We start from the raw sequence: 144179 nt of genomic DNA on the forward strand, positions 1-144179 counted from the left end.
AAATAGAAAAATTAAGAAGGTAAATATCTCAACAAAAGTTTATCCTAAACTTTTCAGAACAGGAAAACTGAATGAAATAAAGGCAGAATATATATCATATAGTAATGAAATCCTGACATATTTATACACAGATGTGGTAGTTTACCAGTGATTATAGGCCAGTTATATACTTCATTCAGTCTCAGTAGGAACTGTCAACATTGAAATCTCTCTTCATTTCACATAGTCTTGTACATATTGTCTTTCTTTTGTCTTCTGTTGTTGTTGAGATTGTAAAAGCATCCTTTGCTAACTGAAAGACAGAGAAAGAGACCGTGTAGTGGTATAGAAACAGAGACGTTCTTAGACAGAACTAGACTATGCAGCAGGAAATTTCTACTGGAACTCTTTTGTTCAAGCAGGAATTTCTAAAATTGACAAGTTAGCCTTTTAGGCTGATATTACCTTCACTCACTGCAATCTTCATTTTTCTTTCCCACCTACTGTGAGGTTGGTCTGGTGCTGCAATATATTCAAATGCTGAATTCTGTACCCCAAGGTCTGGTTGCTCCACAGCAGATTCCCACATGTAACAGCTTTTGTTGTGTAAACTTTCTCCCCAGTTTAACATTTTACTGTTCAATTAATTTATTAATTAAACAATATTAAACAATCTAAACAAGGTAGCTATAGCCAATTTCTGGAGGCAATAGAAGTAGGCAGGGTATTTTCCTACAATGGCTGTCAGTAACTAATTTTATATTTAAAAGACATCAGCTTGAATCTCAGTTCCAGAACTTATCCCCAATGTAGACTTCAGCAAAATGTCCATCTCCTAATTTTTGTTTGTTAAGTTGTGAACTGAAGATAAATTCAACTTTCAGGTTGTTTCAAAGACCAATATTAGCATGTTGGTATAAATTAATTACATTATTTCTATCCCCATCAAGCTTCCAAATAAATGAAACTCAGACTATGATTTATTCATTTAACCTTTGCATAATCACTGGAGGGATTACCAAAATCTAATTTTCTAATGGATAGACTGGCTACTTCCCCAGATGTGATTCCCAAATACTTGCTTTTTATATCTTCTCAGGTTAATTCTGTTCCACCCGTCTCTCCTCAGGGTCTACTTTGCTGGGGCACATGCTCCTGGTTCATTATATGTAATGGAGACCTCCTGTTCCCTCTTTCTTCCTCCTTCACTTCTTCCTCCTTTCTACTCCAGTGTAAGGAACTCAAATTTACTTCTTTTTTTGTACAACTAACACATGAAATAAATGTGTTTTTTCTTTGAAATATGATAGTGTCCTTGAAAACAGAAACTGAAAAGGAAAGACAAATATTTCAATATATGCAATCTTTCCAATTCTTCACGGTCAAGTCATTAACTGCCAATATGCTGAATTATCTAAATAAGATCACTATCAAGTAGTTTCTATTCTTATTAAACAATAAACAATAAATAAAATAATATAACAGATGCTTTCTTACTCAAAAATAAAATCCACATCCACCACTATAGAAAAATTAGTAAATATGTCTCGATTTCATCTTTATTCTTTTGACTCTCTTAAAAGTATTTATTTACTTTCAACTGTACACATTTTCTACTCTATTTCATTTATAACTGTTTTCGTGGAATTCCTTATTACTATCTTTCAACATTCTTTTTGTAACTAGATGAGTCAGGTTACATAGGTGAAGAAAACAGCTCACAGGTAGTAGAGACTTACATGCTTTCCACCTGTTATTTCATTCAATTCTCAAAACATTCCAGTGATTCAAAGTAAGAATGAGGTTGCAACAGTTGTCATAGACACATCAATGTTAAGTGAAATAAAATAATTTTCCACTCTTCTCAGTCTAGAGAATGGAAAAATAGGAATCTGCTCCTGTTCACTTGACCGCCAAATCCATTTTCCTCATTGAGGTACTGTATTGCAAAACCTACAAAATTGTTCAAAATTAAATAATCCTTTAAAAACACAATCATTTTATTTGTTTAGAATATGATTTTATTTTGTGTTGCTAATTACATAATCCTTTCTTATCCTTAATCTAAAAATGCTACTCTCATATTCCACTGTAACTCATTCCATTGAATATAATGTATTTAATGCAAACCACAACTTTGGTAGAAATATACATGCTTCATAAACGATTCTAATTTATCTCTTCCAAAATTCAAATAACTTTTTCTATATTTAATCTTGATACATATCTTTCATAATTAAAAATAGCAAAAATATAGAAAGATTGAAAGAGAAGAAAAGGTGAAAGAGATGATTAAAACTCAGAGAACAGTGTGTTAAAAAGCAACTATCATTTTAAAAATTACCATGGAAATTTTTGCTTTCTTTGCAGACTCACTTGTGTCATGCATAATTTTTCTGGAACCTGTCTAATAAGAGGATGATTGCTTAAGCAGGCACATGAGAAAATGTTTTGCTGAGGACACATGGTGTTTTTCTGGAAGCTGTCATATAAAAGAACATGTGTTTTTTTTTGTTTTGTTTTTTTTTTTTTTTTGCATTGGCTGCTTGAGAGGGCACGGGTTGTTTAGAAATAATATGAATATAACCATACAAAGAGTTCCACAATATGCTTGCATTGGTTTGCCTTGCTATGCTTTGCTGATTTCTGCTGATCTTTGCTTGTCGTGATTTTGTAGAGAAAAGCGCGGACAACAACTCCTTGTGCTTTTCTGGTTTTCTTGCCACTTCTGGGGTCTCATGGTTGCTACAAATTTGCATTTCATGTCTACAATTGGACTGAACTGATGCAACTGATTCCTGTTTGAAATCACTTCGTAGAATTACTTCTAAACAGATCCACATCCCCCATTTCCTTTTTTCTTCCCAACCTTTGTTCAATAAGCTAGAAGAGAGGTCTAACCCTTATTAAGGTGGATTCTCAAAGATTTTACCTACAAATAGAGCTACAATATGGGGTTTTGGATATTTTCAACATGAAAAATGATGAAAATGATTTGGGCCAATAACCTTGCTATGATTGTAACATTTCTATAATGTATGAAAAGTTCATACTGTACTCCATAAATTCATATAATTATTATATGTCAAAGAACATCTTAGAAACAGCAAATATTAAAATTCAGATGAGATAAAAAGCATTGCTGAGATATTTAATTGATTTTAAAGAAACTGGACCTTGGTTTATGGTGTATCAATATTTACCCATTTCAACATTTTTATTTCACTATATAGAAAGCTATTAACATTAAATATGCTTTCAACTCCTAAAACAGCAGTTTAATTTAGCAATGATTATAGATATTTTAATGTCACTGTTGGAACATTTTTTCTGCCAAATTTTCCCACAAAGAAAGCTTGCAATCACAGTAACTGAAAATATTATTTTACTTTATTTATTGTGTGTGTGAGCACAAGAACACACATGACATGTCATGTATGTGTGTGTGTGATTTAATGGAAGTTGATTCTTTCTACTATGTTGTCCCCAGAGATAGAAATTGTGTCATCAGACTTGGCTGCAATCATCCTTAGCTTGTAAAAGTAAGGAGTCTGGTCTAAAAATGTCTTTGTATATCTCTTTTCTTTATGAGATTTTTTCCTTTTGTGTAAGAATTTACCAAAACATTAACATTTTTATTTTTCCACTACAAATAATTTATACAGTTCTTGAATTTTAATAATTGTAAATTAAAAATAAACCTTACTTTACATGTATTGAATTGAATAACTTCATCTCAAATATTCTCTTCATTTTACCTAACATTTAATTCATTCTGGCAAAGAATCTCTGTTAGCCAATCATTGTATAAGTAGGAACCAATATGCACCATGTAAACAAGATAGGATGGGTTAGACGAATGCAGCACTTTTGTTTAAATATCATTTATGTGGAAACAGGAAGCAAAACTCCCAAATATATAGAAAAGATTTGTGAAGTGGTGTAACATAATTGATTTTGAGTGAAGACCTATGACTATGAGGGTTTCCAGAGGTGCTAGGAATTTCACTACTCCTGGTTATAATTTCATCATTCATCAGAATGTCTCTACACTCCCCAAACTTTTCTTCACTTCCTGTCTGAATAGTAAGAGCCTTTATTTTTGTGTAACCAAATAGAAAAAAGTGATACAAATATCCCTATGTCTATTATGAATACACAACCTATATTTATTAATGAGCTATTTGTGTATCTAAAAATATGCAAAATGAAAAATACATACTTATATCTATATTCTAGCACCTGCCTTTATTTTCTATGCTAACTATCTGGATTGTCGTACAAACAGCCCTGTTGGTCAAGCGAACCTTGCCTAGTCTTGTCTCTGCAAATATCACCTACATTTATTTCGACAGAATGTGAATCAAAATCCGTTCCCTTTCTTTCCTGTCTTCTTTCTTGTATGATTTTTAAAGCCCTGTATGAAGTACCAATCCTCAAGAGCTTTGACTAAAAAATCAGCTATTCACTGAAAATTGCTCAATGTATGCATAGTAGAAGCAAATATTTTGTCTAGATTTAGTTGATCTATAAAAAGTGATTTCCATAATTAATGTATGCCTAGAAAATTTGATAAAAGTTTATGTCTATATCTGAAACCTAACTGAATTTGAAAGTACAACTAAATGAACAATATCTTCTAGTTGAGGCTGTCATTGATGGACTTCAAAAAGTCACCAGATCTGGGGTAAATAGAGTGCCTGGGATTCCCTTGTCAGTAGAAAAGCCAAAATCAGGAACCATGGTCTGGGAGACATGATATTGATAGGGGTTTTGGGGGGGAGGTGGCTTAAATTCCAACTAAATAATGACTAGAAGACTTGTAAATAATAAATCTTGTTAGCTTACCTCACTCTGAAGATGGCTTTAGAGTATGTACCAAAAAGAACATCTCTGCAATCCTTTACTAGTGGAGTTTAGCTTGCTAAACTCACAATGGTAGAATAATATTAAAGGCAAAATATGACAACATATAACCTTTTAAATAGTAAGTTAATGCAACATAAGTTCCAATCTGAAAGTACTAGTCCACAGAGAATTATCTTTGTTTGTTATCTTTGATGTTTCAATAACAAGACATGATATTATTTCAGTTAGGAAAACTCTGGAGTAAGTGAATATAGCAATCAGTTCTACTTTCAGGCAGATATAACCACAGTGCAGACATAAGATTTCCTCATACTTTTGTAGAACAGGTTATGGCTTTGAGTACTAAGAGTTTTCTATTGTATCATCCTATTTTATTTGCACATAAATCTTTCTTGTTTTTTGAAGTAAAATCTCACTCCATAAATGGTCAATTCACAGTGTCTTGTAAGTTTTAAGCAAAATGATGAGTGTTTGTTCAAAGTTTGCAATTTTAGTAGATAGTATCTGAAGGCCTATGTTCAAAGCAATACCATGCAGAAATGACCTGTCTGGTAAAAGGAAATGTTAGAGTTACTTGAATGAGTTATAATATGTTAAGTTGGTTCACACAATCATATAAACATGGTCTTGGTTTATTTTAGAGAAGTCACAAGACATTGATACATTTTGTTCTTTAGATGCATGACAAATAAAAAAAAGTGTCTCCAGTTCATCTAACATTATGATTAAATGATGCACCAAAGGGTCAACATCAACAATATTGAGCAGCTGACATCAGAGAATAAGTATAACAAAATATCTTACATTCCTAAAGAATTGAAATAAATTACATTATTCAGCGCTCATGCTAATAATTTATTAATAATAATATTTCAAGAATTTTTTAAGAACATTCATTTTTGAAGACTAAAAATTCTTTCTTTTTAAGTAGAATCTGTTGTACTGCGAGTGAAAGCATCACCTGCAAATAATACACTGTTGGTTTATTAGTTTAGGCAGAAAAGATAGAGGTGGAAGTTTTCATGCACAGAGAGAATCTCTGGGATAAATCAAGATGGAAGGATTCACTCCAAAATTTGAGTAAGATGGTCACATGAATCTGAGGAGAGATTACTAAAAATGTTGTTAGATTTTGAATAGAATAAATGGGATAATTTAGTTACAAGACAGTGGAAACAACTAACCATCAGACTGAACGCGAGGACCAAAGAGAAGGGCCTGAAGGAGCTGAAAGAATATGTAACCCCATGGGAAGAACAAAATTATCATTTAACCAAACACACCACAGTTCCCAGAGACTAAAACAACCAGAAACCAATTAAGGAGCTTGAGTGCAGGTAGAAATAATATACACCATCAGGCATTGAATCTAAGCTTAGAAAAGTCCCAAGAAAAACACAAATAAACACATAGTCAAACAGTTTCTTGGCAAGGTGGAAAGCAAAATCTCTTTAAGAGAGAGTAAGAAGAGAGCTTTGAGCTAGCCCAGTTTACAAGGGATAAAGCTACCCTGGGATCTCACTACAACTGAAGCCCGAGGATTCAATACCCAAGGCTTCTTCCAAGTACAGCAGTGTCCCAGAGAAAGGTCAAAAGCATGGTAGGAAGAGCTAGACAGCCCTATTCGGGTCAACTCAGAAAAAGCCTACAATAGCCCAGAGAAAGGGACTAAAGGAGATACACTTTTAGTGAACTGACAAGAGCAGCCTGCTAGACCAAGTTAGTAGGGTGAACCACCATAAGTACATGCTAGACTTAGGAACCTAAAGATATTTCTAGAGATGCAGTGTGGCTAAAAAGCCCCAAAATTCTGAACTCGTAAGGTATTATGCTTGAAAACAATAAGAAAGAAAGAAAGAAAGAAAGAAAGAAAGAAAGAAAGAAAGAAAGAAAGAAAGAAAGAAAGAAAGAAGGAAGGAAGGAAGGAAGGAAGGAAGGAAGGAAGGAAGGAAGAAAGAAAGAAAGAAGGAAGGAAGGAAGGAAGGAAGGAAGGAAGGAAGGAAGGAAGGAAAGAAAAAAAGGAAAGAAAAGAAAGTAAAAGAACCTAAGTGTAAAAGCAATCACAGAGGAACACACAGATATACAGGCCTGATAAGAAGGGGTTCCGACTAGCCAGGGGGCAGAGAGATCTCTGCCAAGCGCACACAGAAAGCGATACACTGCCCTGCCTGATCCCGGGACCAGGAACCCTGCATTGGGACCTCTGTTCCCACCCAGCGGCTTTGAGGCTTGGAATTGGGTTCAGACCATCCTGCACCAGGACCAGCAGAGACCCAGATATATAAGCCTGGTCCAAGAGAAAGGCGAGAAGCAATCACTGACAACAAGATAGCAAGAGGAAAGTGAAAGAGCATACTCCAGGGAAACCAAGACAACCTAGCAACACCAGAACCCAGCTCTACCATCACAGCAAACAGCAGAATGACAAACACTCCAGAAACAGAAGACACAGACCTAAAATCATACCTCAAGATGAAGACAGAGATCCTTAAACAATAACTGGAGGAAAAGCAAAAAGAATTAGAAGCTTTTAAAGAGGAAACAAGAAAAACACTCAAAGAACTCAAAGAATTAGAGGAAAACAAAACCAAAGAGATGAAGGAATGGAAGAAAAAATTTAAAACGGAAGTTGACACAATAAAAAAAAAAAAAACACTGAAAGAGATAACCCTAGAGGTAGACCACCTAAAAAAGAAATCAGGAGTCACAGAAGCAAGCATTTCCAATACACTACAAGAGATGGAAGAGAGAATGTCAGGGGCAGAAGACAACATTGTAAACATAGACAAAAAAGCCAGAGAACATGCAAAAGCCAAAAAGCTCCTAACCCAAAATGTCCAGGAGATCCAGGACACAATGAGAATACCAAACCTAAGGATAATAGGAATAGAAGAGGGAGAAAAGTATCAACTAAGAGGCACAGTAAATGTCTTCAACAAAATTGTAGAAGAAAACTTCCCTACCCTTAAGAATGAGATGACCATGAGCATAAAAGAAGCCTTCAGAACTCCAAATAGGTTGGACCAGAAAAGAAATTCCTTCCGACACATAATAGTCAAAACACCAAGTGCCCAAAGCAAAGAAAGAATACTAAAAGCAGTAAGGGATAAAGGTCAGGTAACATATAAAGGCAGACCAATCAGAATCACACCCGATTTCTAAACAGAGACTATGAAAACTAGAAGAGCCTGGACAGACATCATGCAGACCCTAAGAGAGCACAAGTGCCAGCCCAAGCTGCTATACCCAGCAAAACTATCAATCACCATAGATGGAGAGATGAAGATATTTCAAGACAAATCTAAATTTACACAATATCTGACCACGAACCCAGCATTACAACAAATTATAGGTGGAAAACCGATTACAACAAGGGGAACTACAACCTAATAAAAACAAGAAAACTCCTAAGCAATAAAACCAAAAGGAGAAAGAGACACAGGCACAATTCAACCTACAACAGCAATAATAACAGGAAACAGCAACCACTATTCCTTGATATCTATTAACATAAATTGACTCAATTACCCAATAAAAATATATAGGCTACCAGACTGGATACATAAACAAAACCCAGCATTTTGCTGCATACAGGAGTCTCATCTCAGAGACAAAGACAGACATTATCTCAGAGTAAAAGGTTGGGAAAAAACCTTCCAAGAAAACGCCCCCAAGAAGCAAGCTGGATTGGCTATTCTAACATTGAATAAAGTAAATTTTCAACCAAAAGTTATCAAATAAGACAAGGAAGGACACTTTTTACTCATTACAGGGGAAATCTGTCAGAAGGAACTCTCAATCCTTAACATATATGCTCCAAATACAAAATCACCCATATTCATAAAAAACCCCTACTAATGCTCAAAAAATACATTTCAACCCACACAATAATAGTGAAAGACTTTAATACCCCACATAATACCAATACTCCAAACTATTCCACAAGATAGTATCAGACAGAACACTACCTAACTCATTTTTTGAGGCTAAAATAACCCTCCTTCCATAACCACACAAAGACCCTACAAGGAAAGAGAACTTCAGACCAATCTCACTTATGAACATTGATGCAAAAATACTCAACAAAATCCTTGCAAACCGAATCCAAGAACACACCAAAACGATCATTCACCATGATCAAGTAGGCTTCATCCCTGGGATGCAAGGATGTTTTAATATAAGGAAATCCATCATTGTAATCCACCATATAAACAAACTTAAAGAATAAAACCACATCAAACTTAACAGTGGAAAATTCGAGGAAATTCCACTAAAATCAGGAACTCGACAAGGCTGCCCACTCTCCCCCTACCTATTCAACACAGTACTGGAAGTCCTGGCTGCAGCAGTTAGACAGCAAAAGGAAATCAAAGGGATACAAATTACAAAGGAAGAAGTAAAAACATCACTCTTTGCAGATGACATGATAGTGTAAGTAAGTGACCCCACAAATTCCACCAGAGAACTTCTACAGCTGATAAACAAGTTCAGCAAAGTGGCTGGATATAAAATTAACTCAAACAAATCAGTAGTCTTCTTATTTCAAAGGATAAACATGTGGAAAAGAAATTATGGAAAAAAATACCCTTCACAATAGTCACAAAAACTATGAAATACCTTGGTGTGACTCTAACTAAGCAAGTGAAGGAACTGTATGTCAAGAACTTCAAACTTCTAAAAAAGAAAATCGAGGAAGATATCAGAAAATGGAAAGATCTCCCATGGTGATAAATTGGAAGGATCAGCATGGTAAAAATGGCCATCTTACCAAAAGGAATCTACAGATTCAATGTAATCCCCATCAAAATTCCAACCCAGTTCTTCATAGAGTTGGAAAGGGCAATGTGCAATTTCATCTGGAATAACAAAAGACCTAGAATAGCGAAATCCATCCTCAACAACAAGAAAACTTCTGGGGAAATCACCATCTCTGACCTCAAGCTATATTACAAGGCAATTGTGCTAAAAAAGCACATAGTTCTGATACAGAAATAGGCACGTGGATCCATGGAATAGAATAGAAGATCCAGAAATGAGCCCCCACATATATGGTCACCTGATTTGTTACAAAGGAGCTGTAAACATTCAATGGTTAAAGGACAGCCTATTCAACAAATGGTGTTCGTATAATTGGCACTCAGCATGCAGAAGAATGAAAGTAGACCCTTTCTTATCTACTTGTACAAAGCTCAAGTGCAAGTGGATCAAAGATCTCCACATTAAACCAGGTACACTGAAACTATTAGATGAGAAAGTAGGGAAAACCTTAGAACACATAGGCACAGGAGAAAATTTCCTTAATTAAACACCAATGGCTTGTGCTCCAAAGTCAAAGATTGACAAATGGTACTTAATGAGATTGCTAAGTTTCTCTAAGGGTAAAGACACTGTCAAGAAAACAAAATGGCAGCCAACAGAGTAGGAAAAGATCTTTACCAACCTCACATCAGATAGAGGCCTAATATCCAAGGTATATCAAAAAGCTAGACACCAGAGAATCAAACAACCCTATTAAAAAATGGGGTAGAAAGCTAAACAAAAAATTCTCAATTGAGGAATATCGAATGGCCTAGAAACATCTTAGGAAGTGCTCCACATCCTTTGCCATCAGGAAAATGCAAATCAGAACAATCCTGAGATTCCACCTCACACCAGTCAGTTTGGCCAAAATCCAAAAGTCAGATGACAACAGATGCTGGCGAGGTTGTGGAGAAAAAGGAACACTTCTCTACTGTTGGTGGGTTTGTAAATTGATACAACCACTCTGGAAATCAGTCTGGCGATTCCTCAGAAAATTGGACATAGTACTACCTAAAGATCCAGCTATTCCACTTCTGGGAATATACCCCAGAGACACTCCAATATACACCAAAGACGCTTGCACCACAATGTTCATAGCAGCTCTATTTATTATAGCCAGAAGCTGGAAATTACCCAGGTGTCTTTCAGTAGATAAATAAATATAAAAATTTTGGTACATTTACACAATGGAGTACTACTCTGCTATCAGAAACAATTACCAAATGAAATTCTTAAGGAAATGGCTCCATCTAGTACATATCATCCTGAGTTAGTTAACCCAGTCACAAAAAAACACACATAATATGCAGTCACTGATAATGGGATACTAAACCCAGAAAGCTTTGAACACCCCAGAAACAACTCACAGACTGCATGAAGTTTAAGAAAAAAAAAAAAAGAAAAAATATTAAGCTCAATCCTTACACACTAAGAAAACTTTGAATAATTCCGGGTTACATTCTGTTTTTCATGTAGTTTTGGCTCTTTGTAACTGTAAGACCTTAATGCATACTACCAAACCTTTGAAAAAAAAAAAAAAAGCCAAGCAGTGACAGAAATGTATTTGTATACTTTTATGCAAAAATGCTTAAATTTTGTTCTTTTATCTTTGTCTTTTAAAATAAAGTGTTAAAAAAGCAGTCATTGAAAGAAATATTTAGTTTAAAAATTAAAAGTGTTTTATATTGAAAAATAGAGAAAAATAAAATGATTGAGGGCATCTGGATATCATTTAGTATTGTTTCTCCTATCAGTATACACATTATATTACTTTCAAAAAATTCCAATTTTGTGTATCTTTTTAAAAGAAAGATCAAAATAAGGCAGACTTAGAGAAAAATAAAAATGGAGACAACTCTTTGAAAAATTAGAACTAACGCTGAATCCAAAAAGCTTAGTAGAATTTAATAGAGCAGATCTGTACTTTGTGAATGGATTTAAAAAACTGCAGATTCAGAGTTTAATGTTCACAATTTAGTTATGGTCAGACAAAAAATTACAGAAAGGTGTAAAACACAAAAAGCCCATTGCTGTGGCTGCAAAAGAGCAGGTCATTCCCTAAATGACTGACGACCAACAGTTCTTCAGGATAGATTCATCTACCATAAGAATAATTTAGGGAGAGAATTTCCCATTAAATTTAGAAGGTAGAGAAAGAATGGAGATAAGGTATATGGATGTTGGTCATCCAGGAATTGTAGACAAAGCATTCCTAGAAAAAATGTTTTTATTCTAGAGACAATCCCAAAAGAAGCCTGAAGCCTTCTGTAATAATCCAAAGCTGTGGCAAATGCCAAATAATGAAAAAATGAATATGAATCATCAAGAAACAAATAAGTAAGCTTCTTATCAAGAAATGCTGTACTAGATTCCATTATCAAATCCATGTTGGTCATTTTAGGCTAGAAAAACAATTCCTAAAGATAAGTTCTTTTATAATAACAATCATTCATGGAGAAGGTTTCCTTTGGAATATAGAAGATATGGACTGAATAGACATAAAATTCATGAACATAGGTTATCCAAAGATATTACAGACAATTTATCAATGTCAGAAAAGTGGCTAAGAGCCTTCTCTCAAGGCCCTTCCAAAAAACAGCATCATCCACTTATTTCCTGTCCATCAAGGAAAACTGCTCAAACCTGAAATAAGTCATTAACAGAGATAGAACTATTTCTATGGATAAAAGAAGAGATTCTAAAGATACCAGAACAAACTAACAAACAACCACATCCCCCCAAAACAACTCCAGATATTTGTAAAAATTACTATAAATGTTTAAGAAAAACAAAATTAAAATTACAGTAAAATGGGTTTGTGGTTAAAGTATTAGGGAATATTGGTACATCTGTAAATTTAATACCACAAGATTCCTGAAATTCAACTTAGCCAAGTCAATGGGTTTTTACACAACACCTAGGAATCGGGACATTGTCTCAGGTGAAAAAAACAAGTATAAAATGGATTGAATGCATAGGATCAGAAGGTCAAATAAAAAAACTAAGGTCACATTTAGTCAATATAGCCAAAAGCCATGGAGTAGAGATCTATTGTACCGTGAAAAGCATAGATTAGCAAACTTTATAAACACGCTGTTAAATAAAAGATGTTTTTAGTAAAAACATTAAAATGTATTTTTGCAGACAATTACAAACTATGCTAGCTGTCTATAAGCTGGATACAACAGGGCATACCTCTTCAACTTTATGTGGAGGAGCCATTGCTGATAGATCACCAGCTGTTCTACCCACTAAAGTGGAAAACTGAGAAGTCTGTTTGTGCAGAAGCATGGCCTATGACTAAAGGAAAGCTACAGATACCAGAAGAGCAGCTGGAGGTTCAACATGTGGAAGAGTCTACCAGCGCCTAGAATTCTCCTGAATTTGTCATTAAAATGAAAATATAAAAATGGAGAATGTTGACAGATCTGAGAGAAATTAATAATATTATTCCACAAATAGGAACTTAACAACCTGGAGTCACATTGTTTTTTTTTTTATTATCTAAGGCATGTCCTATTATAATTTTTGATATAAAGATTGCCTTCCTCATAATCCCTTTATGCGAGCATGATGTAGAAAGGTGTGCTTTTTCAGTACTTTGTTTTTAATAGAACTTGTTCAGTAAAGAGATATCTCGCATCTTTCTACAAGAAATATTGAATAATCCTACCTTATACCAATATTTTGTATAATAGCCATTAGAAATCATCTATAAACAGTTTTCTCAACCCAAAATTTACCATTACATAGATGATATTTTACTGGCTGAATCAGATACAAATAAATACCTTAAAGAGGAAATGTTTGATGAAAAAAGGAGAATTTAGTCTTGCTAAGGATTACAAATTGCTCCTAAAAAGGTGCAGAGAAGAAATTAAAATAGTTATTTAGGATATATGATAGGTATACAAAAGATTTAACCACAGAAATTATATATCAGGAGAGACCAATTGAGAATTACTAATGATCTTCAAAATTGTTCGAAGACATTAGTTGGCTAAGGACCATAATTGGATTAACTACTCAAGAGTTAATTTATTTCAAATCTTACAAGGTGAGAAAGATTTAAATAGCCTCCAAAATTATAGGTTGAGACTGAAAAAAAATTAGCTTAGTTAGGATATAAGAGGCCCATATAGATTGTTTAGATAAATATAGGGCTTATATTTTATTTACATTACTATCTACTTATTCTTTCATAGGAATTTTTATGTGGAGAGAAGGTAATATCTGAGAATGAATAGTTTTAGCACAAAGAGTAAAACATTAACAATATATAAAGAAAAGTTTTCTAAATTGATTCTGAAAGGTAAAATGAGATTTTGCCAATTAACAAATCAAAAAAAAATCAAAGATGTATGCCATTCTTATGGTAAAATTACACTTTTCAGAATCTCTTAATATATTTAATGACTCTCAATATGTAGAAAGAGATATTTTGTCATATAGAATCTGCTGAACTTATTCAGGATGATTCAGAACTACGTTCTTTGTTTATATCTAACTACAAGATGCTATCAGAAACAGAAATAAACCTTTGGTTATCATACTGTACTATGGTACCCTATACGGTTCTACAAGTCACTTTAGCACAAGATAATAATGAAATTGATCAACTAATAGTTAGAAATGTGCTAGAAGAACAAGAATTCAATTACCAAAACACCTTATCAGCACAGGGTTAAAGAAATATTTTTCTATTGCTTGGCCACATGACAAAAAATTTCAAAGAAAAATTTCTACTTTTTTTTTCTATAACCAGACTTCATTACCTATAGGGAGTAACCAAAAACTACCCAAAGAAATGAAATTAAGCTAATGTTTGTGTTTTGTTTTTCAGAGTTTGGAAAATTAAAATATGCATATTATACAATAGAAATATTCCGTATTTCAATGGGTGACTGATTTTAGTTCTGAGCAGGGTGAGTCTATCTATAGTAATATATTAATTAGAGGTTATGGCAATTATGGGAATTTCTGCTCAGATTAAGAGAGACAATGCTACAGCACATGTCTCTAGTAAAAATGAAGCATTTTATATTATAATATAAATTATATTACATCATGCTACACAATACTACAAACCCAGAAACTATTAGAGAGATCTAATAACACTTTAAAGAAGATACTTAAATACAAAGGGGTAAAAAGGACCCTCAGAGATAGATTACATAGTGCTTTATTAACTTTATATTTTTGAATGCTAATGAACAAAAGAAAAATCAACAGCTGCTGAGAGACAATGTATTATGGAAAAACTGCTAAACAGCCATTATATATCGAGGTTGCCCTAACTTTACAATGGAGGGAAAGAAAAAAATTACACTGAGGGAGAGGCTTTATATTTGTTTTCATGGGGGAAAAAGTTGTGAATTACTTCCAATTTGATAAAAATCATATTTGACAAGGGGAGACCTGCTGAAAATCTTTGGTGCCGACAGGAAGCAATAAATAAAGAAGAAATGCAAGACAAGTAAAATTATATGCTGTTCCTTCTGCATGAGATCAGCTCTGAGAGGCTGAAACATAAAAAAAAAATTTGCAGACAGAACTTAGGCTGTGTATATTCAATAAATGTGGACGGTTACAAAATCCTCCTGAGGTGTCATGCCATCCTCTTAATGGCACTGACCAATTTTAATTTACAGTTTGGTTATACTATCAAAACTAACTTATAAACCAGTTTGAGATACCTGTCTAACAGAGAGCAGAGAATCATCTTTAACTAAATTTTGCATACTGTATATTCTCTACTCATGTTAATGCACAAAGGCATAATACCTTTAAAAGTTTATACGTTTGTGGAACAAGAAGAGTAGCCACCAAAGAAGATAAGGCAAGTAGCCCAGGTGATCCTACCTCAGCCTGGCTCAACCCTATTTTCTCAAAATCTACAACTGGGACAATTTCAAAATGTCTAGCTAGATATTCAGTATCACAGACTATTCCAGTCAGGACTTTGGTTAAGCACTGTAGTTTCTAAGTATGCAGACACTAGACAGCAAATGCCATTGTTAGTTTTCTTTAAATTGACCAATATACCATTAAAAAAATGCTACAAAAGGAAAATGATGGCCCAAACCAGCATGGAGCAAGAGATCAATATCTTCATTCCCAGGAGGAAGGTGGATAGATTTGGTCACTCAATAGATGGTGGATGTTGTCATTGTGTAAAAGGAGTCATTCACAAATTGTTAATTATCTTGACTACAAAGGAAACAAAGTATAAGAGGTTAGACTCAGGGAGTTCTCTCTGATTTTCTCTATCCTCTTTCTCTCCTGTACTAGGAGGAAAAGAAAAAGAAGGTTTGAAAAGACAAAAAGAGGAGATATAGAAATAATAGAATAAGTGGGTAGATTATTGAATTACTTTTAGACTAAGAAACATCAATAAGACAAATATTTTTACATTGGTATGGATATTGGATATCCATACACGTTTAGGATTGTATTTTGCTGAAATATGCTATGTATATGTTTTTCAACTCATGTTTAAGGTATTTATTATCAAATGTTTAGAATAATTAAAAGTGTAGTTTAGCTTTCAAAATAATCAAATTCATTGTCATGTTAGATACTAGTTTAATTAATTACAGTAAGATACTTTGAATGTTGAACAGATAGTAAAGATCTAGAACAAACAATATTTGTCTGTTCAGATATTCTATAGATTGACAGATGGTCTTCAAAATCCTCAGAGATCCATGAAATATAACATTTGAAATTGTTTTACCATTAAAAGCCTTTTGTTTTTTGGCAGTAAGACAGGTCTGCTCTGGCAGTGCCTTTTCTCTATTTCAAAGAAGATGATGAACATCAATGAACATCCTTATCAAGTTTGTTTCATACACAGCAAGCTAACCAGTGGGCAAGATATCACTATTGCTTCAACTGCTGAAAGAATACTGTCCAAATGAACAAATGGGATGCAGCTCAATGGCCGAGCTTTGCCAAGATGGGATAAGTGGTTCTTCATATTTCCTGCTTCATAAAAAGTCTGTCAGATATTCTGGGCCAGAAGACTAAAGATGAATGTGCCAACATTACAGAGAAAGTTTGAAGAGGTCCACACAGCCAGTTTTTTTCTGTGCATTCCACAGTTTTGGAAGCTGCTTGCCTATACTGCATACTTACTTAGGCAGTGTTTATTTTTTATCAGAGCTCTGATGGAGATGGGAACTAAATAGTTATAGTCTCATATATAAGTTTAAGTTGTTTGGGATTAAAGTAAATGTTCTTTAAGAATATGTTTTTAGGCTAAGATTGCAAGTTGTGATAGAAATTGACTTAGGTTCAGAACTTTGAACTCACCAAGACTGGATAGATAGATAGATAGATAGATAGATAGATAGATAGATAGATAGATAGATAGATAGATGGATGGATAGTAGAATACTTTCTGACGAATGCCATATATATATATATAGACTGGACATTGTGAATGTAAATCTTACCTGTTAGCTTTCATAATTGTTGTTATTGTATATAGTTTACTAATATAAGAGAAAAATCTTTAACTGGACTTAAGTAAAGAAATGTGGAGAGAATCTTGTGTAAAACGTATGGAAGCATCACCTGTCAATAAACTAATGTTAACCTATTAGCAGGAAATATAGGGAAGTGCAAGTTCTAGTATAAAGGATTTTGAGAAAAGTCAGCCACAGAAATTTGCCCTGATGTCTGAGGAAGATGGGAACATGAGAAAAGGTAAGTAACTACACGATGTGACTTAAAATTAAAAAATCGAGGTGACTGAGTTACGAGGTAGCAGAAACAAGACAAAACAAACAAAACAAAAACAAAGAAGAGGTTTTGGCCTAGCTGTTTATGTAGAAATAATTCAGTCTTAGTGTCAGGAAGTAGGCCATGGGTGTAAAAGCCTGCTATTACAAAATTTCCTTTCTTTCTGTGGGAAAAATATTTTTATTATGTATAGTTTTTATAAAAGAATTTATTTATTTTATGTATATGAGTACATTGTAGATGTCTTCAGATACATCAAAAGAGGGCATGAGATCTCATTACATATAATTGTGAGCTACCATGTGGTTGCTGGGAATTGAACTCAGGACCTTTGAAAGAGCAATCAGTGCTCTTAACTGTTGAACACCTCTCGAGCCCCTCATGTATTGTTTTTAATACTTATTGAGACTTAGTCATGTTCAAAGGAAATTAAATAGAGAAGAAAGTATAAGCTTATTCCATAGTGTGCTGCTTAAAACTGAAATGAGAATGAATCTGTCCCAGAAAAGTACCCCCATTGCAATAAACCCTAGGATTTTCAGGCGAGAAACAAACAGCTTGATATAAATACTTCTCGAAAGTCACTCTGTTGATAAAAGAATTTTTTGTTTTGTGGAAATGAATGGTTGTAGTGCCACATACTCCTGACTAGTTAAGAGAATGGTCAGCAGAACCTTTTATGAGTCTGTAATTAAATTTATCTAGTCAATAATACTTCTCTGGATGCCTAAAGGTGAAAATGTAGAGAAGCCATGCACCTGGGCGTCTGATTGACACTGTCTTTATTTAATATAATAATGCCAATGGAGTTCCATTGAGAAGATCATAATGGTCTTTATTTACATTTAATTAGCACCTCTCTGAATTAATTCCTCATTTTATAAACCTAATGCAACCTTAATACTGGAAGATGTGAATCGAATATGATAACAACGTGTACCTGGTTGTTTTAATTAATCTGTCCAAAGTGAACATGTCACTTCAAATTTATTCCGTTAAAGCTTATGCTACCCTTAGACTTATCATCGTGTTAATTGGCTGCTGTGCTAGAAGATGGCCTTTATATTACATCACTCGGTGGCAGATTTCAGTAGATATTAGTATGAAGATGAAATATATAAATTTTAATTCAGATATTAGGATAGCAGGAAATTAATACTAAAACTGGTTAAAAATTAATGAGAAAACACTGACAATCAGAAACATATTTTCATATATTTTAGAAGTTTCTACAGTGAACCATAGATTACTTATTGATGAGACATCTATAAATCATATATATAATATTTGTTAATATATGTATATAAACAAGCCATCATTGCACTTCTCAAGTGTGTTACACAGTATAAATTTGTGCCTTAGAACTTTAGGGAAAACTTTCATCATACCAGTGTTGTGACTATGTTCCACTGGCCTGAACATACATAAAAATGAGTGAGAAAATAGTCAGGAAGTTGTGAGACCACACTGGTATTAATGGTTTAGAAAAGAGACAGTGGGTATGGTGGGTATTAGAACAAATAAATCCTTCCCCTATTTGGGAAGATAAAGGGAAACCTCAAGTATAGAGTAGTTATAACATTTCAAATACATGTCTCCTTTACATTAAAAAAAAATTACCTGCCTGTAAGAGATTGGATCCAAGGCCATTTGTTCAACGTCAGAGACCAAGATCGGCATCTGTTCCCACTGATTAAATGATTGCTCTTTGTACAAGAGCCATACACCACTAAATGTTGATTATGAACCAGCCATACTGAGATTAGGAGAAAGAAGGCTAATCTACTTAGGAAGGATAAGCACTGAAAATATATACCAGGACACATCTGAAAATGCCAAATAGCAAGCAAATGAATGCTGTCCTCTGCATTAAAAACAAAATTCCTAGAAAGAAAATACAACATGCCATGTCAAATCCTGGTCAGTTCTTTCAACTGGGACCAATGCAAGGTCAGCCAAAATTAATGTCACAAAAGCCTAATGTATAAAAGTCACTTGTGGTAATTTCCCTCTCTGATCCACAAATGGAGACTAACGTTGTCATGTTATGAGTGTTGCCTTGGCATATTTAATGACAAGATTTATAAAATTTCAATATAACTCAAGAAAAAGCAGATGGCAGTTTCAATGTTTTTTTTTCACTAAATTTGTTCTTTGACAACATGACACATACAAAGAATGCATTGTTCCTTCTCACTACAAATAACACACTGTCTTCTTCCTACTACAGTTGTTTTCTCCTTCCTCTATTCAAGTTCTTTTCTCACACTCATGTGTTCTCTCTCTGTTTCGTTTTCTGACCATCTACTTTAACCGACCATCTAAGTGACCATGGGTTTGAAGATATCCATTAGAGCCTGATTGGCTCATCCTTGGATATGCAACTGGAGACAAAGGCTACCCAACTCCCCAGAATCAATCCATAGCTGGCATATCATCTAGAGAGTGTAGGGTCTCTGGAGCTCTTTCTAATACCTGACTAGTTGCTGACAGTCCTGGTCTTGTGCAGACTTAGTTTCTGTTGTGAGATCCCTTTCTCAGTGTCTGTGTCATGTGATGACCCTTCACAGTCTGTTTCAACTTTTTATTTCTTGATTTTTTTAACTTGTTCTTTGAGGTGTGCCCTGAGTCTTGGGGGAATAGAAAAGAATGTCTTCAGGACTAAACATTCGACTACCACATATTGTCAGATGCTTAATGAGCTACCTACATTCACTGTTGACCCCCTGAACAGAGAAGCTGCTCAGCAGATGAGAGCAGCATTTGTTGTCTGTTTAGCCAAGCAACACTGACTTTCCCATGACCTTATAGCCATAACATTTTGGTAGTGTTCACAGTACTAGGAAGGGATTTCTTCCTATGAGGTATGTATCAAATACAATGAGACATATTGATCACCCCAGCCACGCCAGCACTGCAATAAGCACAAAGTGACTGGTAGGGAGGCTTTGTAGTTTATAGCCCTCGCTCCTGGGTAACATTACCAATACCTTTTCTTCCCAGCAAATTTTTTTACTACCTCTGTGGACTCTATATACTAGCCAAGAGCTTTCAGTTCAGTTTCAGATTGATTTCTGTATCTAGCTACCAGTGAACCCAAGTCTTTACCAACAGGGCCTTATCATCATGTGATTAGATTACTTTGCTCACCATAGTCCTTTTTTATTAAACCAGTTTTATCCATTTTCCTGAAAATCCTAAAATTTCATTTTTATAGCTGAATAAAATTCCATTATATGAAGTGTATTTCCCATCCCCCTCGTTCTCTCTCTCCCCCCCCACATTCATATTTCCATTATCTGTTTAGTTGTTAATGAGCATTTAATACGTTTCCATTTTCTAAAAATTGTGAGTAGAGTAGCAATAGACACAGATGAGCAAATATAATTTCAGTATCATATAGATACTTTGGTTATATGCCCAGAAGTGATGTAAGTGGGCCATATGGTTCTATTTCTACACTTTTGAGAAACATCTACACAGATTTTCATACTGGTGGATCAATCTATGCTCTCTAAAATAATGGAAAAGAATTGCCCTTTCCTTACAACATCTTCAGCATCTGTTCTGTTTTGATAGAATAGTCGGTCTGTCAGGAATGTGATAAAATGTTAAATGCATTTATAGTTGAAAATTTATTGTTTTAAATATACACACATACACAAACATGTGTGTGTCAGTGTGGTGTGTGTGTGTGTGTGTGTGTGTGTGTGTGTGTGTGTGTGTGTGTGTGTAAGCTGAGGCTGTAGACATTGGATAGTCCTGGATCTAGAGTTATAAGTAATCATGGGCCAATCAGCATGGAACTGAGGACCAAACTCTAATCCTCTGGAAGAGCAATAGTTGTACTTGACCACTGACATTTCATGGAGAGGTGTTTTTATTGTTGTTATTTGTTTGATTTTTAGTTTTGGCCTTGGGAAGTTTTCTATAATTTTATTTAAAATAAATCCTATTACTTTGGAATAAAATTTTTATATGTTCATAATCAATAAAGTTGGTCCTCTTGTAATATCACACTTAACTTATTTTCCAATCATGTTTACTTATCAACAGTTGCAAACTTTACTGCTTTGGTTGACACATCCCCTCTATAGCTGGGATAAGGCTGACTTGATCATTATGGATGCTGCTTTTAATATGTTCTTGAGTTTATTTGGCAAGCATTTTGTTTAGAATTATGTATGTCAATCTCTCTGGGCATTCGTGCCACATTTTTCAATACAAAGCCTGTAAATTAACTTTAAAGACACATCAAAGACAGATCCAAGAATGATCAGCTTCTGGATTATTCCACTGATGTCTGTGAGTATCTGTCAGGGCTGTGCATGGGACAAATGGTTCTCTTTCAGCATTCTGTCCACTAAGTTGTACTTGTTGTTTTAATCTCCATACTACTATTATAATAAATTTTAAAAGGTTTTGTACTACTGACTGCCAAAGAGACTATGGGCCTTGAAGAATGAGGGACAATCATGTTTGAATAATAAATTAGCAGCTAAAGCAGAATTAAGAATGTCTCTTCCATTGCTACTACATATTTCTTCCTCAGTAATCTTGGTTGTTTTCTCTTCTACCTAGTATGGATGCAAGTTGAGTGTATCCATGTTAAAGTCATGTACTGAATGAAGTATAGTTTTCTTCCTGGGAACAACAATATAGACACTGGGCAGGAGGCAGCAAATTTGAAATTAGATCCTGCTTCTACCTATGTCTGATTCTGTATTTCAACTAAGCATAAATTCTTGACTTATTCATTAGCCAAAGCTTTATGGATCTTTGGGATTTTAGCCTCTTCTGAATCTCTGTTTAAACCTTTATACACAATGCTTTTTTAGGGTTCTAAGTTGGGTAATTCTAAAGAACTGAATCAGTTCAATTATTTGGAAGACCCTATAATATGGGCTAATTAATTTTTTATCACTCTTAGTTAATTAATATACTTAGTTGATTTTTATAAGTTTTCACTTGAACACAGTGTACAATGATGTATCCAGATAGAAATGTTGTGTGGATGTTCATTTTTATTTTTCTCTAAAGTGAACAAAAGAGTACAACAAATGGTATTATATAATAAAATTATATTTAATATTCTGAGGACCTACTATGTGTCCCAAAGTGTCTGCAGGACTTTATAATAGTAGCAATACATGTTCTTATTTTTGGTCATCTTCACTCACATATTTCCTGTCATTTTTGTTCAGTCACATTGCTTTGTAGGAAATTAATTTTTTACCTCAGTTTTTACTTATATACCTTTAATGCATTTTAAGCATTCTTAAAATTTTTATTTTTTTAATTAACTTTAATAAATTTCTAAAAAAATTTTCACATTTATTCAACTGCCTAACAGTGATTTACATTATCTATGGACACATGCCATTCAAACTTTAGTTTTTCATTTGGTTTATTTGAGTTCTACGAATTCTTTACCACATAGATGGTACATGGTTGAGAGATATTATCTCCCATTCCTTTTTTTATGAAAAAAATTATTTTATTGGATATTTTCTTTACTTACATTTCAAATGTAATCCCCTTTCCCATTTTCCCCTCTTGAATCCCTCATTCCCTCCCCTCTATGAGAGTTTTCCCCTACCCATCCACTCCCTCCCATCTCCCCACCCTGGCATTTCTCTACATTGAGACTATACAGGGCCAGGAACCTCTCCTCTCACTGATATCTGATAAGGTCATCCTCTGCTACATATGTGGCTGGAAACATGGGTCCTTCTTTGGTTGGTAGTTTTGTCTCTGCGAGGTCTGGGGTGTAGTATCTTGCTGGTTGCTCTTGTTGTCTTCGTTTCTGTTGAGTTGCAAACCCTTTCAGCTCCTCCAGTTTTTTTCTAACGCCTCCATTGTGACCACATTCTCAGTCCAATTGTTGGTTGAGAGCATCCAACTCTGTGTTTCTAGGGCTCTGGCAGAGCCTCTCAGGAGACAGCTATATCAGGCACCTGTCAGCAGATACTTCTTGGCACCACAATATTGTCTGGGTTTGGTGACAATATATAAAATGGATCCCTACAGTCTCTGGATGGCCCTTCCTTCAGTGTCTACTCCAAACTTTGTCTCTGTATTTCCTCCTATGAATATTTTATTCTCCTTTTTAAGAAAGGCTTAAAAATCACCTATTTGTTCTTCCAAATTCTTGAACTTCATGTGGTTTGTGGGTTGTATCTTGTGCAATCTGAGTTTTTGGACTAATATCCACTTATCACTGAGTGCATACCATGTGTGTTCTGTTGTGACTGGGTTACCTCATTTGGAATGATAGTCTCTAGATGCATCCATTTGCCTAAGAATTTTGTAAAGTCATTGTTTCTAACAGCTGAGTAGTACTTCATTGTGTAAATGTACCACATTTTCTGTATCCATTCCACTGTTGAAGGACATCTGGGTCTTTTCGGCTTCTGGCTATGGGTTTATTTGTAATCTTTTCATCCTTGAGTTTTTAAGATTAAAATGACCTAATTTGTTAAAATACAATATATTTATTGTTTTCTTCTCACCCTCCATTCTCTATCTTTTACTCTTTTTTCCTCCTCCTATCTCCTTTCTTCTTCTCCTCTTCCTCCTTCTTCATCTTTCTCTTTCTCCTGCTATCCCTCATTCTTCTTCTCTTTTTCCCCATCCCTTTCCCCCTCTTCCTTCTGCTTGTCCTACTCTCCATTTTTTTTCTTTTTATTAATTGAATTTCTAATGTTTATTTGGAAACCACTGTCAATGTTATGAAATTTTCCTCTTTAATGTTTCTTTAGGAATATGTTGTTATGATGTACCATTAGATTCATAACTCCTTCTGAGTTGATTTAATGCATGGTCTAGTGAGAAGGTTTATGTATATTTAGTATAGAATAATAAAATATCTAGTCAGTTTGACATTGAAATTTTGGCTCACAAGGTGCTCAGGTCATCTGCCACCAGAAATAGCAGAGATCCAGGGACACATGCCTGGTGAGACTGTGCTCTGAGTAGCTGGGGAACAGAGAGGGCTGTACCGAGCACTCGGAACATGCACCCCCCACCCCTTTGATTGGTTAAGAGGGGCAGGAATCCTGCCTTAGTGTGTCTGTTCAAATATGGTGGACCATGCTTGCAGTAGGTGCTCAGACCATCTACCACAAGGAACAGTGAAGATACAGGGACACAGGATAGGTAAAAGGGAGAGATGAGAACCAATCACAGACAAGATGGCAAGAGAAAAGTGAAAAAACATACCCCACGGAAACCAAAACAACCTCGCAACACCAGAACCCAGCTCTCCCATCACAGCAAAGAGCAGAATGCCAAACAATCCAGAAAAAGAAGACTCAGACATGTAATCATACCTCAAGATAATGATAGAGATCCTTAAAAACGAACATAAGCATAAAGAATTAGAGGCTTTTAAAGAGGAAGCAAGAAAAACTCTCAAAGAACTCAATGAACTAGAGGGGAAAAGAACCAAAGGGATGAAGGAATGGAAGAAGGAATTTAAACCTAAAATGGAAACAATAAAAAAAACACTAAAAGAGACAACCCTAGAGGAAGAAAACCTAAACAAGAAATCAGGAGTCACAGATGCAAGCAAATCCAACAGACAACAAGAGATGGAAGAGAGAATCTCGGGGGCCAAAGACAACATTGAAAACATAGACAAAACAGTCAGAGAAGATGCAAAAAACAAAAAGCTCCTAACCCAAAATGTCCAGGAGATTCAGGACACAATGAAAAGACCAAACCTAAGGATAATAGGAATGGAAGAGGGAAAAGAATATCAACTAAGAGGCACAGTAAATATCTTTAACAAAATCGAGGAAGAAAAGTTACCTACCCTTAAGAATGAGATGACCATGAGCATAAAAGAAGCATACAGAAATCCAAATAGAGTGGACCAGAAAAGAAATTCCTCCTGACACATAATAGTCAAAATGACAAGTGCCCAAAGCAAAAAAAAAAAAAAAAAAAAAAAAAAGAATACTAAAAGCAGTAAGGGAAAAAGGTCATGTAACATATAAGGGCAGACCAATAAGAATCACACCCGATTTCTCAGCAGAGACTATGAAAGCTAGAAGAGACTGGACAGACATCATGCAGACACTAAGAGAGCACAAGTGCCAGCTCAAGCTGCTATACCCAGCAAAACTATCAATCACCATAGATGGAGAGACAAAGATATTCCAAGACAAAACTAAATTTACACAATATCTGACCACAAACACAGTACTACAATGAATTATAGGTGGGAAACCCAATACAATGATGGAAACCACCCCATAGTAAAAACAAGAAAACTCCTAAATGAGAAAACCAGAAGAAGAAAGACAGACAGGCACAATTCTTCTTCCAAAAGCAAACTTAGCAGGAAACAGCAACCACTATTCTTTGATATCTGTTAACCTAAATGGACTCAATTTTCCCCCAAAAGACATAGGATATCAGACTGGATACATAAACAAAACCCAGTATTTTGCTGCATACAGGAAACTCATCTCAGAGACAAAGACAAACATTATCTCAGAGTAAAAGGTTGGGAAAAATCCTGCCAAGCAAATGGCCCCAAGAAGCAAGCTGGTGTGGCCATTCTAATATCAAATAAAGTAGATTTTCAACCAAAAGTTACCAAAAGAGATAAGGAAGGACACTTTTTACTCATTACAGGGAAAATTTGTCAGGAGGAACTCTAAATCCTTAACATATATGCTCCAAATACAAAAGTACCTATACTCATTTTAAAAACCCCTACTAAAGCTCAAAAAATACATTGCACCCCACACAATAATAGTGGGAGACCTCAACACCCCATTCTCACCCATGGATGGATCATGGAAACAGAAACTGAACGAGACACAGTAAAACTAACAGAGCTTATGAATCAATTAGAATTAATAGGTATCTACAGAACATATCACCCTAAAACAAAAGAACACACCTTCTTCTCAGCCCCTCATGGCAACTTCTCCAACATTGACCATGTAATTGGTCACAAAATAAGGCTCAATAGATATCAGAATATTGAAATACTCCCATGTATCCATTCAGATCACCATGGTCTACGGCTGGCCTTTAACAACAACAAAGACAACAAAAAGCCTACGTACGTATGGAAACTAAACAAGCTCTGTTAAACAATAGCAGGGCCAAAGAGGAAATAAAGAAAGAAATTAAGTATTTTCTAGAATTCAACGAAAACGAAAACATAACATACCCAAACCTATGGGATGCAATGAAAACAGTACTCAGAGGAAAACTCATAGATCTGAGTGCTTCCAAAAAGAAACTGAAGAGAGCATACACTAGAAACTTGATAGCACAGTTTAAAGTTCTAGAACAAAAGGAAGTAGATAAACCCAAGAGGAGTAGATGCCAAGAAATAATCAAACTTACAGCAGAAATAGACCACATAGAAAAAAAAAGAACCTTTTGAATAATCACGAAACCAAGAGCTGATTCTTTGAGAAAATTAACAGGATTGATAAACCCTTAGCCAGACAAACTAGAAGTCTAAGAGAGAGAGTATACAAATATACAAAATCAGAAATGAAAGTGGAGACATAATAACTGAAACTGAGGAAATTCAAGAAAACATAAGATTCTACTACAAAAGACTATACTCCACAAAGCTGGAAAATCTGGAGGAAATAGATGAATTTCTAGACAGATACCAGATACTAAAGTTAAGCCAGGACCAGGTAAATCATCTTAATAATCCCATAACACCTAAAGAAATAAAAGCAGTCATCAAAAACCTACCAACCAAAAAAAAGTCGAAGTCCACATGGGTTAACTGCAGAATTTTATCAGATATTTATTTACTACATAATACCAAAACTCTCCAAACAATTCCACAAAATAGAATCAGATGGAACACTACCAAACTCATGATTTGAGGCTACTATAACCCTCGTTCCTAAAGAAGACAAAGACCCCACAAGAAAAGATAACTTCAGACCAATTTCACTTATGAACATTGATGCAAAAATACTCATCAAAATTTTTGCAAACCGAATCCAAGAACACATCAAAATGATCATTCACCATGAACACGGAGGCTTCATCCCTGGGATGCAGGGATGGTTCAATATATGGAAATCCATGAATGTAATTCACCATATAACCAAACTCAAAGTAAAAAAATCACATGGTCATTTTACTAGATGCTGAGAAATCATTTGACAAAATTCAACACCCCTTCATGTTCAATGTCTTGGAAAGAACAGGAATCCAAGGCCCATACTAAACATAATAAAAGCAATATACAGCAAACCAACAACCTACATCAAATTTAACAGTGGGAAATCTGAAGCAATCCCATTAAAATCAGAGCCTTGATAAAGCTGCCCACTCTCCCCCTACCAATTCAATGTGGTACTGGAAGTTTTGGCAGGAGCAATTAGACAGCAACAGGAAATGAAAGGGATAAAAATTGGAAAGGAAGAAGTAAAAACATTACTACTTGCTGATGACATGATAGTGTACTTAAGTGACCCCAAAAATTCCACCAGAGAATTTCTACAGCAGATAAACAATTTCAGCAAGTGGCCAGATATAAAATTAACTCAAACAAATCAGTAGCCTTCCTCTATTCAAAGGACAAATGTGCGGAAAAGGAAATCAGGAAAAAGATACCCTTCACAATAGTCACAAAAAATATGAAATACCTTGGTGTGACTCTAACTAATTAAGTGAAAGACCTGTATTACAAGAACTTCAAACCTCTAAAGAACGAAATCAAGAAAGAACTCAGAAAATGGAAAGATCTCCCATACTCATAGACTGGAAGGATCAACATTGCAAAAATGGCCATCTTACCAAAAGAAATCTATAGATTCAATGTAATCCCCATGAAAATTCCAACCTAATTCTTCATAGAGTTGAAAAGAGCAATGTGCAATTTCATTTGGAATAACAAAAGACCTAAAATAGCGAATTCCATCCTCAACAACAAGAGAATATCTGCATTAATCACTATCCCTGACCTTAAGCTATATTAAAAGGAAATTGTGCTAAAAACTGCATGGTACTGGTACAGAAATAGGCACATGGATCAATGGAATAAAATAGATGATCCAGAAATTAGCCCTCATGTATATGGTCACCTGATTTTTGACAAAGCAGCTGTAAACATTCAATGGAAAAAGGACAGCATATTCAACAAATGGTGTTGGTCCCACTGGCACTCATCATGCAGAAGAATGAAAATAGACCCTTTCTTATCTTCTTGTACAAAGCTCAAGTGCTAGTGGATCAACAATCTCCACATTAAACCAGGTGCACTGAAACTATTGGATGAGAAAGTAGGGAAAACCTTAGAACACATAGGCACAGGAGAAAATTTTCTGAACAGAACACCAATGGCTCCTGCTCTAAGGTCAAAGATTAACAAATGGGACTTAACAAGATTGCAAAATTTTTGTAAGGCTAAGTAAGGACACTGTCAAGAAAACAAAAAGGCAGCCAACAGATTTGGAAAAGATCTTTACCAACCCCATATCTGATAGAGGCCTAATATCCAAGGTATACAAAGAACTCAAGAAGATAGACACCAGAGAATCAAACAACCCTATTAAAAAATTGGTACAGGGACAAACAAAAAGTTCTCAGTTTAGGAATATAGAATGGCTGAGAGGCATCTAAGGAAGTGCTCAACATCTTTAGCCATCAGAAAAATGCAAATCAAAACAACCCTGAGATTCCACCTCACACCAGTCAGATTGGCCAAGATTCAAAACTCAGAGGACAGCAGATGCTGGCAAGGATGCAGAGAAAGAGGCACACTTCTCCACTGTTGGTGGGGTTGTAAACTGGTACAACCACTCTAGAAATCAGTCTGGTGATTCCTCAGAAAATTGGACATAGTACTACCTGAAGATCCAGGTATTCCACTCCTGGGCATATACCCCAGAGAAGCTCCAACATACAACAAAGACACATGCACCACAATGTTAATAGCAGCCCTATTTATAATAACCAGAATATGGAACGAACCCAGATGTCCTTCAGTAGATGAATGGATACAAAAATTGTGGTACATTTACAAAATGGAGTACTACTCAGCTATCAGAAACAATGACTTTATGAAATTCTTAAGAAAATGGATGCATCTAGAGAATATCATCCTGAGTGAGATAACCCAGTCATAAAAGAAGACATAATATGCAGTCACTGATAATTGGATACTAACCCCAGAAAGCTCTGAACACTTCAGAAATAACTCACAGACTATATGTAGTTCAAGAAAAAAACAAAGTACAAAAAAATAAAAAAAGAATATGAAAAATCATTATGCTTTATCTTTACACACCAAGAAAACTTTGACCACTTCCAGGTTACAACTTGTTTTATATGTACTTTATGCTCATTTTTAATTAGTAAAATCTTAATGCACGGTATCCAACCTTTAAAAAACCAAGCACTGACGAAAATGTATTTGTATACTTTTATGCAATAATGCTTATAATCTGTACATTTATCTTTTTTTTAAATAAAAATTTTCAATAATAAAAAATGAAATGTTGACTCACATAATAGCAGATTATAATTCAATTATTTATTTGTTGTTATTATTTGTTATTATATGCTTTTACTTTTTCTGGTTTATTTGTATTTTTGGTTTGTTTTTAATTTAGCTATTTCCTGTTTCCTCATTCTCTTCTTTTAAAGAAGCTGAACATTTTTAGCTTTTCAGATTAAGCATTGTAACTGAGTTCTTTAAAACGAATGTGTATCCATCTGTTATCTGGCATCCTTAGGCACTCCTTTACTTCCTCACATGACATGGCCTGTTGTCACTTTTATCCCATTTAAAACAAAAGTATTTCTCTGAGTGACGTGTAATCTCTTCTCAACACTGATACTTTAAATGTGTTTTGATTACTGTCAATTATTTTTGAAGTTACTGTACTAATGGCTCTATTTTTTCTTACATTACCAGTACTTATGTGATTTTTGATAATTTAAATTTCCTAATGCAAACAACTCTACACAATAATACCTAAAATGGGCCTGTATTGTACTATTATAAAATGGAGTGGTCCAGAGACAAATATAGTTCGCTGGTGTATTCTTCTATTTAAATCTTCTGCAGACTAGTTTATCTTGGGCCTGCTTTCTCTCTACTTTATGGAATTCTGGGTAGTGAAGTCCTCAACTTTTATGTTTAAGTCATATGTTTTTTTCTTTACTTCTTTCGTCTATTTCTGTATATCACTTAAGTTCCTGTCTATTAAACTCTATATCTAGTACACTGTAAGATACATCACTGTTCTTTACATGCATCCACCTTGAGGCTCGAGATACATCAAAACCGCAGCACTGATGACACATAAGTTACTTCAGTCTTGCTGATCTTCCTTATCTTCCTGTAAATTTCTGCCTTGCATTTTTACACTTGTGTTACCCCCAAATAATGCCGTGCATACATGTGAGCTGATGGATCTCTTTCCTAATGATGCGTTGGAGCATAAATTGTCCCACATTTTCATCAAAGAGAGGCTTCCATCTTGGTGGAGGAAGTTTTTTATGCTTATTTTTGAAGCATTATAATATACTCTTCTAAGTGAACCTTTAGTTGTACCCCCAGTCTGTTGCAAAGAACAACAAACCCATCGGAAGGCTCTGCACCATGTCTATCCCCCACCTAAATAAGACTTCGACCATACTCAGAGGAGAACCACAGAAGTATCTTTGTACTGCAGACTTTTCCCGTTCTTGCAAAAATTTCATACATTTTTCTGAGATAAATATTTATTCCTTTGCTTACCACAATTCCCTGTTAATTTTTCCTTTCATAGTGGTTTCCTTTTTTTCTGGGAAGACTTTGGTTCAGCTCTGTCACACTGCTAGGGTGCTTTCTCCTCTCCAGGATGTTTTAAATTAGTCCACTCTTGTGGCTTGTCTCATTTGGGGTACTTATATGGAAATGGATCTTTATAGTATAATTTTGTCTCAACAAACATTTTCTGGCCACATCAGATAGCAGGTTTGCTCCAGTCAGCATCTCTATGACCTCAAGCCTCAAGAAACCCTGGGGCTGTGAATAGACATGAGGGTGGACCTTGGGAATCTGCTTGTTCAGGTCTTTGGCAGATAGCTCTCACTTTATGTTCTGATTTATATTTGTGAAAGGACAAAGGGAAAGAGTAACATGTTATCCGGGGTTTATTTTGGTTTACAATACAAACAGACTGGAAAGAATCTTAGCTTAGGCATGGGAAGGCCTCAGAAATCATCTGTTATATGTCAGTCTCCCACGTCAACACAACAGTTCCTATTAATTTGCTTTATGCTCATATGTTGTGTAATGAGATGATACCTGGTACCTTCTATGCCAGGCAATGATTCTGTGGCCTTAATTAAATTTCTATCTTTACTTTATCTTTTGTTTTACATGATGGTTGGAAATCTACTGATTTTATTTCGTAGATTCTCTTTGATTTTGATACTGCAATTAAGAGACAGGATTAAAGAATAGGTTCTCCTTCCTAGTTAAAATCATATTGGACAATGGAAGAGCTAGGCTGGCTTTTAATACAGCAGATATAGGAACGCAAGGCGAGCCAGGTCCTGTTTCCTCTGCCTAACATCATGGAATTCAAAAATCCCTGATGCCAGGCTTCTTCTCTCTTCACACTGGGTATCATCTTTAGGATTCAAAACTTTTATTAAACAAATTTCTCTCGCTCTTACAATATATGTTAGAAGCTTTTCTGGTTATAAGATCTTTGTGTAAAATATAGAGATTTTTGCTATAAATTACCACAGTTAAGCAAGTCACTTAGGAGACATACCTTGAACATCTCCACATGTTTCTATATTTCATATATATATATATATAATATATACATTTATATGTATATGTAATGTATACATTCATATGTATATATAAATTGTATACATTTATATGTATATATAATTTGTATGCATTTATATGTATAGAATACATATATAATTTACACACACACACACACAGTGACATTCCTCTCTGTGCTTCCAGAAAACAGAAAACCCAGCTGCCTCATCCTCTTGCCCCAAGACCAAGAGTTGCTCTCATCACCCTGCCTTCCGACCACAGTGGATTACACTAAGAAATGCTGAGCCTAAGGAAACTCTTCCTAATTTCCTTTGGTGAGATGGTTGGTAACTGCAAATAGAAAAATGACAGATACATGACTAGATCCTAAATCCTACATGGTATTATAAAAAATTGTCTTCTATATTAGAATGGTTAAAGGCAGGTACTGGGTCCAGTAGTTACCAATGTCAGGGAAACTGTGGCCAACAGATTAGTTGCTACTGATAATCAGGACAGACATCGACACATGTGGAATTTTATCTAGGCTAAAATGAAAGAAAACTAAGGTTCTAAAACGTTTAGAAACCAAATCATAAGAAATGCAGTCTTTCAATCTAAAAGGAGCAAATATAATATACAAAATAAATAATTATAAGGAAGAGATAAATCTTGCTTTTTAATGTGTAAAATTTTTTAAATGTTTTAAAATGTGTAAGCAAACTACAGAGTGTGGCTAAATATTTCACACACACACATACACACAGTATGGTCTCTATGATATATAAACAATTCTTATAACTCTTTTATAAAGAGGTAATACAACTAGAAAAAGATTAAAAAGGAAAGACATAGCTAAAAGGAAAGTATACAATGCATCAAAAGCCTCCAACGGCCTCGACATCATTAGCCAATAGGTAAATACAAATAAAAGCTACAGGGAAATACCATCAAATGCCTATGTGAATGTATAAAATTAAAGAATGTATAATATCAAATGTTGACAACACATGCAACATTGTACAACCACAGCACAATGGTGCTGAAAATTTAAAATATACCCACAGTTTCCTCAAAAAAAAAAAATACTAAAAAAAACCAAAACAAAACAAAACCAAATAAGATGTATTCCATGACCTCAGAATTTCATGCCTAAGTATGTATGTGCAAAAAATTAAAATGTCTGTTCTTTAAATATCTCACAGAAGAATTTTACTCATCAGCAATTTTTAATAACTTCAAGTTAGAAACAATCTGTGTCCTAGCACCAAGAGAATAAAAAGCAGATACTGAGACAACAAGACAATTTTATTCAAACATAAAGATTAGTGAACAATGGCTGTAGTGGCCATAGACATGAATTTCACAAGTCATATGCTTCATGAAGCAACTCAGATATGAAATAATGTTTATCTCAGAAGTCAATTATTCCATCTTTGGAATAAGATACATTATAGAGAACCAAAGGAGGAGTTTGGTGAAGAAAGGACCTTGGTTGTGATATATTTATCTTCATTGGGGAAAAAGTGTCATGGATTTATAAATTTACTGAAAGTCTTAACGTTCACTTTGGATCTGAGTATACAATATTAAATAAATGGTTTCAGCCAAGAATTTTTAAAGGTTATTGAGTCATACTTGGTGGCAGTAAATTGTTCACTTTTTCATGTTCTTTGTTACAGACTTAAAGATAAATTATACCTATTTATCATTGGTCATAAGCTAAGAAAGTGTAAAATGTAGTCTTTAAAACAATATAATTTTAAGAAAAGCTAATTAGTAATTGTCACAGTCCATTCCATGCCATTTTCACATAGTAGATAAGACTGGACAACTTTATATGACAAAGGTCTACTAAGTTCCGTGTCTACAGCCCCAAAAGATAGTACTGCTATCAGCTTCATGGGGTCCTTGTAAAGTTTGTCCCAAAACAAGAATAAACCTGTGTATGTGGATGCAAGGAAAGGAAGTAGAGCTCCTCCAGTAGCTACCTTACATCCTCCTAAACGATCCCTCCCAATCTAAGAGCCCTGCTGCAGAAGCCTACACATTATAGAGGCAGCATAGCCTTGGCAGGCCACCAAGTTGACAACTGCATTTCAGCATGACCTGTGACAGTAGGAAGCCAATCACCAACCCAAACTGTATAAACTCATAGCCATGTGTGGGTATGCTGGTTCACACCTGTGACTTTTGCTTGGCTTCTAGTGAGCGCCTCTCACAGCTTTTAAGCATGTCATAAAATAAGAACAAGCAGACGTGATCCACATCACTACTTTTATCACAGTTATAAGTCTACTGAGGGATCTCCAGGCTTCAAATCATGTCAGAATCCCAGTGATGACAATTTATATTTGGGTAGGCAGGTTTAATATGATTTTCCACTCAGGGTTTTTTTTTATTTTTTTTTTGTTTTGTTTTTCCCGGCCTTCAGGTCTGAGGCAGTATTGTTATGACTACAGGTCTTACTTCTAAGTGTGAGTCTTTTAAGTGTGTGATTGTGTGATTGTTACTCATTCAACCATGTAACAAATACTATTAGTTTTTCCTGTTATGTGAGACCATGTTTAGAACTTAATTAAGAAGCCGTTGTAAGCTCAGGAGGTCCTCTCTCTCTCTCTCTCTCTCTCTCTCTCTCTCTCTCTCTCTCTCTTTCTCTCTCTCTCTCCACACACACACACACACACACACACACACACACACACACACACATAAACACACACACACACACACACACACACACACACAGAGAGAGAGAGAGAGAGAGAGAGAGAGAGAGAGAGAGAGAGAGAGAGAGATTTAAATGACCAACTACAGAGTCAAAAGTATCTTTGTTGATACGGTGAAGGTCAATGCCACAAAGTATTGTATTACAGGGACATAAAATCACTTTTTTGAAAGCCTTAAGTTAAGAAATAAAATTATGTCCTTGTGCTGATAAAATGGCTTAGCCAGTAAAGGAACTTGCTGCAAAGCCTAAGGACATGAGTTTTATACTCAGGATTTACATGTTGGAAGAATAGAAGTAACTCTCATAAGGCATCTTCTGACCCTTCTTCCCCATACATACATAATAGAACACATGTCAGAGCAATACATGTTAAGCTGTGCTCTATTCCTCACACAGACTGCATGTAGAGGGACTGACTTCAGGTAGAATCTATGACTTTGTAAATTCACTCAAGATATTATAAAACACTGTCAAGCTCATAAAGGCTACATGAGAAAAACTGCACAGTGCGAAGCCTAAACCTACAGAAAGACTGTGTGGATGGAAAGTGGTAATAAAGAAGGGCTCATGACATTGTTGATGTTGACTGGAGCTTACTGGAAGAGGGACCTGGTGAGAGGATCTTCCCTCTTTACAAAGGCTTGTTGTCCACAGAAGGGGAAGGGTTTGGACTGCTGACTCTAGGGCAGGTCGTTTTGCTGACCCCAGTCATTTCATCTCCCTGTTGCCCTTTGAGTTTCTGGTAGACTCTCACTCCATCTTCTCAGGGCCAGCCAGCTTCTCCTTGCTGCCCATGCCCTTGGCCATAACTCAGCTTCCCGAACCTCTGAGTTCCTTCCCCCTTAGTCTCTGGGCATACATTGGTGACATGGTTGCTCATAACCCTTGGCCCCAGGGCTGCATCTCTTTCCATCTATTCTTTGAACCAGGAGCAGATCTTAGCCACTATCATCATTTCTGTTTTGTCAGTTAGAGGCTGTGACAAAGTTTCCAACCTCAGGCTAGTCTCAGCTCCCCCCCCCCATGGCAGCTGGCTCAGTGGCAGTTACTTTCTATTAGACTTTCAGATGTGCCCAGCACTTAATATATTTTCCTTGTCTTACTTCCAATATCCCTGCAAGGTGAATAGTCTTAGCTTCTATTTCCCAATGAGAAATGTGAGCATTAAGGAGATTTGCTCACTTGCCCAAAGTTATACAATGAGTACAGAGTACAAATATATAAACTCGAGTCTGTTTAGTTCGAGAGGAGAAGAACAGCACACAATGCTAATTATTTTGCTCCTAGTTATAAGGAAAGGAGAGCCATAACTCTGGCTATGAACACCAAGTAGAATAAAGCGTGGCCCCCCGGAAAGCACCACAGCTCAACACAGAAGACTCATTTCTTACTCCCTTTTCCTTGCTAGCTTTCTGGCTCTTTCCATTAAGCCTGCTTACAGATTATCACTGCAAATGCACTCGCTTTGAGAGGCTTGCAGCATCGGTCCCCTTTCCCACTCAGCACTGCAGGTCTGCCCTTAACACACAACAGTTTCTCAAAATAGACTATCCAGACTGCAAATGAAAGTTTCAAGTCTAAATTGGACAAGTCTTGGCTTTTGCTGACACTTTTCCTTGGTAGTTTTAAATTTTTCTTTCAGAGGCTAGGAAAATTAAGAGCGAGGGGAGGGCGGCAGAGATGAGGAATAGTGTGTGTTAGTTTAAAGTACAGGGGACACCATCTTACTTAGGTTCCATTTTCTCAAATTTATACATAGAACCAAAACTGTAAAAATTAGAAAAGTGATTCTAAGAAGAATGTACACTCTCAACTAACCTAAGTCTAAGATGAAGTGGAAACAGAGATTCCTGGGCTCTGTGAAGTCTGCATCAGCTCTGGGGACTTGGGCCCAGCTCTTGCTGGCTCTAAAAAAAAAAAAAAATTATAAACCTTAAATCTCCCTCTATATTTTTAATAGAAAGCTATATCCAAAAAGTTTCTGATTAAAGATTGCCATGTATGTGACTGTCTTTGGCTTTTATATGTTTTAGCAAACTAGTCTTCAAACCATTTCATGTATATTAAGTGTTGGTGAGTGATGAAAATTATAGCACAACAGAATGGTATGAAATCAGGCTACAAGTAATCTCTCAGCAATGTTTCTCCAGTAAAAGGTCAAGGCAGTGGAGAGTGCATTGCAGAAAGAAACTTGTGGATTTTAGTTTCAGAACAGGAATGCAGAAATGTTTAAGATGTATAACATAGGTGAGTTTGATGAGCAGTCGTGATTTATATTGTTTTTCACTTGGGGCATCTCCATATTGGAAAGAATGAAGCCCTATCTAACTTGTCTGTTTGAGTGACATCTTTCTCAAAGACTCACCGGTTAACATTTGATTACTGTGTCCCTTTGATATTTTAAATATCACCTGAAGATGGTTTTGTGAGGGTGTGGGTAGGTGTTTAAACCAAAATGGAGCAAATAAACATCAGATTCATTTTCATCAAATCACTGAGAGGCACAGCCATGGTCAAACGCAAACTGTCAGATAAGCATCATTTGGATCTCAATTCCCATTCATGGGGCTGAGCATTCCACCCTTAATATACCTATAAACACATTGCCATAAGATCAACTTCTTGATGCTTCATCACTTGGAAATTGTGAAGGGACCAGGATGGAGGAAATGTAATTTCCCTGTTGCTTACCTCGTGAAAAGCCCTGTTTTTAATATCAACCGTATATGAAGTAGAGGGATGGTGACAACCTTGTCTCTAATGTGGTGAGAGCTGTGTTTCTTTTATTGAGTTTTGCTCATAGCAAAAATGCGGAAAATTCTACGGAGACAAAACCAGACTGGAGAGGTCTCCTGCTGACTGTTAGAGTAGACAATTATCATCCAGCATCTCAAACACTGCACAATGTAAAATATGACCCTTATGAAAATATTCAGGCCAACAAAATCCTAGTGTACATTAATTTGTGTTATATATATATATATATATATATATATATATATATATATATATATATATATATATATATATATATATATATCTCAGTATGAGTCATTTAAACATATCTGTTGCGTGTCCCATATCTATCTATGCAAAACAGCTGGCAGTGCAGAAGCAGCTCTTTTTTCTCATGGAGCATTATAGTCTGTAGTGTGGAAGCATGTCAGATTTTTAAATTTTATATATATATATATTGGTGTGTGTGTGTGTGTGCATGCACACGTGCCTGCGCATATACTCATGTGTGGAAACCTGGATCTCACAGCTGGTATCTGACTCACTTTTTCTTCGACTCATACACTGAGACAGGGACTCTCAATTGCAGCCACAGCTCACCAATACTCTAACTAATAAACTTACTCTAGAGATGTTCTGGATTCTCCTGTATTCTGTGATTTCTAGAAGCTACCACACCTGTTCTGTATTTGGTACGTACTAGAAATCCAAACTCTGATCCTCAAGCAATCTGACAAATATTTTTCAGGCCAGATCATCGCTTTTGTATATCTAATGTCTTACATGTTTCATCTTATGACACCATAAAGTCTGGTTGACCAACATATAAGAACTAATCCACTTAAGTGTGTTCATGGGCAAGTGATAAGAACCAGGGACCAGTTCAAACTGAATTAAAGACAACATCTCTCTCTTAGATATCTCTTTATATTTTTTTATCTTGCCCTATATTTGATTTGGAAATTATTTCTATGTTTACATCCAAAGAAACTTTGAAACCATTGATTTAGCAAAACTTTCAGTGCTTAGCTTAGACTGAATCATTTTTTAAAACTGTCATTAAGAAAAATTTTCAACTGTATTTAGTGTACAAATATAAATTGATTTAATCTGGGAAATCATACTTTTCTCTTTCTGGACTTCTGATTTTATGGATGACAATTTCAACTTGAAGAATCTGTTTATCTTGTGTGGAAAAAAAACAAATAAAATTATTTTACTGATGCTTATTGTCTGGTTCCTCCTGGGTAAATTAGGACACCATCTCGATCCTTGTAAGTGGCAGAGGGCTCTGTGACACATTGACCAATTCTGCTACTCATGCCTCCTTTCGTCTCAGGACAACTTATAAGGCATTGCACTTCATGGTCTTATCAGGGCCTAGTAACCAGTTGTTCACCAGAATTAAGGACTTAGCCTCTTTTCTTGAAAATTTAAACCAGACACCCGACCTCATGAGTGATATTCTATTCCTCCACTTGCTGAGAGTCTCTGAGGTCCTTTTCTCTTCCCACTGAAAATGTTGTGAAAATCCTTAAGACATAGTTAGGAACTTCTCAGAGGCCTGTGTTCATGACCTCCTGAAACACAATAATAGGGCTATGGAGTCTCACAGAGCTCCCTCAAACCAGGCTCCACACTAGCCATTGACTACACTGAGAACAGTCAGTGCTTTTGAAGAATTGTTAGACTGGTCTGAGAAGCAAGACAGATGTTGAGGAGAATGAGGGTTAATGTGATACAGATGAGAACCCGGATCTTCTGATAGACACTCAGCCTTTCATCAACCAGAAAGAACAATAAACCCAGTCTGTTATGGCACTCAGATTAAAAGTATAAAGAGACATCTTAGCTATGTAAATTTTAATAGTCTATAGATAATTCAAATTATCTGAGAGCAAGAGTGAACTCACAGTGTACCATAATATTTCCGAACACTTTATGTAGAAAGCTGGCAAGCTTTCTGTGGGTTGTAATTATTGTGGTTATTCCTTTTTATGTCTCTTCCATCTTGAAAACTATTGATAGACTCATGTTGCTCAGTAAATGTTATTAGTAAGAACTGGTAATAAACAGGTCACCTATTAACTACTATAAAGCTAGGTCTCTGGTATCCATTTTGCATTTCTTTTATCATGTGGACTTGATGAAAATTTCTATGATTGACTTCATAACTAAAGTACTAAGTGGCTCAAGGGTGATGGATCCCAGCTGGGTTGATTTCCAATTCACATCTATGTGTCCTAGTTCATTGCTGAGGCAACATCACACTACCTCTGGACTCGTAAGTGTCTTCCGTGGAATTTGAAGCAGAGAAGTGTCAAGAAATCTATTTGGATACCAATACCCAAATCCAGAAAGCAATTATAGTTTTATTTCTTATCTTTGTAAGATATTTAAAAAGATTCTAGATATCAACCTGTCCTAACTGTCCTTAAGAGGCGAGCACATATATAATTTTTAATGTGGGAGATGCTCTAATGTAAATGATTCCTCTAATTTTCTTAAGGATTCTGTCTATGACTTTATACCTCAAAATCCTGAGATCTCTTCTTGTTTTTTGCCCTCTCTCCTCTTCTCTTCTTTCCTCTCCCCTACATTACCCCACAACTCCTTCTTCCCCAGTCCTTCATCTTTCCTTCCTTTTTACTTCCTTCTTTAAAAATATATCAATTTTTTATTAAAATACATATTTTTTTAAAATAGAAGTTGCATTTCAGAATAAAGCACCAGCAGCAAGTAATCAAATCTCCAAAGGATTCACAACCATGTGACCAAGTGAAAAGAACCATGGGGTGAGAGGTTTTCATCTTTCAAATATGATCAACTATTTCTGTTGATATGCACAGGGCTTAATATAGAAGATTAACGTTATTAACAGAAATTTTTTCTTAATAAGTTGCTTTCTTCCCGTTAGGTCTAATGCTATGTTTCTTGACAGTCTGATTGATGCAATTATCACTCTAAGTGCCAATTACTGAGGAAGGTAAGCACTCTCTGCCTAGGATGAAGCTTCTAGGATGCCATGGGGTCAAAAGTCTGCACATACTCAGGCCCAAATCACCATCAGGATTTGTAGAAGGGACCCGCTTTACTGAACTCTAACCTCAGAGGTCATTTCATCTTAATAAAACATATCCTGTTGTTTGAGTATCTCAGCCTTTAAATGATACTGTGAAGATCACCGAAGGAAGAAAACACTGTAAGTTTATTTAAATGGTCATTATTTTAAAAATCCTTGGACCAACTGAAGGACCACTTAATAAAACTTACCATTACAATATCCATTAATGATGGTCGAGGTCTGCTAACAAGCAGGCTTATGTTGTCAGGCTCTGGGAACACATCTTTATACCTCCTGAATTATTAGTTTTCCCTTTACTATCTGAATAGATTTTTAAGACATAATGTTGGCTCAGTTTCTCTGGCAACATATGTGTCATGATGTCCTAACACTGTAAAGACCCCCTGTGTGAAGTCTCTATCCACATGACCTGCATTTAGTTGTCCAAGGATAAACTGATAGTGAGAAGTCCTCCAAATATTCTTGAAGAGTCAACTTTCTTTCTCTTGATGCCTTGCTTTCTTCTGGAAATTCCAGGTAGATTTAGTCTGCAAAGTAGAGAAAAGAATGAATCTGAAACTAGATAGAGAAAAAATGGGAAAATGTCAAGAAAGGCAAATAGAGAAAAAATGTTCTTTTTTTTCCTCACTTGCTCAACATTGATTTTGTTAGCCTTCAGGGTAACTAGCCTGACACTGAACAGCAGAGAAAGATTCTGAGGTCATGCCATGTGAAAGATGGAGCAGGGAATGCCTAAATTCCAACAAAAATTGCCTCACATTTACTGGGAGAGGCAAAATTCATGTCTTCCTTAACAGGGACTTTAAGGGGAAAAAAGGCCACTAGTGTGTCATCCCAGGGATTTAGGAAGCTTAAGCATGGGGATCAGAAGCAGAAAGCTAGCCTGGGCTACAGAGGAATTCAAGGCCAGCCCAGGAGGCTTAGAGAGACTCTGTATCAAAAATGAATGTGTATGAAAGCATTTAGAACCAAAAGGCTAATGACCTAAGTTCCAAGACCTATGTAGTGGAAAAGAAGAAAAGAAAGCAGTGACAATGACAATAACCAACAACCCTGTTGCCAGGTGTCCTCTCACCTCCAAACATATGCCTCCCTCCACCTAAGAAATAAATTACTGAAACAAAAAATCTAAATTAAAAACCAAAGAAAAGACTGCAGCAACTTATCAAGTTTGTGTGGATGCCCTAAGTTTAAACATCAATACAGAAGCATGTGTGCGTGCGTGCACACACACACACACACACACACACACACACAAACAAACAGACACACATTCACACAGACACACAATCACAAAGACATAAACACACACTTTCTCACACTCACATAATCACACACAAAGATATGGCACAAATATTCTTCATATGTTATAAAACTTGAACATTCACTAAAATTTTTTGTCTCAGCATATTAAAGGTATATACCTAATAATGTATATCACAATTAAGTATTAAAATTACTAATGAATAACACCAAACACACTATAGTATATTATCTTTTTTCTGCATCTTTCTGAAATTATTTCTTTTAAACTTTACTCAGAAATGTATCATTCTAGAAAGAAAGAAAAAAAACCCTCTTTTTTTCTAATACAGTTTGAATGGTTCTACAAAGTCTTAAATCTACAGTAAGTTGAAATTTAAATTTATATGGATTTCATGGTATTCTAGTCTTTCTTATTTCAACTGTGTTTAAATTAAATCATACACCTTTCTTAATCTAGACAAATAAAAAAATCAACATTTTCTAGCCAGTGAGATGGCTCAGCCATCGAAGAAAAGCACTTGTGGCCAAGCCTGATGATCTGAGTTTGATGCTGGAAGACACACTGTGGAAACATAAAATTGATACCCACACATTGCTCTCTGAGCATGCACACACACACACACACACACACACACACACACACACACACAAATACTGATAATATCCTCAGACATTGGCTTTCCCATTTTCTGCAGAGCTGAGATGTTATCCTGACTAATCTTAGACATATTAGCAATTAGCAGCTGACATGGTGAAGAATATTTCCTCAGAAATAGATAAAATTTACTTTAAGAACACTGACATTATTAACATATCGAAAAATCTCCCCAATTACGTCTTCCTCTAAACATTTTCTAAAGTAGGTGCAAATATGCCAAAAATATCAAAGCAGATTTATTTTCAAAAGTTATTAAACACAGCTCTAATGGCCCATTAGCTAAGCTGTGCACAGTTTGTATTTCACAGCACATGCCCCTTTGAATGGGGGGTCAGAAAACTCAACGGTCCTATTGAGTATTTATAGGGCTTGGTAAGATGAATTTCTCCCCCTTTGGAAGGAATACGTAATTCATGGAAAGATGCTCAGGTTCCAAAAGTCAGAGTGAGAAGAAGTAGGAGTGACCATGAGAAGCAGCGACTCTTGGAAGTTTATTTCCCAGGAGCACTGAGGTAAGTTGTGTAGTTACGTGTGTTGGTACCACCAAGATGTGCTTGAGGGAGGATAAGATGGCGGGGAGGGTGCACACAGGCAAACACTGGCTAGTGCAGTGAGTTTCCGGCTTTGTATCTGAACACCCTAGCTGGCTCAGGAATCACCGTCAGAAATCTTTTCTGGTCAAAGGTTGTCTGTGCTTTCTGGGCCATGTATGCCACCTGCTCTCCTTGAAATCATTCTCCCTCTCACCCTGACTTCCATGTCTGAACTCTGAAGGGATTTAAGCCTCTGACCTCAGCAAAGGGGTCTCTGTTCTTCACAGGTTCTGGTTTCCTGGAAACAAAGCACAGATGTATTAAGAGGAGCTTGTAAACAAATCTACCCACAGTAAATCTGCCATGGGAGAAAGTCATTTTGTTTTATATTGTTTAGATCCCCCCCCTCTGGAATTTCCATTGAAAGAGCTCTCACTTAAAAAGAGCTCTTAGAAGGAAAAATGGGCAGAATTGTCTCTGTCCCTTACTCATAAGTGATGTCACACACATTACCAACTTCCACAGACCCTGGTTTGTTCCCTCTAAGTCTGGCATGTACCTGTGTTATGGAATGGTTGGGGAACAGGTATATATAAAATTTGTAGAGCGGTGTTTGCCAACTAGAAAGCGCTTAGCAGTTGTTCTTGGTGTCAGACTCAGTCAGGTTCCAAATCTCACTCTACACAGGAGACAACTGGAACGGAAAATGGAGAGAGGGTCCTTGAGCAGGTTGTGACTGTTCACGTGTTTCCGATAGTTTTTATCTCCCACCCGTCCTTGAATCCTTAGCGATCAGCTCCAGGTCAGTGGTCCACACCGACGACTTTGTTCTACGTTTTCCATACGCATTTCAGGCATGTCCTATTGATCTAGATCCTCTCCTCATTTTCCCGCAAAGCTGAGCAATGACTTATTGGCCAGGACAGTGCCCCGTCCTAGCTACGTGCCAGTGACTCTGTGCATATTTGTTGAGAGCATCTTTCAGGAAAACATTCTATCTGCTACTCTCGATTCTGCATAATACAGCTTAAGCAAACTCTGAGGGGGGAGCCATGGCCCTGTTACCCTCCCTCTAATAAACGAAGTAATTCTCATCGTCTCGATCACGTGCTTCAACGTGTGTCCTTTCATAAATGGAGGCCTGCTTTCAGGAATTGAAGTAGGGTGACAATTCTGTTTAAAAAAATAGTTTATTCAGAGCTAAATAGAGCAACCATGGCCTTGCTGTAGAGATTCCAGTTATCCTGAGTGATACATCCCACTACGGAAGAGGTTATATGAACTTTCAGAGACAGGGAACAAAAATAGTCATAGATCAATACATCAGGGAAGACATCTGTAGGCAGGGAGAGCAAGGTAGAGAAATGTTTTCTATGGGTTTCAGAAGCTATATCATGGTATTATTCGCTTGAGGCTGGAGGTCAGAGGTCTACAACGCTTAACAATGTATTCCAGAAGATTTCCCTAATAGTCTCTTGGATGCCAGGTCATGTACAAACGGTAAAAGCAAATTTAAAGTATAAAACAAGCCTAGGAGATCTCACGATAATTTTGACTCGGCCTACTATACTGTATCTCTCCATAACCCTGACACTGTGGCAGCTTAGGTCAAGCCTTACTGCAGGATCCTTAATATAGATGTGGCCTCTCTGGAGAACTTGAGTTCCACACAAGCTGTTAGGACAATAAGGAACTTGAGATCAACCCTGTATTGATTTTCTATATACTGAGTATAATTGCAACCATGTAGCTTTCACAACTCAGCCAAACTGAAGCCCAAGGACTGGTTAGCGCTGCTAAAACCATTCAAAATACAAAACATTGGTCCCGGAAGACACTATTAAAAATGACACATTAATACTTACTTCTGAAGAACAGAATAACAGGCTCTAAGAGAGAATTAAATCCATGAATTTAAAATAATTTGGGGAATGCTAAGACAAATGTGAGAAGAATAAGTAGCTTTAAAAATATCTGGAACTTAACTTGTGTACTTTTCAATGCATATGTAATTTACTGCAGAGAAAAAAGAAAATTAGCATATAAAGGAGAGTGAATGTTACCAGAGGTGTGGCCAAGGTGGCAGCTTCCCTTGTGTATCCTAGGCATAAGGAATGGCTGGGAGAAAAAGGATGAAAGGTTCTTTTGTGTACTTTTGTTAATTTGATAATTAGAGAAAACCCATACAGAGTAATGAGAATATATTCCAAATAAAGAACAAAAAATGTTAATAGGGTAGTGCACAGAAAAGAATACATTAAGTTAGGGGTATTTTTCTCACCATTGCTTTTGTGTATTCTATAGATACCAACGAGCAACCAGTCCCTCTCCTTTGTAAGCTCTTCCATTTCTTCTACATGCTTTTCCAGGAACATGTAAGACAGAGTGAGTGTCTGTTTGTCCTGTATCATACAAATACTTCACTTTTCAACTACATCAATGTAGAGACAAAGGCTATTGAGAAAGATAATTTCAGTATTATATACATTTCAAACTTGTCCTTTGACTAAGGTGTCATGTGACTGACACCAAGGATGTTTTTCATCCATCATGTTCTGTGAATTGGGCAGACTGACATTACAGATGTCTACTACTCTGTCTTGCTTTACATAGTTTCTGGTATGAACTTTGTTATGTACTTGCCTGGTGAACACTTCATCTGTTGAGTTGTCTTCCCAAGTCTGAGCAAATATAAAAAAACATATTTTAGTAATCTACTTCATTTATTCATTGAGAATTGTATACATGAATATGACATATTTTAATCACATCTACATACTATTCCCCATCTCAGTCTCCCAGATACCATCTAAAACACATGCCTCCCAACACCATGTTCTCTTTCATTTGAACATTTCTGAGAATTCCATATGTGAATATTTCTATGGCTCCTCCTCCACCTTCAACTTTTTCCATGGCTTTCCACATTCACTCCCAAGGCCAGAGTCTCTTCTTTAGTTATTCTTCTTACACGCATATTAACTGCATGTGTTTGAGTACAAGTCTCTGAGACCAGTTAGTGTTGCTCTTATGTGTGTATATGTATAGGGCTGACACTTAGAATCATGAAACAGTGACGGGCTCATCTTTGGAAAAGACCCATCTCCCTTTCTCATCAGGCCCTGGTTGCCTATCACTGCCTTTCTATGGGCAGAGGTCTTGTTAAATTGGTGTGGCCACCTAAGTGTATAGGAGTACAAAGGGGTGGGTCAACGTGGGACCATTTACTAGATCTTGAAGAGGCCACCAGTAGATAAACACATAGAGACATGTACAGTCTATTCAGAAATAGGACCTGGCAAGTACGGTCTCAACCTAGAGCAGCAATAACAGCCTGGGTTGTTTGGAAGGACTCAGGAAGTTCACGAAACTCATAAGGAGGTATCTCGTGCCAGGTGCTCCTGTATTCTGGAAAAGAATTATCTACCCATTCACAGTACTTATGTTCATAATAGTTTTTAATTTTTTTGTTTTATATGTGCATATGTGGTTGTCCTGAAACTCACTTTGTAGCCAGGCTGTCTTCAACCTCAGAGAAAGCCTTCTTCCTCTGCTTCTCAAGTGCAAGAATTAAAGGCATGCCTCATCATTTCTGGATAAACTGTACTTTTACTAATTTGATTATAATTGAATGTGTTTTTTTAAGCTTTCCCATACATCACTAGCTGAGTTTATCATTCTCTATTCCATTCTATCCTCTACCCCACAATTCTTACCCCAGATTAAACTCCTAATTCCAGTATTATTTTATATCACCTGTGCTCTCTTTTTCCCTTTATTATATTTTATATTTAGTTTGCAATATGGAAGGTTTTCATATGGGGTTTCATATAGGTTTCATTTTGGCTAACCAACCTTTCCTCCTGTCCCCATCCTTCTGTTCTTCTCCTATCTGTCCCTATTCTCCCTAACTTCATTCCTTCTTGAATATTTTCATCCTTAGTATTACCTCTCTCTAATTTCTTACCCATTGTATTATTTCAATTCTAGACTCTCTCCTCAGGGGTAAACACTTCCTAGAGTCCTGGCTTCTGTACCCATGCCAAAGAAAATATCCTAAACAAAACATTTAAAGCTGAGATTCAAACATGAGTGGGAACATGTGGTATGTGTTTCTGGGGTTGAGTTCCCTCCCTCAGGATAATTTTTACAGTTTCATCTGTTTACTTGAAAATTCCATTACTTGAGTTTTCTTTCTACTGGAATAAAACTCAAATGTATGTGTGTACCACTGAAGCCTTGGATGGCTCCTTGTCTTAGTCAGGATTTCTATTCCTGCATATGAATACATCATGCACATGAAAACATCATGACCAAGAAGCAAGTTGTGGAGGAAAGGGTTTATTCAGCTTACACTTCCATATCGCTGTTCATCACCAAAAAAAAGTCAGGACTGGAACTCAAGAAGGTCAGGAAGCAGGAGCTGATACAGAGGCCATGGAGGGATGTTGCTCACTGGCTTGATCAGCCTGCTTTCTTATAGAACCCAGGTCTACTAACCCAAGAATGGCACCACCCACAATGGGCTGGGCTCTCTACCCTTGATCACTAGTTGAAAAAAATGCCTTACAGCTGAATCTCATGGAGGCTCCTTACTCTGTGATAACCCAGGTTGTATCAAATTGATACTAAACCAGCCAGTACAATCCTTTCCATCTGAGAATCTGCAGTCACCAATTCCACTGAAAAAGGAGCTTACTTGCCCTTTATAGTAAGCAGGAACACAGATCATGGACTTATACATGGTTTTTGAATAGCATGAACCATGGACAGCTTTATGGCCTCTGGTGTCAGCATGTGCTACAGACCTCAGAATGCATCCAGTGGCAGTACAGATCATGGAAATCAACATGGACCTCTCTGTCAACACAGGTCTCAGACATCAGTACAGCCTTAGGGACATGAATATGGTCTCCAAGGGCATCAGCATGGCTTTAGACAGCAGCATCGATTATGAACATCCACACAATGAACTTCTGAAGTGTCTACTAGCTATTTGAATTCCATCTTATGAGAACTTTCTCTTGGTTTTTGTGATCCATTTTTAATTGTTTTGTTTGTGTTTGCTTTTCTGGGTTCCTTATGTGTTCTAGGCACAATTCTCATATTGCCAGGGTGAATGATTTAGTTACTGAGCAATCTTCCCAACCTCGAGCAGATCCATCAAAAAGTAAATTCATTTAGACAGTTACTTGAAACTAATTTTTTTTCTCCAGAGTACTCATGGAAAAGAAAGTATACATCCATTTCTTATTTTTCTCTGGCTTTACAGAAATAAAAAATAAACATTTGTGCTTTTAATAGTTCCGTATTCTTTTTTGGTAGAAAATACCTCCATTGGATGATAAATCTGGATATAAAGAGGAAAAAATTTAAAATTCATTATTACAATTAAGAATTAAGTCCATTATTCTGACAAATATAAATAAGTTTATTTTAGCTTCAAATTCCAAATGATCTCTGTAACAGTGTGATAATAACTCAAAGCTGACCCACCTACTAAACAAAACACTCCATAGTTAGAAGCCTTCAAGGATAGATTAGATCTTCTCTCTTGTCTGAAGGTCAACTGTAATTATTCATTCAACCACCTCCCCAGTGCACTGGGTAGAGTGATTAATGTATCATTGATAACTACTTTACATGGTACATATTAAAATACAGATTCACATCTTGTATTTCTTTATGGAAAGTCATTGAAAAGATGGGATGATGAAAGAGTCTTTGGAGACCAGCAAAGAAAAAAAAAATCTGTGTGAATGTCTGAGAAGCCATTTATAAAACTGAGCATACTAAGAAGGAACTGAAGATGCTTAAAGTTGTGGAGCAACTTTAAGATGTCTAGTATCATCTTCACATAAGCACTCAACATCCATTAGGTTGCATCAGTTCTACTATCTTGCAACTCTTAAGAAGAAAATGAAGTCTGATAAACTACAACTCAGGGGGTTACACAAATGTTTCAGTAAAGGGCCTACTGTACAAGAATATTACTTGTACTTGTATAGCCAGTACTCGTGTAAAAAGTTAAGCGAGGGTGGTATACCTTTAATAATTATGTTATTAGATAGACTGACACAAGAGGATCCTGAGGACGTAGCCAAAACAAATCCAAGAACTGGGGTTTCTGTAAATAACCATATCTCAGAAATTGTGGGGGCTGTCAATATCCAGGGAGCAGAGAGGTCTGTGCTCAAGTGCAACTCAATCAAAGATCTCCACATTAAACCAGGTACACTGAACTTATTAGAAGAGAAAGTAGGGAAAACCCTAGAACACATAGGCACAGGGAAAATTTCCTGAACAGAAAATCAATGGCTTGTGCTCTTAGGTCAAATATCTACAAATGGGACTTAATGAGATTCCAGTCCTTCTGTAATGCTAAGGACACTGTCAAGAAAACAAAATGGCAGCCAGCAGATTGGGAAAAGATCTTTACCACCCCACATCTGATAGAGGCCGAATAGTCAAGGTATACAAAGAACTCAAGAAGTTAGACAACAGAGAATCAAACAACCCCATTAAAAATGGGGTACAGAGCTAAACAAAAAGTTCTCAATTGAGGAATATCGAATGCCTGAGAGGCCTCTATGGAAGTGCTCAACATCATTAGCCATCAGGGAAATGCAAATCAAAACAATCCTGAGATTCCACCTCATACCAACCAGAAAGGCTAAGATCAAAAATTCAGATGACAGCAAATGCTGGCAAGGATGTGGAGAAAGAGGAACACTTCTCCACTGTTGGTGGGGTTGTAAACTGGTACAACCACTCTGGAAATCAGTCTGGCATTTCCTCAGAAAATTGGACATAGTACTACCTGAAGACCTAGTTATTTCACTTCTGGGCATACACCCCAGTGAAGCTCCAACATACAACAAAGACACATGCACCACAATGTTTTTAGCAGCCCTATTTATAATAGCCAGAAGCTGGAAAGAACCCACATGTCCTTCAACAGATTAATGGATACAAAAATTGTGGTATATTTATACAATGGAGTACCACTCTGGTATCAGAAACAATGACTTTATGAAATTCTTAAGAAAATGGATGCATCTAGAGAATATCATCCTGAGTGAGAAAACCCAGTCACAAAAGAACAGACGTAATATGCAGTCACTGATAATTGGATACTAACCCCAGAAAGCTCTGAACACCCCAGAAACAACTCACAGACTATATGAAGTTCAAGAAAATACAAAGCCCCCCAAAAAAAGAAAAACATGAAAAACCATTATGCTTAATCTTTAAACACCAAGAATACTTTGACTAATTCCAGGTTACATCTTTTTATACATGTACTTTGTGCTCATTGTAACTAGTAAGATTTTAATGCACACTATCTAACCTTTAAAAAAATCAAGTACTGACAAAAGTGTATTCATATAATTTTATGCAAAAATGCTTAAAATCTATACATTTTTCATTGTTTTTTAAAATAAAGTTGTTCAATTTAAAAAGAAAAGAAAATGAAGCTTTTCAAAATGAAAAAAAAAAAGAAAATATATTGTGTATAGTGACAAAGACATTTAATATCAACACCTGACCTCTACAAATACCTGCATATGTACGACTTGCACACACACACACACACACACACACACACACACACACACACACACACACAATTATACAACACATCTTCAGATTTTTGTTTTATTTCAAATGGATGTGTTTTAAGACCCCTGCCTTTAGTTTTAAAATGTTATCATTTTAAGGTATATTTGCCTATTTTAAAAGTAGAACAAATGGTGATGTCTGGTTTAAATGCACATTGTCTTCTTTTGGTAAATCCTATGAAAACACATCATGCATATATCATTTCTTTTACACCTAAAGAGACAAATTATAGCTTGATTCCTCTGGATTCATGCACTTTTAATTGCTCCTGCCCTTCTATGAAGCGAATGAGGAATAATATTTCTATAAATCCAGCAAAGCTATCTCAGAAGCTGCTAAGGTGAAGAAGACATGCTATAAGCCCCGAGTTAATTAAACATGAAGTGAACGTGTTCTTTATCATAGTGTGGCAAGACTCTTATAGAAAAAGAATAAAGAAGATGAAAACAACTTTCAAGGGATCAGTATGCTTTTGAGATGTATGGATAAATTATGCCTGAATGGAATAAATTGTTCACATTTAGCTGAGAAACCCAATACCATGGTGTGATTCCACACACGGGCATAGAGATTTCATGTTATAGGCCTGCCTGAGTCAGAATCCCAAGCCAGCTTAAGATCTACCTATGTGGCCATATTCTGCAACCTTCTGGTCACACATTAGTATCCTGGTTCCTTTTTAACATCAGTTTGAGGGAATTAATGAATACTGGAGAGCTGACAAAACTTTTACTGTAGGTATTTATGACAAACTTTCAAGAAATTGGCATATGGGTCAGCCGACTGACAGGTGCATGCGCACTCTACAGTGCAGTGGGCACCGTCTAGTCTGCTCAAGGCCCAAATATAACAGTAGGACACAGAATGGGCCAATTGTATCTCTATTCTGGAACTGGAAACACATTCTGTTTTTGAACAGCAGAACTCTGGGCAACATGCCCATTGGCTCTATAATTTCAACTAGCAGACATCACGTTTATGGACCTTCAGCCTCATTATTGTGTTCCTCAATTCTAAGATGTTTAACTTGCATTAAGCCATAGTATTTGCATCCCAGAATCTCAAGCATGCAGGTAGACTCTGGTGAAGCTTTCAGGCATCCGTAATTGTGGAACAAATCCACTCACATGTTTTCTATCTGTGTCTCCGTCTGTGTCTCTGTCTGTCCATCCATTATCTTCACACAATGTGGAATCTATTGATTTTAAGTCAGTGAAGATCATTCAATTGCATAACAGATTATCTATAGCGCCACAACTGATAAACAGTTGCAGAAATCCTTAATGTTAAAAGAGGAAAAGACTGAATGGACAGTAGAAGTGGACGATGGATAGGGAACAAAAGGCCTATAAGTGGAAAACCTACCAATGTCCAATCTTAAAGCTCTGAAATCTACTTACTGCTTCCGTTCTATACTGAAAGGAACCTTGTGAGAATAATGAAAATTGGAAGGTTATTTTATATTGCTAAGGAGCAATTAAATTAAGAAAGTTCTTTTGGATTCCTCAGGCAGGCCTTATCTGAGCACACAAATACTTAAGAGCAGAGAATTTTCTCTAGCTGGGGACAAATGACATGCACTGGAAAATAAAACCCAAGGGATTTGAGTTATGCACAAAACTCATGTTTAATGAGCTGGAGACGGTTGGGGTCACAAGACAATAACTGCCAGTGGCCTTAAGGAGCTAAGAGAAGCTTCAGCTGACAGCCAGCATGAAGAGTCTGACAGCAACAAGGAACTGACCCCAGCCAGCAGCGGAACCCAGAGTGAGTGTGGAATTTTCTCTCGGACCTCCAGATGGGAATGAGCTGGCTTGCTGACTTTGGCTGTCTTAGACCCTGTATAAAGGAAGCAGCCAAGTCCACCAGGGTGTCTCACCGTCGGGACTGAGGGATGATGCATTGCTGTTTAGACTGCAGCTGCCATCAGTGATGGAAAATAGCACACAGGGGTGTGATACCTGATTGTGTGTTTGCTTTGTGTGGGTGCTAAACATGGCCTTTATGCTCTTGAGTGGCGGCTTGTGTTGAGATCTGGAGACACCAATTAATAAAATAAGTGCTCCATTTTGAAAGTTCCCTGTTGAATATGGATGGAAAGATGGGTCCTCAGAATATGATGCCCATGTCCTCCTATTCAAGAGAAAAAATAAAAAATAAAAGATAAAAACCATGAGTATCTCTAAGTAACTGGGATAATAAAAGCTGTAAGTAAAGATTCAAATAAAAATGAAAGATTCAGAATCAGACTACAGAGATTGCATCAGAGCATAGACAATAAAGTTGAGCCCAAAGAGAGGGGATCTATTCAAGACACTGTTACGTAACAAGTGGCCAACTTGGGAGAATGACTCATGCTTCAAGGCTGACCTGGAGCCATGTGAACCGAGAAGAACCCAGACTTTCCAAGAAAAGAGCAGACTATACTAGTATGTCCATCCTCAGCTCTTCATCTCCTAAGAAATTTGTGTTTGCCCTCTTTCAGGGATGGTGAGCAAACTGGGTGCTTCTTTGTGACTATAAACCATTTTTCTCCCGAGCCTTCCTAGGACCATCTTTGAAGAATTATTGACCTGTGACATAAGGGGAATAAGTTACTCCTCACGTAGACCTCTTGAATTACAGTTCAGAAATTTTCAGGTCAAGGTTTAAAATATTTCTACTCGCCATTTATGCAAAATTATTTTTTATAAATTCATGAGTATTTCAGAAACCAAAGAAAACACTAGTTTTATATGAAAAAAAAATCTTACTAGGTAAATGTTGAGACCACTATAAATTCTTTCTACATATACTTCTTAATCACGTATAAAATCATTTCAACACCTAATTTAATGGACCCAATGTCTAGGTAAAAATGTTTTGAGAAAAACATTAAGAACAAGTGGTGCACTATTTAACGACTGTCAGAATGTGAGGTTGGAATTGGGGTTTGCCCCATATTCCAGTAAATATTTTTGAATTTTGTTGTTGTTTGGTAACTGAATATACACAGTGCGTCGAGCTAGAATGTGTTCTATAAAGAAAACAGCAATAGAAATGTTAATGCAGAAGAAAGAAACCTTACAAGTCCCATTTCTAGACAAAAGTGTGTGCGTGTGTGTGTGTGTGTGTGTGTGTGTGTGTGTGTGTGTGTGTGTGTGTGTGAGAGAGAGAGTGTGTGTGTGTGTTTAGAAATAATTGTAAAAAAGTAAAAAAGGAGAAGCTGGGAATTTGAGGGACCAGGAAGGGAGCCTGGGAAGATCAGGAGAAGGAACTATGATAGATGGAATGGATATAATCATATTTTAATTTAAAAAGTTAATAAAAGCAGTAATGAATTAATAGTTAGTGTTCTAGATGGAGGGACACTAAGGGAGAAGCAAGTGCCTAAACAAAGTAAGGAAAAGAAAAAAAGCGAGAAGGATTATAAAATATAAATTACATATGCAGAATCTCTATATTCATTAGTATGTAAGCATAGATACACTATATACAGAATACAGAAGCAGAAGTAGGAGGGTTTTTTGTCTTTGTTTGGTTATTTTGCTTTTGTTTTTGCAGGAGTAATGGGACTAGCTAGAGAGGGGGAAGGAAGATGGGAAGAAGAAAACAGGATCTCAGACTGATTTTTGTTAAGTTTACATGACCTTAAGTGTGCACCTTCCTACCTCCAAGATGACTATATCTAAAGACTACTTGGACCTCTGGCCTTCAGGATTCTGAGATAAGTCTGGGTTATTTGAGATCAAAACACCTTAGAGCAAATCACTACGATATACATGAGTGTATGTTACAATTAAACTCAGTATTTTATATATTACAAAACTTAAAAAAAAGAAAAAAAATTACCAATTAGCAAAAAGAGTTTTATCACCACTAAGAGTAAATCAAATTTTGAGCAGTTGACTTCAGATGAGAGTTGAGGCTTTGGTGTTCATGTAAGGATGGTATGTATTCAAATGGGAAGCTGAATGCTTTCTAGGACCAGAAAACATAGAAACATTTAAAACACTAACAAGTTCATATTACCATAACAGGATCTTCTCAGAAGAAACAGTGTTCAAGCATGTTAAAATGCATATTGTAAAACAGAGTGCACAGATATTATCTATTGATAATTTGTTAAACATCTGCTTTTGAACCTACATCACAGACTTGGCTTGTTTTCCACAGTTTTCTCCTTCTGATAACATTTCTTATACCTATCAGTCAATAAAGCAGAACATGTCTGCTGCTAGAGTTTAAGAGTCTCAGAGAAAGTAATGAATTGTTTAGCGTAATAATTGACTTTAAGCATACCATTAATTTAGAGAAAAGGTTTATGTACTCTAGACTGGACTGGTCATAATGGCCTGTGTGTACAGCTATGCAGGAGGTGAAGGAAAAGGTCTGCAGACTCAAGGTCAGACTGGTACTGTAGTAGAGCACCAGGATGGACATCTGAAAACCTGCCTAAAAAACAAGACATCTGGCATTCAGAAGATAGTTCAATTATATTGAAAGGCCCTGGGTTCAATTCCTCATACAGACAAAGGTTATTACACTAAATAATAGTGATGAATTAAAACAAAACTTTGGAAATATACATGCACACACACACACACACACACACACACACACACAGGGGGGGGGAGGGAGGGAGGAAGAAACAATGAGACAGACAGAAAGAACATGAAATAGATAAAGCTGTAACCCTCCTAAGGTCACACCCAGTGATGTATTCTTGGAATAAGGGTCCACTTTTAAGGTTCCTTATGCTTCCCCCCCCCAAATTCAGCCAACTGCGAAACAGGTAGTGAAATACATGAACCTAGTAAGCTTGGGTTTCGGGAAGCGCTTCTCATTCAACTTCTCACTACAACCTGACAATGGAATCATCTCTACTAGAAGACCAGCTACTATCAGCATCATAGTTAACATTGTGTCTTTATTTTTTTTTAATCTGTACTTTTCAAAAGCATACCATAAGTATACTGAGTTATAATAAAACACAATTTTAATAATATACAATTTTTATTGCTGGGGTATATCATGCAGTTGCACAATTAGCCTAATTTTTTAAAGAATGAGCAACTATTCCTTTCCCACTTTGACACATGGGATACTGAAAACCATTTACAGATAATCCATGACAAAGCCTTGGTTAAAGAAGATGTAGATATGAGTAAAAGCACAGTGTGGTTCAGTTATTTTGCAGGAGGGTGAAAAGCTGATAATGTGCTCCCTGCTGTATCAACTGCACATTCATCTCGGAAACTAAGTGTTCTGTCAGGAGAGGTGGCACTCACATTCACAAAAGAGACAACGGCTTTGGTCTGCTTCACCACACTTGCTTTGGAGATGTACAAAAGAAGAGGCTGAGCAATTCCGCCCAGTAAGAGCCTGTGTGGGCTTCGATAAATCACATCCTGCATGGGGAGCTTAGTTTGAATACGTTAACCTTGAGAAATAACAAGTCCTAAAACATAAAAAAATATCTAAAAATAAAAATCAAGAAGTAAATATAAGACTCCCTTTTATTCCAGGCTCTGAAGTTCACATCTGTCACCTATGACAATGGCATTCTGTCCGAATGAAAGAACAGACAGTCTGCTTTATGCCCTTGCTCTTTTATAGACAGCACAACCTCAAGTCTACAAACTCACTGAGTTTATTCTAATATTATTCCTCTACATATGTTCCTTTGACCTGAATTAGGTAAAACCATCCATTAAAACAGCACATTGTGTTACATAGTTTTCTACAGGCATTTAAAAAGTTGTACAGATGCCACCGTGTGGGAAACAATTCATTTATTTAAGTACAAGTTGTCAGGGGCATACCATTGACTAGGGAGTGGTTGTAAGAGATATGGGGAGTCCACAGAAGAAAGTGTGAGTCGCTGAAATGGTTCAGAGAACACAGGCCTTTGCTTCTAAGAATGGTGAATTGAATTTGATTCCTGGGACCAATGTGATAGTGGGAGAAAATTAAACCCTGCTAGTTGTCCTCTGCTTTGGCATTTATGTGAATACACCCAATGAATGAATGAATGAATCAATCAATCAATCAATTAATCCATCAACCAATCCATTAATCAATCAATCAACACTATCAATAAAGAGAAAGAAAAACAGAAAATAAAGTTTAAAAACCAGAAAATGTCACTTATTTTCTTACTCCACCACTGCATCTGGTAGCAAACAAGTGCTTAATACTGACCATCTAAGTGACTGGCAGGAAGCTTCATTCAAGGAGGTGCTCATGGAAATTAGGTGTTGACTCAACTATATTTTTTAACTTTTAAAAATTTAATTTTTATCTTTTTTCACAGTCCAGACTTTATCTTCTTCTCAATCCACCCACTGAATATTTCATATCCCATACCTCCGACCCCCCAGCTCCTCCGACCACACCCCACCTCCACCCGTATCCCCCTAGACCTTCCCCTTCTCTAGGGCCTCCAGTCTCTTGAGGGTTAGGTGCATCTTCTCTGACTGAGTCTAGACCCCTAATTCTTCTAGTGTATCTGTGTTGAGGACTTCATATCAGCTGGTTATGCTGCCTGGTAGGCTGGCTCAGTGTCTGAGAGATCCCAGGGGTTCAGGTTAGTTGAGACTGCTGGTCTTCATACAGGATTACCCTCCTCTTCAGCTTCTTCCAACTTTCCCCTAATTCAACCACAGGGGCCACCAGACTTTGTCCATTGATTGGGTGTAAATATCTGACTCTAACTCTTTTGGCTCCTTGTTATGCCTTTTGGAGGGCAGTCATAATAGACCCCTTCTGAGGTTGCCTGTTTAGAATATTTATGCTGGCCCTCAGGGCTTCAGTTCTGTTCCCTCCCCACCTTTGCCCAGAAATACCTGATCCTATTTCTCACTTTTCCTCCCTGCTGCCTTTGCTACTGTGCTCTCTTCCTCCCTTCCCTTTCTTGTGATTGCTTTCTTCTCTCTCTCATGAGGGATAGAGGCATTCTCACTTAGGTCCTTTGGCTTTCTAGGCTTCTTGAGTTCTGTGGATTGCATCCTGGGAACTCGGACATATTTTGGCTAATATCCACTTATTAATTAGTGCACACCAAGCATATCTTTTTGGGTCTGAGTTACATCACTCAGGATAATATTTTCTAGTTCCCAAAATTTGCCTTCAAAGTTCATGTTATCCTCATTTTTAGTAGCTGAGTAGTATTCCATCCATCGTGTAAATGAACCACATTTCTTTTATGAGACATCTGGGTTGTTTCCAGTTTCCAGCCATCATAAATAAGATGGCCAGGAAGGGGTTACTCCAATGCTAACTTAAGAACTTAGATCAGGAGAGAAGAAATACTAACAAGAAATCACTATGACCAGACACCTTCTCTCTAATGCAAATTACTTTTTTTGGTAAGCATGGGTACACATTGGTGATTTTGAAACACTCAAGACATACCAAAAGAGTAGCATGCTGATTGAATGAGATTATCTCCTTTATCTTTCTAAAAAAGGGAACAATACCAAGATATCTAATGTTCAATGAGAATAGCTTCTGTGCACTGAGTCACAATTTACTCTGCAATCTGTTTTGTTTCAATCACCTGTACACCTCCACAAAACTAAGACATCTAATTTGTTTTCATCCTAGATCCAGTCTTGGTTAATAGTTATCTGGTCAGTATCTAAAGTGTGTCAGGCATTATTCTAGACCATCAATTTACAGGACTGAGCATACACAGTCTCCTTCAAGAATTTGTTGGAAGAAATCAATGAGAAAGATACTTGGAGGGGGGGGGGGAGAAAGGGATACAGAGACACAAACTTGCATATGTAGATACCATGACAATACTGAATACTGTTAAAAACAAAGATCAGAATAAAATAATTGTTCAGGATTGAGAGTGTAGGAGATGCTTCAAATAAAGCCACCTTGAAATCTCTTCTTTTAGAGATGGCATTTAGATTGTTTAGCTGAGGTGATGAAAAGAAGAAATATGTCTAATGAGGATCTGGTTAGGGACAACTCCTAGAGGTCAGAAGAACAAGCATAGCTGTTAGGGTGGGGTGCTTTGGTTTAGCCTGTTAAGAGACTCAGCAAAACCCATGTGGTTTGAGTGGGGCTGGGGGGGTGGGGGAGGGAGTGTAATTCATTAGGAATTGCTGGAATGCAGGACTTTCAAGATCAATGCTGAAGGTTTCCTGTGCTCTTCCCTGTGTGATGGAAAGCCTTTGAAGGCTTTTGGTTTGGTGAATGACAGAGATGAGGGCTTCAGAACAGGACATTTTCATGGTCATTATTTTCTTTTGCAGTATATCTCTGCTTAGTGGGAAATATAGGCATATGCTATGAAAATAAAGAGAAAAAATAATTAGAAGACTAATGCATTATATAATAATTATCTAATACATCAACCTAATAATTATTTCGGACAAGAGATAATTATTGCTTGAGCTAGTCCCTGGCAGTAGAGATGCTGATATGATTGGATTTCCATATATTTCAATGAGGAAACTTAAAAATACTTGCTGAATGGATGAATAAAGAACATTAAGGCAAGCGAGAAATTGAAGAAACTTCTTCAGGCTTTTGCCTAAACAACAGAACTTGTGGTTGTGCTATTTGTTTAAAGAGGGAAGAGCTTAGGGTACCACATCAGAGTATGATAATCAGTAATAATCTCAAATTCTGTTTGCAAATAATGCGGGTGCATTTTCAGTTGCAAAGTTCAATGATACTGGTAAAGTTTGTTGTTCAAAACTAGACAGGGCAAACAAGATTGGCTTTAGTTGTATACATGAGAGAGGGAGAGAGAGAGAGAGAGAGAGAGAGCGAGAGAGAGAGAGAGAGAGAGAGAGAGAGAGAGAGAGAGAGAGAGAGAGAGAGAGAGAGAGAGAGAAAGGGAAGCATTTTGATGCTGGCCGTACTTCAGGTAACCCAACAAGAAAATACAGAAAATACTTATTTGATAAAATTAATGCAGAAGAGGAGATCAACAAAGATTACCTAGGGAATCTAGTTGTGTATGGAGATCACTGAGGAATTGATGTTATATAGAAATATATTTGATGTTATAAAAAAAGAAAAAATGGCTTTGTTGGTTATTTTTCTTCAAAGAAGCTCATATTAATAAAACCCCACTGACTAGACACTGAAGGGAAGCAAGACCTGAGCAATGAAGGGCCAATGAGTACGAATCAATCTCTGAAGGCACTTGGTTAGGAAGGGTCACTGACAAGAGTAAAGGGAGACAGGAGAGACGGCTCTCTCTCCCTCCTTCTCTCCCTCCCTCTCTCTCTCTCTCTCCCTCCCTCCCTGTCTCCCTCCCTCCCTCCCTCCACACATATATATGTGTGTGTGTTTTATTTTTACAAATGTTCTAAGACACCAGAAAGTTAAATTGCAGGAAAAATTGTAAAGATAGAAAGAGAATAGGGTGTGAAGGGACTGAGTTGAAGGACACTTTTGTGGGAGAGCATCTGTGATTGCACATTCTAAGGCTTGACAGGGCACTGGGTGTGTGAAGTGGAGTTGAGGGAAGAGTCATTGGTGACACAGTGGAAGAACTGAGTCCAGCATGTTATGAGTAACAGTTGTCTCAAAATGTCTCTGAAATGATGCTGTGTAGGAAACAATGAGCCCTTACCCAAGCACAAAATAAGCACAGAGAGTAATGATGGAACAGGAAGAAGTGCACAGGGACAGTCAGAATTGGATAGCATGATGTCTTCAGTATTATGATCATTGACAGATTGCTGGCTATACTACCCATCAGTCAGAGACCTCCAGATTTCATGATCCTGGGGCAGTGGAGATGGAGTACTTCTATCTGACTGCAGGGAAACAGAGAGTCCTTGGGGTAGTCTAATTTCAGCACCAAGTGGAACAAAGTTTCAGTGACTTCAGGGAATTCACCAAACATTATTGTTTTCAATAGTCAAATTGTTGTAAAAATACTGTTGCAACTATGATGACAGCTACAATCACCAGGATAGGGATTTAGCTCATGGTGTTTAAATCTCTACATCAATCCAACAGGCTGACTCCATCATTCCCTCTACTGTGCCGTGCACAAAGTTGAAACAGGCCTAATGTGACGTGGCCAGGATTGAAATCCATAGACTTTTGTTTTAAGTGTCCAAGATTATAAGCTGTGTCATGTCTTCCATCACAAAACAAATTATCTTACTCTCTGCCTCAGTTCTGTGACTTGGTAGAAGAAGGGTCAACCTATAAGAGTATGGCATTAACTACAAACTTAAGCATATGTTGTCTAAGTTAAAAGAAAAGGTAGGAATGTTATCAAGTTGCCTGTGTACTTGGATCATTCACATGTAAGAATTTATAACATGGCCTCTTTAATAAATTAGTGGACTTTTAATAATTTCAAGAACAAAGACCTAATGATCCCTTTCCTTCATCTGTTATTTTTTTTTTAATTTCACATTAAAGCTGAAACCATGGACAATGAACCTTTGCAGTTTTAATTTTCTATTTTTAATAAATCAAAATATTCAGTAAGTCTTCCTTTTACATATACAATGATACTATACAAAAAGATGAATAGTGTTGATATATTTTCTTACATCCTAAAATCTAGGGTTCAAAGGCCAAATATAAAATAACTAAATAATCAAATACATTTTATTTAAATATGGTCACATAATGGTCATATTATTTTTGGATTCTAGAATTTTGTAAAAAAAAAAAAAAAAAAAAAAAAAAAAAAAAAAAAAAAAAAAAGTAATAGAGCAACCAAGGTATTATGAACATTTTTTTGTAGAGTGAAATGTTGTATAATTACCATAGTCTCTCTTTTTCAAGGACTCGGCTAATAAAAACAATGACTTTATAAAATTTCTAGCCAAATAGATAGAACTAGAAGCTATCATCCTGAGTGAGGTAACCCAGTCACAAAAGAACACACATGGTATGTACTCACTGATAAGCGGATACTAGCCCAAAAATCTCTGAATAACCATGAGAAAAAATTCACAGACCTTATGAAGCTCAAAAAGAAGGAAGACCAGAATGGGGATGCCTCAGCCCTTCTTAGAAGGCAGAGTAAAGCACTCATGGGAGGAAATATTGGGACAAATAGAGGAGCAGGGATTGAAGGAAAGATTATTCATCCACCCCATATGCAGCCACCAAATGCAAGCACTATTGCTGATGCCAAGACATGCTTACTGGCAGGAACAAGATATGGATGACTCCTTGGATGCTCTGCCAGAGTCATACAGGTACTGTTGAGGATGGTTGCAGCTAACCATTAGACTGAACATGGGTTTCCCAATGAAGGAGCTAGAGAAAGGACTGAAGGACCAGAAAGGGTCTGCAACTCCATGAGAAGAACAACAATATCAACCAACCAAACCCTCTAGAGCTCCCAGGGACTAAAACACCAACCAATGAGTACACATGGAGAGACCCATGGCTCCAGTTGCATATGTAGCAGAGGACATCCATTTTCTGGCATCAATAGGAGAAGAGGCCTTTGGTCCAGTGAAGGCTTGTTTTCCCAGTGTAGGGCAAGGTGTTGAGGTGGAGAGGGTGGTTGGGAGAGGGAGCACCTTCATGGAACAAAGCAGAGGGGGGAGGGGGACTGGAGTAGGGTGAAGGGGTAACATTGGAAATGTAAATACAGAGAATATCTAATAAAAACAAAAGAGAAAAAAATAGCAAGGATAAACCCTCAAGAAAAAAAAAAGAGGTAAGATGAAATCTATAAATAATACCACTCTATTATTCAGAATCAGGATGATTCTGTTCAGATAAAGTAATGGCCTGATCTATGTGAGAACAGATATAGGTTACATAATTTTGGCTACAAATTTTGGTTATCAGCATATTCAGCTTTTGGGACCTGTTAGACAGTACAGAGACGATGCAACCCTTTGTAAGCCCTTATCCAGTGTGTTGCTCTGTTTTCAGTCTGTTGCTCTCTTTGCTCAAGTGAAAGAAAATGTGTTTTTATGTTGACATAAGACAATGACTCCTCATGATCAAACATAGCTGCATCTTAAATTTCTAGTTGAGTCTACCAGAAGGAAAAATGGGTATCAGAAATAGAGTTTTCAAAAGCCTAAAGAAGATCCACAGATGTTCTAGATAGAAACCGGTTTAATTCTAGATTAGAGAATTACAGTACGGAGGTTAAGAGCGGTTAAAGGGCTCAGGCTTCATGTGCAGCACCCACATATCTGACGCCTTATCTGTCCTCTTTGGGTGCTGTGCACAAGCAGTGGGATTATATCCATACAGGCAAACTAGTTGCACAATTGTGGCAAGGCCATGTATTCTCGCTGGAGATAGAATGAACCTTTAGGAAAATACTGTATTCTGGTCCCAGACAGTTCTCCCTAGCCTGGTCCCTGGCATCAGCAAGGCCACCAATGGTAGATACTATGGAGGGAAGCATAGCTAAAGCCACTGCCTGGCCTTTCAGTCTCAGCCCTTTGGCAGAAGAATCAAAGCACCCCAATCATCAGGGTCCTGGCTTCTACGGTCTTGCCTGCCCCTTAATAAGTATGTATTCAGAGCACATGACAATGGCGCCGTGACATTGTTACTAATATAGAACAAGTCAAAATACAAAGAATTTTAAATGGCTCTGGTTCTTTAAAAAATGATTTTTGGAACCGTTTCTTCTTCTAAATCAGAGTATCCTGCTGCTCCAGTTGGTCGTGAGAGCTCTCAAGTGCCAGACAATGGTGACCGTGATAAATGGTCTTCATACTCAAAGGTGTCCCCAGTGAAAAGGAAAGGGATAAAAAGCAGATCTCACTTGTGTGATACCTGTCCAGCAGACAATAAATGTCTGTGCATGTACTTTTAAAACCGGATCTTTTCAGGTGATTGTTAAACGGTTAACTATCAATACTTTGAAGTGTTCTCATCTCTGTGAGCATAGAGTTTGATTAGGGAAACTTTCCACACCACTGTAAACCTACAGCTTTTTACAAATCAGTTGAGCTTAAATAATTTAATTATGGCCTTTTAACACGGAAGAGTTTAACCTTCCAGATGGCTGAGAAAAAGAGATATTTCCAATAATCGTGGAAGGAATTATTCACTATAATTGACGTTAATGTATAATTTACATTTTATAACATTTCTAGTTCTTAATAAGTCCTAATAAGTAAAACTAAGAGTGAGAATAATTATCCCACAGGCCAGGGTAAAAATGCTATCATTCCCTTTGCCATGATTTTAGGGGCTGTTATATTTTGTTTTAAATGGCTGGCTAGGGCTTTCTCATGTTATATCTAAAAGTTACTTATTCTAATCAGCTCAAGACTTAGGAAGGTTATTTCATGAGTAACTTAAGTATGCTGTTCTGCTACATCCAAAAATAATCTATATTAAATTTAAGACAAAAAAAAAAAAAAAAAAGAAGGAGACAAAGACAGGAACAAAGTTCTTACACTAGCTATTCTTTCCTCTAACCCTGCTGCAGTATAAAATTGCATCAAAAGTGTTATTGTATCACGCTACTACCTACATCAATAAAATGCCAGTTTGACATATTATAAAGAAGAATCAGGAACACTTCAATCCACCCAACTCTCTGGAAAGCAAAAGAAAGCGCAAGGTCTATAGCATGTTTCATCCACAACAAGTCATCAGAGGACACAGTCACATGACTCTGCTGTGCCGTGACAGCCTTCATTTCAAAAGGAGAGCTTTGCAGTGCAGGAAACTGACAGACAGGCAGCTCTAAGGAATGAATTGTGAAGTGAGCCCCAGATCACAGGCTTCAATACCCCCTCGCTCCCGCCTTTCTTCCTGTGCGCACATCTGGAACCCAAATTGCATTTCAATATTCATAATAAACTTTTCACTTCGATAATAAAAACATTCTTCTTAGAGACTGCCAACATTCGATCATTATAAAAACTGAAATGTGGGATTTGGGGGGTCGTCGATTTATTGCTCCTGGAGCCCAAGCATTGATGCCAACTGCAAATTTACTATTCATTGAAGTCCTGGAAGAGGGAAGAGGTATAAGTCATCCCACAGCTCTAGGTAGATAATAAATCTTTCAGGGTTTTCTCTATTAAGTTTCATGAGGAAACCCAGAAGGTTATCTTTGAGGCTAACATGAAGGGGGTAGCTATTCACTTCTAGATTTCTCTAAAATAAGCTCTAGAATGCACATCTATTTCTCTGGCCCAAAGACAATTTCTTGGTTACGGTTCTGTTTGATATCTATGTAGGCTTTGTCCCCATATTTTTCCTAAATAGGGAGTATTCTGCTCACTGAATATTTTCCTCATTTTATTGATAAAACTTTGACACTGGATGGCTTAAATTCTACACTCCTGCCATATTATTAAAACTGAAAATCAGTATCCATGGAGATATAAAAACAAGTTGGCGTCCACTACGGAGTTTAGGTAGACTACTTACTACCACTCATATCTGTGCACTAGTCCTCAGGCAAACTCCATTCTTTGGAGATGAAAACTATCTGCAAGAAAAAGTTATCTTCTAAGATGGGTTTGAGGAAGTTAAAAAAAAGCTAGCGTTTCCTCCATAGGATTGCATATTATTCCAGCAGGTAGGCAGATAGTCTTGAATTATGGCACACAAGAAAAAACTAGCAGTATTGAGCTGGGAGATAACAAACTGAAAAGGGTGTTACTACTAAGTGCATTTGAAGGCCAGACAAGCAATTGTTTCTAACTCAGTGCACAGTAGTTTGTCTGCATTGAGGGAGCCGAGCAATAAGTTTCACCTGAACTTTACTGTGCAAATATTAATTAGTCTTAATGTGTAGACATGGTGTAAAGTGGAAAAAGGAAGATAGAGGAACTTAAGTGAAAGATACTGAAGCAAACTGCTATTTGATGTGATTAAAAAATTTCCTCCATTTTGCTGAAATTCCTTACCCATGTTTTGTAGGCTGTCACTCTTTCTTGGCATTCTCCAAATACAGCTGCTGAAGAAAATTCCACATTTTAAGATCCCACAATTCAAATACCAATGCTTAAACAGACCTCCCTGCCAAGGTCTCCAGGTCAACCCTAAAATGCTTTCATAGTTTGGGACTGTCATCAGCTACATTCTTCATGGTAAGCAGCCAGATGATGTGTGTAAATTAACTAACAAGTCAGAATCTGTGCCCCATTTTAATGCAAATTTATCTTATGCACCAAATGAGAAAAAAATCTTTCATATTTTAATTTTTATATCTTTATGAAATGATTTGCAGGAAATAGGTACCAAATAAGTAATTGAGCTATCTAATGATTTCTAAATATAATAACCCTATATGTGAGTATTCATATTATTATAAAATAGCAAATACATTTTTGTGTATTGTCACATGTAGTTGCACATTACAACATGACATTACTGGGTAGATAACTAGTTTAAGTCATTTTGTATTTACAAATGTAATTTTAAAAAGTGAAGACTGATTTTCTCAGGATAACCAGTGTCATGGGGGCTGATTGAAAACCAAGTGAACAAAACATATATCATTCAGTTCATACTCTATCCTAGATACCTTGTGACACTGGAACTTCCTCTTTTCATTCATCCTTTTGATTTGTCCGCAGCGTAGTTGTAATAAAGTGTTTAGGAGACACGTGTCAACCTAGTTATCCAATGGGTTTCACCATTATCCTAGTCATTGCTTCCCATGAACCTCACCAATGGCACAGTGTAACAGCAAACACCCCTTGCATGTAACAGCCAATAGCTTCTTCATAGATGTCACAGCCATCAATAGGATGGATGACTACTGAGATTTTCCTTCACATCAGGGATGGTTCATCCTGAAACTCCAGTGAATTTGTTTTACAGAGTTTGAATAGAAGCTTTGTGCCAGAGGAGCCTACTGTTTGTTCTTTCCTTCTGTTTGCTCTCTCAGCTCCAGAGATAGAGACATTCCGTGGCTCCACTCTGACTATGGTTTTAAGACACTCCTTTACTCTCAGTAGTAGTAAATCCTCTTTTTCCAATCTAATGATGTTTAGTATTATACACTGATGTTTGAAGTATGGGTGTGATTTTTATACACTGAATGAACTCTGAATTAGTACATGAGGAACATTCTAGAGGGAGACAACCATCAGAAGATGAGAGAGAGACATGTGTTCTGGCACTGATTATAGCACACAAAGCACCTTGGCACTTCCGAAGGATTCCATGTGATCTCTGATGCTCCAGCACTTCTTGCAGTGGGTCCGTCACCTGAGCACAAATGAATAAGTGCAGAGGTTTTGCAGCACCACAGTACAGTTGCTTACCACTCTCTAAACAAATAACATAGGTTGATAGTGACTAAAGCAACCAACCAATTTCTCTATGGCAAAATAACAAGTCTTGGCTATCAAGTAGAGTCTTGAGGATGGAAAAGGAGAATTCATAAACATTAGCCCCAGGGCAACAGTGATGTGGTCAGTAAAAAAAGCAATGACCACGTGTTCTAGCAGTGGCCTGCCTGTATTTTCTTCTATACCATTATGCAGAACTTTGAACTGGTTTACATATGTTTTTACTCCCTGGGACTCCTACATTAATGTATTTGAAACATTTTAAGCCAAATTTCCAGAGTCTGTCATGCTCTAAGTACTACTGCATTCCGAGCTCCCACTAGGATACCCCATTAAGCTCTTCTTACTGTGGTCAAACAGTTGCCTAATCTAAAGTTACAAAGCTCTACCCTGTCCTCCAAAGGAGCATAGTCATGTCTGTCACAGCAATATCCTACCTTCTTTTTTAGTTATGAGTCTCTTGCTGAGAAAGAACCCCACATCTGGAGCAACTTGAAGAATGGAGATTTTATTTAGGGGCTATAGTAAGAATCATCCTCCTCACAGCAAAGAAGCATGAAGAGAAAATGCAGTGGCCAGAGCTGAGAAATCACATGTTATTCAAATTGCCACACATTGGAAGGAACTTGTCCTGGTCTCATGATTTCTCTGATATCATATATAGAAACGGATATTCAACACGTTTGACAAATGAGTGAATGATCAACATTCTACTAAAATGCCAATATGTCAATAACCACAAAGAAGATTCATGGGTTGGAGAGATAGCTCAATGGTATGAGCAATTGTTGCACACGTATAAGACATGGAGTTGTATTCCCATGCAATGCCATCACTGAGGTAGGTGTGGATGAAGACAGGAAACGGATGTAGCTTGCTGCCATTCAACCTAGCTAAAACTTTGATAGAGGAAAGTGCTTCCTGACCTCTGTGCATGCATGGGTACATAATCACAAACACACACAATGTGCACACATGCACACACATAGAATAAATAAAATAACTAATAGATAATAATGGAGAATATTTTAGAAACACAAATGGGGAATGACAGGTAGAAGTTGGGCATTGACTATTGAGGACTGCATATTGCATAGCTTTGGGACTGCTGGTTCCATATAATATTTTAGTTACACTGTGACTTAGTTGTTTTCATAGCAAGTGTGTCACTGTAAGTGACTGTCGTCTGACTCTGCAATATCCCAGTCTTTTTAATGCCTCAGGAAGTGAATTGAACCCTTTACATCATTCTACATGCTTTAGAACTGCCTGTAAGTGCTGCCTTGTCTTAGGATTTGAAGCACTTCTGTTATGAGGCATCAGGATTCTGGTGAGTTTGTATTACCTGCTTGGCCTTTTCAGTGGTTCTGCCTTACAATAACCCATGGCTGAGTTGTGAAAGTCAACAATATCCGCTTGATATTCCTGTGCTCTGTGCCTCCATGTACACATATTTATATTCTTTTTGCATAAATTACTATTGACCAAAGACAATATTAGAAACTTCATTTCTTTTGGAAAGATAAGTGTGTCAATCTTTTTCACATCTATGTTGTTTATGATTTGTGCAACTAAAATATCAACGGTTTTATCAGTATCATCCTAATGGCCAGCCCAGGGATTCCAGTACCGAATAATGAAGAGGCCCAAAGATCCAGGAATGTCTGGATGTAGTCTCCCGTATCCTTGGGGAAATAGCATTACAGCTGCAGGATCTTCAGGATTCCTTTCATTATACAGTCTCCTTTATCATAATTGTGCTCAATGGCTTAATTTTGATCAACTGCAATGCCTTGATCATTGAAAGCTGTTCTGACAGATGATCACTCATGTTTACTCTCTTGTTTGAAAAGCTGAGGAAATGATTCTAAAGACTGTGATTTAGAATTTGTTGTAATATCTGATAGATTAAAGGCAACCCCAAGCTGGTGCCCCATCCTTGGAGACTAAGAAAAATGATGAGTATGAATATTAGTAATAATATATATTATTTTGTTTGGGTGACACATTTAGTGAAGTTCTAATCTATGCCTTCATGCATTGTTAGAAAATGAATGCAATATTCAGATCCTCATACACAACACCTTCTGCTGAACTGTCATGTGCCTTATGTCAGCCATGATTAACACTGCATTTAATGGGGGAAAAGCATAGTATTTATCTGTCCAACCAGCCTCTGCCCTGTCATTCTGGCCTGGCTCAGTGGCCATTAATGCCAGCTGAGGACCTTTTCCTCTTCCATGTCACCATCTGGCTGTTGCTCCCCATCAGTCAATTTTCATTGTCTTTATCATTATTCTAGAGCTCACCAGAAAAAGGAAAGGCAGTTGGCCCACACATTAGCAATTAATTATCCTTTCTCCTCACTTATCCCTTGGAAAAGTGTGAGAACTTTAGCAACCAGAAGCCTTTACATTGGTTCATTTTGGTGAAGACGTGTCTCTGTTGCAGTGTATCGTACACACTCGGTACCTGAACTCTCATACCTGTATCATCTACCCTATGGCTTTCCATTGGGATTTCAATATTCACCTACACAAGGTCAAGCACTAGCTGTGTCCTCTACAGGTGGATGACACTGTTCACCTTAATTAACTTGACCTTGGAGACATTTTCTTAACCTTTAGTTTCTTATAGTTTATTGTTATAAGGTGATAACATGCTACATTCATTTTTGTGTGTCTGCTTCCACCCGGTAAAGGATTGTATGTTGGTTTTGTAATAACAGATGTGCAACTCCTGTGAGAGCTAGATCTATTCAGCATTTAGTCATTCAATAAGTGGGGTATAGTAGAAAGAGGAACTTCAAAACAATTCAGTAGAGCATCTGTCCTTAGGAAGGAATAAAATAGAAGGAGAGCCCCGTCTCTTTCATCACAGCATGGTGCTAATCAGCTATTCATTATAAAGTACCATTAGATGAGAGACTGCTAACACCATTCTCCTTAATAGTCGATTGGTTTCTCTATTAGAAATTCATTTTCAGGGGTTAATATGTCAATATTCCACTTTGTACTAGATCTGAAATTTATACACAATGTTAAAGCCTACTTAGGAATAAAAAGACTTGCAAAGAAGTGAAATTTTCTTTGTAGGTAAGCTCTAAATGTTAACAAAATATACCTGTCCAGTTTCGTTCTGCTTCTTCAACAGATATGTATTGATGGTCATTTCTTTACTGAAAATGTTACCAAAGGAAGGAAGAAGGGAGGGAGAGTGATAGGAAGTGATAGAGAGAGAGAGAGAGAGAGAGAGAGAGAGAGAGAGAGAGAGAGAGAGAATGTTTGTGTGACAGAATTTTAGATTGATCTGCAGCATCAATTTTATCTGGATGCTCAACTAGATTTTGCATTTATTTAAAAATTTTATCTTTTTATTATTATTGTATGATATGTGTTTATACAAGATGTGTATGGTGTATGCGTGCGTGTGTGTGTGTGGAGAATTTTAGTGCTTATCTGAGCATCAGTCTTATTTAAACTCTGAACAAGATGCTCCATTTTATTTAACTTTTTACCATTATTATCATTGCTATTATTAATACTATTATTATTTTATTATCTGTATATACAAAGCATGTATGTTAATAAAAGTTGTCAGGTGCCCATGTGACTCTGTGGCGGTGGGAGGACACCTTTCTGCAGTCTATTTGTTCTTTATGCCTTTACATTTGTTTCAGAGATTGAACTGAAGTCATAAAGCTCACATAGTCAATACCTTTACCTACTGAGACATCTCACCAGGCTAGGTTCTCTAATTTTCAATATGAACATCGCGGGCATCCCAAGACTAGGAGCTTTTTTGTGATTTGAAAGTTAGATACGTCTCATGGAACAATATTCTTTTCAGTACATCATGCACTCTATACCAAACGATCACCTGCAAGTGTGCACATATGAATATAAGAAAACTTAGGTTTATGATGCTGAGAACCAGCAGCCCAGCATCCCTGTTTCCATCTAGTCACAATCCTTCTGCCTCAGCAACACTGGGCCACAGGCAGAGTTACTTGACAGGTGTAACTATGTTGATAGCAACCACTGTCAGCTGGTAAAGTCAGCTTCGTAAAGCCACTAATAAAAGGTAGATTTTCCTTTTGGTTCTATAGATTTTATTTTATTTTAATGTGTATGTATGTATGCAAGTGTGTGTGTGTGTGTGTGTGTGTGTGTGTGTGTGTGTCTGTGTGTGTCTGTGTGTGTGTTCATGCATGTCCTCTGGAGCCAGAAGAAGACATTGGGGTGTGTGCATGTCCTCTGATGCCAGAAGAACACACTGAATTCCCTGCAACCAGACCTTTAATACTTTATGAGTAGCTTGATTTGGTTGCCGAGAAGGGAACTCCACATCTCTTTTGCCTGAACCATCTCGACAGAGCCCGACGCTCCACAGAACAACCTTTGGTTCAGGTTTTCTGAATGTCGTTGTCTGCTTCTCGGGATGAGAACTTTACTGGTAGACATGATAACGTCGTGATTGTAATCGAATGTTACACACAAACAGGGGTGCTTGTGGGATCGACTTCTCAGCAGGTACATGATCATGTTCAAGTATCCCTTTATCAAAAGCCTATTAACATGAATCTCATGGAATTTGCAACTCTTCATGTTGAATCAGGCCTTGGGGGGAAATGTGCAGTCTAAATATGGAAGAAAATCTGATGTTGAAAAAGCCACTCACTAGAAGAATCTCCAACTTCCACATTCCCAGAGCCTTGAGAAAGAATGAGCCAATCCATCTGCTTTTCACTTTAATTCAATGAGGTATTTGATTTTCAACTACTGTCTCAGCACTGTATTAAAACCTTGTTACTAGGGAATAAAAGAAAATTACCTGTAATCCCCTTTCCTCAGAAAGCATGTTATTATAATGGATTTCTCACGTTAGTCTGCCTGAGCTGCTACCGAGAGAGAATCTCCGAGCTTTAGAGCATCAGGCTGCTACAGAGTCTGGCAGGTTCTGTCCTGGACCTGAGCTGAACTCACCTGTGGGTTGGCAGGCAGAGACAGTTTGTGGCGTACAGTGACCTTGCATAGAGTTCAGCCTAGGCCAGGGGGCAGGAAAGCTGGTGTTAGATAAAACACCAAATGGTGTGTGGTGGAACAGCCTCTTCAAAAGATATCAATCTGTCTGGGCCACACAATCAGAGCTGACCTCCCTCAAGAATGCATTTTGGTGGCCTCAGCTGTGGTAGATATTCAGAAGGGCTATGAATGAGAGAATTCTCCCAGAGAATCTGTGCTGTCCACTGTGGTCCTGTGGACAGCAGGTGACACTGGCCTGCTTTCTCTCATGGGTCCGGCTTCTGTCAGTCTGGGAAGATCTCTCCATAGGAAGGAGGCTTTAGAGATGGCCTTAGTGCTCCAAGCTCATACTCCAAAGTAGAGACAGGGCAAGCTGAAGGCCAAAATATTACTACAATGTAATATTCTCTTAACACACACACACACACACACATACACAGAGAGAGAGAGAGAGAGAGAGAGAGAGAGAGAGAGAGAGAGAGAGAGAGAGAGAGAGAGCAGAAGAGGGAAGGTATTAGGGCTCTGTCTTCACACCTAACCAAACAGAGGCTCACAACTAGCTTCCTCGTTATTATTTTAAGGCATTTTAAATGAAATGAATGTTTTGTCTATGTGTGAGTGTGTCAAGTACTTGCTTAGTGCAAAATGGGGACATTGAAGCCTATGAAACTGATATTATTAACGTCTGGGAGCTGCCACTTAAGAACTGAGAATTGAACTTGGGTCTTCAGCAAGCACAGTGCACTGGCTGGTTTTGTGTGTCAGCTTGACACAAGCTGAAGTTAATCACAGAGAAAGGAACCTCAGTGTAGGAAATGCCTCCAAGAGATCCAGCTATTTTCTTAAGTAGTGATCAATGGAGAAGGGCCCAGGCCATTGTGGTTGGTACAGTCCCTGAATTAGTAGACCTGGGTTCTATAAAAAGCCATGCTGAGCAAGCCAAGGAGAGCAAGCCAGTGAGTAATAACCCTTCATGGCCTCTGCATCAGCTCCTTCTTCCTGACCAGCTTGGGTTCCATTCCTAACTTTCTTCATTTGGTAACAAACTGAAATGTGGAAGTGTAAGCTGATAAACCCTTTCCTCCCCAACTTGCTTCTTGGTCATGATGATTGTGTAGGAATAGAAACCCTGACTATTCCTAACAGCCAAACAGCAAATACTCTTATCAATATAGCCATCTCTCCAGCCTCTGGGGCAGATTTCATAATAAAATCAAACTTATTCTGTCTTCTTCCTCCAGTCACAGTATAATTTCTGGTAACAGCCTTCAGAGTGTGTGTGTGTCTGTCTGTGTCTGCATATCTCTGCGTATCTATGTGTGTATCCGTGAGTGCTCCAACTATCTAACAGTGTCATTCTCTAAATTCCTCTAGCTCCTGTGCTTTGTCCTCTTGTGTCTGAACACCTGATTGTGTATTGTCATTTATTTTATCGGCTGCAACTATTGGAACTTCAGAGTGAAAACAGAAACGTCTCTAACAATAGAAATCATCACTATAGTCATTTAGTAAATAATGAAATGTGTCAAAACCCAACCACTTCCTGCCCTCAGGACCACCTGACCACATTGCTACTTAACAGAAGAGCTGCATCACAGAGGTCACTTCCTCTCCATGCTCCTGCTTGTACCTGTCTCCCGTTTATCCATCACTCTGCTTTATTATTTCTATTCATTCCTTAATTAATGGACAACATAAAGTCACCTACTGCTCATTAGGTAGAACACAGAAGAGGTGAGAACAAACAGCCATTCAGGCTTACCATACAGCTGTTATGCTGGAAGGAATTTAAGATTGTTTTATGGAATGCCTAAAAATGTAGGCACCATTAAGTGAAGGAAATTGAAGATTTACAAGGTAATTTTCTTAAGTTTTCCCCTGGGGTAGTAAAAGAATTGCCATTAGTAAAGCAATTGATTGGAAGCATTAGCATGGATTAGGTAATAAAGAGGCGAGAGGAAGTATAAAAGGTCCTGCATTCTAAGATCCCAGGGAGGGGTCATAAATTAGGAGGGGAGTGTGTGTGTGTGTGTGTGTGTGTGTGTGTGTGTGTGTGTGTGTGTGTGTGTCTGTGTATGTGTCTGTGAGTGTATCTGTGTGTGTATGTATCTGTGTGTCTCTGTGTGTGTGAGTATGTGTCTGTGAGTCTCTGTGTGTCTGTATGTATGTGAGTGTGTGTGTGTGTGTATGTGTGTGTGTGTGTGTGTGTGTGTGTGTGTGTGTTTGTGAGATGAAAGTAGAAGAAAGTACACCACTACTCATGGAAAGCATGGGAAAATGAACTCATGTAAAGGGACAGCTTTCTTTCCTTGGTGAGACAGCACAGTGGACACCATCAGCCCCTGATGAAGAACTCACTACAGCTTCCTTAGGTGGTGTCTTCCTCCCTCATCCTTTTGCTCAGCCTTGGTTCCTTTTCCTTGTTGTTGGTGTGTATCCACGTGCACATGTCAATAGACTCTTTCAGCAGTGCCCTTTGTCCATGGCTGGTCCCAGATACATATCATCTCTCATCACTGCTGTTGCCTGTCAGTGTAAGGCTGTGTAAACTGCCCCCATTCTGTGAAGGTTTTGGTATGTGTGTCATCATCTCATGTTCTATCTCTAACCCATGAACTACTCCCAACAATAAACATAAGTAACATGAAAAAAAAAATCTGGCTCCTAGCAGAGTATTGGGAGGTATAATCAGAGAGAGCTTAGTCCATAAAAGTCTACCCTGTGAGCTCTTTGGACTCTCAGCACACAGCTAGGTGGCTATGTATCACATCTGTCCCCTTGGTACTGAGGCAGGTAGAGTGAGGTCAATGAAACTTACTGGCTTGTAATTTTATTCAAATGGATGGGCTCTGAGCTCAGTGAGAGTCTCCTTGAAAAATATCAATAAATGGGGTCAGGTCATAGAGGGAGACATCTGAGATGACCTCTAACCTGTACATCCAGTCACACATGTGAGCAACAAAGCCTGTATGCACACACATGTGCACATCCCCACAGGGACATGTCTACAATCTTACACACAAACACAACATGAAGTGAAATTGTGGGGTGAAGTGAAGTTAATGAGTTTGTAAGCCGTCATAAAGAAATGGAGGTTTGCTTGGAATTAAATTTGAGCTTTTGGAAAGTGGGAATTATAACCTGATCCAATTTTCTAGTTAATGAATAAAAATGTCTATTTTGTCTCTAAAGAGGCAAGGGTATTATTTAGAAAGTTCTTATATTGCTGATGTGTGTGTGTATGTTTGTGTATGTGTGTATGTTTGTGTGTGTGTGTGGGGGGGTGATCCAGCCATGTCAGTAGGAGCCAAAGTACTAAAAAATGTTAAGAAATGATTAAATTCTAGAAATATGAGGCCATAAGAAACCTTAGGGGTATTTTGATATAGAATATTGTACAAAAAATGAATTTACAGGAAGGAGTCAAGCATGACCTGGAGGCCCTTTTAGTTCACAAATGGAAAGTTCAAGTCTCAGTTGACTCTGGTGGCGAAGACGAGATGCTTTGCGTGAATCAAATAATCAGGACTTTGTCTCCAAATAGATTTTCCTTTGAGTTGTGGGTTAGGTGTCCCGACCAAACAGAAGGCTGACTGCACAGAGGTAAAAAGTGCTGTGAGTGGGAGGCTCTGAGGGAATATGTGCCTATCCTGGCTTGCTTTATTTCCTTTAAAGGTACCTACCTTCCTAGATCCACAGTTCATTTTGTTTGTATTCATCCTTAGACTCCACAAAAGCAGCATGGAGTGGGATCTCCTGGGTTTCAGGACTGCCCTTTCAACAGCCCTTGGGTGTCCACAGCTTTCTCTATGCCTTGCTCTTGGTTTTAATTTTATCTACTTTCTCACCCATTTACACAAATTTTGTCATCATGGTTCATTTTGGATCTGATAGAAAAGATTCATCTGCCCATTCTCTTGGGATTCACAATTACAGTCCACAGGTTCTGTTCCACTGTCAAGATGATAAGTGTTCAAGGAATTCTTTTTCCTTGTCTTCATGTCTTGGTGCTTTAAAGTCTATAAAAGCCAGGCAGTAAACAAAACTAAATAAAATTGAAGCCCAGGATGTAGTTAGGTGGGAGAACATTGGCCTAGACTGTGTAAGACCTGAGTTTAATCCTAACCACTGAAAGCAAGCAAACAAAAAAAGAAATTAAATAGGTCATAAAATAATATAAACTAGAAAGAGATTGTATCAAACTACAAAGTATCTGTCTTATAAGTGGCAACAAATACCTTGAAACTCTGAGAAGACAAACTTCCCAGTGGAACACACATGTTGGGACGGATCAGCACTGTTTCCCCTACCTTCCCAGTCATTTGTCCCCTGTGTTGAATTTAACAATAACTTGTATAAATAATTTGAAAATAAATATCGTTAATGTTATTATTTCTCAGATTATACACACATCACTGAACTAAAAAAAAAATGAAAGAAAACATGAACAGAAGTTTCCTTTATCCTAAAGACACTGTTTTTTATTTTCAGAAAAATTTTCAACAGTTCTCTTATTAATCTACAGCATTGATCCCCAAGAACCACTTCTCCCCAAGGTATAAAACCCTTAAAAAACTATGTTTTTCTTCTGTAAAAATATTATCTGTTTTAATGAGCTTTGATTTCAGCATGCAATCTTCTCAACTGTAACCCTCGGAGGTGACTGGTAGCTTTGTTGTTCTGCTTCTCTATTCGAGTCCTTGGAAATAAGGATATGGCTACTGCAGAAAAGCTTGCCTTTGGAATGGAGAAACAAAGTGAATGGGAATCACTTCCAGGGCAATCCTGGGATAATCAGGAGACAGACACGGTTACCACAAAGAGAAAACAGAAGCAAACAAGCATACAAAACCCAATATAAAACTAGTTCTCAGATCTGGGAAACTTCCTGGTAACATTTGGTCACCTTTGCCTCATTTGGATGCCATTTAAATCAAATTTTAAAATCTTAAATAAGAAAATCTTCATGGAAGTGCCTGCCTAAAGGCCTCGGAGATTGTGTTGAGGCACTGTGTTCCTTTGATGATATCACCTTATTGTAAAATGAACTTACTAGTCCATGATACATGTGTCTGATCTCAATAGAATTTGATTGATACAGTGTTGTGTTTTGAGCCTGCACACGGGTGATCTTATGGCCTGCTGGTTTCCACTGAAGATTTGGCTCGTGGGGAATGGACAAGGTTTATAGGTTTCCACTCCAATTGCATAATTATTATTCGTCATCAGTCATAGATGGAGAGGGCTCGTGGGACTCTGTCCAGGAAGCTGGTGGCAGTTGATGACTTCTGGCAGAGAGAAGCCATTGTCTTTAGTAATCTAGCCACTAGAAAGTTACTTCTGCTCCAATGAGTAGCTACTCATACATATGTGCACTACCTAGCCTAGTTAAATGGAATCTGTCTCACAGAAAAACCAAAATAAAGCAGAGACATGGTTAGGAGGAGGGAGGTTAATAATGGGTAAGAGAGAAGAGAAGGATGAATGTGACCAGAGTATATTATATGAATTTGTGAAATTGTCAAAATTATTAAAGGAATCCTTAAAAAGAGAGAAAGAAGGGTAAAGAGCAGTCGGGGAAAGAAAGGAAGGAAGGTAAGATGGAGTGAGGAGGGAGGAAATGAAGGAGGAAGGGAGGGAGGGAAGAACAGTGGGAGTGAGAAAGCTAGGGAGAGAGGTCAGAAGAGAGAGGGAGGAAGATAGAAAGGGAGGGAGGGAAAGAGGAAGGGAGGGAGGGGAAGACAAAGGGAAGGAGAGACAGAGGAACAGTGGGAGTGAGAGAGCTCGGGGCAGAGCGTAGAATGGAGGAAGAAAGGGAGAAAATTTTGTTTAGGTATACAATTTCTAGAGATGAATTCCTATAAAGGGTACAGTAATTCAGTATGACTGAGTGCTTGCTTTGTGTGATAGAATTGTCAAGTAAAGCAACTAAATCATATTTTCCATAAATATAAATGTCTTGTAAACTTAGTAGTGTTCAGTTCCATGGTTAAACCAGTGTTAACTCCAAATAAACAATTCCCCATAGAAAACATACAGAAGCATGCATATTGTTGAGTCAAAACTTAAAGTTTCCCTATTTGTTTATGCTTCTCCCCTATGAATCTGTTTTTTTTACTTTTCATTCATTTAGCTCTCATTGTAGTTTAAATATGAACTGTCTTTCATGGATTTACATGTTAGGATATTGGGCCTCCAAAATACTGCTGCTTTTGAAAATTATGCATCTTTAGTAGGTAGAGCCTTGCTGATGTATGTTACTGGGAGCTGGGAAAATGGTGAGATTTTAGAGTCTGGTCTTATTTCTGCTCCCTCTCCCTCTGCTTCCAATTTGTGAATCATGTGTGAATGCTTTGCTTCCTGAATTCAAGGCTCATGTCAGCCTCATGTTTCCAGCCCTTGTCTTACATGAAGGTCTATACCACTTTGGAACGGGAGGACCCAATAAACCTTTTCTTCCCAGCTTGTCTTTTGTCCAAGTATTTTTATTATGCCAACAGAAGAGTAACTAGATATATCCCATTTGCCATTCTCATCCCAAGTCCTACACTTGGCTCTCTAAGTAATCCTGATCACACTCACGATAATTTGTGTTCTGCTTCACCTCAAATCGCATTCAATATAAAAAAAAATATTTCAACGTGTTTCTCCTTGGCCAAGAACGTACATCTTTGTGAGATTTGTCAAAGGAAAGGAAAGTATCCAACAACCATGATCAGTAGCAGGGCCAGCACTACAGTCTCCTCCTGAGGGAACTCCAGCCACACCCACTTCCGAGGAGCCCAGCAGAAACTATATCACCTGGGCAGTAATTATGTTTCAGCACAAATATGTTTCTTCCTTGTTTTGTCTTTAGTTCCAATGAGAATTAATTTCTGCAGCATCTCTGAATCAATCCATAACATGAAAATCAGGCACGTAGTCTATATGGGAAAGGAGGAACAATGTAAAGGTGCTGATTTAAATCAGACTGAACCTATCAGATGAGTTTATAACCCATTTTGAAAACTCGGGCTTTCGTTTTGTTCTGTTTTTTAGAGTTTCATCTTTGTTGCTTATGGTTTTCAATAGCCTCATGTGGGGCTAGAGAGGCATTTTGCAAGGCAGTAAGTCCTGGATGGCTTGTGATGGCAGCAGGGCAAACAATGGTGAGAGAATTTGAACTGAAATGTTTCAGTAAAGCTGCAGTGTGCCAACCTTGACACACTCAATTCTTTCTTGAAGAATTAAGATAAAAGATTATGAGTGCTCTGATGAAATCACAAACCGTTTTATTATTAATAGAGGTATGGAAGAAGAGCCTGACAAAATGTGTTGTGTTCCAGACAATATTTTCCTTGTAGAGTATGTCATTATTTTTTTTCAGTGTTGTTTAGCCTTTTTTATGTGCATCCTGTAAAGGGAACATTGAAAGATGACTATATTCCCTGCTGTCAGAACACACAAGGAAGACAAGTGTACTCGTGGAGTGGGAGCTAGGTGCTGAAACTTTATGGGGGTGTATCTGTAAATTAAACAAATAGATAAATATTTTCCATTTTATTTCCTTCAACATCAGACCAGAAGCCTGGAAATTGAACTTTTACAAATTGCTGCTATGGTCATAGGATTAACAGTACTACCTGTCGGTGAACTGCCTACAAGGCCTCAATTGCTCTTGGGATATCCTGATGTCAGAGACTGAGCTTCTTCAAAATCTGCCGTGTGGAGCATGAAGCAGCTGGTCTGGCTATCCACATGATGATGCTGAGTGAGTCTGATGAAGGGGCTGAGAAATTGCTCTGATGTATCATAGTGCCTGCATCTAAAGCAAATTTGTCTTCAGCCTCCCAGGCTCACTGGATATTAAGATAAGGCATGGGGGTTGGCACACATTCCCTGCAGTTTCAGCCTGAGACATGTGGAAGTGATTCTAGCCTAGACAATCACATTCCTCCTAAAAAATGTTGGCAAGTCCTCAGAAACTGCGGCCAGTTATGATTAGCACTCTTCTGAACATCATTTGGGGAAAAAATAAGGTCTGATAGAAAAGAAAGAAAATTCTGGCACCTTTATGAATTCAAGAAAATGTTTTATGAAGAATAAAGCCCTGCAAACTTAGTACAGAAAAAAAGAAATCAATAGAACTTGCTGACTGCCTTTTGGAGTGCAGGAAGAAGGCTGAGGTAAAGTTAATTACTGCCTTATTAGGCTGAGCTTTGGACCTGGCAACCCCAAGAAGCCAGGTTAAATGCAAAGAAATCATTTCAGCTGTCGTCCCTGTGGCAGGAAATGGTAGAATTTGCATGCACAGTATTAAAGGAGAGACACAAGGCTCTGACTTCTAAATGCCAACATAATGATGAACAGAATCCTATTCACCATCTCCCAGAACCTGTTCTCTGGTGCTCTGGGTTACTGAGTAGGAAAGAACATCTCTCCATGAAAATCAAACACAATAATCAAATTCCTCAAGCTAAAGAAAGTCAAGGAATTCAAGTGTGAAGTTTTAAACCTTAATGGTGATCAGTGACCAAAGAGTAAGTCCATTGAGGAAAACTGTTCTTCAAAAGTTTTAGGGTAGCCATGATTCAAAGAACTAGTTGGAGAGATACGAAACATCTATGTATAAAGGCAATGGAAATGAATGTGTTATCCACAGTGTTGAAACTCCAGCAACATTATGAGAAACTTGAGCAAGCTTATGCAGTACAAGTTCTCTTACCTGTACACTAAAGATAAATTATCTGTAAACTGATTATATAAAAATGTAAAATAAAGTATTTTACTGTTAATATCCATACATATATTCCACATTCACACACACACACACACACACACACACACACACACACACACACACACATCAGACCAGAGAGGCAATACCTATACAATATCTATTCACCTAAAATACAATATATTTATTAAGTATTTATAGAAATAAGTGATATAAATTCTTATTTTTCCAGCCTTAGAAGATTTCTGGATCTAAAGGCAGAGGGAGTTCATGAGTCCACTTAGTAATGCACACCAGCAGCATCCGTCCTGTAAATATAGCATCCTGTGGATCTGCAGAGGATGTCAGATACTGCATGAAATGGAAGGATGCTCTTACAACTTCTGCTCCTCATGTGACTTTGTGGAGAAAGGATTTTCTCTCTGGGATGCAGTGCTTACTTGACCTTTAGTACATTAAGGACAGCAGGTAAATCATTGGCTTCTCTGGGAGAGGCACATTGATTTAGGGACACAAAGAAAATGCTCACTAAACAATGTGCTATCCAGAATCATAAACACACCCATAGCCAAGAAAATGGATCTGATGCTTAATTAACTTTCACTCACCTTCCAAACAATGAGGACACACTGAAAATACAATCAAATGTGTTTAGTCTCAATCTAGAGCCACTCTACGTAGCAATCCAGAGTCTAGGGAGATTGTTGTTAATTTCTCTCTCCCGCTCCCTCCCTCTCTCCCTCCCTCCCTCCCTCTCTCTCTCTCTCTCTCTCTCTCTCTCTCTCTCTCTCTCTCTCTCTCTTCTCTCTCTCTCTCTCTCTCTCTCTCTCTCTCTCTGTATAAGTGTGTTTCTATATATATATATATATTATGTGTAAATATATATTTTTAAATTAATAAGTTAAATTTAGAAAAAGTTTTAATTTTTCATATATGTACGCATAAATACATATAGATGATAGATAGATAGATAGATAGATAGATAGATAGATAGATAGATAGATAGGTAGGTAGGTAGATAGGTAGATAGAATAGTTCTCCCTTATACACAAACACATATGAATGGGAGATAGAAAAGAGACAAAGAGACACACAGACAGACAGACTGACATACATACATACATATATACATACATACACACATCCATATACAGGCAGACAGACAGATAGACAGAACAGAACTAAGAAAGTCTGGCTTATGAAGATAGACCTTTCACCCTTACATTTTATTCCTGGAAAGGATGTCATTTATCTATTATCATGAACATCCAATTTTATGGTTTCAGGTCAGAAGGACTTTTTCATATGCAAAAGCAAACATAATTATCACTAGTTTTAACTGCACAGGGAAACCACACTCCTTCAGGTGTCTGGCTTAGGGTTTCTATCCCTGTGATGAAATGTTGTTCCCCAAAACAACTTGAAGAAGAAAGTGTTTATTTTCTCTTACAACTCTCTGGTTATCACTGCAGGAAGTCAGGGCAGGAAAGGAAGGCAGGGCTTTCTTTCATTGCTTCTGGTGCAAGTTTGGAACTGCTGAGGTACCAGCCTTGTGGACTAAGTAAAAGCTAGTTGTGGGGCCGGCCCCAGGGAAAGACAGCTACTGTGGAACCACTGTAGCTGTGAGGTTTTTAGCCTCCCGCACTGAGGAAACCTGGCTTCGCAACTTCTTGGAGATTTGTCTGTTGTTTATTATTTTACATCTTACTTAGTAAATTCTGATACACACACACACACACACACACACACACACACACACACACACACACACACACAAACATATGCCCTGATTTTTTTTTCTAACTGAACCCTAGAACAACAGTGAAATAAAGTGAGGTAAATAAAGACACTTTTGGAATGTGTATTATAGAGAAGAAAGCAAGCAGTATTTCTTCTGTGCTTTCTGAATGATGTCAGGAGCTAACTGCCAGCCACCTTCTAATCAAGAAGCTGGGGAGGAGGAGAGGAGACTGCAAGGCTCAGAGCTGTTAGGCTCCCAAACAGCACAGCACAGTGAATCTGGACATGACCTGAGGATACAGTAGGGTCCTCTGTCAACCGTCCATGTGATCTTGGAATATTATTTACCACTCTGTCTTTCAGTGTCCCTTTTTAAAACTGACATATAATCTTTTCTTTACCCCTAGCATGATCCTTAGTGATGGTAAAGTACTTAGCATAATACTCGGACTGTGGGAAACGCCATGTAACTGTGGCCTATAGATGTCTGTCACATACCTGCATACTATTTCTTAGTGACCAAAATTATTTGTAAATGATGCATCCAACATGACTAAATTTGCAGAGATCTGGGTCATAAAGTCTTATGGCAGGAATAAGACAGTTCTCATTTCCTCCTGGATGGTATTTGTTTGTGTGAATAATAGTAACCCCTTAGGCTCCTATGTTGCATGAAATATAAAAAGTAAAATCCCATGCTATCAGCGGCTAGGCATCATAGCGACCTGTTCTCAGCCTGACAGACTGACTCCAAGCTCTTGAATCGACCCCTCCTCCTGGGGCACTAAGTTCACATGGCTGTCAATTGCCATACATGCCCCGTGTTTCCAAATTCCTGGGCTGTCTGGAGTGCTCTCTCGCATACCACGCTCTGCCACCGAGCCACCAAGTGAAGAGAAACATCACACAATCCTAGCTCAGAATCAACAGGTCACACAATCATTGGGCACAGAACCTAGCATCCGAATTTTACAAACTATTCCATGTTAGAAATCCTCCAGTGGCCGACCCTGGATCCGTCACTTGAAACAACAGCCCCCAGCTTCCTATGTTCTGTCTACCTCCCTTGTCCACTGTAGTCCAAAAAGGCCATGCCTTTCTCCTGCCTTCTTCTTCCTCTTCCTGACCCAGAAGTCCTGCCTACTCTCTCAGTGACTGGTGTCCTCTAACGTTTATTTATTAGGGTTAAATCCTACCGCATTCCTATATTCAAATGTTTAGTCACTGGTGGATAGAAATGTTTAAAATGATTATAAAGAATAGAAGGTTTGATCTCTTTGGAGTAGGTATGGCCTTATTGTAGGAAGTTTGTCACTAGAAGTAGAATTGGGGGTTTCAAAAGGCACACCAGACCAAGATTTTGGTCCTCTTCCTTTCCCCACACCTTCTGCATGGTTCACCATGATGATAGCAGACTAGTCTTCTGACACTGTATGCAAGCCCCTAACTTAATATGTGTTTTCTGTAAGTTACATTGGTCATGGAGCTTCTTCGAGATAAGGAACAGTCACTCAGCCAATTTCAATTCTTACTACTGTTGTTTTGCATTGCAACAAGTCCTCTGGACCCCAGACTGGTGTTTAACTTACTTTGTAACCACGGATAACATTGAACTTCTGACCCACTAATCTCAGCTTCCTGTGTGCTAGGGTTACTGTATCCCGATTCCAGGGAAATAGTAGGATATTCAGGGATTTTTGCATGCTTAACAAGCATTCTCCTGATGAACTATATCCTGGCTCCTTCCTGTGTGCTTTCTGGTTTCGTTCTCTGTTTAAAACTGCACTGTTTACAATGATTTTTACACCTAGGATGTGTAAGCAGTCCATAATTATAAAGTTGATTAATATGTTCTCATGTTAGTGGCTCTCTGTTCATTGAAAGGCAGGCTGTAAAGATGGTGACAGCCAAAGTAGCTATAGTCACTGGAGAACAATCAGACATGGGAGCTGAGAATACTATGCTATGAGCAAAGAGCTGGAATATACATTAAGGTGCAATAGAAAAAGAAAAACTTTGGTTTAATAATAACACCATAGATAATTCTGATTTTTAATTCCATCATGACAGTTTTCCCAAGTAGAAGAGAATTTACCCACTCTGCAAGATGAAAGTGTAGGGCGCTTTTTAAGTTTCCAGTTAAGACCTGAACCTTGTTGGAAATATGCACTTCTAGGTTCTGTATCTTGGTCAGACCTTATTGGCCTGGCTGCTTCTGAGTGTGAGCAGTTCTCATTTTCGGGATGCGGAGGAGCAGGCAGAATGTCGCGGAAAATGAGCAGGAAAGTTTAGTGATGAGAGATTAGCTCGGCTATGAGTTATTAATAGTAACATTATAGCAGCATTATCATCCCCACCCTAAGCTGCTGCTGTCATCATTTCTGTCTGTATGTCACTCCAAGTGACCTCAGCAGTCATATCTGCCATATTCCCTAACTGTCCCAAGTCCTTGAACAAATTTTCATTTCCTCACATGGGGTGGAATTTCTTTTCCCTGAGAATTTTCCCAAATATGTTACCTTGAGATATTCAGGATACTTGGCTTTTGAGTCAATTTTATGTTCTGATTACTTTCAGTGGTGCTAATTTTTTAAAGCAAACCCAAATAAATACTGACTCATAAAATTTTTTTGGGTGATGTTTTAGACCAGAATCAAAAGTAAGGAGGCAAATTTCATTTGTTAACAGCTAAGAAGGTTTAATGACCTTGAAAATTATGCTGAACTATAAATAAGAGATAATGATTATGAAGATGCCTAGACACATGAATATTACTCCAGTGCATTCCCACACTATTGGCTTTAACTATCATTCCATGTGCTTCTGTCAGTGTTATAGTTCAAGGCTATAGCACCCCACTATCTACTACAGAAAAAAAAAATTAAAAACGGGCTACTTTTGCTTTAGAGAAAAAAATTGTCTTGATATTCTAAGTATCTAATTCCTAGACACTTAAATTAAGGAAAATAGGTTAAAACCAAGTAAATATTGGAGTCAGGCAGGAGAGGCCTGATCTATTTCACTATTCGGAGTAAAGATTCCTATTTGGCCAAAGCCAAGGGAGAATGAATTCCACGTGTTGGTAATTTGTGAGGGTCTCTTCTTTGTATACATTGAGAGAATAGAGCCAAGTATTTCCCAATTTCAGAGAGGAAGAGAGAAGAATGAGAAATGCATGTGTGTCTATGTGCTTCATCATGAAGTAATATATGCACTTTGAGAAGAATCTAAAGCAGTCTCTCATAAACTTAATACAGGGGATCTCTTGATCCTCACATCTCTTTTAACTTAAGCAAGTGTAGGTCTCTGCCAAATATCTGCTTCCAATAGAGGTAGAGGTTTCAGAAAAATTTAATGAGATAGGAGACATGCTTAATCTCTGTCCCTTAAGATGACCCACTTTATTAAACTCTATGTCTCTTCCAGGAGTTCCCTCGCCAACCAACCACACCTGTATCCACCAGGAAGTCTTGATCTTGTTCTCATTGTCTGATTCCGTGTTGATCATCAGTCTCCTGGAGATTGGAACATGTCCCCGAAGCAGTGAGGAGAGGGCATGACTCTGTGAGCATCTCTTCTAAATAGTACCAGATACATTTACAAGCTTAGCTTTTTTTCCCTTCTTTTAAATTTATCTTCACAAAGAGGACACTCGGGCAATGTTTCATTATTCCCGCTAATGGGAGGGAGGAGTGGAGTGGATGATTTAGAAAAGGAAGTATCCTCCTGATAAACCTGTTAACATCAGCTTGAGAGTCTTTTATTTGAAGAAATAAAAATAAGGATGTAGCTGGGAGGTATTCTTCAGGGACAGTCTGAGGAATGAGATGAATTCTTAAAATCATTCCTTTCCCCACATTAATATTTGCACTCATAAAAGACTCTTTCCATTTATTTATTTGTAGAAATAACACCTCCCTGGAAGTAGGTTTTTGGATTATAAGAAGACTATATTACTGTCATCTGAGAAAGAAGGAGAGCTAGAAACAGAAAGTAATACATTGTGGTTTAGAAAATACCAACAACAATCAGAGGCTAAATGAGTTGAAGGTTATATTTTTTAAGAAAAAGTGAATTGAGTTCAAACTTTTAGATTCCCCACTTGATACTTTTATGATCTTCAAGTTGCTGATGACTAGAGTCTTGCTTTTATACATGAGATCAGAATAAGAAATTCTTGCACAAAAGTTGTTGTAGTTATACAAAGTGGGTTGCCATGTTTTGATGGCTAATTTTCATTATCAATTGACAGGATCTAGAATCATCTGGAGGAGACTGTCATTGAGGAAAAGCCAGTGTGCACATATGTGGGAGATTGTCTCTATTACACCAAGTGAGAGAGGGACACACCGTGGGCACCTTTCTCTTGGTGGGGAATGCTAGCTAAGACGGTAGTTGTCTATTTATTTCTGTCTGCTATTGATTGTGGATGTCACATACCCAGCTGTCTTGAGGTCCCTGCTATGATGGCCTGTAACTTGAAATTGTGAGCTACAGCAAACTGTGCATCTACTGCCCATTGTCAGAGTATTTTCTCATAGTGACAGAAGTGAAGCTCATACACATTTATATGGAGAATAATTTAACAACTAACATGTTTTTGCTCTACTGTGGGACATAAAGGCAGACCTATGGACTCTGTCTTCTTGTAACCTACTATCACCGTACACTTAGGATATTTATCTAGTGGATTACAAAATATTGTCTCCACAGCTCCCGTGCCCAAGAAATTAAACCTTCTTTCCATACTCTTGACATGATCCTTGTTTTATAGAGCTGGTGTAAGCCTGAGTTATCTGTTTCTCTTAAATGCCATGTGAGAAACTCAGAAGCTTAAAGCAATATACATTATTATACATAGTTTCTAAGGGAGTTTGGCATCCATATAATAGCTTTTCCTCTGTGCAGGGCTTTTGGAGGTTGTGCTGGAAGTGGCCATCAGAGCTTCAGTGTGGACTTATGAAAGCTACCATGGACCAAAGAATGACAGCCAAATTTACATAAATTTCTCTTAGCTAGAACTTACTGGGTAACTTCCCTCTCTTATTTTCTACATTCAGTTCATAGTGGGAAAACAATACTCTTTCATTCCAGTTTTTAAAAAATTAACATTCATATTTAATTTATATTTCATTACAAATGATCCTTTATAAGTTATATAAATTATATATAATGTATATTTTATATTGATGTCTTTATTACATATAATATATTATAAATTATATATAATTTATACATAAATTTATTATAAAATATACAATTTACTGAATATTTATAGCATTCATGGCTCCCATATTCATGCAGCTAACTATTAATTTATGACAGATTATACCAAAATTCAGTTACCTTAAAATAATAATAATGTTTCCTCACACATCTTTTTTAATCAGGAGGCCTTAGCTTGGTAGGCTGTTTCTGCTTGGAGGCATCTCCTGAGTATGTGATCAAGAAGCTGCATTTGGCAACTCTTAAGTACTTACTTACCACAATACACTGATGTATTCTGTTGGCTGAGCTGGCATCTGCATAAGTTTTTAAAGTCAGACCAGCCTCATTAAAACACAAGTCCACCAAACAGAAGCACAAGTTTTAATACATGTTTGGATAAAAATACATCTGAGAATTTTGTTTTTCATACCTATAGCTGTGTGGCCAACATATAAGAGTAGATCAATGGTAAAGCAAACACTACTCTACCTGTGCAGTTCCAGGAATGAAATGAAACAGGTCTTTAAGGATGAAGAGTAGATACATAGACAAAATCAGACTCACCTTTCCTGTCAGAAGGAGAAGGGCACAGACATGAGAAGGGATTAGAAGGAATACTGCTTGTGCAGGATGCTAAACTAATCATATCATATGTGGCATCACTGTTCATGGAGTCTAGTTGTAGATACTGTCTTTGCTATATCTAACTCTTGGGATTTTAGTTTAATTCCTAGGAATAGAAACCAAATTAATTTATTTTGCAACAGCTTTGATTAGGATATATCTGTTGATCTTCCCTGATCACAATGCTTTTAAATATAATATTTATATAAGCATTTTAAATATAATACAATGTAAGAAAATATATACTCAAATTTGACAATAAAAATAAGGTTACTACATTCTCATAATTTTAATGGTCTACTAAACTAATTATTTTGTCATTATCATTCCTGGGTGGCTCACTTCATCACCTAGACTGAACATAGATCTCATCATCTTTGGCCTTAGATGTCACCTCTAGAATGTTGTGCTTGCAAAAGTTAACTGTAGATTTCTAATTTTATGTATCTTGCTGAATTTAACAATATATAAGGAAAAAGCTTGTGGTTAAGAGGCAACAAAACTACCATCTCGTGGCCTTCCATTGCTATAGAATCAATTATGTGCCATTATGTTTTTTCGGTTTTCAAATAAGAAATAGACTTACCTCAAACAAGGGCACAACTCGTGTGTGTGTGTGTGTGTGTGTGTGTGTAGATCACAAGGCTTAAGACAGTTCAATGGTCATCACAACCTTGTCACATAAGGCTATATTGATGTGCCTAAACAAACTAAGGCTTACAACTACAGGAGTGCCCACAGCCACATAGTTAGAAAAAAATAATTCTCTCTGCCTGGATTAAGAAATGACTGCAAAGAGTGCTGTTGGTAGTGAAGAATAGAAGCTAATGGGGCGCACAGAGTGGACTCCGCTCTGCAGCACATGGCCAGCAGGCTTCAGGCACTGCAGCTGGAAAGGAGACCCTGGGCCAGCGAGGAGCCCGACAGAGGCACATTCACATCTGAGTTCACTGCTAATGAGCAGAGCATGCTTTGTAGCTCAACAATCACATTATTATCTAAGCATTCTATTTGGAAGAGAATGCCTGGAATCTTTTTATAGATTTATGCTATTTGCTCTAAGTTCACACTGAGAAATGGAGATTAAGAGGAGAGAGAGGAGAGTTATCAAAAGGAAACTTTGTACGGAACTAGGGCATTTGGGATAGATATGATCATTAGCATTTTTATGAGTTTTGAGCTTCCTTTTTGACACTGATAAGAGATCTGTGTTCTCTTAAATGTAATGAACTGTATATTTGCCCTTATTTGCAAGTTCAGTCTTGGGAAAGACAAAACCAAGTACTGTCTAGTACCGGGGTTTCCTTGGGGTGTTGGGACAAAAAAAAAAAGCCATTCATGCTTAAATTAAATTTAAAAATGAACTATTTTAGGTTTACTTCATTTTGGAGAAAACCCTCTGGTACTACTGTTTGGGAGTGTGTAGGTGGAAAGGGTGTGGAGCTGTGCAGGCCAGAGCATCTACACTATACAAATCATTGTGCAACAGTTTTGGCTAAAAGTGTTTAACCCTTCCCCCAAGTACTGCTTCAACCTTGTACTCATAAATAGGGAAGGATGCTTATTTATAGTTTTTGAAACTATTTCATTGTGTAGCCCAAGCTAGCATGAAACTAGGCCTCTCTGTTTTAGCTCAGAGTAGGCTGGAATTTGCAATCTTTGACCTTGACCTCATTAGCTGTGGGGCTGTGTATATGAGCTGCCACAGTAGGTTTGATTGTAAGACATTTAACATTTGTTCACCATGAACAGTTTGCCTCTCATTTGGTTATATAGACTCTAGATGTTCCTTCTGTTCTCTATCATTGGGATGTAGTATTTAGTACTCAAGGACCTTTAGCCTAGATTCTGACTCCTCAGTCTTTTGAAGCCTAAACTAGGTTTGAGAATGATGGACAATTTAATGTCATGATACCTCAGGTTTTCTATATATGAAATGGGAGTAAAAAACAAATCATGGAGCTTTGGAGTAATTAATGAGATTATGTGTGTAAAGTATTTGCAGCAGTAGAGATTTATATTACTTATTATCACCGATGTCCCTGCATCATCTACTTTAGGGAAATGGCATTTTGAAAGTTCCAGTTTAAAAAGAAAGCAGAAATCAAATGTAGAAAACAAAGCAGAATACTGGTCTTCAAGATTCATAATTTGCCCCTTTCTGAATGGCCTGTTTCTCCTAGATTCTTTGTAATTCCCAGTCAAACAGCCCTCTTACTATCCCTATGATCTCTGCTCCCATGGGTCTGATACCATGTGTGGTAGTATGAAATTGAATCTTCCCTATAGGTTCCTCCAATTGAACAGTTGGTCTCCCATGGGTGGGGCTATTTGAGGAGGTTATAAAACTTGTAGGTAGCCAAACCTTTACAAGACGTACATCCTGGAGGATGGACTTTAAGGATTTACAACCATGACTCATGCCTCTTCTCTCTGCTTCCTGTGCTGATGAAATGTGATCTCTCTGCTTCCTGATTCGCATACTATGCCATGCCTCACCCACCATCATGAGTTATCCCACTGAAAATTGAGCTCAAATAAACTCTTTTTCAAGTTTCTTTTTGTCATGGTGTTTTATTACAGCAGCCAAAATGTACATAATACATTGAGATTTAATAACAGAGGGTCCAGGTTAAAAGCAGAAGGGAAACCAAGGAAATCAATTATGTAGGAGCTCAAAAATTGACTTTATCAAGACACTAACTGAAGAATTTAAGACTCTATACTGATGCTTAATGGTACCCTGTCTCCAACCAGGTACCTCTCTGAAAGTTCTAAAATTCATCATTATAATTCATAATGTGGCTGATTTCTACCCCTATTAGATCTCTTTGCAAGAGTAAATACAAATATTTATGGGTTTGTTTTTTTTGTTTTGTTTTGTTTCTTCTTCTTCTTCTTCTTCTTCTTCTTCTTCTTCTTCTTTTTTTTTTTTTTTTTTTTTTTTGGTTATCAAGGCAAAGTTGTAAGTGTGATCAAAGCTGATAGATTGACAGCAGATATTGCAGCTATTGTAATGTTTGTTCCTGATTCCTTGTGCATAATGACTTTCCAATGGCGTGTTGAGAAGCAAATGATGAGGAACGGATTAAAGGGAACTGGGAGCTCTGCCCTCACTGCCATCTCTGTATCCTTGCTTCCTCATCCTCCAAGGATTCAATGTGGTAGAAAGATGGTACTTTCTACTTTCAAAGAACAAGTACCAGTTCATGTTGACCCTTACTATTGGGATATTATTGATAATTTACTAAATTCATTAGTAAGACACCTACATACAGACGATTTTTTTTTGCTACACATAGACATCCCCTTTTAAAAATCTATTTCATTGTCTTAATGAGATTAGAATGGGGAATCTCTCTCTCTCTCTCTCTCTCTCTCTCTCTCTCTCTCTCTCTCTCTCTCTCTCTCCTGTCCTCTCCTCTCCTGTCCTCTTCTCTCCTTTTTGTTTTCTAAGTACTGACCAAGGGTGTGTTAGCCTACCACACTGTATAAGGATAGGAACACTTAGCATTTCCTCTTTGGTGATCCTCTGCAGCAACATGCTTGGAGGATAAAGCAGAGGTGCTGGAAAATCATAAGAGGAACTGGAGTTTAGAGAATAGGGCCACTCATGAAAAAGAAGTCTATTGGCAGGATCTAGGGTCTTTCTTTCGACGAGAGTCACCTGTTCACCTCTTTCAGATTCTAGCTATAGGTGTAGAAGCCATTTTCTGCAAAACAAAAACAGCCCTTAAGACTAGCACATTAAAATGTGTTTTAAGTGCTAATTAATACATAGTAGCCAACCTTCTAGGTGGCCAACAACTATCTGTGACTCGAGTTAGTTAACTATTGTGTGGACTGGTATCATGTGGAAGAGGGCTGAGTTTTGTAACCAGAAGGACAAGGTTCGAATGACGAAGTCTGACTTCTGGGTTGTGTCCTGCTGGCAAGAGTGACTTCCAGTCTCTCTCTGTCTCTCACTCTTTCTCTTTTGATGCTTCCTGATGGAAGCCTGGAAACCAGATGTCTTGCCATGAGGACTCTTGAGCAGCCATAGAGGCCCACACAGGGAGAAATGGGGGCCTCCTGCCAACCGCTCGTGAGGAAGTGAGATTTCCTGCCAATGGCCCTGTCAGTTGGCCATCCTGGGAGCAGATCTCCTTGCCTGAGGAAGTTGCCAAATGACTGCAGTCTTGGCTCTGATGTCAGCTGCAGCCTCACGAGAGATGCAGTCACACGGAATCCTGGTAGAGATTCTTGACTACAGAGATTTTGAGAAAGCATTAGTAATTGTTCATGACACCGAGTTTTGAGGTTATCAGTTATATTGTGATAGATCACTAAATGCACACGCAAAGACTCACAGAAAATATGGACAAAGGAAAACATCGAGAATCATTTCCAAAATAAAACTTACCCAGAGAAAATAAGATTTATAAACAAAACCTCTCACCAAATCATTATTGATATTTACCATTAGCTTTGAAGATTAGTGAGAAATTCTTTTTCATAATTATGATGTGTAGGTATCCATTAAATGAGGGGTGGGAAAAAGGCCCTGTAAGCAAGATACATGGCCAGTAATCTAGCACTGGGGTGGTAGAGGCAGAAAAATGGAGAGTTTCCTACACAGTAAATTGGAGGTCAGTCTGTGTTTTGTTAAAAAGAAAATGTCTCAAATAAAGTTGGATTCTTATTAGTTTAAAAATACTGGGAGCTAGACTGATGGTTCAGCAGGCCAGTCATTTGCTGCTGTTCAGGGGAGTCCCACCTCCCATATGGAGGTTAACAACCACTTCCTATTTCTGTTCCAGAGGATGCAGTACCTCCTCTGCCTTCTAAGGGCATTAACAGACATTATACTTTTGTTTTCTTTAAATATACGATTTACCAAGTATATATGGCATAATTAGACAGATTAAGGCTGGCCTTATTTGGTAAATTGTACATTGATATAATAAAAAATCAAGTAACAACTTCAAATGTTAGAAAAGTGAACATCTTATTTTGGCTCAAGGTTTAATAAAGTAGGTATTTTTTTATGCACAGATTTTTCTTTATCTGGTTTACAAACTTAGTCTTAATTATAGAGCCAAATGCCACATATTTTGATTTCTTAAGAGACAACCAGGCTGCAGATGTTCAGTGAGAGCCTGCCTAGATGTCAAACTGTTCTATGTCACATTGCAAAAAGTAACTAAAATTCTGAAGCAAAATAAATATTGGACCATTTGTATTGTTTGTTCTTTGGCAACTTTATGCATACTTATGTAAATACATATATGTATGTGTATGAATTTATATAATTGATATGACATTATATTGGGAGAGCTAAAAGTCATGTCTGCTGGTGACATTGACTACTACTGGAAATATGGGTAGGTTTCTCACGAGGCACAGTGACTACCACTGGAGGATGAAATCATTTTAATAAAAGTAGAGTTGGTTGTTTGAATCATTCTTGTGATATTCCAAGTATGATTCAGTGACTTGTAGAACTTAATTGTTTGAAATCATATAAAATGACACATAATGATAAACGAAGGGAGAAAAATGATCCATTTAGATATTTTGCTTAGGATAGAAAATCTCCCGGTAAGTGATCTAAATTTTCCACCACACAGCTTGTTTGTCACCTATGCTGATGTTGAAAAGGGAAAATCCCTTCCAGAGCTTTGCTTTGTTTTGTGATAGGAAAGAGAAATGACTCAGCAGGAAAGAGTGGGTTCTGAGGTTTCAAAAGACCAGAGTTCAGGTCCCGGGGCTCACATGAGGAAGCTCACACCTCCCTGTCACTGGTACGAATCTGACACCTTATGGCATCATGGGACCCTGCACAGGCTCTGCATAGACATCGACATGGATATTCAAATGGTTAAACATAAAATAAAATGAGAAGAAAAAGAATGTGCAGAGCGCATTTAGGTACCATAGGAGCAGAGACAGGAGAGAGAAAGTAGCATGGTCCCTGGTGCGCAGTAGAGTAAAAGCAGATAGTAATTACCGTTGATTTGTCCTTCATGCTCTCTGTAATGGGTTCGACACAGAGAGACACTAAGTAGGGAAAACACTGAGGTGAGTTTATGACTAAAGTCAGCATGGCAAAGTGTCACTTGTCCTTTTGTTGACCCAAACAGGACCCCAAACAGCAATAAACATATAATATTCTTGCACACTCATCTCATCCTGGTAGCTGAGCCATAGGCACTACTTGAAAACACAAATATCACTCTGATACTTGAGATGCATCTGAAAACACCCTGCTTTAGCTTGTGGGGAAAAGTTTATAACACTGAAATGCTCACAAAGCAGATAACAGCGAGTCTCAAGGTGTCAAATCTACCATGTCAGGAAGAAGTAGGAATATCTTTATAAGGTTAATTCGGGGTCTCCGTATCTCTGTCAAAACATTGGCATGTGAGCATTTAGCATAGTTAGGACTTTAAGAACTGCTGAGTAGCTCAGAAATCTAACATCATTACAGGGGCCTCCCTGGCATGCTTGCAGGTGTCCTGTGCTGAATTTTAAGCAAGCTGAGAGCTTCTAATCTTGATCTTAATGCACGAGGTAGTTAGTCTACCGGGTCCTGTGTTTTCCTGAAAGCTTAATTTCCCTCTCTCCATTTATTAATGCAACTGTTGGTTGTTTAGAATATTTAATTAATGGGTTTTATTTTTGACAATCTGCTAGTGCCCTAGGGTTTTTAAAACAAAAGACATATATATTTTTTTTAAAAATCCAAACAAAGATTAATTAATTAAAATAGTTCTTGCAAATTATTGTCCCAATACTCATTTGGGACTATTTTAATAGACAAAGAATTCGGCAACAAAACAGCTCTTTATTGACTGTGAGACCCCTCAGTGTCCCTGTGTGCCTTGCCGAAGGCACATTCTCTTGACCGACTTACTGATATTTTTTTCTGATGGAAACCGTTGTAGCTACTCAAAAGAATAGAAAATAATGGAGAAGATGGGAGGAAGAAGAGACGAAAATTGAAAATGATGCAAAGAGAAAATGGTTACATTCTTTCTGTCCAAATCTAGGCTTTGTTAGTCCGAGAAGCAAAACAATGCAGAGGTGTGAGAATTGTTTTAATGTAATAAATTTGAAGAAATTCTACTTTTTCTAACCCAGGTTCTCTTTGGTCGGGCATCCTTCTGTGTGAGTGAAAACTCCTCCTTCAGACTGTGTTAGTTACCTTCTGCCTCAAACGATTTTTTCTATTGTGTATAAAAAGACTTGACATCCTGGTTTGTAGCTGAAAACAGCAAAGGAAAATGAACTCAACTTTTATCAGTTTCTTTAGAGCTTCATCCTGTCTGATCAGAACTTGGTCCTCAGCAGTACACTGGGAACTCCATGCCCTTGGACCGGAGTCATGTATGTCACTTGCTGTCACTCTTACTGTTAAGGTACCACTAATAAGAGTCATATTAAAATATCTAATTTTCTTTAATCTTGTTATGACAAATTGGAAAAGTGTGATGACTTTAAGCAATGTGTTCTATTGTGGAGCTTTGAGCATAAGTCATGATTCATTGTATAAGTCCTCTAAGTTTTCTGCTGTCTTCTAGTGTCAATTTAGTTCATTGGAGTGGTCAAGATCATGCCCTACCTGCCTTGTTCCTAAGATCATTCACAGTTTTTCTTCTCTTTGAAAACTCTAACATAGCCTATTCTTCCCCTGGCTACTTCTCTTAATTTGCTCTGCATAATGTGTTTTTCTGTCCAATGATCACAACTTGCATTCTGTGTTTTGTTTTCTATTTTGCAGAGTTTCTCCTTCTGCCTGCTTTGGGCATCCATTTTATTCCATCCTAAACTTTTAAAGATCAGCGCTTGACTTACCGATTGTCAGACTTTTCTTTTCTATGAACACTTTAGACTAAAAAGTTTGAAGCAATTATGGCATTTGCTTTATCTGACCTGTTGGATGAGGTATTTCTTATGAGACACTAAGCCTTTTTCTTATGAGCAAGGTCTTGTGGGTCTGGTTTGGCCAAGTCCTTCACTTGTCTTAACCTCTGAGTGAGTATCCAAATGGTTTTTATTGTGCCAACTAATATGTTCTGTTTAAGTCTCTTCCTTGATTTTCCTTCTCAGGAAGCCACAGCCACATTCCTATTCCCAACTCACTTTAAGTTTTTGGATTGTTAGTTTACCGGGATTATACTTTTCCTCCCCTGTTGGATTGAATCTCTTCAAGGCACTGATAGAACCTAAAATACAATGTACATTTTTATGATTGCACAGGCTATGTCAAAGAATGTAAACTGAACACCTTCACAAATGAATGAGACATTAACATACACACCTATTTCTATGTGGTGTGCAAACAGTAGGAACTGAAACTGTGCTCTCCTGGCTAAGCTCAACCTTCTCACCCAGAATTTTGGCAATGTTCTCAGGAGAAATGCCTTTTCCTGTGAAGTTGGGTAGGATCAAAGGGCAGAATTCACCAGGACTTAGCTGCCTTGGCATCATCTCTCTCTACCTACTCAGTGGCTAGCCAAACCCAGACATTAAAACCCAGAGCTGGACACCATAGAGAATTCAAAATGGAAAAGTCCTTGCCTGCCATCTCTTCCCCAGATACATGCATCGTATTTGTTTAAAGGCCAAGGGTTTTTGCAGGGCCTGAACAGTAGCAACTGTAAGGGGGAGCAGAATGAGGGCATTTATGCCACGTGATGTAGTATTTCTAGCCACAATGCATTTCTAACTAAATCAAAGGCTAGGAAAGTATGCTTTAAGCAGGTCACAATGTCTGAGGTGAGCTCTGGCCATCTCTTTCTGCATTGTTCTATATCACTAGCAGATTCATGTTTTTCTGTGGCTATAGTCATTTCATTCAGAAGAATTATAAAAAATATTTATGAAATGGAAGGTCAGTTAAAAACAACTCTAATGTTTTCCCCTTTGGAATTAGTTTCCCTTTGATTTCATGTTTGATGGCTGTTTTTGCACTATATGGAATTCCTATGCTATTGATTTTTTTTTTCTGTTATTACTTTAAAAAATGTTACTTCTTGTTTTCTACCTCATGCTGTTCCTTTGTCTCTGTCTAGGTTTGATAGCTGCAGTCTTTACTGTAGTCAGTAAGTTCTTAGACACCACATTCTCCCTGTCTTTTTTTCCTGCAATTCCATAAGAAGTACTTTGACTATTTGATAGTTGTCCCATATGCTGTGCCTTATCAACAGTGTTGTTGTTATCAGATCTGTATTTCCACTTACATTCTTTGTGTCACCCTCTGCTCTTATCCCTCATATTAAATCAGTGTTTGAAACCCTGTAGTTTCTCAGTATCTTTATTTCTGACCATATTTTTTCCTATGTGGAGGCCAGAGTTCACCCTCCTTAGGTACTTTCTATCTTGTTCTTTGATGCAAAGTCTTCTTGCTTTTAACTGAGAGCTTACTGCCCATCTAGTCGAGGTAATAAAGTAGCTCCAGGAATCTACCTTTTTCCACAACCCTGATGGCAAGATTACAAAGTCTTTTCAATGTTGGATCTGTGGAACAAACTCGGGTCTTTGTCTTGTGCATTAAACACTCATCAACTGGTCTGATTCATTCAGCTTGTTTTTACACACGGGAAGCCATGTTATCACATACATCTAGAACTATATTTTAATTCCTTAGGACCTCACATATAATGTTCACATTTGAGGTGAACTTTATATTTTTTATTCATAATACTTCCATGTTCTAACTGAATAATTCCAACATCAAAACCATTTGTAGGACGAATTCTCTCAACTGGATTCTCTCTCCTTTCACAGAGCTCATTCTTCTCCATCTCGTTCACTCTTTGATTCCCCTTATATACAAATGTTTTTCGTTAAAACAATATATGAATACACAGAATTCTGTGTCAGAAATGGGCATGGCCCTTTTTTTTCTGTTGGAATCTGTTTTCAGCCTACTGTCAATTTCTCGTGTACCTGATTTGGAGACAAGATTTTGTGCATTTATAGTCCAACTAGTCAGCTCTGCATTTTCTAACCTCTTGCAGAGGGGACCTAGACTTTCCCATGCAACACTGTAGGAGTTCAAAACATCTGTAATTTTTGTTTTGGCTATATCATTAGAACATTTATTTTCTGCTTTGTTACTTTCTAGAGTGACTGAAGAGCTTTGTTTTGAATCTTCCAGAGAATTCACACTAGTTTGGAGCAGTCCCTGTTCAACACACCCCTCTTCTCCACATCTTCCTACCTTTCTGTTATATGGAAGCAATTTTCTTATATGCTGTAAAACTCATGTTGCCTGGAAGTATTTCCCATATATTATCTTAACTTGATGTAGTCTTGAATAATGGTAAAGTTCGATACTGCAAAGGGATCTCATTCCAAATATCATGCTTTCCATTATCCTGGCACTTTAGGTGTGAAGATATAAATTTTGGTGCCTTTCTTTTCAGCTCTGCTGATAAAACAGCATTTCTGTTTCACCTTGTGTATTTTCATTCACACGACCTTCATTTTCATTTTTTAAAAAATCACATGTTTGTTTATTAATAGCTTCATCAAGTTAACTTCCCTGTCTTTCTGTTGGAACTTTATCATTTTATGGATCAGTTACTTACGTTTTGTTACAACAAAATGTTCCACACTAATATTTATTCTAAGACTCTTGGGCCAGTCTTGAAATTAATGGCTCTAGAACTCTCCCTCCTGTAAAAGATTGTTAGCACATAAAACCAAAACTTGACTGAATTCAGAATTTTCCAGCTTTTTAAAGAAATCTCTTGTAGATTGGCAGAACAGGTAGAATTTCTGAACTTTTCACTTAAAAGAGTTGTCATCTTACTTCCATGGGCTTTTCTTCAATGCTAAAGGGTCAGCTATTTCTTAAGGTAGAACTCTACCAGGTATATTTAAGATGTGAAATTGTAACACCATTACTTGGCAACAATACTTATAACAATTGATTCTAGAAAAATATAATAAAAATGCTAAATAGTCCTTGAAACAATGATGTCTAACAAAAAGGGAAGCAGTCATGATGACTGTCCAACCAGGGCTACATCAGTCACTAAGAGAAGAACAGCAATTCTGTGGTGGAGAGAGCCTGGTTGGGAGCATTTTATCCAAGTGACCAAAGTTAACATCGCTAATAACAGGATAACTAGGTGCCATATGTCTCTTCCGCTCTGCCAGGAGAAAGACATAATATCATTTTCATTGTGTTTCTGCCAAAAACGCACATCCTGAATCTAATTATGAGAAAATACCAGACAAGGCCAAACTGAAAGACATTTTATAAAACAAATGAGCTGTAAGCTCTAAAAGCTCCGGGATCGTGAAGCACAAAGGAGGGTTTAAGAAGTGGTCTAGATTAAAAAGACATGGAAATTAGTTGCATCATGTGATGCAACTTCTAATGATGAATTCGCAAAAGAATCACTTTGCTGTGAAGGACATCATTCAGACTATTCAGATATGTGATAGCAGCTGTAGATTTAATACTACAGGTATATTAATGTCAATTTCTTGCATTGATAATTGAGTAGTATGGTAATTCAAAGGACCTTATCTGTTAGAAAATAATATGAAGTGTCTGGAGATATAGCAGCACACATTCATAAAGTTAAGATAGCGGATGTGCTCGTAAAAGCTAACATTCATAAAGGGCAACGTGTGAGTTATTTCCTCTAGTCCTAGAAGTTTAAGATCCTGCTTGACACTAAAACGTATAAAACATGCAACGAAAGATACAAAAAATGTTGCAATCCTACATCAGTCACAGCAGACAAGGTCCATGGTCTTCAGGCTGATGAGGCAAGAGATAACGTTTATTTTCTTTACACTCACCTGACAATGGCAAAGATTTTTAGCTCTCAGATTTCAGTTATGACACGAAGAATTTACTAGAGAGACCTTCTGTGATTTGTGGCTTTTGAGTGACCTCGGGGGGAATGTTATCACCGATGATCCCATCATTTAGAATGACAGCTGGTCCTTTTATTTTCAGATGTTAGCTAATACCTAAGGAATGGTTTCTTGTTCATACCTAAGGGTCCTTCTTACAAATGTAGTCATGAATCTTCAGAAATGTACACACCTGGGTTCTCAGCTGGAAAACTTGAAATATTTCACCTCCAAGTGATATTGCTGAAGATTTATACAAGACACAAAGCCTAAAAGGTCCTTGGGAAATGATAGTTTTATAACATATAGTGCATTACAGCCATTTATGTACTATTCTTTAATCAATGCATAGATACAAACTGATAAATTTCAGGTCAGTTCCAGTTAGAGTTAGTATTTACATTTCCCATTTATCTGTTTTGCAGATAAAAGGGATTGTTTCTTCAAAATGCTGAATCTTTTAAGTTTGATCACAGTAGACCAAAGTAATCTGTTATATGAAATGCAATAATACACACACACAGACACACATACACACACACACACACACACACACACACACACACACACACACACATACCTCTTGTGTTAGTCAAATATGGAAATTGTATTATAAAATCCTCAGTTGGTATGTGTATTATTGAAAATAGATAAAAATAAAAATAAAAAGCATGACACAGATTGCCTTGAATGAGAAGTAAATTTTATTAAGGTCATAAAGCATGAAATGCTATCAAGCCTATTGTGCTAATGAAAACATACAAGCCGTGATTGCTTGTTCAAGGCCTGTGCACAATCAAAATTCTACATGGATGTGGGAGGTGCGCAACACCCTATCTCTAACTGAGGAGATATTGATTGTTAATACATGATATAGGGTGGAGAATTGTTTTTCTCTCAAAGTGTGGCCACTGATGGGTTGCTCGGCACCAGTGAATGGCTGGCTGCACAGCAGTGCACATTTGGGCAGCAATAATTTGACTTCGTAGATTGTTAAAAGTAAAGAAGAAAAAAAAAAAACACATGAAACTGGGAGAATACCATATTGTGAAAATACATCATGAGTAACAGGTATAAAAATGATCATAATTCATTGTACACATGTATGAAATTTTCTATAATTAAAAAAAACATAGTTAAAGATCTTAGCAGCAGTATTTATAAAACAATTAATATGTGAAATACTTAAAATAACCATTCACACAATCTATTGCCATTATGGTAGTTACAAATATATGAACTCATAGTACACACAGTGCATATACATTCATAATTTACCAGAATTTTCAGAAGCATGTTTTAAAATTATATTTTGACCAACCTCATTGAATGCTTAATTTATCTAGCAGTTATTGAGTAGAGGTCTAAAGTCTTAAAATTATACTGAATATTGCCACTTTAAAAGATACACAAAAAGCTATCATAAACAGTTTATCCAGACAATGTAACTGTACAGAAATTTATTTTCTAAATTGAATTACACTTTTGTTCACAATATCTATTAAGATACACAAAAAGCTATCATAAACAGTTTATCCAGACAATGTAACTGTACAGAAATTTATTTTCTAAATTGAATTACACTTTTGTTCACAATATCTATTATGAATTCATAAGGACAGCTAGTAAGTGTGCCTTTGTGTTACATTGAATATGAATTTCACAAGTACAAGAAGGTAATCTGAATTGATATATTGTTGCTTCTGACATAAAAGCAATATAACATTTGTGTTTTTTAATATTTAGCTTTATTTTATGTGTATGAATGGGGGATTAGATGTATATATGTTCCTTCTGAGTCTAGAAGAGGGATGTGGATACTCTGAATCTGTATTGGGTGTTGGTAACTAAATTTGTGTCTTCTGCAAGAGCAATGAGGTCTCCTAGGCTCTGAGCCATCTCCCCAGTCCCCCATATCTTGTTCTTTAACATGTGTTTACTTCATGTTAAATTTTACCTCAAGTGGATTTGCGACCAACAAGAAAAAATGTATGAGGAAGTAACTGGTCTTGTTGATGTGCATTAACTACCTATGGATTTGGCTTCTGCACACTGGTCCAGAAAATATATCGTAAGTCAGTTGCCACTCTGGTTTTGAGATACCTAGGTCATCTCTTTGTTTACTTGTTTACTATGTGTTGAACTATTTGTATACTTATGTGCTTTGTACACCAAATTTAGTGGGATAATACACATTTTTACAGTGTCTTGGTTTTTATCTACAGCTTGACTAATTTTAGCATTCCTGTATACCCAAGACATCTGCTATCCTGTTTCTTGGGAGCTAGACCTAGGATAAGACTTAGGATATCCTAGTTCTCAAGACATTTCACATAAACTGGATCCACAACATTGGCTACTGGTTCTGTTGAATGCACATAGCATGTGAAGAACACATTACTCTCCAACACTAAGTCAATTACTCATATATGTACATGTATAAGTTTATATAGCCATATGTTGACACCTTGCAAAACATGCCATTAGGTAATTGTGTCATGTTTGGATTCATATTGTGTTTATATGAGCTTATTATTTTTCATCATTTAATTAGAACTCTTGATGTGAACAAGAGAATAAAGTAAACATCAGACATATGGGTCTAATGCCAGGATAACATGGCACACTGCTTTGTATAAGTAAAACTTTGAATAAGTAAAAGGAATATACTGTAAAAGGACAATCATAGCTACAATACATAAATGCATAAATTAGTGACAGCATTAACAGTATCATATACTACATGCTTGCAGAACTGCTCTCTGCATTTATAGGTCTGATAGCACAAAATCTTTATAACACACCACCATAAATATTTAAGTAATGAATTATTACAGCAACATTATTCCTTGATAGAAATATTGTAGTTCTGAAATAGCTTTAAAGTAAAGAAGTCTTGTATGTTGAGTCTCTCTCTCTCTCTCTCTCTCTCTCTCTCTCTCTCTCTCTCTCTCTCTCTCTGCCTGTCTGTCTGTTTCTCTGTCAGTACTCTAGTTTTATAGAAAATCGACTAATAGTATATTTCTCAGTGAAGTTTCCTCATGTCCCTTTATGAAATGATATTTACTAGTTTAAATTCCTGAGTAACATTCTATTGTGTGGGTCTACCACAGAGTGTTTATCAGCGTCATTAACAATTATGTTAGGATGCATCAAGGGCAGCTCAGCACATATGAAAAGGCATTCCTTGGAAGAGTTGACACACATGCCACAGAGGCAGGGAAGTCCCATCATAAACTGCCACAGCCAGAGAACAAGGTTTTTCTTGGAAGCCCTTGTCAAGATGCGTCACAGCCATAAAAACTAATGATGCAGACCCATCCTAAGAGTCCACGTATCTTACTTGTTCTTATCTCAGAGACTGAGGATTCTGAATCTAGAGTTCTCCCAGAGGGCTAGAAAAGAAGAGGGTAGAAAACATTTCCTATCCCGTGTGTTCGACTACAGGCATATATAATTTTCTCATAAAAGCTTATGTTTGGGGCTTTATTTTACGTACTTTATAAATTTCTTGTTTCAAGTGTATAAGTAGCAACTGTCTGTCATGAACCAGGGTTTACATCTTGCATTCATGTATTTATTATAACCTGTCTCATGTTATGTATGTAGACAGCAACTGTCTGTCTTACACTGGAGTTTAAATCTTACATTCATGTGTTTATTTAAACCTGTCTGATCAATTACTATTTCCCTTATCTTCCATAGTTTTATTTGTTTTAGCTTGGTTAAGGATAGTTCAATGTTCCATTATCTCTGCTTTATGAACTCATTACATTTTTATTTTTAAAAGAAACTTCCTGATTTCTCTTTAGCTTGCCGTATGTACCTATACTTTACATCCTTATTTAAAACTTTAAGGAATATCAACTCTGTGTAAGGATGGCACAAACACTCCCAGTTTTTAATTCAGTTTTTGAAACATAAAATTGTGGGGGATATTTATGTACAATGTATGTGTGCATAGTCTTTGTGTGTGCCTGTACTTATGTGCATGATTGCTAGAGATCCGTGTCAGATTTCTCTATCCCTGCGTTACTTTTGAGACAAAGACCCTTTCTCCAAACTCAGAGGTTATCTATTGGCCAGGCTGGATCTCCAGCAAGTTCTTGAGATTCTCCCTGACCTCATCAGTTCAAAGGTTATAAAACTACCTCAGTGTCCACCCAACATTTCGCCTGAGTGTTAGGAAATCTGGACACTGTACCTAATGAGCCATTTCCTCAACAGAGATGAAATAACATGTTACAGGGCATTTGAAATTCTACAGTTTGGAAACAGGTTGTAGACCTAAAATTTAACTAGGTTGAAACATTTACAGCCAATAACCTTTAATTTTGGCTACTACTATTGTAATTCTCATGGTAGATTAATGTTGTAAAGTAATATTTCAGCATCCCAGATTATTTAGTGCTTTTCCTTGAAATCTTTGAGCTTTCAATGGTACATGTCATCCTAACAACGAATATGATCAGAAGAAATTCATGTATTTCAAATCCCACACAAAGAGGTTTATTGCTAAAATAATAGCAATAATTCTGGACATATTTATTATGCTTTTTGAGGAAAGAGCATATTTTCATTCTGGCAGCTGGAGCTTGGATATAAATGGCCAGTGGTTATATAGCTATCAGCAAGACACTTACATGCTTGAAATATTAATATTTAAATTATAAACAGAACAATCATAGTAACATTTGTATTGATACTGAGACTGCTTATAAATCTATATATAAAGTTTGTCATTATAACTCTGGAAAGGGTTCTCATCTAGTTTTATGTTCCCTTTTACTAAACATTCCTCATATTAGTAGCGCATGAATGACTTTCTTAGTGTCAGAACTAAATCTTAAACCTAATTTGATATGTAAGCTAATCTTTGACATTGTCACTTGCTTAAACATTTTTGTTGTGGGGGGGGGATGGTATGTGTCTATGTCTGTTTAACTAAAACAAGGTTTCCTCAAAACTAGTAGCAGAAAACATTTATAATAATTTCTCAATTGTTGCATAGTGTAAAAATTTGAAAAGCTTTTGGTCTTACCCCAGGAGCAGAGGAAATCTAATCCACAACATGGCTATTCTGGCAAGGAATCACATTCAAAGATATGATCCAGCCAGAATGCAGACATAGCCTGGATTACAGTATCATCTGGTTGGACTATAAACATGTTCTTACTACATACTTTTAATTCCTAACAATGAAGAAAAGTTAAAGAAGGAAACAGGTGTTTGAAAGGGACCTCCATTTAAGAGGCAAATTGATACATATGAGAAAGATTTGACAGGATGAGTCAAAGATAGCATTGGCCCAACTCACATAATAGCAGAAAAAGAACGATTTAAGAGTAGGTGAGAGAAAAATGTGTGATGGGGTGTGTAGTATGTGGTGTGTGTGTGTGTGGTGTGTATATGACAGTTTTACAGAGATAGGTTACGGAGAGAACAAGCTAGACACAGGTAAGCTAGAATTAACCAGAAAAAGGAGCCAAACACTTAGAACATAAAGTCAAAATTAGTCTGAGTCAAGACAGAGCGATTCAGTCAGAACCCAAGAGAAGCTCAGTTGGGATAGTTACAGTGTGCAGAGGCTTCCAAGCTTGGGCCTCAGGATAGAAGAGAGAAGGAGATGCTCTGGGCTCTGTCCAAGATGTGTATTTACACAGCTTGGGTATGTTTCTCATCTCATCACATTATCTGAGGAAATACAAGCTATATTTACACCTAGGTCCTTGGAATATCTAACAGAAGATACGTGGTCACCCAAGTAGTGCCCAATATATGTTCTATCTATGGACTAGGCCAATATTGATTGGTTGCTCCTATAAAGTTTTCGTTTTAAAGTTGTGGGTTTTTTGTTTTGTTTTGTTTTTAATCATATGTCTTTCATATGCTTGGTTAGTTAACCTAAGATGCTTTATATGGTTTCAGATTATTGTGATAAGTTCCCTTGATTTCATTCTAAGTCCATTTGTCATTCATATATAGAAGGGTCACAGGTTTTCTTAGAGCTAATTTTGTATTCAAGTGCATGTTATCAGCTATAAGAGTTTCCTGGTACAATTGCTAGGATCAGTTACACATAATTTTGCATCATCTGCAAATAAACATAGTTTGAATTCTTCCTTTCTGATATAAGTTTCCTTGATCTCCTTGAGTTGTCTTATTGCTCTAAGATTTGAAGTACTGTATTACATAGGTATGGAAAGTGGACAACTTTGTCTTGTTCCTGGTTTTACTAAAATTGTTTCTTTCCATTGAGGTTGATGTTGGCTATGGGCTTGCTGTTAACTGCCTTTATTATGCTGAGGCATGTCCTTTGTAACCCCAATCATCCTACAACTTTTATCTTGAAGGGGTTTTTGATTTTGTCAAAGGCATTTTATACATCTGATGGGATGATTACATGGTTTATGTCTTTCAGTTTGTTTACTGTTACTGTTGTTACTAAAATGAATACTAATGACATTCAGATAAATTTACAGATCAGTGACTTGCTCAGCCATCATCACAGAAGGAATCTTCTCTGATGAGATTGTTCTCTGATGAAGATGAAAACAAATACAAAGACTCACAGCCCAATAATATGCAGCAAATGAGAGATGTTAGAATTCTCAGCCTTAAACAGAATGTCTCCATTAAATCGCCCCGGGGCTCTGGGGACCCTCCTGAAGTGAAGACAAAGAATGTAAGAGCTAGATTGGATGAAGGACATCAAAAACACAAGGGAATCGAAATCTTTAAGACAGACACATATATGAACTTACAGATTAAAGTAGTGACCAGGCATGTAGCAGATAAAATCCTAAAACTGAAAGAAGTGAAAGCATGTTCTCATCAGTAATCTAGAAGTTAGCTCCAATAGATCAATACACGCAAATGAAAATTTATTTCCTCTAAGGGAGTTTTATTGGAGAAACAAATTATTCTGATGTGTAGAATGAATGCCCAGCAATAGAGAGCCAAATGAAAATGAATTCAAGGGAATCTTTGAAGTTTGTTTGTCTCATAAGGTTTTGGTGTCAGAGCTTAATATACGCATAATAAAATATATATTTATTTTTCCTTTTTTCTTACCTCTCAGGTCTCTTGTGCACATGCATGCATGCACACACATGCTCACACTGATACATGCACACACATGCTCACACTGATACATGCACACACATGCTATGTATGTATGTATATATATATATATATATATATATATATATATATATATAATTTTGTTGATATGTAATTTTATATTTTTCTCCTCTCTTTGTACCTTTCAGGTCCTTTGAGTGGACATAAGCCATGTAACAGTGTGTGTGTGTGTGTGTGTGTGTGTGTGTGTGAATCAATTTTATGAGATTCCTGAGTGTGTAATGAGAGGATCTCTGAGTCTATGTCTACTCCTTGTATTTTTTCTTTACCTCTGTGTTTCGTCCTATTCTGGTACGCTAGTTTTTATTCTATTATTACTACTTAGAGACCTATTTGTTTTCTAATGAGAAACAGAAAGGGTGAATCCAGATGGAAAGAGAGGTCAGGAAGAAATAGGATGAGTGGAGGGGTGCTGCAAGGAGGGTATATTATATAGAAAAAAATTTCAGTAAATTAAAAGACAACTTTCTAGAAAAGTTAATAAAAACCTTTACATAATAACACTTGTCTGCCTACATAGATACAATAATTATTTTGGATAGGTTCTGTCTTACCACTGAACTGAAGCATGCATGTTCTAAATTTAGATTTTTAGTTTCATGTTTAAGACATAGCTGTTACTATTAAACCAGCCACTGAAATAGTTGATTTTCCATGACAACAGAAGAGAAAAAAAAGTATATTTTCATTTATTGTTTCATTTTTGTTATATTTAATTATTAATATGCATTTGTTAAATAAGATGTAATGACAAGAAGAAAGAGATTCTGGAGAGCAAGCTAACATTTCAGTATTTCTCTGAGACAAGATTGAAATGCCAGGAATGAAGGCAGAGCTCACTCACATAACCTGTTTGTGATTTTCTCTTGTGTTCTGCTAGTCTTTGTGAAGGACTTATTTCAAAGTTAAGGGTGTATAGGAATGCCTAAAACTCCTAGCTACCACCTTTCATGTTTCCTGACATTCTATCCATTCTGAATACGGATGCTGTAGACAGGCAGAGGAGATTGCAGATGGTCTTGTATTCTGGTATTTTTGTTTTTATGATGTCTATTGTGTGAATAATAAGGTGATAGGGATAATATCCAATGCATTGTCACTTTGGGTATAGATTCTGATGAAGGTCAAGAGTTAATTACATGCACTGTTTCTATTCATAATTGATAATGAGTAGAAGCATGGTTACTATGGCAACTGACAAGATATGGGAAATATTGAGCAAATATTCTAAATAAAATAATATTAAAAATAGAAGATTTAGAAGAAAACATTGATAAGCCATAGAATTTGTCATAATTTTAAACATTGAAGATTTAGAGATTGGATTTTTATTTCAAGGCTATGGAAAATTATTTTTTTAATTAGTAGTAGATTTGACAATGGGGACTCTAAGATATAAACTTATAGCTTAATTTTTAACCATCATTCCTGAAACCAAAAAGATAAAACAGATATAAACATAAAATGTAGGTTTCTAATAATATTTATTTAAAAAGCCAATTTAGATATATTTACAAACTCTGAGGGAGTGTCAAGAGAATATTATGTTAACTAAAGAGTAACCATCAAACAAATTAAAATTCTTATAGAAGAAACACCCAGATTAACAGAGTTGCACTTTTTTAGGAAATAGGCATTTTCCATTTCCTATCGGCTCTCTCTTATCAAATTAATTATAGTCAAAATCATTTTAAAAGCAGTAATAACCTCAATACTCCTCTTTAATTAATAACCTTCAGCTAAACTAAGTAAAACTTCAATAATACCTATCAATAATCCTTTATATAATATTTGTATTATAAATTAACAACCACACTAACCGTGAACATTTCACTCAGTTTCAAGAGCATCAGTTCATTTCACTCATCATGTAGATGCTGTAATATGAGCCCCTTATTATTTTCATTTGAAAGATTGTGGTCAGACATATACTGGTCTTAAGAAACCCATCCAGGAACAATGAACAAAGAAGTAGAATTTGAATATACCACAGCATGACACAGAGGATTCTTATCAAGTTTAAAGGTTTAAAGGATGGGTTTTTGAGTGAGCCCATCCTTCCTCTCTCTCTCTCTCTCTCTCTCTCTCTCTCTCTCTCTCTCTCTCTCTCTCTCTCTCTCTCTTTCCCTCCCTTTCTTCCTCCCTTACTGTCTCCAGCCCTGCCTTTGCCCTCTCCGTTTTTCTCTCCTTGTCCATTACATTCCACTCTCAACATAGAAGCCCTTCTTCATGGACAAAGTCAACCTTATATGGCAACATACCATATGTCTGTGCATTTCATACATTGCTTGTTTCTTCCTACAACAAGAAATTAAAAAGAAAACTACCCCATTCTTATCTCTGGCATCACTTGACAATGAGAGGATATAAACCATCCTTCCTAGCTTATGGGTAAAGTAGCATTAAAAACGCTACAGCCTAAGCCCAGTACCTGCTTTGGGTGTTAAGGAGATGTTCCTTCTCTTTCACTAACATCCGAAAAATTTTCAACTCACTGGACTCATTCTATTCATGCAAGATCAAGTTATGAATGTTTCATCCAAGGAAATTGAAAGAATGAGGACAAGTAACAGGGAAACAATACAAATTATTAGTATAATTAGATAAAATGACAGTGAAGCAAGAACAAGTTTTTCAGAACTATGTAGAAAGAACACAAAATCGACTATGTCAAATATAGAAAGCCCAATAACTTTATATACTATAGGTAACCATTTGAAAGACGTAATAAAAATCAATTCAATAAGATCTGTAAACATATTTTTTTTAATTTTATTCTTACAATCAAGATTTCATTCCCCTCCTAGTTCACCCTCCAAGTGACTGTTCCACATCCCATACCTCCTCTCAGCCCCCACGGTCTCCACAAGGATGTCTCCACCACATCCACCCCACCACACCTGTAAACCCTGGATCTCCAGTCTCTTGAGGGTAAGGTGCATCTTCTTCTGACTGAATTCAGACCCAAGAGTCCTCTGCTGTATATGTGTTGGGGGCCTCATAACAGTTGGTGTGTGCTGTCTGGTTGGTGATCCAGTGTCTGACAGATCTCAGGGGTCCAGGTTAATTGTGATTGCTGGTCCTCTTACAGGGTTGCCTTCCTCCTCAACTTTGTGCAGCTTTTTTTTCTAATTTAATCATAGAGGTCATCAGCTCCTGTGCATTGGTTGGGTGAAAATATCTGCATCTGACTCTTTCAGCTGTGTGTTGGGTCTTTCCGAGGGCAGCCATGATAGGTCCCTTTTGGTGAGTGCTCCATGGTCTCAGTAATGGTGTCAGGCTTTGGGGCCTTTCATTGAGTTAGATCCCCTTTTGTGCCTTTCCCTAGACCTTCTTTTCCACAGACTCTTCTCCATTTTTATCCCTGCAATGTTTTCAGACAGGAACAAATTATTGGTCAGCGTCTTGACTATGAAATAGCAAACCTATCTCTCACTTGTTGCCCTGTATTTGATCTGGAATTGGGTGAAAGAAAAGGACTGAAGCTCTGAGGGCCAGCAGGAAGAATGGAAACAGGGGACCTTGGGAGATAGGATGTTGGGAGAATCAGAATGTACCAGAGACCTGGGAGTTAAGACACCCTCAGGATTCAAAGGTGGGGGCACCCTAGATATAATACCCTACTGTGGGGAGGGGAAACTTGTAGAGCCCACCTCCAAAGTCTATGAACATCTTACGGGTAAAGGTCATTTTAAAATACAGTCATACCAAGATATCAATGCTAAACTGATTCTAGGCTCCTTAGAATGGAATGTCCATACGTGCTCCTCTAAAATGTGTAGTATACAATGTAACACATGTTTATCTCCTGAACTTTAGGCCATAGCTAGACTTCTTACAATGTACAGTATTGAAAACAATGTACAAATTGTATGGATAGATGTGTACGTCTTAGGAAATAATTCCAAGGACAAACAGTCCTTATGTGTTCAACATGCATAGAATTATATTATTATAGATAACCAATCTACAGTTCAATGAACACACAAGTATTATTAAGGGAGGGTTATGTGATGGTCATACATATGTTATATGTGAATTACAAGAAAGTTTACTATTGAATTTTACAATTATGCAATATCTATGTATAAATTCAGAAGTTACGTAAAATACACCCCATTCAAATACTCAGTAAAATATAGACATGTTTCATAATTGATAGACTTTTATGAGAATTTTGATTGACAAGTCACTTAGACTCCTTTTTATTTATTTACATTTCAAATGTTATCCCCTTTTCAAGTTTCTCCTCAGAAAACCCCCTATTCCATCTTCCTTCCCCCTGCTTCTATGAGGGTGCTCTCCCACCCACTCACTCACTCCCACCTCCCTACACTGGGGCATCGAACTTTCTCAGGACCAAAGACCTCTCCTCCCATTGATATCCAACAATGCCATCCTCTGCCACATAAGCAGCTGGAGCCATGGGTCCCTTTATGTGTACTTTTTGGATGATGATTTAGTCCCTGGGAGCTCTGGGGGGGTGTGTCTGTTTGGTTAATATTGTTGGTCTTCCTATGGGGTTGCAAACACCTTCAGCTTAGACTCCTAAAACAAAACAAAAACCCTCTTTATTATTTCTTTGTGAGTTTCACATCCTGTACCCCAATTTCACTATTTTCCATGTCGCTGTCTTTTGCTCTTACAACCTCCCCAAAGAAAAATCTTTCCAGGCAAGCTTCTGCGTGTCATGGTATACCCCATATTATCGTCTATTGTCCAAACAGTTTTACTTGTAAATGTTCATTTCAATGAGTGTAGCTTGAGCTCACTGGCCTCTTTTACACTATTAATACTAGATCTTCATCTTGACTGCTCGTGCATTTCCTGTTGTTGTACTATGTCAAAGAGGTTCTGAAGCTTTAGATTTGCAGGACCAGACCCCCTCACTTGCTACAAAAGTTAATAGCTGAAGCAGATGTTATGGGAGGGAAACTGCATCTAGGCCTGGCTGCGGATGAAATGATGAACCCACCAGCTTTCACTCACTCATGCCCTTTGGAGCCTGCTCTACCATACCACTCTCCCCTAATACAGAAGGCTGTAGGAAATAGAGGAGCTATTCTGCCCTTCCAGTCTAGGGAGCAGGACCAGTTCTTTCAGGTTTACACCTTTGGGTCCTTCTCTCCCATGTTTGTGAGGGGCAGGCCAACCAATACCTCCATCACCAGGGACAACTCTCTTGTGCTCCCCGAGGAAAGTTCAAGCTTACTTGAAGTGAGTGTGGCAGCAGACTAGGTATAGGGCCAGTTCTCAGATCTGATGCCAGCAAGTAGAAAGTGGCAGGAGTAGAAGAGACCATCTGTCCTATGTTCAGGGCATGCAGAAGCCAGTGAGGGGTGGAGCCAGTTCTGCACAGCTCTTAGACATCAACACAACCGCAGGCTGTAGCCCATTTCAGGCATGTATACTTGGTCTTTGGGGATAACAGATATTTATATCTCATTTTTCTACCACTTACTCGCCTCAGTGCCCAGACTTCTGGGTGTCTTCTACCCAAGCTTTGCAGAGTGGTTGTGGGCATAGATTGTCTACAGTCTTACTTAGATTCCTAATGGTTTCTCTCATTCTTTTTAAAAACTTGTTTAAAAAAATATTCCAAACTAAATAACAATATACACCAAAGCTACATTTTAAAAATAAATAAGACATTTAAAAAAGACTTTCATGAGAGATTATGATGAAAAACTAATAAAACTAAAAGATATACAATTAAAATGTTATTGTCACAAAAGCCAATATACACCAATCAAACAAAAATCAACTGTGCAAAAGAAATTATACATATTAAGCAGACTATACAGTATTGTAAAGCAACAATACTACTAAAATAATTTTTTTCTTCATTAGAATGGAACCAGTGCTCACCCTTAGCTTCCTTGGCAATATCCCATTCTGCCTCTCATCTACCTATTATCTTGTTAGGATCTCTTTCAGTGCAGTGTGATGTTTCAATGACCAGAGCTCATCTGTCACTCATCATCTGATTAGAATTTGGATTCAGTGGTTCAGCCCAACTTTTAAAGCAAGAATTTTAGGTCAAGACTCCATGTGTGATGAGCTTTGAGACTTGTAGCAATAGTGGGATGAACCTCAACGAATAATCACAATCGGTTCTAAAGTAGATGTAGAACTCTATATTCCCAGCAGTTAGATATGAGCCTTACACCCCCTATAAAGCCCCGGCTGTACTTGGAATTGCCAGTCTTGATTTGAGATGCAAGGGTTGGTATGCAATGGTGATGTATTGTGGTTTTAATTTTAATTTGACTAATGATTTTAAGGGCCATATCTTTTGGTGATTTGCAATCCCTACATTACTGATAAGCATCTTCTTTAAATATTTTGTTTGTTTTTATTAGATTACCCATTTTTTATTATTGAGTTTTAAAAATTTTTATTGCAGGATACAAAGTCTTTTTTTCATTTTTTATTAGATCATCTGTTTTTTTATTATTGAGTTAAAAAATTTTATAGCAGGAAAAGAAGTCCTTTATCAGATATACAGGGAGCAGACATTCTCAGCCTACAATTTACTTGCTTTGCTGAATTGCTAAATTTATCTCTTTTTGCCTTCCCTTTCTTCTATTTTTCTCTTTCTTTGTAGCTGCCTCTGTATGTTAAGCTGGCCTCACTATAGAGTTTTCTGTCTTAGCTTTCTGATTATTAAGATCAGGTCTGTCTCTGTGAGTTTGTTTTTAACAGATTAAGAGTTCAATGATCTTGATGAAAGTTAGTTTAGGTCTATTTTTCTTTTATGATTTATCCATTACAGACTAGTCTCTGGTAAAATTTTCCATTGACAATAAGCATGGAATCTATTTCTTAAATCCATCAATTCCACAAATGCTATTTTTTACCCACACAACACCTTGATTACTAGAGCCTTGTGTGTTGAGTTTTAAAATCAAATACTGTAACAAAATCATCTTCAGCATTTTTACATAAATTACAGACAATATACACAAATACCCCCAAATTCATACTAACATCATCTGTGTCATTTTTAGCAAAAACAATGAGTTGTACAAACAACATTGAAACATATTTTTCAACTTTTTTGGATATTCTCTGTACATACATTTCAAATGTTATACCCTGCCCTCCACTCCCATCCTTTCTCCCCTTCAACTTGCTTCTATGTAGGTGATTCCTCTCCCCATCACCCTCTCTACCTCAGTGCCTTGTCTCCTTGGTGATCTTGCTCTTCCCATGAGCTTGCAAACCTTTCAGCACCTTCAGTCCTTTCTCTAGCTTTTTCATGTACATGTTCAGTCGGACTTTTAACTGCAAGCATCCTCATCTGTATTTGTGTGACTCTGAGGGAGCCTCTGAGGAGATATCTGTATCTGGTTCCTACCAGTAAACACTTCTTGGCATCAGCAATAGTGCACAGGTTTGATGACTGCATATGGGGTGGTTCTCCAGGTGAGACAGTCTCTGTAGATCTTTTCTTCAATCCCTGCTGCTCTATTTGACCTTGTATTTCTTCCACTGTTTTGTTCTCCCTTCTAAGAAGGACTGAGGTATCCACATTCTGGTCTTCCTTATTTTTGAGCTTCATAAATTCTGTGGATGATTTCTTAAGTATTCTGTGTTTTTTATTTTGGTGATGGGCATTTTTTAATGTCCTCACATGTGTGTGGACATCTAAAACAATTCATTTTCCTGTCATCCTATTAAAAAACTCAGCCATGATTTATGTATGTATGTGAAATAAACATAGCCATGATTTAGGCATGAATGTGGAATCTGCATGAGAAAAAATATTCTGCAGAGTCCATGTACCTCTAAGACTGTTCCAGGTCTGTACCTTCTCTTAAAAGAAATAGCCCGACTTGTAGTTGAAGTTTGAGTGTGTCTGGATAGATGACAGGAGACTCTTATAGTATGTAAAATCCATTGTAAACTAAAGGGAATAAAACTAGTGAACCACCACTTACAATATTATAGCCAGGGGCAGGAAGAGTAAGCAACTGTGTTAAAAATGTACAAAGGCCACAAATAGGAGATATAACCCAACTCCATGGGTGTTAATAAGCATGCTTTGAGAACAGGATGTTATAAATATTCCATAGTAATAACACAACACAACCATGTCTTTCTTGTGTCTTCTCTTTAATTGATTTTCAACTGAGAATATAAAACATCTTTCCCTGATTTTAACTTCTAAGATATATTCTCAAAATCTGATTTTTTTTTTTTTTTACTGTTTGCTCTTTACGAGCATAATCTCAGTTTGAGTGAAAACAAACAAACCATGTTATGTGCGTTTACTTTACAGTTCAATCAGAAATGTATTCCTTTCTTGTCCTCTACAAGGGAAGTGTCTAATTTACATACACACAGACACACACACAAACACACAGACACACAAACACACACTATTATAAAGTATGTATCATTGGGAAAATTCTTTCAGTATAACTGATAGAAGGCAGTGATGATAACACTTGCAATATCTAATCTTTGGAGAATTATATCATGGATATGATATTGTTATGTACATTGGCTCTCTTTTAGAAATGTAAAAGATACTTATAAGCATCTCTGTACTCTCACGGCAAGATGAGTTATCCTCCTCTGTGTGTGTACAACATTGGAGAAATTATGTATTCTTTGTGGTTTTTGGTTCGTTTGTTGTTCTCAGTAAGAGTGGGGTATTTCTAACGTGTGAAATAATTCAGAGCCTGTACTGAATGCCACCCCACCGCTTTCCTCTCTATTACCATTACTTGCTTATAACCCGATTCTGGGGTAATTAAGAACTGAAAGGGTAATCAGGATGCAAGTGTCTTGAAGCTTACAATTGGGATTTGTGCTTAAAGCCTTAGATACTTAGAAATAAAACCCCTCTTATGCTTTAAAATGGTCCAAAAGTCTAATCACCAACTTGAGAGAGTAGATATGGCTGCTAGGCAGAGTGTGGCAGACACAGAGAGAACCCAGAAAGACCCTCTCATCTCTAAATAAATAAATGTACTTTCAGTGTTTACATTAATGGGGTCTGGAATCTACCCAAATGTGACTGAAATCAAAGTATCATTTACATATCCCAAATACATTCCATTCAACTTTATCCTTGAACACTAATAGCCTGTTTACTCAGCAGTTTAATTGATTATTTTATTTTGACACAGAGAACAGGCTTTGCTGCCTTCTCATTATTATAAACTAAGGTGACATTATTATAAACTTAAAGTGACTCAGAAATATTTTAAAGAGCAAAAGAAAATGTAATAAGTCCTCTCTTCAAATTCAATGTTTCTGTAAAAATGGCCTGATATACTTCATTTACCAAGTAACTAAAAATATACAAAATTTCTATTAACATTTTACTGATTGATAAGTTAATGATTAATGATCTGGATCAATAAATGTCCCTTGGGCATTCTCTTAGGACAGACTAAAGGAAATCAATCTATTTTTCTGTAACTTGGTTAACAACAAGTTTGTTCAACTTTCCTGTGCTTTCTGATCCTGTTTGCAAAGTGGGTATATAAAAATAGTATTTGTTAAAGCCCTGATAGATCAATAACTAAAAGCCATTAACGTGGACATCCAGAAACAGTATTTGGTCAGCCCCTGATAGATCACTACTGGAAAGCAGTTAGTCACACTTACTTAGTGCAGTTGATATTAAGAGCTGGTAAGGGTTCCTTATGTTTACTTCTTTACTCCCACATCAGCTGTAACAGAGCATTCTCATTTTCCACATGAAAGCCACGGGGTCCATTTCACAGCACAGACCCAACAGACTCAACACCAAAAGATTAAGGGGCTAAGCTGCCTAACATTGCTTGCTTAGCTTTGCCCACAGGATTTGAATTTGCGCTACACTGCTGAACATCCTAAAATAATTTAACTGCATCCCAAACACGGCATAAAGAAAATCTGTTGTGTTTCTCGCCTCTTTAGATTGCAGATCTAGATCAATTTCTTTTGAAGTAAATGGCATTCGCTTTGTGTTAGAATAATCAGGACAATAGCTCGTGTTAATAAGTCTGCAATAATAAGTCATTATTTTCATTTTCAAACTGCACCGCACATACTAGGGAAGCTTTTCAATCTTCATTCACTTTTAAAATACATCCAACTCTGAAATCTTATTGAGTAAAATTATTTGCACCCAGTTTTAGTATCATGTGAACCTCACTGTAAGCACAGGTTTAAGGGTGAAGGTAGGAAGCAGCTTATTGAAATACTTCTTCTACACACAGCCTTGGTCTGGTCACAGAAAACATCAGGGGTTCATCCACATATTCATTCAGTTACTTAACAAGTGTTTATTGAAGGTCTGTAAGATATCAGGGTTTGTACTTAAGGTTTGAAGTTTTTAAAATGAGATGAATGAGGGAGAGGCATGGCCTTATCTTGAAAAAGGCACAGGGCTGGTGTGGAGAAGATTAGTGGTTAACAGATGACTACAAGGAATATTGAATTAGAGGTACAGTAAGTGCTGAAATGCCACTGTAAGAATTTTAATGGAAGGCAGTTGTATTCAAGTTAAAAGATGAGAACTACTATTGGAGGTTCACATAGTCATTGTACCTTACAGCCACTGTGATTTATCTATTTATCTCTTTATTAGTATTTTGTTGTCAGTTTTGCTTTTGTTTCATTTATTTGCTTGTTTGTTTGTTTACTTATTTGAGACAGGGTTTCTCTGTGTAGCTCTGACTTTCCTGGAGCTCACTCTGTAGACCAGACTGTCCTTCAACTAGGAGATCTGACTGCTTCTGCCTCCCACACACTGGGATTAAAGGAATGCACCATTTGTATTTTATTTAAAACTAAGCTAGCACAACTAGAGTTCATCATATGAAGATTATGGTAGTCTGCCGTGGTATATATTGAGGAACTCCAACATAGAAGTAGAATCTATTTTATGACCTTCATATGCTTTAAAGAATCAGAACATTTATATAACATATCTAGAAAGTATCAAATGAAGTACACTTGTCAGCAAATAATGAATTTAGTATCTTAATTATATGTGTATAAAAGTAAATTGGGAAAAGTATTTAAAATGGAAAGGCCTCTAATTAGGTTCTGATGGAAAAATATTCAACAATAATGCATTCTAGGGCTGGAGATATAGGTCAGTATTTAAGAGCAGTGACCAGAAATCAGTTCCCTCTTTTGGCCCCCACTGGCACCTGACACCTGTGGTACACATGCAGGCATGAAGCAAAACACCCATATGCATAAAACGCAAACAAATAAACATCAAAAATTAAAAATTTGTTTCAACCAGCTACTCATGTTTGTTAGGATGTCTTCAAATTCAGAATCATGTGGGCCAAGAAGATGGCTCAGTGGGTATGCATGAGTATACCCATGAATATGAGGAATGGAGTTCGAGAATCGGGCAGCTACACAGAAGATGGGTGGGTGAAGGTGTGCATATCTATGACCTCAGTGTCGAAGGGCAGAGGTCAGCAGACACAGTCTAGCCCATTAGATATTCTGGCTTAGTAATTGATTTGCAGGTTCACCAAGACATGGTGTTTCAAAGAACATACTGGAGAGTTATAAAAAAAGACACTTATCAAAGACCCTTATCCTTGAAACATTTTCAAATGTGTGAGTATGTGCACACACACACACACACACACACATACACACAAACACACACACAGCATTATATAGGCAAATTGAGAAACATTTTGCATAATAGCAACAATTTTCTAAGATATTATAATAGATCATGATTATAAACCTTTGACATGAGATTCTTACCTTCTATGTTTTTTTTTTAAGAAAGAACCTGAACTTATTAGTATGATCTTATTTTTAAAATATTTTATATACTTTAACTGCAGGTTAAATTATTGTAAGTGTATGTGTTTTGTTTTTGCATAGAGGTATTTTTGCCTGTGGCGGTCTGATGCTGTGGAGGTCAGAAGAGGGAGTTAGGTCCCTAGAAATGGAGTTACAGATAGATATGAGTCATCATATGACTTCTGAGTTCCAAATGCACTTCTCTACCAAACAACAAGTGCTCTTAATGGCTGGACACCTCTCCAGCCTCCTCCATTGCCTGTTAAAACATACAGTGAGGAGGGCCAAGAGATGGATAAGTGGGAAACTGAAATTACCACCAAAACTATCAGCTTCAGCTCAACTCTGGGGACCTACTTTGTGGAAAGAGAGAATTAACTCCCTCATGTTGTCCTCTGGCCTCCATGTGGGTATGGTGACTTGTGCAGACATAGTTACAAACTAAAAATATAACCTTAAGAGGTTTTAAAATATGATAAAAGTTTCTAAATTCTTTTGTTTGTGGTTTTCCATTTCTATTTTAATATATGTTAGCTGAGAATAAGTAAATCATTTGAAATAGTTACCATTGTCTCACAATATTGTAAGTACTTCTTTTTCTTATAAATAGGCACCTGCATAAAGAACATGAAGATTTCTTCCCCCAATCCCTGCCTTACACAGGAAGACATCAGGTAAGTGCCTGGGTCTACTAATTGGGCATGGGGATATTGTTCCAATCTACATTCCACAATAGCCTTCCTAGGTTGGTAGTTGTGATTTCTCCCATCCCAACAGTTTCTGTTGCTGCTGTTGCTTCTTTGATATTGACAGGAGTCCATTGAAAGAAATGCAATGGAGCCTTCCTTACACGATTGCAATACCCATGGACTCTGGAAGTCAACCAGAAGACTCAACTGGTGAAGCCTTCAGAGCGAGAGTCCTGTTGCAGCACCGCTCCTGTGCTGAAGCTGACATGTGTGGCATCCAACCACACAGAGGTTTCCTCACCCTACTAGCCTTCCATTTCTCCTCTTTCCTCAAACCCAAATCACAGCCTTTATTCTGTCGCTTTTAGTACGATCCCTTACAGTGTTCAGAGATTCCACATCAGCAGATTGACATACTTCTGCATCTGTTTCCATCCTGATCGTGAGCTGGTCCAGAGATGGTAAGGTACTTCTACTCCACTACAAGGCATGTGGCTAGAATACGTTCTTTGTTTTAGTCAAAACAGGGCAGGCAGGTCATGGTGTGCAGTATAGGGTTTCTCTTCATTATTACAACACAAGCGAGGCTACAAAGAATGTGGACTGCATGTAAAAAAAAAAGTCAGGCCTTCTGGTCTAGTGTTTTCTTGTTTATTTTAATAGTACAGAATAAAGTTTATTCAGGGCATGGGGTGTTAAGAGGGCAGTAGAGTCAGAGAGAAGAAAGAAGTAGAGAAGCAGAGGCCGGCCATGAGCACAAGGAGAGAGAGGTGAAAAGAAAAGGAGGAGAGAGGCAGGGGTGGGGAGACCAAGAGAGCAAGAGCATAAGAGGGGAAGAGCGTGTTTTCTGGCTAATATACTGCCCATTGTCTCTAGTCCGAATAATTGTGGGTGGGGCAATGATGAGATGACACAAACTGTCTCACACAGACGTTGTTGGGATTAGCTAATAAAACCTTCTAAGCTTGTGAAATCCCTATCAAAACCCTGACAATTAATTTTATCTCCATTTCTAATCAAGAGCAGCTAACGTGAGATCTCAGAGCAAAGACAGAATAATTCTGTGACGGTATTTGGTTAATCATAGTTCTGTGCTATGAACTTGGACATCTTTGCAAAGTTTATAGGGTCATAAGTGGGCATCTTCAAAGTAAAACAGGCAAAGTTGTCAATATAACAAACAGTGATACAATACAGAGTAAATGTATATCTAACTGACACAATACAGAGTAAATGTGTTGAGGATTCTTGGCTTGCCCGACACCCTTACAGACCATAAATGTCTTATGCAATTTTTTTAGTATATGTGTATTTAAGAAGTTATGTCATCAGAAGTCCATAAAACTCATGGATGGGGTGCAATATCATTGGCATTTCAGATATCTGAAAAGCTCTCAGAGTAATTTAATTCAATTCTGTTTTATAAAAGATAAAGAACTGGGAACATAAATAGCAAATAGTTTGTTTTAGAAACCAAAACCAAAGAGTCTTTATTTTCAGAACCCTAAAGATAGCACTTGGCAACTAGAACAGAATGTAGATTTCTTAGTGGGAATCTACACTGTGTTAAACATAGCACATAGCTTCCATGGAATCACGGTGGTGAGTTTACCATTTCTAATGAATATGCATCATTTCATACACAAATCACTTAATAACATATAAGTAATAGAGATTTAATAACACCCAGTTCTCAAAAGTAAAAAGAAAAACGCATAGTTATAAGGAATTGGTTTTTAAGATATTTGAATAATTTCTACTTTGAAGCTTACTAAGAAAATAAATACAAGTCATTAAGTTGAGCACGTAGAGAATTCCAAATGAATTTCTTGTCGTCAACCTTTTCGGCTCCCCTGTGTAATCACACACAAAATAATCCCATGCCTCACTGTTACTTTTCAGTAAGTCTGTTGTGTGTTTATGACTCTTCTGGCCATGCCATGGTCACATGAATGAATGTCACAGGCCTCTACATCCTCCAATTCTGACCATCTCTCCTCACTCTTCTCCATGCTGAAGACAACGTTCAAATGAAATGCTAACATTCATTCTTAAGTTCTTCTCTTGCCAGAGAAACCTGCACACACACACACACACACACACACACACACACACACACACAGATACACACAAACACACATACACTCATTGCACCAGTAAATATGTATCTTAGAGATTTTTTTTTCATTTTCTTTTTATCATGGTTGGCAGAGAAAAGAGACAACATACATGATTTTTAATGAACAGTGGAGTGAGGGAAAGAGGAGGCTATAAATGCTCTTTAAAATGTTCCCATAAACATATCAAAACACTGTAACATGGAGAAACAGGAAGTTAATGGAAGTGCATTCCCAGGCACTTTGAGGGAACAGGTGAAGCTAAGAGTAGCTGTTTGCATTGGGCACATGGCTTACAGGCACTCAGCTGCAGGTTCACTTAAACTTCCAAAAGAGTTGAGACTGAACCAGGAGACTCAACAAGCCCCATGAAGACATTGTTCAACTTAACATCTAAATACATCTATCTCTCTATCTCTCTATATGCCTATACCTAAATCTCTATCTCTATCTATATCTGTATCTATATCTAATCTATCTCTCTCTATCTAATCTATATCTAAACGTTGTCTATATCATATATATATATATATATATATATATATATATATATCTTCTATACTACCCATTCACGACCCAGAAATGATCTCAGGAAAGAGGTTGGGAAGATGCCAAGAACTGAAGGGTGTAGACCCTTGTGAACATGTCATAGTCACACATGAGCACACATTAGTCATGGCTGCCTTCATCATACATGATAAAAATTAACAATAAGGCATGAGGATTATTTTGTGGGTGATTACACAGGGCAAAGGCAAATGTTGAATATAACTAATAAAACCTTTTGGACATAATGATGGGACTCTGCAAAGGAGCAGGAAAAGGAATGAAAACCCCATTTTCATTAAATTTTTGTGATATAGGTTAATCAAGAACTCCATAGGTCAAATAAAAATTAGAATTTAAACTTCAAGTGAACACATAAATGGAATGAAAGAAGATACTAGTTTCAGAAAAAAAACATAATATTCTGAACTCCTCTGGCCATTCGTTGTCACAGGCAGACCTGTTTCTTAAGAGCGTGGTGTCTAATGCTTCTCTGGTGCCATGGCAGAAGGCAACTGAAGCCAGTTCAGAAGAAACCCAGCAATAGTCACATAAATAAAAGCAAAAGTAAACCAATTACAGCTTCCTGTTGTTGTCAGTCTTGTTCTTCAAATCCGCAGAGGAAAAAATGTTCTCGGGGTTCCAATTCCTAAAATATTTTTCCCAAAGGTCAAATAATTCACCTGAAACACATTTTTTTTTCTTTTTGTAACTAAAAGAGAACTTGTGGCTTTGACATGTTGCTTATTTAACAAAGATGTCAAAAAAAGAAAAAGGTGCAACGCAAGCACATATGAAGTTCTGAAATTAATCTCAGCGCTTGTCCACACTCAGCAATGTGCAATGCTATTAGACAATTAATTTTTTATGTTGTTTTTAATTTTATGCAGAATCAATTTAGTTTCTTTATATTACTCAATAATAATGTTTCCATAAGATTTTTCACATTTATTTTTTTTTTCAGCACTCAGACAAAAAGTGAGTACTTATCTTTTGACATAGAACATCTCAAATTGCATCTTGCCACCTAGTCAATCAGCCTGACAAGTCCATTCTCTGGCTGGCATTTGCTCTCCCTTTCTTCTTTTTGATTGATTCAGCAGTATTGCTGACACAATACCCTCTGACCAAAGGGAATAGCTCTCTTCCTGAGTGTTGTTTTGAATCCCATTCACAGTTGTTTCTCCACAAACCTTTCCAATATAAGCAAAATATTTGAATTACTTTCAAAGTAATAATGCCCCAAGGCAAAATTTAATTAACACCTAACCTCTTGTTTTCTCTTTCGTTCACTTTCTTTTATTTTCCTTTCTTTTCCTTCCCTTCCTTCCCTTCCCTTCTTCTTTCTTTCTTCCTCCCTGTCTTTCAAGTAATCTGAAAAAATATCTTCAAAATATTTAATGATTTACTAAATAATCAGGGTTTATTATTATTTATTATTATTATTATTATTATTATTATTATTATTATTAAATCAGCCCAGTATCATATTCAGCAAACAGCCTGTCAATGTCTTCTTGCCACTAAATAAATAAATAATAAACAAATAAGCATAATGTATGTGAAATAGAAGCATTATGAGAGGAAGAGCTGGTTTTGATCAATTATTAATTATTAATTATTATATAATTATTATATAATAAAATTATTATTATTATTAATTATTAATAATCAATTACATAAGTCAAGGTTACCCCCCTCTTTCCCATACTATTTGTAGGGTAGTCACCTCAAATTTCTTAATACAGTGCTCTCTCACAGTGTGGTAATTAAAGAAAAACTCTATCACATGTGACCCACTGGGCTTCTGCCATCACTAAGAGGATTCATAGCAGCTACTTCCTCCTTACATTCCTGAATAACTCGGAACATGCTCTCTGACAATGATGAAAGATGGGACATTCAGGAAACTTTTTCTTCATCCAGATCATCACTCACCTGCAATAGTTATTTAAAAATAAAACATCAACAATCTGTAAGTAAGACAATCTGTTCTTGGCTGTCAGTGCTCTCTAAAAAAAATTTCTTGCACTCAGCTCTTAAGAATGTTTTCACTACCAGAAACACCTCTGATTTGTTACCCAAAAGAACTGTAATTAAATTTTGTGCATTGAGCATTGAAAAGAAAGAATGCTTTCTATGAACTCCCGACAATATAGATAAAGAGATTTCTGGAACTTCTTAGTTTCAAATGTCAGACTCTGAGCATGCATTTTTCCGTGCAGAAAGGCAATGGTTAATAAATGGACCTAGCATGTTCTACCTCCTGATGTGTCCTAGGCACATCAGGAAATAAAATGTTTGTAGCTTTCTCAGTTTATGTTTAGACAAAATCAGGATGGCTTTCAGGTAAAAACAACAGAGCATATTCTAAAGAGAGCAAGGTCTGTTTAGCGTTCTGTGTTAATCCCGGGAAGATGACAGCTTTGCTGAAAGCAGCCATTGGTTTATCCTCAGGTTTGTTTAGGAGTGTTGGCATAGACGTGGTGCCAGTATGCAATGTACTAGAGTCATCCCACTGTAGAGTGGGAGCTGTGGTAGAAATCATAGCACTCTAATCAGCAGATCCTTCTAATCCCACATTGCTTTTGCTCCTCTTCATGACTGCTTCCTATTTTCCCTCAGGGAAAGCAAAACCCTTACAGAAAACAAGCCTGAGATTAAAGCCCACTTATCAGACTGATTATTTGTCTGACATTGGTCAACTTGCCCTTCCCACACCTCATTTGTTGGTAGGTGTAAATTGGTCATGTTATCTGGGCTAAGAGTGAAGAGAGATATTAATGCATGTTGGTGTGTGCGACACATGCATGTGTGTGATTTAGAATGGGCATAAAAATCATTCAATAAATGTGAGCGTTTCAATGCATCCATTAACTTTGGAAGACATAATCATTATTTTAATAAGGTGACAACTAATTATATGAGCTACGTTAAAATATACCCCTTCTTTTTTTCGCTTGCTGCTTAAGGAGCACCTTCTTGGCTGTATATTGTGATGGTCCTCAGCAAACAAGGTTCAATAAAAGAAAGCTTTACATTTTTGAAGAGTTGATGACATTTCTTTAGATAAATATGTAATTGCCTTAACTAACCATTGAGCTAGGTAGTAAGTATAGTTGTACAAAATGACCACAGGAGAAAGAAATGACAATAATCAAAGTCTGAAAACCAACCATACAACCAAACAAACAAACAAAAACATTGTTATTGTTTCTGGTACCATTCGAGAAAATTTATATGATGAAAGTAGCTCTCATTTTCCCTTTAAAATGTCTAGGGATTAGGACTAGAGATGTGGTTCAATGGCTGAGTACTTGCCAAGATTACATCATCAAAGCCTGGTGCAGATCAAACACGCTGGTCTACTAGGCACTGGGTCCTGGTAGTTCTGGGTCTGGTAGAATTCTTTAACAAGTTCAGTAGAAATAAAAAATAAACTATAGAAAACTGTCAGTTCAAGTAAGAAAAAGCAATCTCTAGCCAAACAAATGAGCAGTGTCACAACAAAGTTGTGTGAATGTGCGCCACAATGTGCTTTGTTTGAGGGACTGTGTAACAGGCCCTGTAGATGACCTGGTGACCGTGAACTAGGTCCTATATACAACCTGATGACTCAGCTTTTCTAAGAATGAATCCCATTATCCTATATCACATCAATAATACTACTACTACTACTAATAATAATAATAATAATAATAACTATTACTAAGTGATGTCAAGTACACAATTTATGCATTTTAATGGCATTATCTATCAAGACTCTAACTAATAACTCTCAAGAATTTCTGCCTCTGTTTTCAATTCTGGATTTGGGTATACTTTTTCCTTATAGAGTTCTTTCTGCTATATGATATGTTCTCATTAACTTTCTTCTAGAGACTCTACACTTCACCTCAAACACACACACACAAACATACCAGCATGCATGAAAACCTTTATAATACTGATAATAAACTTAAATATTAAAATATTTAATTTTTAGATTTATAATCATATTTGAAAAATTTGTTGTTCCTATAATCATTTTCATTGTTCCAATAAACTTGTTGTTGGATTGGTAAAATGATTGCAGTCAAACAAAACATAGTTGTGGACATCCATAGAGATCCCGGATACTGAATGCCTAGGTTATTCTTATGAATTAACCACCATGTAAACTTCATGATTTTAGAAAATCACTATGTCCCAGGTGTCCTTATCTACAAAATGGTAATGGTGCTTCTCTTGTGGGGATTAAAAGAACCTGGAACAGGTGAGTTAATACAGGCAAATTATTTAAAAAGTGGATGGATCATGATCAGCATACAGTCTTAGTTAATATTACTTTTCCCTGCTCAAAATATAAATGCTCCACTTTATATTATAATTTCAAATGATTTTCAAATGAATCGTGATGATTTTTAAATGATGCATGAATACCTACTTGTTCCAAAAGAGGCAAGCAATAGCTAACTAAGCACATGAAGTATTACTGTTCTTGCCTCAATCCCCAATCCACAGAGAGCACTTTTGAAGGCAGCTTAAAACATAGCATTCTCTTTTTCATTTATACATTTATTTCATCGGATCTAAATTAGATGTTCTCCCATGGATTATTATAGAATTTAATTTGTTTTTTTTACTTCATATGTTTTCAGATAACTTTTCATGATAATAAATATTAAATTTATTCACCTAAATAGACAATGTTCAAAGCTATTTACTGTTCTCTGGTCTTACATCAGGGGAAAAAGATAAAGTCTATGTTGAATTGTAGCTCACAAACTTGTTGATGTATACCTAATTCCCATCTAATAACTGGAGTGTACTTTAGGACATACATGAATATAAACTAAGATGTTATACTAGTTCCCTATTCATAACTATAGGTAGATTTTTTATGTCTTCAGTAATGTAATATTAATGACAACCTTTCTATTCATGTTTCTATGGGGTTTTAATTTTTAAGAACAATTCCAAGAAGTAGAATTATGGACTTAAAGTTTTTTTTATTTATATAGACACTGTCAAGTTTTCCAATTTACCTTCTTATGCAGAGTTCTTGAAGGTGGCTGTTCCCTGTATTGTCTAAGTGGATATCTGGAAGACAAAGAGGCAAATGGGCTAAGGGATCAAACCAAGACTGAGATGCATAATCCGAGGTAGTAAACTAATTTTTAAAATATTTCTAAAGAAGGAACTTGAATATAGGTACCTTCTTCTGGTGTACAACATCTTTCAAAATAGATGGGTTATTACATAAAAATCTCAGTGCCATGTGTGAGACACTTCTCTCTGGAGTCTGCAAGAATTGGATGGCAAGACTTCATTGTTGAAAACACACATATGTGACAGAATAGGATGCAGTGAAAGACAGACCACAGGTTTAAATCCCAAACGCCATGATACTGACTATCCAGGCAAGATGGACCCACTGTTACAATAGTGCCATGACTGGTAGGAGGATAACCAATCACTTGCTGACTTTATATGTGACCCACTTCACCAGAAAGAGGTCACATCTACTACGACAAACCTGGTCAACAGTCAAAACTATTAGGAAACTTGTCACTAATTTTTTTCTTCTACCTAGATATATTGTGACACTGCCTTCTAAATACTCATATTTATTTTAATGGATTTGTGTTGCTTTCAACCTTTTTGCATAGGACAGTAGTGCATGCAGAGACTCATGACTGGTCAACATGCTGGGAATGAGAATTTGCTGAGCATTCTTCTTTAAATGAGACTTTACATTTATACACTCTCCTATTTGGCACATGAAGATAAGCATAAGAATGCTGTTCATTCGCTGTGGAACTACCTACACTATGCACTTGGCACAGCTCACTCAACTGAGCGTGAGATACTTTATTTATCCATTCACTTTTTTTCTTTCAGCCTATTTTTGTTATTATAAGAGAGGATAGAATCTCTAAAATACAGAAACAAATGAAAGATACCCATGAACCTGTTGCTACCAAACCCTGAGACAAATAGGGACACGTAATTACTAAATTGGAACTGTAAAAGTTTCCCTGAGCAGATAACCTTGAATGTTTATAACTGGGGAGAATATGACATCATCTATGATTATGAAATGACTCAATTCAAGTGACACATGAATTACAGAGAAAAGGCTAAGCCCCACGACCCATGTGAACCCCAAGCAGAGAAAAACACGTGAAATTTACCTAAGATGGGATGAGAAATGAGAATAAAATCAAGCTTTAAAACTGGGAAAAGAAAAAAATAAATAATGATTTATTAAAAAGAAGTTTGGTTCACAGTAAACAAAGACATATAAAATATAAAGTAAATTAAGCTGATCACCAGACAGGCACAAACCAGAATCAGACCCCTTTGACCTTGATTATTCTTTAAATAACCAGTTGTTATGAAAACTTTTAAATGAGGTGAGATATAACCTAATTTGCATGATCAGATTGATTTAAATAAAAAAAAGGATGCAGCTTAAAGGATTTGGACTTCCATGAAAACACTGTTATGCTGATGGTGGGAGATCTAGAGAAATATCAACATTTACAAGAGGCATGCTAAAGGAAACTGTTGATTGAATGCATGGTGACAATGGGAGACTGAGGGTCACACTCACTTTAAGGGTCTGTGTTAGAACTGACTGATTCTAATGCTAGTGCATCAAGTAAGAAAATAGAAACAGACCACATCTCTAGGATGACTGTGAGTTAAACTGAATGTGTTTTACAGGAAGAAGAAACATCTGACTGTCTCTGTGTATGACCTAATCCTATCGGAAAATACTAAAAAAGGCCAGGCTCATGGGAAAATGATGATTTCAATTGTAAAGAAGTTGAAGAAAAGATAAAACAACCACATGTAGATACGGATGATCTAATTAGAAATATGAGCCTGCAGTTCATAGGATGTGACCGGAGACAGGAAAAGAAGTCTGAGAATGATTACCATAGAGGTCTGCGTGAGCCCATATGTGTGGGTGGAATCTTAGGGCCAACTGTGGTAGGAAAGGACTGAACAGAAAATCTGTGGAAAGTCACTGAAAAGCCACTGAGAAAGAGAGAGAATGAAATGACACAGCATCAGGAAGTTGACCAGGTTTTGGTAGAGCATCATCTATTTATGTTCCTGAATACTGCTAAACGTGGACCATAAAAATAAAAGGCACTGTTGATTTTATTATGTAACAGTGAGAGTTCACTGACTTCACCATCTATGGTGATTTTTTTTTCTCACATTAGCTGTATACTTCCAAGTCACCTGGTATCTATACTCAAATAATGTTTCCTAAGAGACATCTATTTCTACTTTATATGTTTAACATTTCTTTTAATGAAACCATGGTTACAATTGTCAATTACCTGAAAATCCATGTACTTTCCAAACAGTAATGTTACTATTGCACTAGTATTCTTAGTAGTTGAGAACTCACAGTTTATTGTCTCCTAAGAATTCTATAAATAGTAGAGAAAATCATTCTCATATCTTATAAATAAAAGGGTGAAAAAAAATGGCCCAGAGCTTAAGGATTAATAATATTTGAGGACTACAGAAAGATGAATTTTAACTCAACTTATCTTGTCAAGGTCAGGAACTACACTATGGAGAGGAGGTTGACTTTCTGAGAAAAAAAAAGAAAGCCTAGATGAGCAAGTTCAATAATTTAATCCGTAGAACCCTCTGAACCACGTGTACCTTCAGAATTGCTTCTTTATCCTATCAAACTAACTATCAAACTACAAGTTTCTTTCTGTCCTACAAGACAATGGGCTTCATCTAACTGATCAACAGACTATTGGCAAGGAGGGTAGCTAATACACTGCTATTAATACACTGGCACCATGCCTGGTGTCCTCAAAGGTTGCCTTTGTAAGAAAAGAGTCATATGGAAGTCTCTGTTTCTGTGATAAATCACTATGACCAAGAACAAGTTATAGAGGAAGAATTATTTTGGTGTCTAAATTCAGGGGTAACACACCAATAATAATTCAGAAAGAACAACAGCTGGAGGAACAAACAGAAGCTGCTTGATCACATGTCACTCACACATATGAAACAGAGGGGGGTAAGGAGCAAGGGAGAGAGTAGGAGGGATGGAGAGAGGGAAGGAAAGGAAAGGGAGAAGGATGGAAGAGGGAGGGAGAAGGAGAGGCCAGGAACAGCAACAGGGACAGGGACAGGGAAAGGGAATGGTAGAAAGCTACAGACCTTCAAGGCCTACTTCCAGTGACATACTTCCCCCAGCAGCATCTCTTTAAGAAAGTTTCATAATCTCTCTAAATAGTGCCACAAACTGGGGATGAAGCATCCAAGTACATGACCTTGTGGTAACTTTTTTTTCATTTAAATATCAACCCCACACAGTAAAGAGATTCATCTGCTACATACAACTGAGAATAAGACCATTTTTTAAAAATATAGACAAACCTAGTAACCAGTTTCCAAGTATAAATGTAAAAGTGGCCCATCTCACATTTCATCAAAGGAAGAACACTTGCATGAATTCCCTGTCTTCTCTGTTTTCTCTTTTGTAAAATATTAGGACTAGTAGCATTTTATTCATGAGAAATTTATTTGGATTAAATGAATAAGACTTTGATAAGTGTCCAAATTAGTCAAAATGTGTTTTTGCCAATAGAGTGATATTATCAAATAAGTGTCATGTGGATTTGTATGGCATAATTGCAGATTTAATATTTGACATGAATTGTGCACACAGATGCTCTCTTTTAAAACGGAGTCCTTGTGCACACAGATCATGGCATAGAATCTGTGCCCAACCCCACGGCTGTTTCATCTCTTCCTTGGGCTTTCCTGCACACCCATCTTTTATCTAATCTCTTTCAACTTTTGAACTGTACTGCTTGATCTCTCAATTCTTGATCTGTACAGAAGAATATATTTTTAATAATTCACCCCAAGAATCAGACCCTGCCTATCATACAACCTTTTTCTGATGCCACCAACATAAAGCCTCTGGGTTTCGTTTTATCATAAATATTTCAATAAATCCATAGGTACCTTTTGAGAATTATTTTTTTGAAAAAGAACATCCTTAGATGTGTTTTTAAAACCCCCTTTATTATTTTCAAAATTCAATAATTGGAACAAAGGGGACTTCTAATTCTTGGATTGTGAATGTTGTATCTTATACATGTATGGATTTTTTTTTTGGATTTTTGCTTAACATAATTTAAAAAAGAAAGCAGATAATGTTTGAAACTTTATCATTTTAAAAGAGAAATCTACGAGGAATGAAGGAGAAATAACCTCACCTAACTTGTCTTTTGCAGGTTTGGAGAATAATGTCCCTCAGCAAGAGAAGGAACAGAAGGCAAACATTCTGTGTATATTTTTTTAAAAAGTGCTTCTTAACTTAAATTAAGACTCCGAAGGTTAAAACTTGCAAATTTACCTAACTTCCTAATACCCTTCATGATTCATAGCTCACTTCCTCTCTTCATCCAAAGGAAGGTCATACCAAGTTTAATTACAGCACGAGAAGTTATTTCGTTTCAGAAATATTTACTGATCTGAAAATACATGTACCGAAGAAAGCCCTCTGCTAGACACCACTGAGCTAGGAGTTTGAATGCGTTTGATCTTTTCACCTTAGAAGTCAGACTCTAATTGGGAAGGTGTATGGCCATGCTTTTGAGGCTGGTTAATGGTAAGCTTCAGTAACGAATGAACACGCAATGAAGTGGGAATCATTTGGTGAGAAAATTGGCACGTGGTCTGGTTCTTGGTGGGAATATCTTTCTTCTACCAGCTGGAAATGACAGCAGCAAGCAAGATGGGAATGAAAGTGAGCTGAGCCTGCGACGGAATGCTGGCCATCCAAAGAGGAACAGACTTTATAATGCTCATCCGGTGGGATTAAAAGCGAACCTGGATTGGCTGGTGTCCTTGATTTTGAATAGTTCCATATGGCACCCAGAATCTTAAGTTTGTTTTGAAAGTATAGACAGCCATCAAATGTTGTGATTGTGTGCTGTGGTGGGAAACAGTTACCAGAGGCGGGATGTTGTAGAGTGGTTACAGTTGTGACTTTAAAAGGTATTGTCAAGGTGCCTACATGACAGGCACTGTTATTTTTTTTCTCAGGACATTTGGCAGACATTTAGTATTTTTTTTCCTTTTTCATATGCTTCTATTTCATGTAGTATTGCCTCTTATCTGATATTCCATACATAACTGTGGAATTTAAGGAATACAGGTGTAAGGAAACTTCTCATTCTGTAGGTGAGAATACTTTTAGCTTTCAGTTTAAGCACAGGGATGGGTAACACTGGGAGGTAAATTGAAGTTTAGTGATAATGCACAGGGAAGGGAAACTTCAAATTATCCTTTTGGTGAGGATATTTTCGACTGAACATTTAAGCCATTGGGGAAGACCTAAGACAAACTAGTATTGTTGAAACTAGGATTCTTAGGAGAAGCCATTGATGCTGAAGAGGACAGCGCAGAATTAAGAAGAGGAATCCTGATAGAACTTTCCATCAACTTTCTAGAGTTCAAGAACAATGAGACTTGCAGAGGGGTAAACTGGTAGGAAGGGAAGGCCCTGAGAATACATTGACCCACTATTGACCCACTTAGCTCTTGCATTTAATTCTCACACAGAATGTACCAAGAACTCAATGCTCAAGAGATGAGGAGAAATGCCCAAAGCAACCTATATTTTATCTCTGCTACTCCCAGAACTTAGTTGGTGTGAAAAAAATTAATTATGTTTAATGAATCAAGAGTTGCACCTAGAGTTTAAAACCCACAGAGGGGTGTCTTCAAGTGTCCATTAGCTGGGGTGAGATGGAGCAGACATGCAGACAGGATTTCATGCTTCCTACAGCAGCATAAGAAACCTCTATTCTTAACCACTGACACATGGATCCAGATGCATATGTAGCAGAGGATGGCCTTATAGGTCATCAACTGGAGGAGAGGCCCTTGGTCCTGTGAAGACATGGTGCCCCGGTATAATAAAATGTCAAGGTGGGGAGTAAGGGGGGGAGTGGGTAGGTGGGTAGGTGGGGAAGCACCCTCATGAGGGAGCGATGATGGAATGGGAGGATTCTGGAGAAGAAAACAGGAAAGGGATAACATTTGATATGTAAATAAAGAAAATATCCAATAAAAATTTCTCATCACCCATGCTGTTTCTTCTTGAGTAATACACCTCTTTGCCTTGACCATTTGTCGACTTACTAAACTAGAATGTAGAATATTTGGAATCAGAGGAGGCTTTGATATACTTTATCATTTTCCATGCATACCAATCTGAGTACTGAAAAGAAACATATGAGGCAATCTGATTCTGTAAATAATGAATAGTCAGAGAAAGGGACTGCCTATGGAAGATGGGATATAGCAAAGCCCAAGACATCTGCTAGCACTCTTGGAGTCAGACAGTGGATGACCTTACTGTATGTATAAACCCACTTAAGGAGAAGGCTCCAACAACAGGGTAGGAGGATGTGCTGTGAGGCAGGATTCTCTGATAAAAGCTGGTACCCATGAAGGGATGCAGTGAGCGCTCAACAAAGACTCAATGTGGAAGTCAGGGGTAACCACATGAATCTCTATGTCTGGCTGCTACACTCTAGGACATAGAATGTAGGAAAATGGATGGCAGAAAAGCCTACTGAGTTATGCCACACAATTACCTTCAGTGACACAGAGCATGATGAATGGAGTATTTGGAGGATGGACAGAAAATATACATAGTAATTTATAAAATCATGCATGGTAGCCCTAATAATTCCAAGTACTTGTAGAAAAAAACAAAACCTAAATGGTATTTTATTATCCCTGATTATGATTCAAATTATTCTTCTCTCATGACATTTCCATAAGCCAACTTAGTTCTCAAAAATGTCTATCTTTGTGACTATTGTGAAGGGTATCTTTTCCCTAATTTCTTTCTCCACATGTTTGTCCTTTAAGTACAGGAAGTTCACTTATTTGTTTGAGTTAATTTTTTATCCAGCAACTTTGCTGAAGTTGTTTATCAGCTGTAGGAGTCCTCTGGTGGAATTTGTGGGGTTCCTTAAGTACACTATTATGTTATCTGCACAATAGTCACAAAAACTATGAAATACCTTGGTGTGACTCTAACTAAGCAAGTGAAGGACCTGTATGGCAAGAACTTCAAGCCTCTAAAGAAGGAAATTGAGGAAGATATCAGAAAATGGAAAGATCTCCCATGATCTTGGATTGGAAGGATCAACATTGTAAAAATGGCCATCTTACCAAAAGCAATCTACAGATTCAATGCAATCCCCATCAAAATAGCAACCCAATTCTTCATTGAGTTGAAAAGAGCAATGTGTAATTTCAGCTGGAATAAAAAAGACCTAGAATAGTGAAATTTATCCTCAACAACAAGAAAACATCTGCGGGAATCACTATCCCTGACCTCAAGCTATATTACAAGGCAATTGTGCTAAAAACTGCATGGTACTGGTACAGAAATAGGCATGTGCATCAATGGAATAGAATAGAAGAACTAGAAATGTGCCCTCACATATATGGTCACCTGTTTTTTGACAAAGGAGCTGTAAACATTCAATGGAAAAAGGACAGCCTCCTCAACAAATGATGTTGGTCCAACTGGCACTCAGAATGCAGAAGAATGAAAATAGACTCTTTCTTATCTACTTGTACAAAGCTCAAGTGTAAGTGGATCAAAGATCTCCACATTAAACCAGGTACACTGAGACTATTAGATGAGCATGTAGGGAAAACCTTGGAACACATAGGCACAGGAGAAAATTTCCTAAACAGAACACCAATGTCTTGAGCTCTAAGGCCAAAGATTGACAAATGGGACTTAATGAGATTGCAAAATTTCTGTAAGGCTAAGGACAGTATCAATAAAACAAAATGGCAGCTAACAGAGTGGGAGAAGTTCTTTACCAACCTCACATTAGATAGAGGCCTAATATCCAAGATATACAAAAAACTCAAAAAGCTAGACACCAGAGAATCAAACAACCCTATTAAAAAATTGGGTACAGACTTAAACGAAAAGTTCTCAATTGAGGAATATCGAATGTCCAAGAAACATCTAAGGAAGTGCTCGACATCCTTAGCCATCAGGGAAATGCAAATGAAAACAACCCTGAGATTCCACCTCACACCAGTCAGATTGGCCAAGATCCAAAAATTCAGATGACAGCAGATTCTGGTGAGGATGTGGAGAAAGAGGATACTTCTCCATTGTTGGTGGGGTTGTAAACTGGTACAACCACTCTGGAAATCAGTCTGGAAATTCCTCAGAAAATTGGACATGGTGCTACCTGAAGTCCCAGTTATTTCACTTCTGGGCATTTACCACAGAGACACTCCAAAATATAACAAAGACACATGTAACACAATGTTCATAGCAGCTCTATTTATAATAGCCAGAAGCTGGAAAGAACCCAGATGTCCTTCAGTAGATGAATGGATACAAATTTGTGGTACATTTACAAAATGGAGTACTACTCGGCTATCAGAAAAAAATGACCTTTTGAAAATCTCAAGAAAATGGATGCATCTAGAGAATATCATCCTAAGTGAGATAACCAAGTCACTAAAGAACAGATATAATATGCAGTCACTGATAATTGGATACTAACCTCAGAAAGCTCTGAACATCCCAGAAACAACTCACAGACTGTGTGAAGTTCAAGAAGAAAAAAAGAAAAAACTGTTATGTTTACTCCTTACACACCATGAAAACTTTGACTAATTCCAGGTTACATCCTGTCTTACATGTACTTTATGCTCATTGTAACTTGTAATAACTTAATGCACACTATCAAACCTTTAAAAAAAAATCCAAGCAATGACAAAAATGTATTCATATACTTTTATCCAAAAGTGCTTAAAATTTGTACATTTATCTTTGTTTTTATAAAATAAAGTTCTTCAATAAAAAAGTCTTCTATTACATATTTTATGTGAAAAAGTCCTAAAAACTAAAAAATAAAAAAGTATATCTTTATTTTTATGTGCATTTTTCTTCTCAAAGTACATGTAAGTAGATTATCTTTGTATTTCTTAATGTGGGTTGACCATTAAACTCTTAATTTCTTTATTGGACACTCTTAATTTACATTTCAGATGTTATTCCTTTCCCCCAATACCATTTCCCTCCCCCTCCTATTGCCTCCTATGCCTCCTATTGCTCCCTCTTCCAACCACCTTAGTGTTCCCCTACACTGGAAAAACAAGTCTTACCTGGACCAAAGGCCTTTCCTCCCATTGATGTCAGACAATGCTATCCTCTGCTACATATGTACCTGGAGCCATGAGTCTTTCTGTGAGAACTCATTGGTTAGTGTTTTAGTCCCCGGGAGCTGTGGTGGGTTTGGTTAGTTGATAATTTTGTTTGTCCCATGGGGTTGCAGACTCTTTCAGCTCTTTTAGTTCATCTACTAGCTCCTTCACTGAGGTCCTTGTGTTCAGTCTGATGGTTAGCTGTGAGCATCCTCCTCTGTATCACTATGGTTCTGGCAGAGCCTCTGAGGAAGCATTCATATCAGATTCCTGACAGTAAGCAGTATTTGGCATCAGCAATAGTACTTGGGTTTAGTGTGTGTATATGGGATGGATTCCCAGGTGAGGCAGTCTCTGGATGATTTTTTTCTTCAATACCTGCTCCTCTATTTGTCCCTTTATTTCCTCCCATGAGTATTTTGTTCTCCCTTCTAAGAAGAACTGAAGCATCCACCTTCTGGCCTTTGAGCTTCACAAATTCTGTGAATTGTTTCCTGGGTATTCTGAGCTTTTTGAGGTAATATCCCCGTATAAGTGAGTGCATACCATGAGTGCTCTTTTGTGACTGGGTTACCACACTCACAATGATAGCTTCAAGTTCCATCTATTTGCCTAGAAATTTCATGAAATCATTGATTTTAATAGCTGACTAGTACTCTATTGTGTAAATGTACCACCATTTCTGTATCCATTCCTCTGTTGAAAGACATCTGGCTATTATATTTCCAGCTTCTGGCTATTATAAATAAAGCTGCTATAACTTGGTGGAACATGTGTCCTTGTTAGATGCTAGAACTTATTTTGAGTAGGTACCCAAGATTGGACATATAAGCAGTTTTGTTTACATCGCGCTCTGCTGTTGTTCCTCTTGAAAGACTCAATATCCAAAAGAATAATGAAAAAAGAAAAAGAAAGAAAAGAAAAAAGAAATAGAAGACACAGCTACTGTTTTCAAAAATTACCTACCACAAACAAAAATTATATATTAGAAATCATTAAATAGTTATAAAAATTTCTACAAGAGAAAAAATAGTTTCTTAAGTGTTGATGCATAGATTAAAAATATAAATATCCATTCTATATTATGAACCTAGATCATTCTCATTTCATAAGGTCAAGTCAGTAGAATGTAGGTCTGAGGAAGACTAAAAGTCACTCAATACGGCAAAGTCATAGGCAGTGGATTTGACTAAAGCCAAAGAGACTATAATCCTGCCACACTGTCTGGAAACTTTCATTGTGAAATAGTCAAGCCAACAAAATATAACTACTTTAAAATTATTTTTTATTTGCTTCAGAATTCATTGATAGATTATACAGGAATACATGTAATCAAGTGTAAGTGTGTATATGTATGTATATGATGTATATATATATATGTATGTGTGTGAGATGTATATGTACATAATGTATACATATATGATTTATATATATATGATGTGTATGGTATATAGGTACAAGTGCATGCATATGTACATAAGTAAGGTAAGTATATTCCACAGATCGGTGATAATGATCACTATATTAAGTTGGTTTGTTGGGAGACTATTACTCCATACCTGATACACTGTAGACAAAGTTCAATTTCTGTTGTTGAGTTCCGTTTTCATTCGTGTTCATGGTGGCTTTGATGTTTCTGCAATCTGACAGGGAACATGGTTTCACTCTAGGAAAGAATCAATTTCTCAATGTAAATTGTGATTTGCACACTTCTCTTCTTCTCCTATTTTTGAATTGATTTGATTCCAGGAGGACTGGGAAATGTGCAAAACAGTGTTTTGCTTAGTTTAATAAACACACAGAAAATGGCTTATGGGGTCACAAATGGAAAACTAGGCAGCAATGCTGAAAGACCACCCGTTTCTCTGTCATGCTCTTTTTACTATGACCCTCTATTCTTTAATTATTGTACAAAAAATTTCTTTGTTCATTAGCAAAGGGAAGCTGGCATTTCCACAAAAGAACTGTGTGTGTGTGTCATCATATCATGTTTTCTAGAAGATTTTGTGTTTGTTTCCTAAGTGCAGTTTATTGAACTTGCATGATATTGTTACAATGATGCAACAGAGAAGTGAGTCTTTCCAAAAACAGGAGAACAAAAGCTAAGCAGGTTTACTGATTCCCAGAGCTCTGGCAAGGACCAAAATAGAAATTGTCACACTTTTATAGTCATTCTTGACAAGACACTCTACAAATTTCCAAAAAGACTTCTATTTATAATTGAATAATGCATGCTGGTTTATTAAATCACTGAAAGCAATGAAGTGACTTTTGGAAGTCACACTTTGGCTTGGGTGTGCTGTTACTAAATGCTTGACTGAATACTCATACTTGACCATCCATATGTCCAATTTAGGACCACAGATCATAGAATTTTATAGCCATTCCAACTCTGTTGAATAGTATTGTACTCTTCAAGGTTAGAACATTGGTGAATTTTCTTAGGTATCCATCTGGTAATTCCATATTTTCTTTTTTTTTCTTTTGGCACAATAAGTTGGGTTACAGATTCTGAATCATCACAGTCCTTGGAAACACCTTTCTGTAAGAGGACATCCTTCATACATAGAAGAGGCCAACCTGAATAAAGACCAGAACATGCTGTGCCCTACACATAATGTTTTGTTATGCAAAGCTCTGTAAATCAAAAGTGACTGAACCAATGGCTCCTAGCAGGACAGTACCACCACGCCCTTGTAAAACTCAACAGGAGTCTCCACACCCTAGCTTCTGTTTTCCTTTTATTACAAATATCAAGCCAGGGTATGGGTGTGGTAGTTCCATCCATGTGAAAATTCTTGAGAGTTTGTTCCTGTAGCACATGGTTTCTCAAATGCCTCTTGGCTCAGACTGTGAAACAAAAGCAGTTATAAAAAAGTTGCCTTAAGAGATGAAGAAGTGGGTAGGATGCCTCAGTAGCTAAAGGCAGTTTACCAGCGTAACTGACACCTGGTCCTCAATCCCTGGCGCCCATATGATAGAGAGAATGACAACCCTCTTTTCTCTAATAAGCTACTTAGAAAAAATAAAATATTTAAATGTAAAGCACCCATCTTAACTTGTTCACATGAGGCTGAGTCTCAGCTCAAGCAGACTTGCTTTTCATATTTTTATTTTTATTTTTTTGTCGTTCTAGGATGACTGTGTCTATGGAAGTGTTGGTGGTCTGTCGTTTACATGCAGATCATTTCTTGTCTGCTTTCCTCATTGTAGCTTCAAAGTTAAACAACTGTGACATGCAGTGTTGAAAATCAGCACCCATGCCCATCACTTTAAAAGATGGACAGGCAAATTCTCATTTCTTTATGATCCTATGCATTTGACAAATTACATCACCCTCGTTTATACAATATTTTAAATGCAATAGATACATATGGAAAGTACTCAAGGCAGTTCATAAAACGTAGCAAAAAGCAAAATCATGCTTAGGGATTAGAATTATAGTACAAATTATAATACTAGTGAAAACAGTCATAAATTGTTAAACAAAAGCAGGGAATCTTCAGAATCTTTTTCAACCTCATCATGGAATTTGATTATTCATCTTGCTTATGCGTTTGTTAGAGAACCAGAAATTGTTGTAGTCACTCCTGGCCATAATGCAGCCTTTCTCTAATAATCCAGAACAAACTTCTAGAAAGACATATCACTGGGGAGCACCATCAGGCTAGTTTGGCAGTATCAAGAGATCCTTGATCCAGAGGTCTGACAGGATGGTAGGAAGCCTGTGGTGAGTCTAAGGTGAGTCCCTATGGATGCTGGCATAACCAGAGGAGGATTTTTCACAAGAGACACAGGCAAACCAAGAGATCCTAAAATTATGCAACGTGTTTCATTAACATTAAGATGGTCAGAGTCTCTGGATGAGTACAGGCTTTAGTAACTGGACCTTTATGCATCTGGTCAGTCTACCTGAAATAGTGAAGTTTATTTGGAGACTAACCCTCCGGATAGCACCTTTGCCCTTTGCAGTTCATCTCAAGACGACTTTGCAGTTTATTAGACTTGATGTGCAAAGTGGATGCTACTTGCCACCCTAGAAACATAATGTGACTTCAGGTTGGAACTGAAAAGAGTATAGACTGTAAGTCAAACAACAAGATTTGAGGTCTGGGCATAACATCGACAATCTTTTGCTTTGTTTTTTTTTTCCAAAAAAAAGTATAGACAGAATCCACATAAATATTTCATATCTAAGACAAAATTCTGGAGAATATTACATTTAGATGATAAAACTATACATCTCCAAATGACTTAGAGTGCTTGTCAATATTTAAGACTGTTTGTCTACTTCTATTAAAATAAAAAATCAAAATTGATGGCTGAGTTTCTAACTGCAATACAGATTGAAACTTAGAAATAAAATAGTCTGGAAGTCCTCTCAGCAGCAGGGACCATGCAAACCTTTCCACTCATGGATGACTGAACCGGACAATTTTTCTAATCAAAAGATCCTGGACCATTTAGTAAATGACATTTTAATAGCTTTATGGACATCCTTGAAGCAAAGCAAAATGGTAGCGGTGTGGTTTTAATCTGTACCTTTCTTTGTCAGCATCAAGTAAGGATTTAGATAACGGCTCCTTGGGTCAGTTGTACCAGCTCTTCAAATTATTATCAAATAATTTTGATTAAACCCCCTGCATCGCTGGCTGACCTTACCAGCTAGGAAAAAAACTGGAAGCCTTCTCTTATATATCATCACCATAACCCTGGAAAGTGATTAGGTGTGTGTGCAGTGTGCCAGGGTTTATTCCACGAATTTATAGAAAACATCTACTGAATTACACATTCTTTTTGCTTCCAAGTCTGGAAGCCATGCGTTGGTCAAGGCTGACTGTCAGTAGCCCAACCTGGCTTTCAACAGCTTACCAGTCATATGAGCAATTCATCTCCAGCTGCATCAACACTGTGTGTGCCCAAAAGGACTAGTGTTGTTTCATCTCTCTACATATCAACTATTGTGCATTTTATAGTTTGAGTGGTCTTGGCTTCTTCTAAGCGATGCAACCTGGATCTATGTAAATCAATGCTGTTCCTTTTTTTTTTTTTTTTTTTTTTTTTTTTTTTTTGCTAGAATTCCACTCTAATCAATTTCCTCTTAAGAATTTTATTGGTAGAGTCAGAAGAATAACTAATGTCCTAATCCAAGTCAACCTCTGACGGTGACCACATAAATGATGATAACTCATCACTGTGGTGGCTCTACTCACAAAGCATGTGGTGACTTTTTGTGATGTTTCATGCAGAGAGAATAAGTATGTTACAGAATGTGATAATTTTACACTCTGAGGTCAGACAAAGATGTATTTGCCAATTTACCTGCAACAGCAGTTTTTGTTAAAGGGAAATAAATTTGAATAATGTGCCTTCTTCCTTAGAACAGAAATCACTTACTTTGTGTGTGTACTTATGATTACCTTACAAGTAATCTGCTTTTGCAATGTTTTGAAGCTTTCTCATGCACAGGTTTATTATTACCTTTTTATTATTAGTTTTACCTAAAAATGTTTCTATGTGCTACTATTAATCTTGAAATGCATAATTATGGAGCCCACAAAATTGAAATATCTGGGATGAAATAATTTACAATGAACAAAATGAGAGACTTAGAAGAAATCTCAGTTGGTAACATGTTTTTCTAGAGCACAAAGCTGTCGTCAACCACAAGAGTTCAGAGCACTCTCTCTGGTGCTCGTGATGCTGGCCAGTGGGAAGACAGATCAGTCAAATGCTGTGGTCACTGCTCAGCCAACCTAGCCCATCTGAGAAGCCTTGGGGCTTTAAGACACCCTGTCTGTGACAGGAGAAAAGGTATAGATGAAGAGAAACAAACACATAGAACAAAAGAGAGAAGAGGGGAGTTTGGGAGGGAGAGGGAGAAAGGGGAGAAGAGGGAAAGAGGAAGTTGAGGTGGGAGAGGAAGAGAGACAAAGGAAGAAGAAGAAAGGGAAGCTCAAACCTAAAGAACATTATCCCTCCCACATCTCCACACACAGGTATTCCCACACGAGCACCCACATCCCATCAGCATCCAAGCACATGAAGATGCACACGGGCACCACACACCCATACAGTCAACATTCCCTATGCTATCTTTTAGGAACAGGGTGCATTTTCTTCTTTCAAATCTGTGGCAATGATAAACATTTTATAATTCCTCTTTAATGTGACATGGTTTTAACTTGCTTCTCTTTTGGTAGTTTGTTGTGGTTGTTGTTTTGGTGTTCCTTATGCACATTCATACATGACATAAAAGGGATCTGTTACATCGTTCTTTCACAATTTATAAAATCCACTTTATAACTTTCACACTGCAGCAATTCACTTAGTTATTAAAAGTTTGGGAACTTAGAGCCCAATTTTCATCATCATCTGTATTGAATATTTCAATTTAGGAAACCTTAAATCACCCCTTCCTCCCTAACTTCTTTAAGTAGACTGTGAAGAGAATCCAGAATGCTGCTGATTTCAGCCTTTACTCCACAGCAAGGCAAAGGGTAAATGACATAATGTAAAGAGTCTCAGCTCCTATGAAACAGAGTGACCCCTGGACCCATGTTATTACATAGAGTTGCCTCTATAATATAGGTGAGGATACAGTAACAGTGTGAGACATATATTCCATATTAAAATGGGCAGGGTAATATGAACCTTACAGCAAGTTTCCATGGTTTGCTTTAGTGAGCTAATTCATATCTTAAAGTATTTCCAAGAGAAGAAAATTTAGAAGTTAATGATTACATCAGCATTGAATTTACCATTAAGCCAAATTTCCATAGTGCTGTGCTTTATTAGGAAGCCATCTTCTTATACATCATCGAAATATATGCTTATATGTAAATAGATCATACGTAAATGTAAAATGAATACATGCAGTCAATTTAATGTTTTATTTAACATAAGAATTTCATTTAACTATGAAATCAATATTCCAAGACAGCACAATAAATGCTTAGCCACAGAGATTAATATAGAAAGTGAATAAATAAAATAATTAGAGCTAAGCTAAACAAGTTAGAAAATATAAGAAAGCTGAAAGTATTAGAGAAAATTAGAGGAATATTAATAAATTCAATATTATACTTTTATCATTAAAATAAAGCCTTTCCCCATTGTATAGAATAAAAAAAGAAAGAAAATCCAAGTGATTTCAAAGGCTACAAATGCTATGTGAATTAACTAAAGAAAAAAATATTGCAAAGTTCTGAGTAGACAAAGACGGGTGCTGTTGGTGAATACTCCATGCTGACCCGGAGAGCTGAGACAGTGGAAACGATGACCCTTGAAAGGTCTCTTTCCGTCGCAACATCGGGGTAGTTTTAGTTCAGATAGTGGCGGTATATCCCAGGGGACACAGCCAGTTTTATACATTGGATATAGTAAACATTGGCAGTGGCTACATACTCTGTAGAGTCCTGTACAATAGCACCCTAGTGTCACTAACCTCCAATTAAGTA

Source organism: Micromys minutus (assembly GCF_963924665.1).
Source record: "Micromys minutus genome assembly, chromosome: 4".
Taxonomy (NCBI): Eukaryota; Metazoa; Chordata; class Mammalia; order Rodentia; family Muridae; genus Micromys; species Micromys minutus.